Consider the following 144179-nt stretch of genomic DNA (forward strand, 5'->3'; position numbering starts at 1 on the left):
AATGATCTTTCTGATTACCAGCCATGTCACTGCAACTGTGCAACTGCCACCTCCTAACAAGGGCAAGGGGACAGTGAGCAGCCCCCACGCAGTCCCAGTGCTGGCAGCACCTGGTGTCCACAGCCTCTGCTTCCCATACCTGCCGAGATCCCACAGCAGCTCGGCATGGGCAGAGGTCCTGCCACTGCCCTGGCCTTGGGCAGCCAGCTCTAATTCCCTGTTTGCAGAGCGGGGTTTGAGCAGGTGAGGCCAGGGCCTGTCTCACTCAAGACACCATACTACAGGGCCCTCTGGCAGCAGAGGACTTCAGTCATTTGTTGGCCAGATCATTCCATATGTTAGTGCCAAGAAAAAAACTTCCGGTCTGACTTTGGGGAAGCCACTGGATCTTGCCATGCCTCAGTTGTCTCCTTTATAAACCAGAGCTGAGTACTTTTTTTAACTGTATAATAGCACTGTAAAAATTCAGTGCTGTTTCCATTCTCTCAGCTCTGAATATCCCTCCTTTTGTAACGCATTATCTAATTTCTGTCCCCTAATGGACTCAACTGCTACTCCATCACCCTTCTGTGGTGGTGCATGACACCTTCAAATATTGCTTAGAGAAGAAAACAAAGTGTCTGTGACTAAAGAAAGAAGCTTTTTGCAAACCCTTCCCTCAAACATTGTCCACTCTGTCCTAAGTGACACTGAGGAGCACCACCTTCACCCTCTGCTGAGGCAGAGCACCCAAATGGGTACAGATACAACCATCCCCCTAGTCCTGGGACAGACATTGCTCTGGCAGCCACTGGCCCGCCACTCTGTCGGTGTTCATGCACAGTCAACTTCACAAGAAGGAAAAGGATTAGCAGCACTTCTGGTCAAAGCAAAGGAGATAGCACGAGTTCAAAATTACTTTCCCGCGGCCACACAGGAAATCTGCAGGGAGATGGAGGGTATGACCGGAGACTTGTGACCATGGCTCATGCTGGGCACAGCAAGGGGCCACCACATCAGCAGTGGTGGAAGGGCGCATGCACACGCTTCTGAGCTATGGAGTGAGCTTAATGCCTTTCCTTGGCATAACCCATCAGCAACGTGGTTGGCACTGGCCTAAAACGTGAATTAAAAGTAAACTCTCTCTCAGCACTTACATTGGATTTCTTTGCTTTGGGCTTTGTTTCTCATAAGCAGAGCATTAATTAAATCTAGAAAATAAATTCTTATGTCTATTTATGTAAAAAATCTCCACCTTTTGAGGGTCTTTTGCCTTCCATAAGAGTCATCTGCAACATGCAGCCACAGAGGATCTGTCACCTGTGTGTGCTGAGAGTTGGTGGCAGCCAGGAGCAGTTCCAGGCAGGAACTGACTTCACTGGTTTCCTGAAGGTAAGTGTATTAGCACAGATCCCTGCCTGAGAAGATGGAGAAGTCAGGGCAAACACAGTAGACACATGACACCTACAATAAGGAGGCCAAAGGAGGTAGCAGAGCTGTGGGACTTCTGCTGGGTTGGCGAGGATGGGATTGCTCGGAAGCGGGTGCAATGGCAGCGTGCTCCTGGTGAGCACCACAGATGTCACATGCCCTGGACATAAAGATTCTTCTATCCCCATAAAAAGGGAAAAACTTATTTTGAAGGGGAGGGGGAGGGGGGCAAAGAGATGTAGAAACAAACAGGTTCAAATAAAGTTTTATGAGGAGAGCTGGAGTGCACTCAGCCTGTAAAACAGCCCATGGTACTGTCAGGTCACCACTGGGCAAAGGTACCTCACAGTGGTGTATAATCAGGTTTTATGAGAGGGATACCACTGTCAACAAGTGATTGAATAGCTTTTTGCATGATGGACCTTGCCAGGGATCAGCAAAGGAAAGACAGAGATGGCCATTTACCTTGACATGCTTCTTCCACACAAGCCAAACTAATTGCACACGTCAAAAGGAAAAGGCAATGCATGGCTTTCATCCGTTCCTGATAACGATCAGATAGGGCTCTTCCTGTCTTCTCCAGCAGCCTTTCCTCCAGCATAGCATGCAGAGGAGGAAGAAAATACAGCTTTGAAGGTCAGGTAATGGCCTAATTAAAGCAGAATTCCAACTCGAATGCTGTGGCCCTGCCCTTTTAAAGCACAGCACTGGGTCAGGCTGTCAGTTGTGGTTTAGTGCACTGGTGCTGTTAGCACACCCCTAGCAATATGCTCTTTGGCTTAACGTGGGTCATTTGACAAGGGGGTTTCTAAATAATTGCAGCAAGTGCAAAGAGATGTGTTAATTTTAAAGCAGTTATTGCCCTGTGAAGGTTGCCTGCCCCCAGCCCTGCTGGAGACGGGGACAGTGTTCAGAGGTCGTGAGAGCAGGTCTCCCCTACAAAACCCAAAGCACAGAGTGGGTGGTCAGGGATGGGGAGAACAGTACAATGGCCTTTGCAGCAATGTTCAGTCAGAGTTTAAATCTGTTACTTGCCCAGAGTCCCAAAAAAGCGTGCAGTGGTCCTGTGGGTACGGAAAGCCCTGGGAGCATCACTCTCTAAAGCAGATGTGATGTTACAGCCCTCAGCTTGCACAGGCATGTATTTATGGCCCAATAGTATTTGTTTGGAGAGTAGGGGAAGGGAATACTCCTTTAGACAGCATTACTGCATGGGAAGGGCACAGGTTCTCTTAGTTTTTAGTTATACACAGGCTTGAATTTATTGCAAAAAAATGAAGTTTTTTTGGCATAATCTCAGTCCAATATCCTCATGTTTTCATTTTGGATGACTAGTCCTTGTTAGGGCAGAGGAAAATGCTTGCTTTATTTTTCAAAATGAAGTAAAATAACCTTTTTTTACTCCGTTAAATATAATAGAGTTTGGACAAGAGGGATGTTGGTTTGGGAACACAAGTGCACAAGTTCTAATACAATGCTTTCTGTGTCTCCTCAGTTCTTCCTACCAGCTGCATACGTCACCACAAGGCTATCTGAAGCATTCACTAGACAGGACTCTCAAACACCACTATTCCCAATAGTTACAGATGTCCAAAAGGATCAGATCACTTTCTCTGATCTTTTTCTCCTTGTTTTTCAAAGTGTTTAATATAGTGGACAAACAAAGAAGGTAATTGTGGCATTTCTCTTCTCCAGTCACACAAAACCTCAGAAGCAAGAATCAGACTTTGGGGGAGAAAAGCAGGCACAATTGCTGCACTGTAATCCCCTAACGCTGCCAACACAGACAGCTGTTCCTGTTCCAACTCTTTTCCAAATGAGTCAAAGGAGTTAGTTTCAACTTTTAAAAAGTTGTTGTATGTTGCTTTATTTCCCACTTCAGGGGCTAGGATTCATTCTAGAGTCCCAGATAACATCATCTTGTTCCTTGATATGGGCAAAACCAACAAGTTTGAGGGACTCATAACTCATGACCAGTGCTGCAAATACAGAGCTCCCCTCATACCAGCGCCTGTTCTTTGATCCCTTACAGTGCCTGAAACATGTACAAAAATTAAATTCCGTATTAAGTCATAAATTATTATTTTATTATACTAAAATGGTAGAAGGTAGTACACATTAGTGGGAAACGTTAGTCATGCCAAGGTAGAAAGTCATATGGGAAGCAGATTAGCAAAGAGATGTAGGAGGAGCCTGTGCAGGGCTCAGGAGGTCTCAGCTGAATTCCTGGCTCCTCCACAATATTCTTGCATAGCTGTAGGCAATTCACCTATACCAACACCCCTGCTATATTTGTAGGCACCATAGTCTTGGCTTAGGAATGTCATGAAAAGCCCAATCTTGCTGTTATCTCAGCATGGATCAGTATCAAAACATCTCAGCAGGCAGACCCCACCAGGTCAAGGCCTTGTTTCTCAAAACCATTCCTGTTTGCAGTAGCTGACAGCTAGCAGCAGCATTCTCGCTGGCAGAAATGGGAATCCAGTGAGCCACTCCCTCCCGGGCACAGGGTAACCCTGCCGAAGCGCCAGCCAGCCCACACTGTAGCTGGGCGAGGCGTGGGCCCGCACACAGGCAGCAGCAGGGATCAGAAGATGCAGTTTCTCAGGACAGATAAATCCCACCAGTGTTTCAGAGCCTTACTTCTGACAAGGACAACAGTACCAGATTTTCTAATAAAAATACCAGAAAGGATAAAGGAACTTTATTCAATACTATCCAGTAATAGTCAGGTATTATGGCAGCCACATGCCAATACTGCTTACCAACACAGGCTTCCTTTTGATCTGCAGCACTATTGGTTTATGTGCCAATAAAAATATTTATGTGTAATAATACTAACATAGCTCTTTCTCTAATTGTTCTACAAAGAACAAGCATTTATACTGCTCCCAAAGAGGAAAAGAAAGCTCTTACCTGATGGAGAGACTTTTCTCTACTGGATAGATGATGATGACAACAGGTGCCCAGAGATGAGTAGAAAGGCGAGACGAGCAAGATGCAGCAATTCTCCTCTGGCATCTACGTTTGTCTACTTGCTTTGCACGTGCAGGGTGAAACATCTGTCTCTGATGAATACTGTGGGGAAGTTACTTAAACTTCTCAGTTATACTCTGTGTCATCTGAGAGACTGGAAAATCATCATTCCTAAAACCAGACACCAATATTCCACAACTAACCTTTCTCCTGCCTTTCAATAGGCAAGTCTTCGCCCAGCAGCCAGTTCTGCCCATTACCTGGATATTCTTCACAGAAATTTGAGACATGAACAAATACTGCTAATAAATCTCATTATTTGATGCATTTATAGAAAGCTGATGCATCAGCAGTTGAAGCCTAGAAAAGAATCTGCAGCAGCCTAAGAAACACTCCTATCTGAAGGGATGTTCAGAGAGCAGAATTCTATCAATTTTGAAGTGATGTGGGTGAGGATGATTTGCCTCAGCTTTAGGCAGGGGGGAAATTTGGTTTTGTTTTAAATTTATATTGCTTAAACCTTGTTTCTCAAAAATCTGTTGCTGCCCTGTTTTTTGTGGCAGCAACATCACATGAAAACCAAATATTTATTCCTTGAGGGTTCCCTCTGCCCCCACCTGATTTGGGAAGAACAGCAGTATGGGGTTTTTTTGATTTATATGGAAAGAGGAAACCACCCTGGGCTAAAAACTCTACAGTCAGCAGAAGCAGCACTTTGTCTTCAAAGACTTAGACACAAGGCTCCCAAATGATTAATGTTCCTAACTCACATTTTTCTTGCAGATGTGATTACAGAAGAGAATATGAAAAAGATTTTTAAAGAAGTTGTTAGAAATGTATATACATATTTTCATAAGAAGGAATGAAACAACAGAAAACAATTTTCTGGGTGGTTTTAAAAGAATAAAGTCAATAATTATAAACTCAGATGCCAAAATGTTGACTGATGTAATACCTTGGCACCAAAACTAAACATTCTGCTTTCCTAGAAAGTTATTGATATTTGCTCAACCTGAAAAAAAACCCCAACCCATGAACAATTTATTATGCAATTACATATTAACAAAAATATCTAAATTCAGGCTCCATATTTGACAAATTGACAAATACTGTCAAATAAATATCACAACAATTAGTTTGCATTCCTTTTAGCTATGGAATATCACATGCTCTAAGAAACTTCAGAATATCCTGTATGGCTGTGATACCCAGGTCCCCATTTCCTAGTTTTCTGCAGTATCTTTGGAACTAGACAGTAAGATTTCCAGTCATCAATCATTATTTGAATTTGGATAAACAGACTGAGACTGGCATGGGGGACAGTCTACCAATGCAGCTACAGAGCTGCATTCTTTTGGATTTTGAACACCTTTTTTATGCATATGAGAAAGGACAAGAAAGGGTTTAAATCACCACATATAAGCTGAACATAAAATAATAAAATGAATTTGAACAACCATCTATGAACATCTATCATAAACCATGAACATCTTTGATAAACCATGAAGATACCAGGGTTTCTCCCTCCACTCTCAGTCACAAAGTACAAGACTGACTTGGGAAACACTTGTCAAAAGAGCAATAAGCTTTAGTATCAGGATCTTTCATTGCAGAAAGTTCTATTAAATTTGTTTCCAAGGTACCTGAACCAAGTACAGCCCCAATTGGACTGCTCAACAGATGCTGAGAGTCTGCTTCAGATACACAAAGAAGCTGGGTTTTGAAAGTACATTCACACATCTGCCTGGGCATGCTTTACTCCCTCTGACTATGGACAGGGTTTTCAAACTTGTCTTCCAAAGCTGCCTTTGAATCTTTTTTGCCTTGTTTTCTCAGTATGATCAAGTGATGAGAACTATGACTCCATATGAGCAGACACACACACACACACATATATGTAAGAGGATATTCCTGGATGGGTGAGTTGGGGAGGAGGGGTATGGGACCAAAGATACACATGAGCTGACTGCAAAGCTTTAGTTAATAAAACTTGTTGATTGCAGCCTGATTCTCATCTTACCAGACACTTTTCCTGCACAAAGAGTTAAAAAAAAAAAATTCCCCACCCCAGCCAAGTTAAATATCCTTAAATATCCCTTACATGGGGTAAATGTATCCAAACTGTTGTATGTACTGTCACTGGCAAGCATAAGCTAATTCAGCACAATACATGAATGCTGCCTCCGATACACAGGACAGGGACCTCCGTTGCCACCAGGCTCTCAAAGGTGATCCTGAGTAAACACCAAGTTTGATAAACTCCATACTGGAGCGTGATCTCATGTCCTACAACAATACCTGCAAGATAAGACTTGTCCTTTGGAAGGCTTGTGAAGGAACGAAAACTAGTACGCTATCTCACAGAGCCAGCTGAGAAAAAGGAGAGACTGAACACAGATGTCATACACTCATACACATTTTTCCATACACTTGAGGGAAAAAAATAAAAGGGCATGGTCAAAGAATGTTTGCTGGGGTGGGGAGGGCACTGACGTGTTCCTGGTTTGCTCTTTTTAAAGGGAAAATTCACTGTTTGTCTTAAGAAGAAAACCAACCCAAAACCTGGTTGAAAAGTTTTGTGGAAAAACAATGTTTACAGCAATTTTTGCTAAAAGTAAAACTCAGATTTCCAATCATCTCTCCGAAGTAGCCTTTAGTATTAACAGATGTCTGGTTGGAATCTGCCAGAGCCAGTGAACTCATTCTGAATGGACACCAAAAAAGTGTACAATTTTTGTTCCACATAATCTGAGCATAAGATGCTTTCTCCCAGACTTTATGGACTTGACTTCTATCATGCAACTATTATTTTATCTTCAAGAAGCAAAGACCTCAAATGCAGAGCAGACAAGCCTCCCAGTCAATGTAATTTGCTTTTCCAGATCTATAGCTTAGCTAAAAGTAGTACAGGAGCAAAGTGCTGGAAGTAGGTACTTGGTCTGGGGTTATAAATAGGAGACATTTCATTTGTCGGTGTACAGGCCTTGCTTATAATAGCAGCACTCTTGGTGGCTGCAACTTTGAGTTCATTAATTCAGTCAAGAGAAGGCACTGAAGATCCAAAGCAGATAATTAGGCCAGAGACAGCCATCATAGCTGTTAATTTAAGCAATTACTGCAATCTATAGTGGTTTATATTTCTGCCTGCACTTTCCTCTGTGCTCTTTACATACCATCTTCACAGATATAAATACACTCTTTCCTACCACATCGACTGCTTTACATGTTTACCCATATATCCACTCACTGTTACACACTGCTGTGAGGCAGTTGTGACAAAGCCAGCCTGTAACTGCACAAGTCTCTAGCAGTTAAGCATTCCTTTTCCTCTTGCCAATTCTCCAAGTCACGCAACATTTTAAAAGTTATTAAATTCTAAATAAAGGAGATTAAGGATGCCAAATTCTATTCTGTGCTAAAAACGGCAATCAATATTTGTCAAGACAATAATAATGTTTTAGGGCCAGAAGACTGCTATTCTGTAGACTAGCTTTTTTCTTTTTTTGGTAAAGAGACAGTTCATAATATTTTCCAGTAACTGCTGCATCAAACTCAGAGTTCTGGTTGAGTTAGAGCATTTAAATTATCATACCAAATTAGGTATGTTTCTCTTTCAAAATAGAACAGTGTTTTTCCTTATTAATACTGAAATTATGTTTGAAAAAACACATGCATATATACAGCAAGGCAGCAAACCGTTCCCTAAAGCATCAGAGGAATGCAATACCTATATACTTGAACTATAAACACAATGCCCATAAATCACCATTTTAACCTATTTTGTTCTGAGATTTTTTTTTTTAACAGGAAGATTATTCTCTGTGCAATTATTTTGACAGTCATATTAATTATAAGTTAATATCTGTGTGCAGCAAATCTGAGAGTGGATTCGGGATCAGCCTTGTAAACGTGCAGAGAATGTTTATCACAGTATTTTCCATTTTTATGAGGATGCAGTTGGTTATTATGACAAGGTGAAAGGTCTCAAAGCCTTCATTTTTAGGCCACAGGTGTTCTTTGTAGAGGTTTTTTTTAATAAAGAGTATTATTAGTCCTTTAAATTAGCTCTTATTGAAAGTTACCACATCTGTGTTATGTGGTAATGAAGCCAGGGAGGAGGTCATAGCAGGGGACTTGTGCTTGAAGAAAACATCTGGACATTGCTTTGACATTCGCTAGCAACTTCTTTTATTTTATTAAGACGTAAGGAAATTATACTGAAATCAACTGCAAGATGCAAACAATAAATAAAATGAAAATACAGGATCTGAAAAAAAATAATAATCTAGGTTGGAACTAAAACCTCCTTTCCCTTCTCTCACTCCCTTCCCATGAATTCCAACCAACAAGGTTAATTACCTGTGCAAATGGCAGCATCAGTTACAAAATGGTTCAAGTATTTAACACATACACTACAGTCACTCTGTCTTTCACGGGAGGAGCTACTGTCATTTTGAATAAAGCTTTTTCTTGTATGGCAACCTTTTTTGCCTGTCGTTTTATTTACTACATCATTTCAGAGACAGGTACAGCGACCTTAGGAAGTCCTGTACCTTTATATAGGCATTTTTTTCCTTCACTTCCCCCCAGCTGATATAAGCAGAGAAACTTTGTTTCCTGTGCACAATTACATCTATCGCTTCCACTCATGGTAGTAAGGAAAAGTCTATTTTCAACGAAAGGGGGATTGAAAAGCCATCAAAAACATCAAATGGAAGTTGCCAAGTAACTGCATGGTTCTTAATCATCAAGGCTGATAACTAAATATTTAGGAACTACCACATTAAGAAACTTGGCTGGGTCAGATGACAGTTCAGCTCTGTGGCACACACAGCTAGGGATGTTTATAGGGCAGTGGTTACAGTAGGCCTCAGAAATCCTAAACAGCAGCATACCCATGCTCACTGTATTTTCTTGTTTTAAGTGCTTGCTTACAAATGCAAATGACATTTCTAGTCCATTCAAGTTCTTATACCACTCTCAGCACAGCAGTAACTGAGGGTCTTCCCATACCAAGGCAATCAGTCGGGACATTTGTTCCCTCAGGCAGGGAAGCATGTATCAATTCACTGCTTTAATGCCAGTTTCCTGTTTTTACAAATCTTGGTTTTAATATTAGGAACTTTCCATTGACACTTTCAGCACAGTGTATACTCTCTCCAAACTTATTACATATCTGCCTAGAAAGCCTAATGCAAATTCTAAAGGCCTATAAATATATTTGGTTATAGCTGTATGAAATTACTACAGACAAGCTACACTTCAGCTCACCCCTCCCCTCCAAAATCACAATAGCTGCCAACAAAGTTCACAATACTGCATAACAACATCTTCCAGAAAAAAAGCATTCAATGTGAATGTGACATGCAAATATTAAGACAGGACACCAGACTTCTTTTCTTTCCCCTTCCCACTGGGTGTTTTATTTTATAGCATTTGCATTAGGTAATCAACTGAAACACTTCAACAACAGAAAGCTGGCAGCATAGTGAGGAAAAACGGAGATTATTTCTCAAACGGCCGTGACAAAATGGTTTCAAGTTGGAATAGTATTGCACAAACAAATCCGTTTACGGAGGGTGAGTGGGAGCAAGCATCTTCAACATGGATTGTGAGGAAAAAAGGCACTATTTAGCTGTGTATGTGTTTAAAAAGAAAAAAAATCAAGGTGCACAATGCATGTTTTTCAAAATTACATTCAGTACTCCGTTAGAAATGCTCACAAACCTGTCTCTTTTACAGAAGGTATGGAAAGCTGCTGATGTAAGTATCAGACAGTATAAGTGTATGAACATTTATAATTATGCTCCAGAAAAGTCTCAGGAAGAGGGCTCTTTCTATAAATACTGCTGCAAAGGTTACACAGTTGCATAGGCTTACAGTAAAGGAAGCACCCATCCAACTAAGCAGCCTTACACTTTTCTTAAGTTTAATCTTTAGTAGTCATAAAACATGCTCTAATTTTGAAGAGCTAAACTGGCAGTGCACTTGAATCAGGCTTTTGCACTGACTGCTTAAGCAGCACAGTTCAGACAGCATCATCCACACACCTTTCTGTCACATACACCTTTAGCAGGTAAGCTTAATGGAAAATTTTAACAGAAGTATAACAGAAAATAACTGAATTTTCCCCGATTTAAAATAGAAGTGCTTTGAGACCATCAATAAGCAAAAGTTTGTTCCTGTAATGTAAAAATAGCTAGGTATCTTCAGAAAAACTAAATACTCAGAAAAGGCATTTCAAATGATCAGGATGGGTTGGTTCTTCGTCTCCTGTATTCTGTAACTATAAATTTTCATGCCTGTTTGAAAATTAAGCCATGATCAGCATAATAATAGAGAGCGTGCTTGAAAATCCACCCAGAGCAAACAGGAATGTGCACAGAGGACAACTTGCACCCTAGCCTTGAGTCTGCTTATAGATGCAGTAACTAAATAAGAGTGAAATTCTTGTTGCATGGCTGCAGAATTATTATGGGAAGGAGCTAAAAACACCGTTGCTCTCCTGTCAACATTGTCCAGTGTATCACAAGTGCTCCAGACATGCTGTTGGGTATGTAGTCACCAGCACAGCTGGACCTTGTGCCACTGGGCTGACAGCAACAATTTCAACAGTTTTGCACAAAATCTGGGCAGTAATTTTGTACAGAAAGTACAGAACAGTGTAACAAAATCTACTCTCAACTACATATATATATATATATATGAGCATTTTAGCACCTTTCAAATGAACTTAGCCTTGCAAAAAGCCAATCTCGCTCCTCTGCGGAGTACAGCGACTTCCGTTAAAGATTCATGTTCAGGAGGCTGCACAGTAGTTTGCTGATCATACAACCTGCAAAACCAAAAATTCATCTATTGCTGCTTTCCACTATGAGTCATTAAGGGAAAATATATAAGATAAATTATACTTACATACTGTAAAATATTTTTAATGGCAACAACTTGGATTCTTTTCATTTGCAAACAGAAGATAAATAGAGCAGATTATTAAAAATCTGTAAAGCTCTTTTTCCTAAACTGCCTTTTAGGAAATCCAAGTTTGATAGTTCTGAATTCAAAGGATTCTAAAAAGTTCGCAGTTGACTTTAATGGTTGCACTAGATAAAAAAGTAGAGTCTTGGTTTCTTCTGTGTTCTACACATGATCACATTTTCAGAGTACATCTAGAATGAATACCTCTCCAACTGTTGCTAGCATTTTTAAAAAACACTCCTTGTTTGTCTCAACCTTGTCAGTTCACAGCAAAGAACAGGAAGTGATATCTGATTTAAAAAAAAGTGGTCTCTTACATGAACTATGAAAAATATATTGCCTTTTTAAAAGTAAAAAAAAAATTGCATTGTTCTATTATTTTTGCTATTGAAGACTCATAATTAAGAAATTCTAAATCCTGGAAGGAAAAAAAGAAACACAACTTTTAAAATTGCTTAGAGAATAGGTTTCTGTAGACCCTACTGAAATCAGTAGAAGTTTTACCTATTGTTTTCTTGTCAACACAGAAGCATTTATCTACATACCTATTTCATTACTTGGATGAATATTTTTTATTTTCACTTAGTAAACTCTTCTGCTCTCTTAGAAGTCTCTTCTGAAAATTCTGAAGGATATGCAAGAAGGTAAACTGATCCAAATTATTCTGAGGGAAAACAAGATAGTCAAAATAAAATCTAACACAGAACTATCACCAAGTGGAAATCTTTCCTGGGATTATAAATATTCATTCTATTTCAAGAAAAATTACTGCTTTTAAACAAAAACTTTTAGATCTCCATTAGCTACTTTTTGTGTATGATTCCTCAGTTCCTTTCTTTAGCTAGGAAACATGTCTTCATGTGTGACCCTACACATCCTATATTCAAACATATTGGCATTATTATTGATGTCAACAGACAAGAACTAGAACAGGAAGTCTTATGCATGGTTCATGCTATATAAATGGTAAGCTATGAGAAGGAACTTCCCTGATTATTTGGAAAGAACAAAGAGAGATCTATTTTTAAAATTAGAAGGGAAAAATCTAAGAAAACAAAGAAACTGCAAGATGTACTTGATAGTCTCTCCTTATCCTCTCTGTAATTGGGCTGTTGCTTTTGGCTGCAGACATCCAGTTCACAGACCATTTTCCATTTCCTTTGTTTTCGTTACAAGAACAAGCTGGTTAAAGAAACTCCACTCTGCAATTTTAAACTAAGCCTTCAGCACCATCCCTTAGGAATTTAAATCTTTACCACCATTCCTTACTTTATCTCCTCAGTGCCTTCCCCCATCAAACCCTGTGAAAAGCACTTTAAGAAAAGGCAGGTGTAAGATGTGTAAATACTCAGATCTTTAAGAAAATTCAATAGGAAACAATTTCTTGCAGTTCTCCACTGCCATTTGCTATAATGCAGTGGCCCCAAACATCTGTTCTCAAATTTCAATTTACTTCATCTACCAGGTGTTTCACACTGTTAATAATGGCAACTCACAAATTTACAACAGTCACTAAGGCAGTTACATAAATACAATTATGTCAATCAAGTTCACTGCATCTTTCTCAACCAGACTACACGACATTTTTCTTCTTGTTCTCTTACCCTAATAAAAGGATGAAGACTACAATTCTGCAAAGAGAATCCCTGGACAACATTCTAGTATTGAAGTCAGAGAGGTCACTGAAGTGTGTTTCAGCAATGTCCAGCAGTTAACTCAACCAGGAAATAGATGTGATGTTTTTCACTTCACACATAACAGAACTGGTGCAAAATCCCACTTTAAACTAGATACTTTAAACCTTTTGGTCCAAATACATAAAATAAGCAGTATTTACAGCATTTTACTCCTTTTGTAAATGCAATGCTTTAAAACATGTTATAAAGCACCTCAGTAAAAATATTCTACAGATAAAAGTATTGAAGTAGTAGGAAAACCCTAGCCATACCACAGCTCACTAATAGAGTCATAATATGGATTCACCAATACCTCAGTTTACAATTATTACAAAGAATCCATGGAGAAACTTACTGAATTTATGATTTTTATACCACTGTGTAAGGATCAACTAGAACTGCAGACAATACCAAATTTCTTTGTAGTTTTCCCAACCTCAGTCAGTGGTGGTGGACATAAAACAAAAAAACCCCACTGCTCTGATTCTTGAACTTTTTACAATATTAATGTGGAAATGACATTTTAACACTAATGAGTCGTTGTAATCTTTTAATAAAACCACATATATAAATATGGGCAATTCCAGCAGCAGCAGCATTTCTCAGCAGAAGATGATTAACCATCCCAATTAATATCATGTGACATGATTCACAAAAACAAAGCACAGATGTCAACCAGTTATTAAGACTACTCATACTGTATACAACCAAAATTTCCATGTTGAAAGCTGGGGAAAATGATTTCCTCTTCACAGAAGTATAAATGAAAATAAATTGCTCTGAAAATTAAAAAGAGCATCAACAGAGGCATTTTGTGTTTATATTTTCAAATAGAACTGCTGTGTATTAATTGCTCCGAATTACAGTGTAGATTTCTTCAGGTTAAGGATATTGACTCCCACTGAAAGTATTAGTTAGATAAAAGAAATTAAGCTTTTGCTTCTGGATTACCAACACAGCCATATCCAAAGCCCTGGAGGTGATCCACAGCCCACTTTTCTCATATAAAGAAATGTCTTGGAGGTCTACAAGCAATCTAGTTTCCATGGCTGAGGACTAAGATGATGATGTGATCAAAGATTTAGGTCCATAAATCTAACAGTATAGTGTTCTTAGTTTGATTTAGGGTAAATCTTTTCATAGAAAAAGTTTTGAGCCAGAATATACAATTCTCCATCTTTTTCTCGAACTGCATGTGCTCTGACAAACTGAAATTGCTCCAGTGCAAATTCATAGAACTCATTCTCCATTTTCCAGATTTCAGACTGTTGTAGCTTGGCAATAGTTTCTTTAGTGGGAAGTTTTTTCTCAGTTGTTTTCCTAAGATGAGACTTCTTTCCTAAATGCAAAATGAAAGCAATAACTTCACTTTAAAGTTCACATGCTTAAAAAAATGTTTACAGTCCTTTTATTTACAGAGTTTTATACTCTCAGTGTGTTGATAAACTGCATCAGAAGTGACAGGTTTTAATCCAGAATGTATCAACATAACATGCAGGCTTGGAAAACTGCAGTCTCTCTCACTAAACGTTAATGAATTTTACATCCGTTCTTTCAATTTTTCCTCCTTACTCTAATTAACCCAGGGAATAAACATTCATTTAAGGAACAAGATTACTCCACCTAATATACCTGGAGCAAGATTGGTCTTTCAAAATTAATTATTTAGATGTTAATCTGGTATCAAATGTTAAGAATTTTAGAAACTGCAGAACAAGAACTTCTTTCGTAGAGTCACAGAAACATTTAGGTTGGAAAAGAAGTTTAAGGTCATAGAGTTCAGCCACAAACCTAACACTGCCAAGTCCCACTAAACCATGTCCCTGAGTGCTACATCTACACATCTTCTAAACACCTCCAGGGATGTTTATATTCAATTCAGACTACAAAAAAAAAAAAAAAAAAAAAAAAAAAAAAAAAAAAAAAAGAAGAAACAAAACAATCACTGCACTGGTGTAAGCCCTCTTTAGCTTTCCATGAAGGAGAAAAAAAATCCTGTTTTCATGTGATTTCAGCTGTCTATTTCTAATCAAAATATATAACCCCTACTAATGGCATTTAAAGCATTATTCTCCCATCTAAATAGGATACTATAGTCTTATCATAAATGATACATAAGCCACATCCCTGTTGCACAGAGTTCCTGAGACAAAGATGACTAATGATGACAAGATTTTCCCTAAAAAAGTGCTAACTGTTGTGTTGTAATAAACTTGTTAATACTACACATCTAGGCTCTATACATCAGACCCTTTTTCCCTCTATTTGTAGACAGAAGCTCTAAGAAGGACCTTTTCTTCATCAGAAGTTGCATGGCCAGCCCCTAGAAACTCAGCTACTGGCTTTGTTATGTCTTATTAGGAGCCCTGGAAGATAAACATGTACTTGGGTCTGCATCCCTCAGGCCTTATTGCTCAGCCAGCCAGGCTGCACTGAGCACAGTTAATTTCAGCAGGGCTTCTGAGGAAATGGAAATCTGCCACATCAGCCACTTTACAAAACTGAAGCCACTGCAAGACCTTAAAAAATGTTCTGTTAAATTTTTTTACATGCAGTGTACCTACACAACTGTCTTTACCCCAAACTTAAATATTTACCATTTGCGTAAGGCAGGAAGATACTTGGGCTACCCTAAAAACAAATTACTGCGAATCTTTTAAAAGGAGTTTATGTCATTTGTAGGAGCATCAGCCAGCTGAGAGACAAAAGACTGGCACAGACTCAAAACTATTCATCGAACTCTAAAGAATTCACATTAAAAAGGCAATAAGAGGATGAAAAATCCATGGAATCCATGGATATCAACTATATAAATACCTGTCCGGTACAGTTCTGTGGCACCCCTGAAGAACCGGGGCAAAGCTGCCTCCAATAACATGATAAAGTCTTCAAGCTCTTCAGTAACTCCCACTAGGAAGTATTCATTAATCAGATTGTATTTGGCTTGTTCCAAAGCCCATCTGCTTCCCACATTCCTAAAATGACAGAGAACAATTACAGCAAGTTCTGATGGCAGCCAACAATCCTTGGTCCCTCGATAGAGATTACTTCACAACAGGACATTTGTATAGGAAAGGCAAGACTCATTCCAAGTTATAACCATTCCTAACTTCATTTCCCTTTCCAGTTTCTCTCGCCTGTGTTTTTATCTAAAAATGTGACTCTACTTAAAGAGGAGTCTCCACAAAAATACCCAATGTATGTATATGGTTAACGTCTCTACTAAGGCAATTTTTGGAGGATTTATATTTTCTCAATGTTAATACTTGGACTCCACTTTCATATTAGAAATAAGAAATATGATAAGAACACACTTTCCCTTTTGCATCTTCTTCCTTTCTCTCCTTCTCTACCTGGCCACAGTGTAGATAGGTCTGACCAACAGGCACTGAAAGGGGAGCTCCCAAGTGGCCATTTACTTTGCTTATGTTTGAAACAGTACCTTTGATGAATAACTGCCCTTGATATCACTCAGAATAGTTCCATTAATCTATGTTCTTTTTTTTTTTGGTTGCTAAAGAGTTTTTTTAAGTATGTGCCATTGTTATAAAACATGCTGCATTGACAGATGGACACTATTTGCTTTTGTTTCAGTTTCTACTAAGTAGCATGGACTGCTGGATGCCTGATAAACGTTTAAGAAGATAAATTTATCCTGATCTCAATTATTTTATTCTCCCCAGAAACTTCAGGAGCTTGGACTAAAATATCTCCATTTGGAAAGAAAGATACTGTAGTCCGATATTAAAAAACAATGTCAAGACTCCAAATCTGCAAAAATAATTTTTAAAATTGAAAACATATGTTTTCCCTCATAGCACTGCTGATATGGTATTCCAACATATTGCTTGTTTAAAAAACTGCAATACTGTTTCAGTAATTGCATCTTCAAAAGAAAACACATTACTGAAGTACTCGCTGCTTCACTCTGTCCAGTCCCTCACACTTTCCCCAACTGTGCTACATATTCAAATTCATTAAAGTTTATATTTCAGCAATGATGTACTTGACTAACAAGCTACATCTATCTCCCTACCAGCATTCAGAGCTGTGGCCACAGAAGAATGGAATTTGAAGCCAAAGTTTCTCTGGAGCACAGTCGGAACCTCCAGCTGCCACACATTCATCAAAGGTCTGGAACAAAGACAAAATTGAGCTGAGCTTTAAAATCTCATACACATATCAAACATCTCAAACTGGCTAGTTGCTAAATGTAGTGGGGACAGAAAAACACAAGATAGGAAAGAAAAAAAAAAAAGTAGCCTTGCTTTCACAGTATTATTAGGATGACCTGTTTGTCTAAATTAAAATAGTATTTGGACAGTCTTTTATGGTTACAACTAATGAACAGTTGATCTTACCTGATACACATTGATACACCTTTGATATAACCTTAGCAAAGGCTATTTGACAAAACTAGCACAGATAGTAAGTGTTGGGTATAATTGTTTTCCCTTATAAAATAAGTCACTAAAGATACAGCATGAAATGCCATCAGGAATTGTGTGATACTGGAACAGCTGGATTTTTACAACATAGAACACTGTGCATTTTGTGTTTTAAAGACTGTTCTATTACATTTTAAATATTATGACAAATAACTATCATTTCAGAGGCTAATTTGGTTTTGGCAATGAGAAGAACTAAAAGGAAGGTGTTCACTGCATAACAGAATATTCCATACAATATTGCTCTCTACATGGATACACAGCTGTAGCAATACAGAGTTTCAACTGCAGTAGCACAGTTACAATAAGAACTCTATTTGCATTGGAAACAATTTGTAAATTGTTATTGTGTCACCATAAAGTAAGTACTTATGATATTTCTAATCAAGACATAAGGCTTGTATCAAGGATAGATTAAAAAAATATTTAATAATAAGAGATCATATAGCCAACTTTTTAGACTGTTTCTTCTGTATAATTACAAGTTTCTGTCCAAAACAGCCATGTAGAAATATGTTTGCATAATTATCTGGGGTTAAGAAAAAGGACAACATCATTTGCTTCTATTTTGTGGTGAAGTTTCTGAGATGATCTGATAAATTTACTGATACTATGTCAAAGCGGGGAATAAATTGTGGTGCCTGGGTTCACAACGAACTTTGAGTTTAGAATACCTTGTACATGTCACACATCACAGATAAAAATGCAGCTTAACTAGGAAAACAAGACACTGGTATGCTTTTCCTAGCATAATTCTCTAGATAAATTCTGCACTGATCCATCATGAGTACTGGGTAACTCCAACGTTACCTTAGAACTACACTGTTAAATGCACCTCCAAATTAATGAAATGCAGTAGCTGAAGATGGCGCTAAACCCTAAATTAACACAGGAGCAGTTGGTTACCAACTGAAAAGAAAAGAGAAACGGTCTGCTCCCAATATTTAAAAAGCACTATTTGGAAGGGGGGCAGCACACAAAATGATTGGTCACATTTATTAGTTGTTATGGTGTTTTTAGACTAAGCTCTATTTAGTATGATTTTTGCTTATTTTTTCAATGTCTCTTGGTATTCACACAGTGCAACACTAAACTGTCAACATTACAGAAAAATTGCATCAGCTTAAGAAAATATCATCACTGAAATTGTAAAAAGTATTTGGCCCCATAAAGTACAAAATCTCACTACATTTTACAAAGGATTCCACACTGTTCTAACTATAGGTTGATAAACTATACTCATATAATTAATACCCTACTTTTCTTCCTGATTTAAAAACCCAAAGCAACATGCCCAAACAAATGTCTTACTGAAAACCATGACAGTGGATGTATAGATTCTTTCTGAAGTAAATATATTTTGGAGCCTACATGATGTTGCCATTCTAAAACTGTATTAGTAGTCAATGTTTGAATGTGCTAACCTGATCCTACAGCCACTTAAGGCAGACGGAGGAAGTATAGAAAAGTATGTATCATACTCCATAGTTTTCAGAAAGACTCCTTAAAGAATTCCATTGCAATGTTTATGTTTTTAAAAAATAAAATAAATTGGGTTGCTAATTCTAAGAAAATAAACAACAAAGCCAAAGCATCAGCAGTTCTACAGCTTTTGTTGAAAAAATGTGTCTTAGTCTTCAACGAGAAGGGATGTAGCCTTCTTACATAGGAGGATAAGCTTAACTTGATACTTACAACTCTGGATACCTAAAACATTTTTTATTTAATTTTTTTAACAAATTGCAAGATTAAGTGAATTTATAAGGGTACAAAGAACATACTCAATGTCACGCTCTGCTCCATTATAGACGTGAAGTGGAGAACATAACTTCCAAATCCGCCATTATCACCAAGGCTGATACAAGAACGATTCAGCTTTTATCAGGACATATTTTAAATTGTTTTCACACTAACTTTAGTAAGTACAACATGTATAATAAAGTGTACTTTACCTTTTTATCCCCCTGTTTTCGCCTCCGTAGCCCTGGTCTGTAATCATCTCCAAAGCGCAGAAAGTAATAATAAGAAACTAGTCGTTCTATAGGATCTCTTATGACATTTATGTAAATTGGTTTCTTTTTAACACCAAATCTAAAGTAAAAGAGGAAAAAAAAAAAATCTTTCAAAGGACAAATCAAAGCTTCTCATCTAATACTTAAAAGCCTGCCTCTATTGACACAACTGAAATCTCTACACAAAACAAATGATACTTGAGAGGAAGTTTAGTGATCACTTCTTTTCATCCTCATATCCAGTGCATTACGTGGATGTGAAAGTCAGTTCAATTTCAGTTTGCCTAAGATTATGATTTTAGAAGTTTTTTCTTATTAAAGAAACAAACAAAACTTACATATTTTCACACAAATAGATACTAAAAATGTTTACACAACCATCCTGCCTCTAGAAATGCCTTAATTAGTTTAGCAGCCCCATATGTGTTTATAACAAGTATGAGGAAGTTTGATACTGAGTTCCTGCCCTTCTGAACTGGGCTTTGCAATGATGCAAGTGGTTTTTCTGGCAGGTCTCCAGTTGTCAGAAACATTAACAGCAGGAAGACAGAGCTCAGAGCCCATCAACCTGGGTTGAAGGTATATGGCTATGCTTATTAAATATAAGCATACAGACAGTATCTGTAACCATATTAATTTCTCTAAAAATATTAAATTTATCCAAAAATATTAAATTTATCCTTAGACATGTACCCTAAGCAAATTTTTATCTACTGTAGTACAAACAGGAAGCCTGATGAAATCAGGTGGTAAGCTCATAGGACACATGACAAAGATTTAAAACACCAAAACTGTTTTGTGCAAATGCTACCTTTCAATGATCTATATTCAGGTCAGTTTTACAATATATTTCTCAGTTTTACTTTTTCTTCCATTTGAGACATCATTGTGGCAAATAATTATGGTATCCAAACATTAAAGAATTTATATCACAATGGAAATTGCAGGTGTGTCAAGTACCCTGAAGTAAAGCTAGAAGTTGGAAAAAAAGTTCTGTTCCCATGCAAACTGGGAAAGTGTTCTGCATTGACAGAGGGCCATTCAAGCCTCCTAGCTTAGCTAAAACAGAGAGCACTCATAGTTTCAAGATGCAGTACCACTATTGTTAGAGGGGTACTCTGTAAACTTTACTACCAGATACTGCGCATATGAGGAACCTTAAGTCTAAAAGCTGAAGAACAGAAACAGAATAAGCAGCAGAAAGGAGAAAGAAAAAAAACCAAATAACAGGCATTACTTTGGCAAAAGACCAGCACTAGAGACAGAAAAATTGTTAAAGGCTACAGAAAGAGCAATTGATTCTCCAGTGTTGCCAGCAGAGTACCAATGAGTCAGACTGGAGCTTTCAAAGGCAGCATTGCTGACATCTGTCTGCATGCCAGCTCCTGCTTCCCAAAGTCTGCAAAATAGAGTGTGTGAACATTTCAACCATTTTGATGCAAAGTCCAGACTTTGAACTGCACCCTCTTTGAGGTCCACTGAAGTGCGCGAGAATGCCCGTGTGTCTCCTTCCACAGACTACTGCAAATGCTGAGAAAGCTGTAACAGACCATTTGATGTAGCAGCAGCCTCAACCAATAAATAATATGTATCCATGAGTTAAATAAAGATGTTGAAGTCCTTAGAAATGCTTGTGCTGGACTGGACATTCATATGGATTTGCAGATGAGCTTGCAGAACTAGCTACAGTTACAGTAACATAAGCCACTTACTACTGCAACTTTATTAATAATGATAATGAATTGGCAATTGCATTTTCAAAGAACCTTTTTTCCAACTACTTACCAGAGAAAATAGGAATAAGAGTGGATGAGAAATTAAAAAAAAAAGGGGGGGGAATTTAAACTTTTGTTACTGTAATTTCTACGTGGATGGATTATGCTAACCTGTCCTCAACACTGCAAGTCATCCACGGAACCCAGTACTTTAAGATTCAGCATAATTTAAGAGGTACTTTTGATATTTGACAGAGGACCTAAGTCTGACGTTCATGTATAAGGAGACATTGACTTTTCTGAAATATTTTACACTTCTTAACTACAAGAATGTTCATTACAAGAACATACCTCACAGCCTTAAAGGTGTGGGCCTTGCCAAGCACAACCAGCGTATTCAAGATATTATTTTAATAATGAAAACCCAAAGTATGAGAAAGCAAGCTGTTGTGGGAAAAAAATAAATCACTTAGGTGAAAGGATAACAAACAACAAAGACAAGGATAACACAGTCCTGAAGGGAAGATGCAGATGAAAGAAATCTGTGAAATTGCTTAGATGCTTTCTAGATGTAAAATAATTATTTTAGTTTTAGAAATTCCAGTATCTGAAAATGTTTTCAGCTTTATGAAGTAAGTAACGAATAAAATAACATTCAGCTTTGCTGCTCCAGAAAGCTATTACTCAGTTCAAGCATTTATTAATGTTGAAGCATTAATAAGGCAGAAAGGAAACTAATGAAATTCAATATATTTTATTTGATTGATTGATTTGCAAGTAAGACTTTTTGCCTGTTACTTTTTGTAAACTCCAAGCTTTTACTTGGTGCCATTGGTCATTTTCAGCTACTACTGTAGCTTTTAGCATTTTCTATTCTATAATACACCGTATAGGGAATCTACGAAGGTCTCACTCCCCCATCTCATTCTTTGTAATAAAAAGCTCAAATTAAAAATCAGTGTACATGACAGAATGAATAATTAAAACGAATGACTAAACAAAAGGAATTACTACATACAAAAAAAGAATTTCATTAAATAATTAATATGCACAGAAACATAACACTGAGGACTGACCGTCGGCAAGAGGTAAAAGTAGTGGGTTACTATCGTTTGTGCAGTTAAATATAATGAGATCTGAAAATTCCACTTTCAATTTTAAACCATTTTCCACATGCTCCAAATTCAAGACGAAGCACTGCCTAGTAAGCATCTTAAGCAAAACTGACTTGTCAGTTCAAGGGGAGGTTTCATAAGACTGAGCTACGAAGGATCACTGCTTTAGATCCAGAAGCAAAAATAAGACAAGAAAAGAAACATATGAAAGTGGGAATACAGATACGATCCTGAACCTTTGAAGTCAGTGGGAGGATTTTTACCTCATTTTATTTTAAATTAATTTTAGAAGTAGCAGGATTTAACTCCACAAGAATTATTTCAGTGCTTTTTTACAGGAAATCAATTATTATAAGCCAGAAAACTACTTTAAAGTATAACTTTTCAGATTCCGATAAAGTGTAAAGGGATACTATGGTAGAGAAGAACTACATAACTTAAGAGGTAGGTGGTATTACCCTTTATTTACCCATAATTACCTATTATGAAACATTTTTGAGAATAGATATGTTAAACTTCCCCAAATGGGAAGACAATCCCAAGACAGAACAGCCAGCTTTCAGAGAAAAGCCATGATTTTCAGCACAACAAGCTTGCAATACAGACACGGAATACTAATCCCAGTATATAAATATTTCTTAAATGAGATTCGGCTACATTTTGTCATGCAAGAAGACAAGAGCAAACGGCGAAAATCAACCCCGAATATCGCCCATCATGGGAATGTCAGTGTGTGGATTTTTACCAAACTGCAGTTCCCAGGCTTTCACCACTAGAGGGCACTGAGAGCCCGGTCGGAGCCTACTCTGCTCCACGGAAACCTCCAAGGGAACGTACTTGGCAAAGTCCAGGTAAGATATATGGCCATGGTAAAATCCTGGCTTCATTTCCTTCCAGGAAGTCACATTCTTCACAAATCGGACCTGTAAAAGTAGACAGCAGAAAGTGTTTCTTAATTGCTGGAACACATTATGCTTTCCCATACATGGTGTTTCCTGGTTTCTAAGTAAAATCTTATAATGCATTAGAAAAAAAAAGTCTATTTTGAATATTACCAAAAAAAAAAAAGTGCCAGCTGAAATAGACTTTTCTGCAGCATACAGATGACTGATTTTAGATCATCACAATTTAATGATCAGAAACTAAACAAATGCAGAATAGAGCAATCAGAAGGGCAATTGAAGGAAAGGTATCACAAAAACATCCGCAAGACAAACATTTATATTTTTGTCAGTACATTTTATTTGTAATTTGAAAGGAATGCAGAATTCCTTCAGCAGAAATGCACATACATCTTTGATAGAATTGTCTGATTCATATTTAATCCTTCAAATAAAAGTGTACCAGATTTACAAGCTTGTCTTTAGAGCTATTTCACTGGGACATAAGAAAAATCTGATGGTTCATTTGCTCCCCAACCCCACAATGCAACGCACAAGCAATCCAGACATTTCATAAATGCATGCGGTGTAAATAAGGTCTATAGTTTACTATTTTGAATAGACACCTTAAACCTAACATTCCAGTGAAACTTCCATGTTAAATCATGAAGTAGCTCTTGCACAAGGGCTGATAAAGCAGTTTTTGGCAAACTTCACAAAAATAGGACTAGCTTTACATTTCAAAGAACAAAGTAAGATACAAGCCCCAAAACAGAGAGTGTGATCAAATTAAGTGGGACATGCAAATCCTGATAGAGCTTGGCTTTATTAGATGAACAGAATATTTTAACATCAAAGCATTTAACTGGAAGTTGTTTCAAAACTAGTGAATTGGATAATAAAGAAAGGATGATAAATTTGTACTGCCTGAGCTGTCTGACAATGATACGCCATTTCTGAGGCTAAGAATTAGAAGATAGTGTTCCCTGCACATCTACAATATCTTTTCTGTTATACAGTGAAATAGATAACCATGGAGATACTGAGGTGAGACGAGAGTCAAAAAAGGAAAGGCTGAGAGCTCAAGACAACACACTAACATTCTGTAAGGTCAAATGGATTGAGAATGTCCTGAAGCACGATATTTATTATTTATTATAACCTACCAATTGAGGATTTTAAGAGGCGAGACTAGCCTGCTGCTGTTTCTTCAAAGGTGTAAAACTCACAGTATAGGATTTAAGAGGTCAATAACCTGTACTTATTTCCTCAAACACTGACTCTTAGACTCTCAGGTAAAAGAAATGTATGTTATTTTTTAATAACAGGCAACATTAACCTTTCCAGTGTTCAAATTTCACAGTCTGCAGCATTGCAAAATTTAAACCATGTATTGCACACGAAAATTGTGGCAAATCTACCAAAAAGTACTGCACAATGTAATACAGTGGTGTTTCATAAACTGCACTGGCTTTCTGTCTGGTTTTGTGCACAGCACAACTTTACTGCTACTGAAACAAACCACACTTTCACTGACTGTACCTTTCAAAGATTAATGACAAGATAGTTTCAGTGGAGAGCCTCAGATATGAATATCTGTTTACCTGGGAAAGAAGTTTCCTAAATGTGTCATCCTCCCTTCCTTCACCCACAAAGCCCAAAATGTCATGGTTGGTCGATACAACTCCACAAGTAAACCTATGGTGTCCAGTGCAGTGGGCATGTCAAAGCACACTTTTCAGTTACGTTTCCATGAACAAGCTTTCTGAAATTTAACACCATCCAGATTTCAGTTTCTAATGGACTACAACTAGACACAAAGAAATGCTAAGTACAAAGTTGCAAGGTTTTTGTCTTAGATCCCCATGCCATCATCTGGCATCTGTTCCAGAAACAGTTAAAAAATCCTTTATTGTCTTTGTCTTGCAATGTTGTTGTCTGCTAAGGAAATAAATTTTATGAATACAGGATGGATGGTCTAGCCTCTAACACCAGCTAAGAGAAGGTTAGGAAGGTTTTATATGACAGCTGTGACATTTACATCTGCCTTAAGATGGACCAGCAACACACTGAGCCCCTGAGAACTAAAGCTTTTAACATCTATAACTAGCCTGCAGGCAAGAGATTTTTTTTCCTCCCACAGTTTGCAGAATTCCAAAAATCAGAATTGTTCCAGGTCACAGAGAGCCTAATGAGCCTGGATTCACACATTTTAGGTCAGAGACGAATATTGCTCACTGCTTCATACTGTTAAATATGATCAATTTTACCTTTTCAGGGCTTAGCAGATACTGGAGCTTTCAAGTGACAGAGCAAGCTTCTCCATCTGAACCCAACTGAATAAAATTTGAGGTGACTTTAAAAGTTCAGATAGATGTGAATGGAATTCCTGTGAAGTTGTTTCATGGTGCTTTTATATAATCAGCTATAAAGTTGCTTCACAGCCTTTACTAAGGGGGAAATCAGCTGAGCTTCACTGAATTAAAAAGCCAGATCAAATGCACTCTGTGGGCATAAGATGTCCAGAAAGGTAAGTTAAATACATTCAGTTTCTAGAACGGTAAGAATTTAAAACAAGTCCCAGAGAGCCAAAGGATAAAAAAAAAAAAACAGCATATTTGGCCTGAGAAAAATCTGTGCGAGCAAACTAAAGTGACATTATAAGCTCTTACCTCTGTCCACTAACTGTAGCTATCATATTCCTTCTTCTCTACAGTTGACCACACACACACCCCTTTTACCATGCCCAAAAGGTGGTCTGTCATTTCCCTGTGGCCTGGTATCATATGGGCTTTTTGGATACCAAAAAAGCCCCAGCTTTTCACATTATATCCTAGTTTCCTTTGTCAATTGCCAAATAACTGACTTAAAATTACAAAGGACCGGAGTGATGAATATCATAAGCCCAGACTGGTGAAGACATACGAGGATTTTCCGTTTGAACTACAAGAAAAAGGGCTCTCAAGTAAGACTGAAAACCAACACAGTGTTCCCATTAAAGGAAATCTCAGATTCAGATTTCAAGATCAAGCATTACGGGATGACTGAATGAGAATCCCTCTGCAGCAAGGCAGTGATATCTTAGTTATCCTCAACTGTCACATCAACTAATAATTTAGAGTTAGCTCTGAATCAGAGGGTCAGGAATGCTGGAAACAGGCTAGCAGCATACCTTTGGCTGCATGCCATGAGCAACCACAAGCAAGCTCAAGTCAAGGGCAGTTGAGAATCAGTTCTGTGAGATGGTGTAAAGATTCAGCTCACCAGTTCAGCCACAGTACAGCCAGGATACCCGCCTGGCACGTACAGCTCTTTCTCAGAAGGAAAAATACAACTGGCACACGTGCAGCACTCGTACTCACTAGACTACTCAACTCTCAAGAGAAAAATTCTTAAATGCTCAGGAGCACATGACAGTACTTCCACCTAACAGAGTTGCTGCAATCTTCAACTTGTTCCACTTCTGACAGCCATTGAAACCTTCATTAACAGAGGAAAGAAGTACCCCTAAAGTCAGTATGAGTGCACTGTCCTCTGACAGGCCACTGTTTTAGAATACACTTGGAAGCAAGATGATATATTTTCGGGTTGCTCTTCTGAGAAAAATGGAGAGAGAAACTGTGGTAGAAAAAAAGAACAAGAAACAGAAAACAGCAAGCTGAGGGAGTGAAACACTGGGTAATTGTACCATTCGCAACAGCACGGAGAATGTTCTTATACCCACTTTTCTAATAATATATCAATAATACATGCTGCAATGCAGAACAGTTATTTCATTTTAAATGTTTTGGGTAGCAATTTCACCATGTAACAAAAATGATAACGTTTGTGTGGCTGGTATGCCATCCTGATAGCCATAACACAGGCATACTTCTATGGACAGAAAGTATCAGTGCTAAAACATGCAAGCAACAAGTAAAATCCAACCAAACAACTACTCTGATTTAATGAAGAAAGCAAGTGCTTCTACAACAGACCACACAGGTCAGAAATGAAACACAGGCAACATGGCATTCAGCTTGCTGCAGAGAAAAGGCCCAACCTGGGGAAAGAGGGGTAGTTCCCAGGATCCTGCTGCCAGAAATGCTGCAAAAGAAAGGAGGGCTGCTGGGGCAAGTTCCATCTGAAACTAAAATGGGTCTTAGGACTCTTACCAGATTATCTTAAATCAGATACAGATTATATTTGGAGTGGATTCTCTGGCAGAGACCTTAAAATCTGTTACAGAATTACAGTAGTTTGGGAAAACTACAGCAGAAGTACTGCATAAAGGAAGGCTCACTATTCTACAAATTTCTGCCACTCCCAAGGCAATCTTCACCTTGCTTACAGATATTTGCTTTAACAAATAGTATCACTAACAGAACAATTTTGTCTCTGTGATGTGTTCATGTATTTTACTACTGGTGCATATAGACCTAATGCACTCAAACAAGCTATACTGATGAAGGCAGCACGTGAATATGTCATGCAAATCCAAGCCTACACAGAGTAAACCTCATCTGCTAACACTCAGCATGCCTGCCATCTCCAGAATTATGCACTATGACTTACAATGGCAAGTTGCTATCTCAATATATTAAAGATGAATAATTATTTCTTCGTCTTTGAACAACTATGCAATATATGAAGTTTTTCATTGTCAGCATCTCCCAGTTAATGGCCATTGAAGAAGAGTAGTATCAACTGTATAATTAAACTACTTAATTTACTACCTTGGACAATAGCATAGTGTGAAATGAAGGTAGGACTGACAGTATCATATACATGCCCAGCACTGGTGGATTGTCATTTTTCAATTGATAATTATTAGAGGGAAGATGAAGAGGAGAGTTTCTCTTAGACAAAACTAAGCCAGTGAAAAACAAACTTTATTTCGATAAAGTCCAAACAGAAGTAGAAAATTAAGGTAAGGTAGCCTATGTTTAATTTACACCATCAATGACTGGCTCTCCTATCCTTCAGGACAGACCACTACACTTCAAAGAGACACCTTGACAGAAGCAGAATTTGTGGTGGGAAGTACAGCACTATGACCGACCTGAGCATGATTTTAAAAAAAAACCAGATATAGGCTTATTAAATCATTTGAAAAAATCACTCTGCTCTTAGTACAGAGGTCTTTTGTATTTGTTCTATGCAGTGGACAGGACTATAGATGGCTACCAGATTTACTTTTGGTAATCTCTGCAATCATGTATAACAATATCATCTTCATATTTAAGAAACGATTTCACAACCGCAAATACTCAACAATAACACACCCCCTTTATCACAAAACAGATTCCAGTCCCACCCAAGTACATTATGTCCCTTGCACTGATATTCCTACCCCAATCTTTCTCCTACGTACAGAACTGGAAGTGAAGGGTTGTTAGCATCTGCTTCCCCTTGCCCCAGTCCAGGAGCTGTGCTGAGCCGCTTCTGCCTGTAGACATCCACCTAAAGGAGCTGGAAGACTCAGTGCTGACATGCTGCAATGCAGAACAGCTCCTGCCTCTGCTGCATATCAGCTTAAGATAATCAGCATACAACTGGCAGTACAGATCCGAGAGTTTGGAAACATTTGTTTTACAGACAGGGATGATGACATAGAAACGTTTCAGATCTCTGACCTGGGTTCCCTGCAAGCACACTCATGGCAACAAAAAAAATACTAAAAAAAAAAAATCAAAAAACCTACTTCCTCACCCCACCCCAAGAAAAACAGGGCTTTGATCCTTCATCTTTTTTTAATATTCATCATCTGATGCAGTAGTAGCCATGATCCTTTCTAGCCTGGGACTATAGTGATTTTAGTGAAAGCTTTAAGTGGATGCAAAGTGACCCATCCCTTAGAGTGCAAGCTACTTACAACCACTTTTTTCTACCTGTTTTTTAACACCTGGGAGACCTGAGCAGATCCAGTACTAAAGACACAAGTATAGCCCTGACAGCATGGCACAATGCCTGCACTACTCAGAGAGGAAATCACCTAAGACTGCATTCACTGCAGATGGAGATGACAGGCAAGTACTATTACACAGCCAAAACAGTTATAACAACAAAGGTCATTTCTGCCCCAGCTGTGTCCCTTTTTAGCTTTGTTTTTATCCAATAAACAGATACTTACCACCTCCAGTAGCCCTGAGAAAACCTAAACCTACTATTATGAAATAATATTAATTCTTTACAAAGAAAACACGAACACATTAGAACCCATTTATATGGGAAAACATGACATAAAAGCCAATTACAACACATCATCTAAGTCTGCAATAGCAAAGTTTTTTTTTGTGCTTTCCCATTGTTTCATAAAGACATCTCGAATATAGCAGCTTACCTGATCTTGCAGAGACATAACAGGATTATTTTTGGTTGTATTAATATGTAGAACATGATATTTGTTCTTTGCACAAAGATCATAGGCAATATTTGTGAAGGATGTGCTGGCAGTCTTGGGTACTCTGTTGTAAATAATCACCACATCATCTTCTTCATCCAGTGGCACATCCTGTCGGGGACCATCTACCGTATGACGTTGTTCTATTTCTCTGACTTCATGCCTTGCAATAGCTCTTTCTGTTAAGGATGAAAAATACAAAATTTCAATGTAAATATCACCAATTCTGAAGTTCAAACCTTAGAACAAAAATAATCTGGTGAAAAGCAGTAACTCAGCAATGAAGGCAACACTTGCTGTCATGTATTTCTGACACATCTGAAGCAAAACTTAATCTATAAAAATCTATGAAAGACAAAAGGGGAGTTAGTCCAACACAGAACACAAAGACTAGAAAGCAATCTGCTTAGGGAACACATACCATATTCTGTGACTCACACTGACGTTACAGAAAGCCATCGTCTCTAAAGAAAAACATCTATAATGCACTATCAAAATGGCAACATCCCCAAAATATCCCAAATCATTTCTATAATAAACCTATTTAAAAATTATAATAGAAGGAATAACTCAAGCAATTTGAAGAATATGAATTTTCTGGAAACAGTAGAAATACTAACACCAGAGATTTAGTCCTTAACTGCACTGTCTTTCAGATGAAACTTTTGTTTTGTTATTTCAATTGATACTCTTAACAAAATGTAAAGCATTACAATAAATGGGGTTGACTAAAATAAAAGCAAGAGGTGCTTATAAAACAGCTAACATTAAGGTGGAGAGTGATCTCTGAGTACTGAAATACTTAAATGCATCAAAAAGAAAGAAACATGGAAAAGCAAGCTATGAACAAGACATTTTGGCAAGGTGAGTACTTTGCAAATAAACCATCTTTCCTTTTATACAAAGGGCAATACTCTGAGTAATTGAACACTGCTTCAAGTGCTAAAAGCTTATTTGGAAAATAAAATTCACAGTATTACAACATTTTTTTTTATGCTGCTGAATATCAAATATCTTGTGCTGATTCAGACAGAGCTTTGTTCTGTTCTAGCTAAGTATATACTACAATACGATTTGCAATACAGATGTCAAAGCATCTTTTCTCATTCATTTATGGTGATATTGCCTTTAATAATGTATTCAAAGAAATCTGAATTTGTCAACAGCACAAGCTGAAGTCGATAACACAAGAGTAACCTGTATTTTGTTCTAACGCAGGGTATAGCTCTTTCTGGACGACACACTTTTAACAGCAGCAGCTCTTGGCCTTTACTTCCCTTGCTTCCATAACCCAGCTCCTTCTATTCTTTTTCACCACATCTCTTTAATTATAACATAAAATCACTTTTAGAGCAGAATCATTAAGCTGTGAACACCACTAGCCTGTAATTCCACATAAATTGTCTTCAACCAGAAACTTCCATCTGTCTGAAATGTTTCAAAGCTTAAACTCACTCAGTCTCTCATATGCTCATATCTCACACCCCATAACTAAGTTACATCAGTATAAAAATGTTTGTAGAAAACGCTTATTGAGTATATCTCAATTTTCCACATGACATCTGTTGCTCCCCACTACATCAGTCACAGTTTTTGCTCCTTCCTTCTCATTTACTACCTCTCTCATCGCTGCTGGCAAATGTCCTATTTTGGAAAGAGATGAGGCAGGCAACAGACTCAGGTTTCATGTATCTGAAGATGGCTACAACAAAATGGGGCTGGCAACTTTCTGCCAGTAACAGATTAGAGGAAGCATTTGGTAGGGGACATAACCATGTGGCTGCCCAAGGCTACATAGATATTGAATACCATCTAGAGAGGCTCAAATGAAACAAATTTAATTGGTATTTTTCACACCAGAGTAGTAGATCTAAGCTAGATTTGAATCATAGCTGCACAGAACCCCAGGGCTGATGAGGCTGGCTGGCACAGAAGGAAGCTTCCCCTTCTACATGGAAGAAGGAAACATTCACAAGAAACAAACATGATTTGCAAGAGGATTGATGAGAAGTCTTCCTCTAATGAGGTATTTTAAACCATGATGATTCAAGAATTAGTGTGATAAGTGCACTTTAAAGACCATGCATAAGATATAAAAGCTGTATGATTGGATGCAATTAGCAGAAAGGCTATTGCATCCTACCTCCTTCAACTTCCCATGGCGAGGGGGGAAAGCAAGAACTCATGCAAGGAACACAACCTTCATAAGCATGAAGTACACAGACAGTCCTATGATAAAAGAATAAGGAGCCTTTAAATTTCAAACTAAAATCAAAACTAATCTTTATGATGAAGCACTGAAATTACCTTTCTGAAATAACTGCAATAGTTAAAGAACAAAAGCTGAGATGAAGTGAATGGCATAAACTGCTGAAGTGCAAGGGAAGCTAAAGTTACCTGAGAAAAGGATGAAATACCTGAAGTGTCTAACCTGGTCAGCCACCCTGAAGGCCTATTTCATTCTAGTCTATTAATAACAAAATAAAGAAAATTGCAAGTTCTGTACAAATTTTTTTTCCCATTCACAAATAGTTTGCAGTTTTTCCTGTGAAGTCAGGAAGCTTTTTTGATACTTTCTGAGAAGTCAGTTTAACTCTTAAAATGACAAGTGATTTGATGAATATGGATTTTACTTATTTATTTGCTTATTTATTTATTTATTTGGGAAGAGGGAAGAGGTCCAATCATGGTAACATGCATCTGAGAATAGTCCTTGGGATAATTAGTTAATTAGGAGTTAGAGAACTTGAGGATTTGATAGGCATTTGTTTAACTACTTCATTTGCTCTTCTATAAAATTTAAATAATCTTGGAAGTGAAAGTCCTGTAATGGTTGAAAAATGAACATTGCTTATGTGTCTATAGAAGTATGATAGAAATGAAATGTATGCTTTAATGATGTTTTACATGTAGAAGACAGGAAGAAAGAAGACACTAAGTATTTAATAAGTATATTTTTTTTACCAAACATCTTCTTAGATGACAGCCCTGCAAACTTAACTTTGATTACAGAACCTGTCTACATAAGGTTGGACTGGTTTCACTGAAATCTATTAAAAAAATAAATCAGGATAAGTGATTTCTTTCCTATCAGAGATCCTGTGGACAAATGCTCTACAATCTCACTGCTTTCATTGCATTCTATTTAAACTTCATTTTGTAAGAAAAACATCTCTGCAAAATTATTACGAGCTAAATGCTTAAACAGGGTTAAGACCCTCCACACTAAATTTGACACTATATAACTACATCCATTTAAACAGATAAGCAGCACTTAAGCAAGTGATATTTTGAGTATGAGACAGATTTTCATACAGGATAATTTTAAGGCATAAAATATTGTCTCACACTTTTTTATTACTGCTGGTTTGAGTTCACTGTAATAAACAATATAATTACTATACAGTTGGGAAAAACTCTGTTCTGTCATCTGCAGTTGTCCTCCAAGCAAACATTCATCAACAGCAAGGACAGTTTGCACACAGGCAGTACCACATATGATCAGTGTAATAACAGTTGCTACACTGATTATTTACCAGCAGATGAATTACTTGCAGAAAGTCTTTAGCTGGCTGAAGTAGCTGCTTTGTAAACAGCAGAACAAGTTTTCCCACCTATTTGTCTATACGACCTGCTAAATCTTCCTTTATCCCATCTGTAACTTAGCATCTTCCTATGACCTACTTTTCTTGGGCCATCTTCTTGTAGCAACAAACCAGAAAATGTCATGGCTAGCAATAAAGTGGTTTGCCAGTCAGATACTACCGCAAAATAACATATAATGGGCAAGTTATGTCTTCTGCTTCAACAGAAGCACTAATAGCAACATTCAATCTGTATACCACCACTTCAAGATTGCTGCCCTTTCAGGTCAAAGCAGTTTCTCAACAAGCTCAAAAGTTACTAAAACACCTGGAAAGAAATGGACAGGCCAAGTTGGACCACTTAGTCCTATTTTGTTAGGATCTCAACTAGTAAAATCACCTGTGAAAATGCATTGGACCCAAACATACCTACAAAAATATTTGAAAACCTAACTGAATAATGTTTACATAATTACAGAAACAAATCACCCAACTGAACAATATTTAAATAATTATAGAAACAAATGACTGTGATCATAAGATGTTATTAGTCTACATTCCTTGCACATTCAAACAGATGAATGTCTCAGGTAAAACAAGCTTATTAGCATTTACTTCAAATCCAAGTGTTAACTGCATACAAAATATATTCTTCCCAAAGAAAATAGTGTGACATGGATTTTAACAGCTTAAAGATTACAAAACCAAACATTTCAAATTCCTCACATTTTTCACATAAGCATAAAAATCTCCAGGGATTTCTCAACTAAGAAACTATCAAAATCAGAAACTCTTCCTAACCCTGTAACTTAGCACTTACCACTCTTGATGAAAGATACATTTTGAGGTTCGTTGGCTGTCAAAGCCAAGTTCACTGAGTAACTGGAAGAATACTTCAGAGCATACTGCTCTACTTCCCCAAACTATGCTCTTTGTCTTCTACATCTGTTTCCCTTCTGTATGTATCTACAGATATTATTTAGGCTCTCTCTTCAATGTGTCTTATGTGCCTGCCATAATTCCTTGTGAAACCTCCCACTCGGATGAGGAAAGACTCAGTTTTTTAGTAAGTTTTAGCTCAGCAGCCTTCAAATATTGCCCAACAAAAGAAGATGTGGACTCAAACTTCATTCACACTGACTTGATGTGAAGGAATTGGACAGCTCGTGTTGACAGCACCATCCCTGACCAAATAGTTGCTGTCCATCTACGACACTGGATGCCACTTTAACCTGATAAGCAGGTTTCTTCCAGTTGGGAACAACACTGAAGCCAGCTAACTTGGTGTCTCAGCTTTCTTTCCACTGTGCTCCCAGGCCAATTAAGCAAGCAGCTGGTAGCCTGAGGCAGCGAGCAGCTCTCAAGCTGTTTCCCTGCCCAAAAGCTGCATTAAACACATGATTGGCCTAAATACTGAACTCAGGCAGGACTGAAAACCTGGTCACTACTGACTCCATTCTCCTCTTGATGAAGAATGAAAACTGAACGGTAGCTTAAAACTGAACCATAATTATGCAGCAAAGTTAATGTTCTGAATCATTTTCAAATGATATACACCCACCATATACACACAGCCTTCATCCGTCACTGAAATGTGGCCTCCTCTGGGAGCTGTTTAGCAGCACGTGACTTACAAACCAGAGTGCTCCTGTATGTGGATATCAATACTTCAGGGATGGAGAGGAAAAGAGAAAGAATCAATGGTGCTATGACAATTTATGGTCATGGAGGATTTGTGTCACTATATTCCATTAAAACTGAAGGAAAAATATAGACTGAATTAATAAAAAGTTAAATTTGTGCAAGGTATCAGTATTAGTCTTAACATTCTAACTCTGATTTCAAAGACCTTTACAAATAATAACTCTATACTGCTCTAGTTTGAAGTCTTACTAACAGCAGAACTACCACTGGTTCTTTAGCAACTTCACTTAAAGACCAACACATATTTTTGGGCAAATATAAGAAAAGGATTTGTAAGAAATGAACCTGCAATTTCAGTTAATTTTTTTCAGGCATCAGTGAAACCTGATGGTAGCAAGAACACTTAGACAGAGGGTAGACGGTCCTATAGCATTCCCAACTCCTCCTCCAAACTACTCCAAATCACTTCACAGCTTCAGAAATTTTGGTTAAAAGATACTACTCAGGAAACCACACTTCTGGAAATCACTGCTAATGCCATATGCAATAGCCATAATTTATTCTGGTTAAAAGAATAACTTGGACATTTTGCTTTCTTCTTTTCTTAAATATTTATCTGTGTAGCTCAGAACAACTTACCTAAATAAAAATGTCTTAACACTTAAGGGATTTTAGCTATTTGCTTTTCTGACAAAAAAGACTGCTGGTCTCATTTGCACATCTAGCTGTCTTTAATCAGCTATGATTAAATATCTGTCAAATGAAATATCTGCTAAAACCTTTAATTTAACATTGTCTTTAAAAAGTCCTCAAATTCCAGGACAGCCTTAGCACATAGTTGCTCTGAGCCCAGTTCTGACCCACAGCAAGTGAAGATCCTGTACAAAGCCCATAAAAGGATGAAAATGGAGTAAAAAACTTAAAATAATATCAGAAAAGTAATTTTAAGGTTTTCCAGTCAGGTCAAAAAAACCCATGTTTTTCTTCCCCTTCTAAGAATTCAGTTGCCTTAGTTGCAGGAAATTCTAATGACTAATTTTAGAAATTTTATTCCAGCTTGGTTTTTTTCCAGTAATGCATGAAAAGATACAGGTATAAAAGATCTTCTGTAATAAAGCCCAGTAGTTTTGTGACCAATTAAAAGTCACTAACATTGCCAAATCATTTTCTTTAATAGTGGTTAATGCACTTTCAGGACAGAAGAGAACTGTTTTCAAACTCCAAACTTTAAACTTCAACAAATGCTCATTGGAACAAGTTAAAAGGAAAAACAAGCCCGCCCTGCCCCCCCCCCCCCCAATACAGACCACCAAGGAAGCACTGAGATCATTAACTGAAAACTAATGCAGCAGCTGTCTGAAAATTAGAATTAGCGACACTAAAAAACCTGCTACAGTTCCACTAGCATTTGATATTTGTCACTTTATTTCAAGGCAGCATTTTTGCCAGGGTTTTATTTTGAACATGTAAGTAGAAACGTACTGATTAGTGAGTAATATCGTTAAGGGTCTGAATATAAACTAAGACAAAAAGGGTTTACTGAACAGTGAAATCACTATCCCACATAGACCTGTTTTTAAAATTAGAGCCTGCATTTCTCTTATTTCTGCAAATTTTTTAGTTGATCAACTGCATTTATGAAGAGAGTATTTAATGATTAGGCTCTGACCAAATATTTGCTTTTTTAATCTTTTTTCTTTCTTTTTTTTCTTTTTAGACTACAGTTAACATACAGCCTTACATATTTTTCTCCCAGCATACTATAAAGTCAATCTGTCTTTCAGTTACATAATATATAAGACAGATAAGGGTCTACATCTCAAGTTGTCCCATGAAGGACAAAACTAAACAAAACAAAACCCCACGGAAAGTCACAGATCAGATGAATTGCATATATAGATCAAAGCTTAGCTACCCCAATAAGCATGGTTACTCCCAGAAATAATATGGTTTATAGCAGAAATTTTGGTATAACAACATCTAATAAAACAGGGGGAAAAAAAAAGGTTTTAATTCCACCAAATATGAAATTTTGAAAAAATTGTAAATGCTTGAAAATAAACGTGCATACTTAAATCTTCAGCTCCAACTACAGTATCACTACTATGTCTCCTGAATACTCCACCTAATACTAATTATAAAGTTACATAAAAATTTACAAAAGCACTTTAAGCAACGTGGTGTAGTAGTACATTTAAAAATAAGCATATGTTGAACAGCTCCATAAACTCTCCAACTTTGAACTGTTTTGCTTGACCCAAGTGTTGACTTCAAGTTGATGATTTAGCATGAGGGCAAACACAACAGTCACCATTCATCTTTTTTTCCTCCCAATCACTTGCAATTTCATGTTTCTTTAGGACAAGTAAACTGGAATAACAGAAAGCTGTAAAGAGAAGGATGTAATCACACAAGGAAAAGGTTTGTGGCTTTTCAGAACCCCAAAACTGCCAGTAAACTGTTAAGAAGCACTGTGACTATGATAAACAATGAAAAATACTTGCAAATCAGGGATTTGCTCTCTAAATAATAAACCTCAGCTAAGTATACAACAGCAGGGTTTGCCCTTATTTATAGTGCCTTACTATCAGAATGCAGGTCTTCAGTGTTCGCAAGAAAAGTTAATGGAACTGTTTTACACACAAATACAGTTGTCACAAGCATTCCACTACACAAATGTGCACGTCAGTCCTTCAAGCAAAATCCAATTCAAACAGTGAAAGAAAACAAGATCAATATAGAATGTCTGACTCCATTTAGTAAGGCACTCCGGAAACTGGTTTGTTATTTATATATATGTTATTTATACTATTATATAAGCTCTCTCCAGCCATACAATCACTTACATTTTTTAAAAGGGTACTGGCTAGCAAAACAGCAAAAAGTACCACTAAACTATTTGTTAAAATCATTGAAAGATCTGTATGTATGGCCAATGCTATATTACAGTAAGTCCCCGTCATGTTTAATAAAACTAATTGCTAAAATATACTGTTATTTGCAACATATTACACTTATACCCCCGCTTGTCTTCACACTTCTTGGCTAAACTAATCTAATCTGGAAAACAAGCTATTGCCATCTGGTCTAGTAGCCAAAAAAAGGAAGACAGCAAACAGCACTGCCTTCTGATCAGAACGGCAACCGACGTGGTTAAGGTAGAAGAGCTAAATACTTTACTAGGAATCTTAGGAAGTTAGAGTACCAAGAATAACCTTATGAGAACTCTGTGTAGTACCAACAGATACAGAGTGGTATTTGCTTAATTAACATTGGCTATGTACACATTAAGCATTTACAGTGGTAAATATGATTTCTAACCCTCATGTAGATACAGGAGTTTGTGTAAAGTCCTTTGAAAAAAATCAAAACAAGCCTGTATGCTAAATGAATCCCACTGTTGTTAAGTCATAACAGAATTAATTTTAATCACATTTTTGAAATACTGACTAGATAAGCTCTTGATTATATTTTTGTTTTCTTTAAGAAAACTATTTATCTTGCTCTTAGCTTCATTTAAGAAGCATACCCTGGTTGCTTTAGGTATAAATCAAAGTATGTTTTATTCTTCCCTCAAATATGAGAATTGTTAATCAAGATATTTGCTAGTTCAGGTAGCTTAACTATCAACATACATAAAAAATACCATTTTATCTTTTATTCCAATCTAAGGCTTGCAGCCTAAAGATCTCATCTGAGATGGAGATGAAAAAGATAGGCATGAATAAAGATAATCTCTAAAAACATACAGATTATTTAAAAATTACATTTCAGGAACATCAAAGCCATTTTAAGTAAATGAAAGTACAACCTGCCCCTCTTTCTTAACTAAATGCTACAACAAACACTAAATTAAATAGTTTGTAAACTACCTCTGGAAAACTCTTCTTGGTATACCCTTCACCTCTTCACACCTTGAGTCCAAGCTATTCTTAGGCAGAACTAGGAAAACAAATATAGGCATTATCAACCTGGTTCCTTTCTGAATAAAAGAATTACCTGCTTTAAAGGGAGCTCTTCCCCTCTGATTTTCAGAGGATTCAAAGGAGCAGTGGTCCAGTGGACTGAAAGAGTCCACAGAGGGAATATTACAATGGAAAGCCCGCAAGTCCTCTCAACACATACCCTCCTCCCACGCTCTACCCTGGAAGTTCAGCTGAGCTTTCATGAGAGAAGCCCAGATGAAATCCTCAAGATGAGTTTGAAATCATGCATCATTGTGACACAACTAGCAGCTAATACAAACCTTCTATCTTCTCCATGCTAAGGGACAATGGCAATCATACTCTCTTCAAATACTTGCATACCAACAATACTACTATAAATCTCTTTGCAACAGACATTGATTAGCAAAACCAAAATTATACAAGCAAAAGCTTGATCTAGTTTCATGTCAGTGTGATATGGAGCTCCTTGTGCTTGGTAAAACAAACAGTCCAGGGCTGGTGAGGTGTGCAGTGAGGTGGTTTGGCACAAAAAGATTCCCACTGGTAGGAGAGCCAGCTGCTCATTGAAAGCATCTTGGTGTTAATCCAGATTTACACTGGATTAATCTTTTTAATTAAAAAGAATTCCTTTCTTACATGCACGAGAAGTATTTTGGTCTTTCCACAAACCAGCACTTTTTTCAATAAGGACTATTTGATGAAAATTTGATGAGAATAAACAGGCAAACATTTCCCTCACTGCATCTTAGGTAGCTGTTGTAAAAAGGTAAAAACAATTCCAGCCCCTTGCTCAGAACTTTGTTCCCACAGTAGTAAGGGATACAACAGATCTGTATTCATCAATCTCTAACAATGCTTCCTGACTAAAAGACACCATAATTACTCATTATCAGAAGGTGTATCATCACTGAACTTTCTAAAAGTCAAAATTGTAGAATGGTATGCTGGGTAATGCAATGCCACTGAAATAAAAGTCAAAAAGAATTCCTACAGATTCCCCCCAGTAAGCCCAGAGAAAGAAAGGATTCAAGATTCTTTTTTGTATTTCAAATTCATTAAAAATTATAAGAAAGTTAATTTTGTTTTACGTACTGTTTTATTAGCAGTTGGTGTAGAACTGCACAGTATATAAAGAGTTGACTGGTTTTGAAAAAAAAAAAAAAAACAAACAAAAAAACAAAAGCAAACCACCCCAAATCAAACATTAGGAACACCCACATATTTGGTCAGATTATCTTTTAGAGACATTAAGACTTTAAATTGTCAGATTTTATTTTATACAAGCCAAGTAATCTGCTTCCAACAATAGTCAATAGCCTAAAATCTAGCATTAACCCATTTCTAATAAGGCTGAAACCAGTAGAGCTCTGTAAAGGAATAATCCTTTTGCTGCCATTCAGAGAAGTGTTTTCAACTGTCAATACTGAGCCAGTGATGATATTTTAACTTGATTTTAAACAGTATATTACATGGTCAGCACAGACATGAGTAGCCGTGCTAAAACTAGCACGTTTTGAAGATTTGTGGAAACCTCATAGCCCGCGTTTCCAAAGAAAGAAGGTATGTGATACTGAGAACTCTGTGCCCTCACCAGAGGTGCAGGTATTGGTCTGAACTCAGTTTTCTCCAGGGAAGCTGTACAGCTGTAACACTTCCTTTCTATGACAGTATTAAAACTACTGAATTAATCTAAAACAAATTTTTACTCTCTGTTCTTCACATCTCCATACATGAACCCAAATTCTCTTGAGCTGCCTTTGGTTTAAATCTCCAGTGACCACAGATGGTTTCCATATATACAATTTAAATTTCCCTTGCTGTTGCATTGTCTCCATCCTCAAATTCCATTAGTCTCAATTACTATTTTTGTGTATATGAATAGTAAGGTTCAAAAGTTCATTTTTATGTTAACAAGCTGTAACCATGTAAGGTTATCTATTTTTTAATATCTGTTGGTAATTCAAATAAAGTATGCATGAAAAAACACATAAGTCTTTCTTTTTGCTATATGAACTTTAGAATGTTAAGTCTGAAAGATATTTTAATCCAAGCCATTAATGGGGGGAGGGGCTACAACAACTCTATTATAAACTTCTGTGGGAGGACATAACGACTGATACAGTTTTTTATAAGAAATAGCTTATTTATCCTCGTTCTATAAGAAATAGCTTATTTATCCTGGACACTTCAAAGCAAAAGATACCACTGGTGAATTCAGTTTCCAGGGAGATGACACATTACCTTCCAGAAACATGTCACACTCTGAAGTTCCTCTTCAGAGTGAGTGAGCAGAGGAAACCATGTAAAGGACTTCTCTGTCATGAAACAGACTCTCTGGCAACATTGTTTCATAAGGAATAAAATAAAGTAAAATAAAATAAACTTTGACTCATGATACTCAGCAAATTTATTTGCAGTGATTAGAGAGGGAACTATCCATGTACCAACATGGGCAGACTTGGAAGACAGCATATTTTGGCAGGAACAATTCAGATAAAGTTTGGGAACAAAGAAGGGAGGAAAGCCAAGAGGCAATAGTCCTTTATAGTATCACATGGTGCAAAGGAAGCTCCATGACAAGTAAACACTGAGAATGTGCATCCTCTCACTCTTCATCTCCTCAGTCACTGCTCTAGATCCACTCCATCAATTTTTTTTTTCTTTTTGAAGTCATGGTTTATCCTTCAAAAGACAGAAACACTTTGGCTCCAACTTTGGTAAGTTGTAAACACATATCTCCCTTGCTCATATTAAAATAACATCTGAAGTCTTATTACTTTTATATTCTCAGATAAAAGTAACTTCTCTTAGTTTCTGAACAGCCACCTCAAAATATTTTCACACCTCTTTTGACACCTAGTTCATAACATGCTATCTTCTCAGGAAGGCGAGGATATCATGGGCTGACATCAATTTGCAGGATTAAAATTGACTAGGGTAAAAATTCTCACTATGTTTCAAATATCACACTATCAATGAGAAAATGGGTCACTTTTCATCAAAAGAAAATTCTGTATCGAAATCACTGTAGATTAGGACTTCACATCTCTGAACGCTACTCGCCTATGGCCAACTGAGAAGATAAAGAGAACCCTCAAGCAAGATACAGAGCTGTACTTCAGTAGATACATACTGCTATTTTTTCAGGAAAATTGTGTTAGATTTAAAAAAGGTTATTCTGTTCAAGTGGCCTACCCTCTGTCTTACCAAATGTGGATAAATTATCCTCATGATAATTTGGTTAAAATAATAGCCAGTTCTTCCAGAGGCTACAGAAGAGGTCCTCCTTTGTAGTCAATGTTGGAAGCCTGTAAACTCATCAGGTAGTACAAATTTCACCTGATTTTACATGCGGTGTTTAAAAAGTATATGGAACTTCAATAATTTTGTATGCCCCATAAACTATTTTAACCTGTTCTTCAGCTGAGGTATAATTTCTGTAAAATATTAACTTCTAAAAACTGTATTTACAATTGTATATAGTATGGTTTATTTCAAAATATAACATTTCCTGCTGAACAAAAAAGTGCTGAGCTGCCACAGCTCTATTCTGCTTTCGTGCCTTCCAACTGCTCAGAGAGGGGAAAAGGGCTGGTTTAAGTATTGTGGGGTTTTGTTTTCAAATCATGAAATCATTCAACATCTTTGAAGCAAAGGAGTTTCAGGCTGCTTCTCTGGGAGGAGGAAAAGATGACTGTGCATCAGAGCACAGCAGACGTCTCTCCTGCCATCAGAGGGAAGCTGTCACGGGTGCTGTGATGGGACTGGCAATGGGGTAATTGACACAAGTTTAATGGCACTGTCTGGCCCAGCAGAGCCGTGGGAGTCAGACTAGCTGTCTCTGCACATCTGTTGTGGATATAAGCATTTGAGAACAATCCCTGCTTTCAGCCCAGATACTAACTCATCCAGTATATTCATCAAAAAAGCATCTGAATCCGATGGCTTTCATTTTCCAGAACGATAGATCCACGCTCCCTCATGACTACATACATGACTAGTTCCAACTTCTGAACTTCAGATGGACTACTACCACCTCCTCTGCCAAGGGTCACCTGTGCAAAGCACACAGCTGTGGGGAACAAACCATGGCAAATTAGCTTATCTAGAGAGAGTGTTTTGGAATTGATAGCAACTGAGCTGCAAACCCCACAGAAGTTCACACTCATGACACTAAAACATCTGTAACAAACTGTCTTGGTGAAAGGAAATTCAATATGGATGTGAAATACATTTCGTTTTAGGAAGTGAGAGCCCTTGATAATAATTATTTAAGCTATTATAAAGCTAAATCTCACCAGGGGAGCACAGTTCTCCCTCTCAGAGGCACTTTCAGCCCAATTTGGAAGTCACAAGCAGCATCCTGGCTCATTTGACACACAATATAGTTGTCCTTAAATTAGTTCTAAACTGATAAATATTAAAATGATTGTCATGTTAATTTTATTATTCAGATTATCATTATATGTGAAAGCAGGAAACTCTCGGGCAGTGCAGATATTTAAAGGCAACTTGATTGCAAAGCTTATGAAGAAAAGCAATATTAATTTACCATTTATCATAGAATCATAAAATAGTTTGGTTTGGAAGGGTCCTTAAGGGTCACCTAGTCCAACTCCCCTGCAGTGATTTACAGTCAGTTGTGCAAAAATCAAGACTGACACGTGATGAAGAGCACGAATAACAGAGGTAAGTTTTTTTTATTTGGCTTCTTGTTTTCCCACCATACAGATACACCTGGTTCCCATTACCAAGTCTTTCTTCCCAGCTGGGAAAGATGGAAACCTTCATTGTAAAACATATGCTGACATACATCTTTCAAAAAGCTAGTGTTTTAACAGTTTTACCAATTACTCTAAATACTTGAGGAAATCACCTGAGTTGTTAAAATTAAAATTATATCTCTTACCACAAATGCTCTTTAATTTAGTCCTCGTTAGCTGGGAACCACACCGGAGAGATCACAGAAGTTTGCTACAAGGAAACATTTCAGCAACAGTTTTCTGTTTTCCTGAATCTAAGGGTGAATTTTATTTTCTTATTTTACCATGGTAGTAAAACTATTCAAAACTTCCTTTTAAAAAAAACTAGCAGTAGAAAAATGAGGCACTATCTTAGTTAATTAATGGGAATTTTTGCATCGAGGAAGCTGTCTTGAAAATGAGTTACATGTCTTCAAAATTAAATGAAGTACTCATTTAAAAAATAATTAGTATGTACAACAATCACTTGAAAGCCTATCTCCTGCTATAGGACATTTCTATTGGGCAGCAATCTGGACTGCATTATAAGACACTATTATACATGAACAGATGGAAATCATAAAATGATATTTAGCTACAGATTTCCTGTCAGAAACTTATATAAAAAGAAAAGGAGGAAATATGCTTAACATTTTCCATTAGCCAACATCAAATCACTGAAAAAAATAGGCATCCATGTAATGCCTATGACACAGCAATCTATTTTTAATTCATAATTTTTTCAAGTCCCTTACATATAAGATAGGTATAAATAAGACTGTTTTCACCTTTAAGCACACAATGTTGGATCAAAATCAATAAACTACCCAGCAAAGAATACAAATGTCTTTCAGTTACAGTTAAAAATCAAGACTTCCCAGGTTTGAATTCTTATTTTTGGCTGAATATCAGTGGAAGCCATTGAAGCTCTACCAAGCTTCACAGATTTGTAAGAAGAACTGATTATAGTATCACGGGCCAAAAATGTATTAAGCTTTCCCATTATAAGCTGTAATGAACTGTCTTGGCTAGAATAGCAAACACATTGCTTATTCCACTCAGATATGAAAGTTACTCGAGTTGCAAAGATCAAGGTGCATAACATCAGAATAGTACGAAAATAAACTGCTCCCTTAGTTTAAGGGCAAAGTAGTATCAGCTGTTGCAACCAATACAACTAGTTTGAAACACACAGTATTGTCTTGGATTATACTTAATCAGAACCTTTTTCTTCATTGCTAGGACTTAAAAAGTGAATATTAATGCTATTAAAGCACAATACAGAGATCATTATAAGAAGTTCTAGGAAAAATCCAGTGTCAGGTTACAGCTGCTGAACATACCATCCAAAAGGAATGGGGGGTATGGGAGGTAAGGTACAGATGTCATCTGAGTCATAATAATGAAGGGCCTTACTATTAATTACTCCAACCTACAACACTTAGGGCTTCAAGTACAATCAAGACAACATTCTTAATACCCCAATCTATGTGGTGAATTCGGGAGGTCAAAGTACATTAAACACGGGGAGGAAGAAAAGGAATTGGAAAGAAGAAGTAATGTACAAGTTGGCTATCAATTAGAGTATGTTGTATTATTCCATGCTCTACTAAAGAGCCAGCATTGAATCCAGAATTCCTTATTCATACGTACAGACACATACAGTTGCAAAAAAAGGTCAAAAAGTCTATGTTATTTTGGTGAGAGTTGGGAATAGTCTACATAAAGTAAACCTGGCAGCTCACAGCTATCTTGAACTTACCCTTGGGAAGGGCATCGGAATTCTGCAACATATGTCTGGACACAGTTAATAAGGCTAGTCATTAAGAACTAAAAATGTTCTACCTTTATTTTACATTATGCAGCTGAATAAGAACTTGCCTGTTAACCCAAACTGGAGAGAAGGAGTCTCAGGCTTTACTGAAAAGCACTATTAAAACACAACCATAATTCTAGCAAGTGAAGTTAAAATAAAAACAGCCAAAAAACCATTAAAAAAAAAGTGGGAAACCATCTTAGGGACTAGAAAAATATACCCCTGTACAGCACAATGAAAGAACACCAGGCACTCTTGATGGTTAACCAGGTGCATCGGAGGTAAAGAAGTAGTGCTAGTTCCACAAAAAAAAAAAAAAACAGCAGTTTCAGAAGCTTTTCAAGTTTTTTTAGGTAGCTTTTAATAGACTTGAATGAGAACACTCTGAGGCCAGAAAGCAGTGAGAGGCCTGAGGAACTCATCTTCCAACCATTAAGGCTTATGCAATCAACTCCCTCAGCTATTTTTTCTGTGGTTGCTTTATCAAAGAACAAATGCAAATGCTTATTTATAAAGCCTCGGGAATTTGAGGGGGAATGGACATTTGACTTTCTCTATGCAGAAGAACGACAGTCTTCATCTATCTTTTTATATGTAAGGCAGTTGAGATAACATTAGGTCTTGTCTTAATGGATTTTGTTTTAGTATCTTCCAACTCAGGGGTAATATAAGGTGACATACAAAAGGCTCGTGAACAGGCTGCAAACACCGGGGACATCACTTAAGCTTCCCTTAAACTCCCTCCAACCACAAACTTCTGCTCTACAGAACATATCTATTTCTATAAAAATAATCAAGATATTTCTTTGCCCATTTATTAGAGACTGAAAAAGGAACAAAGCATACAGAGCCACTGATCTATTCAGAGAAAGTATACTAGCATGCAGTAATATATCCAAGTGAGGAACCAGAGGATCTTCAATACACTTGGTATTTGTGCTGGGGTATACAAATAACAGTAAATAAGTTTTTTGATTGCAGACCTGTAAACTAAAGGGGAGGAATATATCATCCAATGTCTTTCTTTTCAAAGCTCTGCCACTGGGAATTTAGTTTACTTTGAGGGGCATTTACTTCTTTGAGGGGAAAAAATATCTAGTACTCTATTATAGTATAACCTAAACCAAATCCCAAACAAAAAAATAACTCCCTGCCACCAACATCAAAAACTGCTGATCAGTATACAATTATGCCAAGTATTACAATTACGTAATAAAGTCCACGATTGTGAATTTTCTGCTACAATGGCCCTACCTGTGTTCTGTTCACAGCTATCAGTGTCTTCTCAAACACACAAACTCTCACTGGTGTCACTTTAAGGACCAAGACTTCAGTTGTTCAGCTTCCAGTGTCAATTCTCCCCAGTATTCCCTAAATCCTATGAAGCTCCTCTGTCTTAAACTCACCTAAATGTTAAGACAACATATGAGTTGCTGTTGCCTAGTTTCCATTTACAACTAAAAATAAAGCAACAGGAATAAAGAAACTAAACACATATGGATAGAAACACTATTATTCTGAACTAAGAAAATCCACACAATCTATTGATGCAGGAGCAGTCCCCAGATAATGGCAGCTGCAAGACAGCTCCCCCAGGTCAAATATACCTACAGAAAGTAAACAAAAATTATGGGTTTTTTTTTCAGTTAAAAGAAGAGTTTTGTTCTACTTTGCATTTCACAAATTCTATCAACCTTAACCAACATTTGCTACCCCAATTTTAATTTAATAATGTTTCACTAGATATTTATCTTTGGCAATATATGGATGCTTCCTGAAAAGATTTCACCTTCATTCTGAAGAAGCTATGAACAGTAGACAAACAAAAATCACTTGGAAATGTTTATTCTTAAACTCTCTTATATACATCAAGACCTGGATAATTACTACACTGTGACAAATGAAACTATTTGGTTTTTTTCAGTTGTGTTTGTTTTCTGCTCCATGCTATATTTTTAGAGCTTTATCTCCAAATCCAAGTTAGCCATATGCATTTTTATGCCTACATTTTGCTAAATAAAAAAACCCCAAAAATTGTTACACAGAATTGATACAGCAAGCATGCTGATGACTAATATACAGACTAGATGCTTGAAACTGCTTCTACTTCAACCGTCATTTCCCTGCTCAACTATTATGTAAAATGAAACCAACCCTTGATTGACAAAAAATACAAAAATGTCAAATTAAAAAAATGTTTCAAGTTCCAGACATGTAATATTCTGCTACTCATATTGGTGGTCTATAATTATGCAACACAGATATAGCATACTTATGCAAATGAAACTCATGCTAAGGGATCCATTTCTCCATCCTTGAAGTGCAGAGACCCAGTGAAATATCTAATGGTACAAAATTAGAACTTCCTGAGTGGAAAAAATTTGGCCGGTAAAAAAAATTAAGTAGTGCTCATGTGTATTTGAAAGAATGAGTTAAAGACACTAGAATTCTGATTTCAAAGTGAAAATACTCAGTTGCTCTTCTGTCTCTCACAAGAAGAGCCCATTGTCAATATCTATTTTGGAAGCAGCTATTACACATCAGCTTGCAATGCTCTTCCCAGCACTGAATGAATGCAAAGGTTCACAATAATGAACTGTTAATTCATATCATTTTGGAAGGAATCTGGACAACTAAAACATTGCAGTTCCTCCTCAAATCAAAATCTTCACATTACAGACATTCTCATTATACAACTTCAGCTACTACGCGCCTTCACAGGCCAGTCAAACTCTCTGTAAAATCAAAGGCACTAATTATCTTTACGAGGCTGGTCATTAAACTTGTGCTTTACTACCAGAGTCTCTTTTTCTATCAAAGTATTGTAGTGGAGGTGATAATGTCTCATGCTTTTGTTTAGTTTTCCTAAAATTCCAGATGCCGGTGCAATATTTGTCAGCTCCTTTGACCTCTCAGTTATTGTACAGAAGAGCTCAGACAGATACAGCAGAGGCTGGGAAGTACCATTCCATAACAGGAATGAGGAATGGGCTACGTGTCTGCTCTCCTCAGCCCCACCTCCCGGCTTAGCCTCTTACCACAAACCTATCTCCATCAGTACCTTAAGCCAGTATGGCAACCTACAAACAAGTGACATAACTTTCAATGAAGACACAGCGAAGAGCTGAAGGAAACCCAGGACATTTTCAACAGCTGTATCAAAAGACAATAAAATTCACCTATCAGGGCCAAAGAATGATTCTCAGTTTGATCCTCTTATGATTTTTCTTCATCTGGGAAGCAAAGCTAAGGGTGAAAGGAGGTTCTGGGAGAAATGCATTTTGTCAAAACTGCCTGGTGCTATGGAAAGGTCGTAGTCACTCAAACTAAGAAAAAAAAGGTTGGGATGGTAAAGCCAGACCACTATTCGTTTTGCATAAAGGCAACCAAAAGAAAAAATGGTCTTTTTCTCAGTAACTTCATGGTCTTTAATAAAACAATTCTCAGGAATAAAGTCACCATATACAAATCAATATCATAAAGAGAAAGCAAGTCATCATTGTTTTGCTATTACCAGTATTAGTTCCTCTTTTTTCCTGCTGTTTCTTACAGCTGTACATATAGATATGCTGTTTTTCCAAAAGAAAACAAATTGTCTAAATTTACCTCAGAGCAAAAGGGACAGTCTGATGGTTTATGGTTTAACATTAATAATGGATGGTATATCTCAGTCAGAAGCTGACAAAAAACAGTGGTTTCTACCTGTATGAACCATGATCAGAGACAGAATTGCTTCATACAGTCTACATGTGATTTTTGTGACAATTAAACAATGGGAGAAGGCTAAGACTACTGCATTAGCTGATACCTCATTCTAGTTACACAGGAATGGCATTGAAATTTCAAAGCAGGCTCAGAAGTACCATTATGAGCACCGTTAGTGCTAAGGGATGAAAGATGCTGTCACAGAATCACTAACACTAGCCTTCATAATCTGACTCTTATGCCAGAAAGTATACAAGTTCCCTGTAGTCTTGCTCTGTCGGCCACTGAAAAATGAGAAAATCACATTTTAGCAGTTTGTGGAGCGTGTGTTTGTGGAGGTGCACACTACACTTCACTCCTCAAGCAAACAACAGTGCTGAAGAAAGTAAAGCAGCAAAGCAGCAAAGTGTTCCTTTCTTTTTTTCTTTCAGTCTCACTTCTTTTTCCTATATTCTCACCCTTTACATGTGGAAACACCTTTCCATTCTACTTCCCCACCACATCATCTTCTGGCCAAAAGATTCCATTCTCACAATGGGACCCAATACACAGTTCTCTTACCTCAAAATCTCCCCCTGACTGCAGATAGGTGAACATTAAGTTCTGAGTAGCCATTTACTAAAACAAGGACATACATGATGCTTTTGGAGTATGAATAAAAACCCAAACAAATCAACCAACCAACCCACCACCCAAAACAAATCAAAACAAACAAACAAACAAAAAAAAACCCACAAAAAATCCAACCCACCACAAAAAATTACATAGGAAAAACAGGTTGTCTGCGACTGCCATTTTTTTTTCAATTAGAGTGTCACAAATTATTTTCTTATGCTTCCTTTCATCATTACTTTTAATAAAAAATACCATTACAAAGAACAGAAGTAGCAAACAAATGAGATCTGGCATATCTTGTCTAAAATAACCTCTCTATATATTTCTCTGTTTCTCTCAACTTTAAGTTGATTAGATTTCCACTTTAACATTGGAGAAAGGAAGCAAAAAAAAGAAAAAAAGAAAAGAAAGGCTATTTCCTTTACATTGCAAGACAAAGTCTTTAAAGACCTTTATAAGCACTTGTTACTTTCTTGTTCCAAAGAAGAAGTGGTACCAAACCAGCAGAAAAGAATTATCTGTCCATGAATAGCTAAAAATGGAAAGTGATCATCTAAATTAAAAAGGTTGAGAAAGATAAGGGAAGGTTCAAATAAGATTTATGTTTAGAGAGCTAGCAATAGGAATGAGTTATAAAATAACAATCTATAAAATATCTTGAAAGAACATTTAATATAGCTTGTAGTAGGGATAGTTAATATCAGTTTTCACTGTGACAGCAACTTGTAGTTTAAACTAGTTGCTAGATTTGTGTTAGAAACACAAAACACACTAAAAACTAAAGTCCTGCCCTTTTCCAAATGTTAAGAACAAGTGCTTGATTAACATTATGTAAATGTATTCCTATTTTGATCATGACCAAGCAGAAAATGTTCATTAAGATGCAAACACAATATGCTGAGAAAGTGTCAGTCCACCTCTTTTGCAAATTATTCATTAGGAGTTAGGCACTACATTAACACAATTTTCTATGACAATAAATACACATAGATCTGAAGCTTAATGTGGGATGAAATGATGGGAACACTCACATTTTGAGACCAACTTTAATATACTGCTACATAAAGTTTCATGACTAGTGATGGCCTGATTTACATTTTGTGAAACAGAATATTAGATAGAATTTTTGGCTGCTCCCCAGGAACACCATTAATTTAGCCAAAAGTTTGTAAAAAATTTTGATAAAACCTCCTGTATAACTACATTTTTATACAATAAACAATAAAACTACTACTGCTACAGTTAGAGTTTAGTCTGATGTTAACTCTGCATTGGAAAATAGAAATCAAAATTAGTAAATATAAAGATTAAAGACAGTGTGCTTTTTTCATAGCTTTAAAGGAACATTAAAAGAAGAGAATGCCAGTTGCAGAACAGGTATTTCAAAGTATCAGAAAAATAAGTACAGGTTCCAGTCTGAAGTTTGTTCTTGGAAAAATCTCCATAGATGTGATCACAGAAGCCATTTACCACATCAAAGGGATCTACAAATATGCTTTTTAAAGCGGCTCCACAAGGATGGCACTAAGTTTTCATGTTTAACCAACAAAGTGGTGATTCCTTCCCTGCTCCTTCCTCCAGCTACCCATCCAATTCCAGAACTGGGAGGAATGTACCAGAGGGAATGTATCTGGCTAGAACCTTACTCCTTGCAAAACAAATTCCCATTTGAGTTTCTGATGGCTCACAGTGCTTGATTAGGCCTTTGACCATCTTCACAGCCCTGCTTTGCACACTTTGTAAAAACATCCTTCTTTTATTGAGGCACCCAACTGTGTTACTAAAAATATCTCTCCAAATCTAGTGATTTTTTTTCCCCCTTTTGGAGCACCACAAAAGGCTGGAATGCCACAAGAGAGCTGTTCTTTCCTCCATAGAATCTGGTCTTGTTGCTTCTCTTTCACTTCTGTGGACTACACCAGAGTGTAATTACCAAATGTAGAAATTAGTGTAACTACTTACTAAATGACTATTGGCCTCAAAGCTTGAATTCCTAGCAAGCAGAGTGTTTTTAATGTTGAACAGGGATTGTTTCATAGAAGTAGTGAGAAAGAGTAACATTGCTGATATCAAGAAAGTCTCACTCATTTACCTGGAGCTATTGGATTCCAAGTTGGTCCACTCCTAAAATGAAGTATTTTCTGCATGAAAAGTTTTTAAAAGTAGAGAAAAAAAATTCTAAAAAGTACCTAACTAGTACACCGTGGTCCTCAATCTGACAATTGTAATGGTACCATCTTGGGCGTTTTAGTCCCCAGTGGCGCTTTCTCATATCTCCGGAGTTTTCTGGAATTACCACAATGGCCACATCTGCCATGAAACCTGCATGCCTCCACGATTCACAGATTTAATGTATTTTTCCATTTTATAAACAAGGAAGCATAGCACAGAGAAGCCATTTGTGCATGCACGCAGACATAGCCCCCAGCCCAGAACTTAAAGCCACACTGCGTAAGTCCTGGGCTCAGACCTAACCATAGTATCAGTCTGACTTGTCATAGTTCTCTGTAGCCCTGACTGATCCAAAAGACCAGCTGATATTTCAAGAAGGGTATCCTGAAATCTTATTCAAGTTTGTTTCTCAGAAGAAAGACTTCAGCTGCACACCAGAACACACATTTTATTTTCTACTTCTTCACCAGAATGTTCTATCAAATAGCTAGATAGGATTTATTTGGCTGCCCTACTTTGCAACTAATGCAGTTGTCTAATATGCATTAAATTACCTGTTTGGGTACTTGACACTGAAGTAGATGGATTAAAAGGACATACTGTGTAAGGTTTGAATCTTGCATACTGCAGAGAGTCAAGATAGCAAGGAAGCTGATACTCAGTGTAAATAATTCAATTATATTATTGCATGAAGTGCAATACCTTATCAAAATCTGTTAAGTCATAGGTGTCCTTTGAGGATGACAATAGACACACATCTATCAGGGGAAAAAAAAATCAGCCATGAAAAGTTTATCTTTCCTTCCTCATTTCTCTGGTGCATTTCAAAATACACAGAATTATATACTTGGGGGAAAAAAACAAGTGAGCAAGTGTTCAGTCCCTGAAGTATCAGGTCTGACAAGAAAAGACACTTTCCAAACTAATTACAGTTATAGAGAATTGTGCTTAGTTAAACTTAACTGTAGTAATTAGGTCCTTTGAGAAAAAAAGGGTAGCTGAATTTCAAGGAGTGTATTAGCATGGGACCAAGTTGCCAGTACCTGTATAAAGACACAGAAAGATTGTTGCATACCTGTTTGTGAAGGGTACTCTATCAAGTACCAAGTTTATTCAATTAAATTTAAAATTGTATTTATCAGATTTATCTTACCTAGATATCTTGTAGTTTGCCCTGAGAATAAGGCCCAAGACATCAGTGATACAGTACTACACTGCAATTAGGTGTTTATCCATCAATTATGCAAAAAATTGTCCTCATATTTTAATTCCACCAACACGGTTTCCATGTGGACAAATGGAGGATCAGACTACATCAAATACACAGTTGGGACTATACACACACCCAATTCATGTACTTCAATGTATTTTTCTGAGCGTCCCTTGAGACTTGCAAGCTCTGCAAGGTCTGGTACCATGTGATGTTTCTTGCTTCATCAGTAATGATTTAGTAGAGAGGGTGAAAGAAATTCTGGCAGATTCATTCAAGATATGCACTACCTCTTTCTCCAATACAAGTACTAATTATATAATGATTTTTTTTAAGGTATTTTAATTAGGGAGTGTACGATTATTAGAGATGAATAGTCTTGTTTTTGATAGTAAATTTATTTAGCTTGTTAAAAGGAGGAGCTTTATTTCCCTGAAAAAAGTACTTGTTAAATGAAAGTCATGTCAAAATTGCAAAGGAAAATGTCAGCAGTGTTAGCCTCAAAAAAAGATGCAGTGCTACATAAGAACCTGGCTATATTCCTCAGCTTGCTTTGTGGATGGCAGCTAGTTTTGCAGAGGTAGCTTGGCTGGCCTTTGTAAGCATCCATTTTGTTAGACCAAGCTCAGTAATGAGCTTTGTTTTTCCACTTTGATATTCAATGTTGAAATTGATCTTAAAAATACTGCAATCACTTCTTTGTGCTTTTGGAGATGAAAACAATTCTCTGTATCTTGCAGTTTCCATGACTGATAATATAATCTGTCCTTTCTATCACATATATATTGTGATTTTTCTTTTCAGTCACCCTCCACAGAATTAAAAACCGAATTTAGAGCTTTAATAAAAATTTTAAAATGTCTAATACTGACCACAGTTTACTATCAATCAGTAGGTTTTGCTTGCTGGTTAGAATAAGAAACCAATCCATAATCTAATCTGCCTAATGAATTATATAACATTAACTAGTCAGAGTTTTAAAAAATGAAATCACAGAAGTTTAAGGTTCTGGAAATACATGCTCTCCCTCAAACTATGTATTTTATTATTCAAGATACTCCAATGTCTGGTGATAGGAAGATAGCCCATTCCTGTTCCCAGCTTCCACATTTGCCATAATGCTTTAGGAGCTGTATAACCCTTACAGCTCCCTCAAACAATTACTTGATAATCTAAATCACTGTTTTGAAACTACATGCCCTAAAAGTGGATTTTTCTCCTAATATCATAATATTTAGAGGAATATAGAAGTTTATGACAGGTTTCCCCATTTTCAGGTTTTTCTGCAACCCTGATAGGAAACACTTACAGATAGGAATCAACAGTCCCACAGCAGACCCAATCAGTGAGATCAAGAACTATAATTTATCTACCTGAGAATCACCTTCCATACCTGGCAGTCTGCACATAATTACTCATTTGTTGTTTAAAACAAGTACAACCTTACTGGAATGAATGCCATCAATCAGCAGGCAGCCTCTGCCTATGCAAATCAGCCCCACTTGACTTTTAAGTATTATAGACAAATTTTTTACATTGATTTTTTTATTAAGGATTTAATGGTATTTATAATGCACAAAACCAACAAATCAACACAACTAATACGGTTGGAAATATCTCTATAAACTGTACTGAATTTCTCTGGCAGCAAAAAGAAGCTGGGCTGATAATGTCAATGTAAAAACCAGGCCTTAATTCATGGCTATTCTCATGAGAAAATATTGTTATGGCTAGTCTACTGTACATTTTGAAGTAACAGAAAATACTCCAAGGAAAACAGCGAACATTTCAGTGCAGCCCTATTGATGCACTAAAGAGCCTGTCAATGTATTTTGGAATTCCATTAAAGTTTATAATAAAACAAAAGGTCTCTCAACTCATTTTCCACAAAAAAGATAGCCACCTAATTTAACCTTATAATCCAAAACTCTACTAAGAATTTTAGTGTTGCTCCACAGAAAACAGGATCTGAATGTCCCTATTCATCTCTTCTTCCCTCATGTCAATGGAAACAAGCGTATTTCCAGTTATATTCTATAATACATGTTAAAACTTTTTTCCCCCACTTTTTCTGGGGAGATCAATTGTGAGTATGGCAGCAGGAAAAGCTGACATTCCAGTCACAGAAAACAATGAGAGAAAGTTGCAATAGCAGTCAAGAGTAACAGGCCACTCATCTGTTGGCAGCAAATATGCAGAGTATCTCTTTTACAGATATGTTCAAACCCAATCACTTGGTACTGACCAAGCAGTTCCTTACCAGGGACTTCCTGTTCACCACCGCAATAAAACAGTATTTATAGCCATAAACTGGAGTTGCTTCTGTCTTCTTTATTTTCCATTACATTTTGGGTTTTTTTCCCAGAAATAACTTCAGTGATTTCTTACAAGAGTTGCTCTGTTTCCCTTGTGTCACGTTGTTCCTTACCAATAGATGCATCAGAGATATTTCTATTACAAGATCGGATGGGAGACTTTTTTCAAAATACTTTCTCTGGAGAGACTGAGGGAATCAGTTTGTATGATTTTAAAATCAACAGTCAGTAATGTGATATCTAAAGGAAATGCAGGGAAATAATGTTAAAAATGTAGCAACCTTCCTCCAAGGGAAGGTGAAGTATCCTGAGGTCAAGGACATTCCCATTACCAATATATTAAGAAGATTAAACCAAAAGCATTGTCCTGCAAATGCAGACACTATATGTATCAGGCTATTTCCAGAATTTTTGTATCTTCATTCTTGTAACCAAATGTTGAGGCCATTCTTTGCTATCGTTACTCTAAATCAGATGACAACCAAGCAACATTTGATTGAAAGCACAGAGCAAAACCTGACTTTAAGTACCCATTAAAACATCCTCAGGATTACTAGTGCCAGTAATGAATAACAAAGTACATTTACAATCCAGATGAACATACAGCACTCAGCAGCACACTTTTACAGGCCAATGGGTTTTCTATAGAGCCAGTGCAGAGAAATATTTCTAAAGTACCTTCTCAAATACACTTGTCTAAATCTATATGTTCAACTGCAAAAGTAAGCTGTCAGGCCATAAATAAAGCAGACTATTTGGCAAGCTATTTATTTATTTCCTCAGACACTGTTTATACTGTTGCATTTCCTTTTAAAGTGCTATAGCTGCATAGGTATTTCAGGTTATGTATATAAGTATCAGCAGTTAAATTGGCTGTTTTCTGCTAATGGCAGTCACAGTATTCATAGACCTTACAAAGTTTTAAAGCCTGAAAAAAGACTGACACTTGGTTTGAGGGTCTTGGGAGTGGGGGCATGCACGTGGTGGTGAAAGCAAGTGTGCACAAAGAATCCATGAATATCATTTTAAGCAGATGCAATCAGAAGCAGATACAATTCCTATAACTCTTCTATTTTTACTGCTGTAAAAATGAAGACTTATTTATTAATAACTTCAGAACTTCAAATATTTTCAGAGGCTTAAAAATAGTACAATTCTAATCCTAAGTAACTGCAAAAGATACTACCAGTCGCATGATGCAAAAAAACAAGATCTAAGGAAATTCTGTTCAAGATAGAAAAATGTAAGCTGGAAGAAACCTCAATAAGCAAGGAAGTTAAAAAAAGTATGAATTCACAGGGATAGCTCAGGTCAATCAAGACATATATAGTAAGATTTAGGTTTTCGTGAAAACCAGAATGGTCTTAATTGAGTAGGCTGGTAGTGTGCCCAGATATATTTCAATATATGCCCCTAAAGTCAGTCTTTGGGTACATGAAATGTCAGATAATCAAATACTAAGCAATTCCAAGAGTAAACTTGTAAATAATGCAAAATACAGAGCATGTTAGTCTAGCAAGCCCAATTACAAGCAGTTTCACTTGAAAATGCTGATTAGAGCAAAATGTCAGGCATAAAGTACGTAAAGGAAAAGTGTGCTATAGTAATCAAGTCTAAAGATGACAAAGATGGATGCCTGCAGTTTTGTTCAAATCCTCAAAGAAAAGCTGCAATCACTTGGCCAGCTGGAGACAAATATATTTTCCTGGGTACGCAGGCTATCAAAAGAACAAGCAGTAAATCTCTTACAGCCCAGACTGCAGTTCACCTTCACAACTGAAGGCCTTATGCCTCCAATTTACCACACCAACTAGTTCCTAAAAGCACTGCACCTTCTGTCCAAAACCATCCCCGTCCTTAGTGAAGCTGAAGAGCATGTCAGCTAGCCTTCTGGCTCCCTGTCTTTTTTAGATACTGTGAAGACAAAGAATGTTCATTGAATAGATGAATAAGAAAGTATTAGAAGAGCATCTCTGCTGACTTCCCACAGAACAGTTACCATGGGAGATGCAGGTATCTGTGATAACGCAGAGAAATGCACGATGAAACAGAGGCTATGGAATAACCAACATCTAATGTTGAAGTGAAAACATAGTAGATCAATTAAGACTCTTTTCTGCAATCTTACAACTTTTATGAGGTCCTCATTCCAGTGACTTATAACATGGCAATTTCAGACAATGGAAAACCAGAATTAAGCATCATTTCTGTCCCCTTTACCTAGCATTATTTACTCTTCACCAGAGCTCGTATACAATGGCATAAAACACACCTTCCACCATGCTTTCATTAATAGTTTAATTATACATGGTGAAGAGGAGGAATCTGATTTTACAGAGAATACATACTTAAGTTACTTTCAAGATGTATTTTTTCATCTTCTTCCTGCTACCCCTACTGTGACACCAACTTCATAACTTCCTGTTCCAGTGTCTAGCAGCAATACTTCAGCAGCCAGCTTCTCTCTATGTCAAAGCATCTATTTTCAGAGAAATAAAGGAGTGAAACAGAAAAAAACACCACCAGCATACAGATATTTAAGCAATATCCACATTCTCCACTGCTCTTTTGGTGCTTACACTTCTATGTACCCTTTTGCTACATGGTTAAACAAGCCTCTGATTCAGTTTACCTTTGTATCCCTCAAAGATTATATGGAATTTGGAACATGCACAGAGGAAAGGAGGGGTGGGGTGTGCCTAAGTCAGCATTGCTGCCAGAAATAATGCATGTCAGAGTATATGCCTAAGACATCTAGAACACTGAGGAATGAATAAATAATATGGCTGGATTCTATCCTGCTTTTCAGAAAAGCAACATTCTTTTCAAAGCCTCTTCTCCCTCACAGTAATATTAAATATAACTTACTGGATACCTGAAAATAGAATGTAACAGTTGTCTTAAAAAAACTATTAAAACCCCCCCGACCAAACAAACAAACAAACAAACAAACAACTCCAACCTCCCAAAAACACAACTGCCCCACCTCCCCCAAAAACATCAAACAAAAAATCATAAACATGATTTTCCAAAAAATTCTTGTGCATTTCTGTGTAATATGACTCAGCTTTCCAAAACCTAACAGCTACTTCATTACATAAGCAACAGCCATGTTAATGGAAAAATAAGCAAATTTAATTTCTGTATTTCAAGGTATTTGTAGCATTACTTCATAAATTAGAAACTCTAAACCAGTAACACATACCTGAAGGAATTTTGCCAGCTACACTTACTTATCCTAATGGAAAAAAGCTCTGCTCAATGTTCCAGAAAGGGAGGACACCCCAGTTAGACAGCACATTCACCAACAATATGCCCCAGGAGTTTAATTGTTGGACCTCTGTATCTAAGAGAGATAAAGATCTAATCCTGTACTAGTTGGAGATACTGCTAATGGCTCAGTTTCCAGTTCAACAAGATAATTAAGTATGTGAGTATTTCCACTCACTTGCACAGGACTAGTCATATTTTAAATTATTTGTAATCAGAAATCTTACATTTCTGGGGCTTTCTTTTTCATTTTTAGGGGGTATTATTTATTTTTTTTTATTATTCTTGTATGATGGAGATATTCACATATCCTATGCCTCAAATAATGTTCATACTAACATGAAAAAAGTGTGTTAAGATATCTCTAGCTATACACTGTATCAGAGTTAAACAATTTGCTTCCAAAATCAGTATAATTTTGTCCATCACTAGCAAAGCAGAGACTGATGTTCAAAACAAACAAAACCATCAATTTCCTGTCATAAATACTGCTTATGCAAAAAGAAAGGCCAAAATTCATAAACACAGTCTGAAAAGTGCTATGCCTTTGTTAAACAGGTCGGTCAGCACCTACTGACTCATTGAAGATAAAAAGGTTTCTAGATTTGAGAAATTATGTAACTTAATTCCTTTCTAATGAAGGAAATAATCAAGTTGTATCTGTCCAATTCTAATTTGCAGCCACAAATTTCTACAGAAATTTTACAGGTTGTTTTCCTCAGGTCCTGGACTCATATTGACCTAAAGCCCCCCACACCTAGAGTTCTTGGCTGCTGACCTCTATCAGCTGTTCCTCACTTCCTTTCCTCTGGAAAAATCATGCTTAAGGTTTACATGAGCTCTCCTAAAAGAGGCTCAGGCAAGGTGAGTTAGCTCTTATCAGCCTTTATCACCCGTTTAAACTACCAGCCTAAAGCAGACGAGGAAGCATGTACATAATCTCTTTCTGTCATAGCAAAAGTGAGGGTAGCAATCTCTAGCTGGGCAGCAGCATCTTCTATAAGCACAGCTAGATGCAGAGAGGGACCCCATCCCAGGCCTGGGGCATCTTCTCCATTAGCTACATAAGCATCCAAGACTGTTTGGTTTTATAGTGCAAAAAGTCCTGGCTTGGAGTCTCAGACATATAAAACAGTCAAAGGGCATGAAGAGAAGCAATGTGTGTCCTTGCTTAAAGAAGACTGCATCTTTTCAGTACTCATCCATTCCTTCTGAGCATGGCTATTGATCCTATGTATTTAGCCTTTCTAAGGGCAGAGCTTACATTCCACTTTTTCTAAATCAGAGCTATAAAGCTATGACTGTCTGGTTATTTACTCCATATTCCAGCAGACTTGGTATTCTGCTTTTAACAGTAGAGCTTCTCAGCGACACCTACTGACATATACAAAGCCCTGGAATCTTCTTACCCTGTGTGAAAACAGTGAAAATTTAAAATAACAATATAGTTCAAAGTAAATACCATCTGGCTAAGTTATAAGGCACTTCTAAGGACCACATACCTACATATTTCCTATTACTTCCTCTCCTCTGCCTCCACATTACACCTCATTGAAATAGCAAAACCACTCTCATGACAGGGTTCTAGTTCTTTTGGCTAGTTGCCCAGATAAGAACATTTTAGTAACTGCAACTAGAATATATGCTCTGTCCTATACAAACACACTATAAAATCCTAAATACAGTACAATGTGTATGAATCAATATTATAGCCAGTGATACTCCATATTTCTTACCACTGAGTCATATCATGCACAACTAAGAAAATTACACTAAGATTTAAACTAGACTTACAGAATCTACCTGACAAATGCCTTTTTGTTATACTAAACCTCCCAATATTTAAGCTATTTTCTTGCATTTATTCTGTATTAAATAGGAAATAGTTTTTCCCCCACACACTAAAAGTAACTTTCAGATCTCCTTTTGTCACCCTTCTTTGCTCAAAGACTTGCTACATCCTCTGCTACTGAAGAGGAATGTTACAAATGTTATATAATCAAAGTAATACTAATGGAAAAAAAGAGTTTTACATTAAGGAGTTGTTCTTCATATTCTACTAGCTACTCTCACCTGTAGTAATCTCCCACTCCATGCAGTACTCCCTACCTGGAGTACTGGGTTCAGCTCTGGGGACCCCAGCACAGTAAGGACATTGACCTGTTTGAGCAAGTCCAGAGGAGGATCCCCAAGACGATTAGAGGGACAGAGCACCTCTCTTACAAGGAAAGGTTGAGACAGTTGAGGTTGCTCAGCCTGTAAAAGAGAAGGCTCCAGTGTAACTTAATTGAAGCCTTCCAGCACTTGAAGGGAGCCTACAAGAAAGATGGAGAAGCGACTTCTTACAAGAGCGTGTAGTGACAGGATGAGGGGAAACGGATTTACACTGAAAGAGGGCAGGTTTAGATCAGACATCAGGAAAAAATTCTTTACTGAGAGGGTGGTGAGGCACTAGAACCCGTTGCCCAGAGATTCCCCATCCCCTCAAGTGTTCAAGGCCAGGCTGGATGGGGCCTTGAATGATCCGGTCTAATTGAACCCATGGCAGAACCCCCCATGGCAGGGTGTTGGAACTAGATGATCTTCAAAGTCCCTTCCAATCAAAACCATTCTGTGTTTCTGTGATCCTATAATTCTATGAAATCAAGACAATAAAGAATCTAGACACTTAAACCTTGAGAAACAGATCTAATCTTCATGAAAATACCCACACAATCTGAAAAGGCCATTAGGGAAATACATTCTGAAGTGAATTAAGTTAAAAAGATATTTCTTACTATTTCTAAAGTCGAAAAGCCACCCAAAACTAACTGAACACATCACAGTAAGCAAGAAATTCTGTTTCATATTCATCCAAACTCCCATTTACTAAATTGCTTCAAGGGAGAAAATATAATCACAGTGAATTGATTATGCAATTATGATATGATTATGTTGCCTTTTCCCTCTTGGTACAATTTGGTAAATGTATGTTTATGCAAATGTTAAGCAAAACTCCACAGGTAATGCAAGTTACACATTTCTTATATTTTAGTGGGAGTATCACCAAAAAAGCAGGAGTCATGAGTGCACATTTAATGCCTTACTATAGAAGATTATTCCAAATGTACAAGACTGTGAGAAGGGAGACACTGTCTAGATCATTACCATTACATCGCAATAAATTTGGTTGTTTTAATTTATGGGCATGGTACATATTTTAAAAAGCTGAAATTCACAAGTCTGCTGTAAACTTTATAGTCAGAAATGTAACAACAAAGGGAAGACCACAAAAGTCGAAGTGAGAGGATGAGCTGGGTTTGGGGTTTGGTTTTTTCAGTAGTAAGAAATACACAAAATTTGTTTTATTAGTAAGTCTGTCTGGTATGCTGGAAGACTTAAATGTGTATTTTCCTCATCTCTTTGCTTCTAAAATCATAGATTTGTAAAGTCCTAAGACAGAAATATAAAAGATATGATATCAAGTCAGACACCATAGAACAGTATGAAATACAGTACATTCAAAAATCTGAAAAGCACACTTCGCATTTTCAATTTCTGCTCTCAAAAGAAGGGGGAAATAATCTGCCAGAGAGTTTTCAGGGTAACTATTTTGCACTATCCTCTTTTTCAAATACCATTTAATAAGTATTTGTTCTTTGCTCACACGCATTTCTTTCCTGCACTAATTAAAACCGCTTTCTAGACTAGTCAAGGAATGCTTAAACACCCTTCAGATGAACTGTGATCATCTTCACCCCTTTCTCCTGTTTTTTCCTTGGACAATCCTTATTTAAACTGATACAACATAATACCAGAGCTACAAAGCCTGTTTTTTACAAAGAGGATCCTGTGTCATGGCACAATGTGTTCTTATGTGATCCCAACATTACATAGAGCCATCAGTTTCAATGGTTTAACTCATATCATAGCACCACAGAATGCTTTGGGTTGGACGGGACCTCACAATCATCCAGGTACAACCCCCTGCCACGGACAGGGACAGCTTCCACTAGACACATTGCTCAAAGCTCCATCCAACCTGGCTTTGAAGCAGTAGCAGTTTGAGTCTTTACCCAGAAAGCTGAAGTTCCATTCAATGTCCTCTATCAGGACAAACTCAGACAGGATAAGGGTACGGCCAAGTAGCACATTATGTAGAAGGTGATCACCATTAAAAAACAACTCATAAAGCATAAAGTTGATCTTGATCGACCCAGATGACTGTTAAAAACCTCACAACCTGTCACTGCATTAAATGTTTCATTACTCAAGCTTAGCTAGAGGAAGCCCCAGGCTAATCTTGCCAAGATCAAATTGCTATTTAAAACTAGCATTAGATCATATAAGTATTCTAAGATATTTCAAAGTCTCTGTCCCATGCAGACATCCAAATTCCAAAATACAACTGGAAAGCTTATACTGATTATACAACGAAGCAGTTAACCTACATCTGTATAAAGGATTCTATTCACTAAAAAGCCAAAGATTACATCCATTTATTTTTTCGGCCAACTTACATCAACATGTAGCATTCACTATTTAAATCTGTGTTTTATTAATTTATTTTTCAGTTATTCACTTAACCTTTACTTACTTTAATGAATCAGGTTATCACCAGATTTCTGCTCAGGACAGAAGCTTGGTGGACTTCACTGGAAGACCTCTTCTAAACAAAAAGTCCCACATCATAAAGAAAATTTCTGTTCCTAGTAGTAAACTATCAAGTACTGTGATCTCACTGTACAATGTGCTCGTAGGCAGAACTACATCAATACCAGCAACTTGCTGTGTAAATATGAGTTCTAAACAAAATTTTAAGTTGCAACTACTTGGCTTACTGATAAGTATGTTTCTACTACAATTTAAGGCTATGGAAGAGAAAGCTTTTGTATTTCATTTATCTTTCAGTTTATAATGTGGAATACAAGTTTAGAATCCAGTTGTCATGCACTTTTAAACCTCTAATGGGCAAAAATAAAGCTTGATTTTAAATATTTTGGCCAGACTTCACTAACACTGATTAAAAAGATACGGATTCTGAATTGGAAAATGATTCCTCATGTGTTTAGTAACACCTCGAATGAGGATGTGCAAGGTTTAAGAGCTGTTCTCATTTACATTCTCCCCCAGGCAAAAATCACTCTTTAGGAATGTCTGGAAGCAATTGTAATTGAACACTGGAGTTGTTAAACAATTGCATTTCCGTAATTTAAAAAAGAAAAAACAATAGGAGGATATGGAAGTCTTAGAGGTACAAAGGGGCAAGGGATACATAAAGAAAACTTTTCTCAAGGGAGAAAATATGTCATGCCAGAGTAGTAGTTTGTATGTAAAGACCTCAGAAAAGGAAAAATGCTGCACATACAGAACCTCAGGTATAGAACGTTCAACACAACACAATAACTCAAGCCCATTTATGCTTTCAGTACTTTAATGTCACGCTAACATTTTTGTCAATGGCAATCCCCCTCACTTGTGAATTAGGCTGGGTAAGATAAGATTTGTCTCTGGCTAATCAATGTTTAACCATTTAATGGAGACATTTCAATTCTATGTTTAAAGATTACTTTCAGTGGATGTTTATCAATTATATATACTTTGCTAAAAGAAAAGATCATAAGCTATTCTCAAAAGACTTTTGATCTATAAAATGGAGCCTGGGAAACCAGTTATGAAAAGTCCATTTTGAAACCCAGCAAAAACGAAAACAAAGAACAGAAAAAATGATGCTCTTCTATACAGGTATCTGCAGAATTGTGACAGGTGACAGAGCCTGCACAATCTAAAACCATACATTGCTCAGAAAATCTACCACTTTGGAGTCATGTGTTTTTATATACTTAGAGAAATTAAGCAATTTCACCTGGGCTTGGAGGTAAAGAAAAATTGAAGTGAAAGGTCATATTTTCGAGTGTACTGATTCTAAAAACAGTATTTAAAAATTCAGCTTTGGTGACATTCATGTTCAATCTGTGATACATCTGTAGCACTTAAGGAACCAGAAGAAAAATGTTTAATTTGGGTGGCACTTTTTCCAAGAGTGCCATCTAAAAATTCAATTTCAAAACACGATGCATGAGCAAAGACTTCAATGACAAAAGTTAAAGTATATTTGGTTATTTCAAGTAATAACAAATATTTAACCATAAACTCATTTGTCAGGAAATACAGCTCCATTTCTAAATACATCCCCCAAAGCAATGCCACTTAAAAACTCAAAACTTCTATTGCAATCTTTATCTATGATATATTAAATGAAGAGGGTGCACTCACTGTTAACACAAAGCACTGACTTAAGAAGAACAGGAATAAGTGGCACTGTCCACAAACCTTTTCCAAGTTGTGGAAAGCAGAAGAAAATCTGTTGCTAGGCTTTCGCTAGTATTTTTTATGATTTCCCTTTTTTTTTTATTAATAGAGCTTTATTTATGAATTCATATTGTGTTTGGAAATTCCTGACCAGTGAATCTAGTCAGACACTTTACAAGCCCATGCCCTGACTGAGTAGTCCTTCCCTACCCCCACTCATAATCCCCTCAAATAAGCAGTCAGTGATGAAACTGCCTCAGTGTATCCAAGCATCCAATCCAAAGCCCAATGATCATGTACTGTGCTGTTTCCTCAGCCAAGAGACCCTGCTTTCAGTCTAGCCTTGAGTTCATGTCAAATCTTGAGGAATATCAGTGCAAATAGGTCCATGAGCTGGGGCAAAGCCCCTTCTACCATCTCAGTCAAAGAGCTCTACCTTTGGCAAATTGGAAGGTCAGGTCTACGAGGCAGAGAATCACTTAAAGCAAGATAGCAAAATCCATCTGGGAATATGATTCAGAGCTCTTTTATGAAGGAGGGGGCACCAGATTTCTAAACACTTAGCTTCTTTCTACTGTGCTAACATTGATTGCCAACCACCACCGGCTCAGCTCTCACATGGATTTATAACAGCACATTTGGAAAGGCTAAGTCGTATCACCAGGGGATTAAATTTTCTTGAATTAGTATTCCAGAAATATGATGATCAAACTAGATTACTGCCATTGAGATACATTAATATAGAGGAGCAAGAGCAGAAAAAAAGGAACAGTTCTATAATTATACAGGCTGTCCCAGTAGAAAAGGTTTGAACTATTCAAATCAAAGTAATGCCAACCAGTTACAGTAATGGGGTTATTGAAAGTTCAATTACATTTTTAAGAGTTTTCATGAATTAAAAGTGTTACTTCTTAATGGGGGGAAGGGAAGAGGGCTGTGATACAGTATAGTAGTAGCATTATTATTTCCTCCCTTTTTAAGTAATAGGGGGTTTGTTCACCAAAATTAAAATGTCCAGCTTTAAATTATAAAAGGAGTAATCTAAAGATATTTAGATAAAATTGGAATCTAGCAAAAAAAAAATTACTGGAAATATTTGCTTCAGTTGAGTAAAATAAAGCTTCTCTGCTGAGTAGCCTGGATGAAGGAAAATGACATAGACAGATTTGGTTAATCCAATCTTGATTTGTCTCTATCTCTGGATACTCAAAATAGGGTAAATAGTAACTAATAAAATTTCTGTTCTGGTATCAATCTAAAATCTGAATAAAACTGGAGTTAAGCACAATAAATACACCAATACAACCTTATGGTTACACAGAACTGGCCATAGTTCCAATATTGGTTCATTCACTTCACTATCTTGACGGTCTGTGGCCAAGGTTCACTTTTCCTTTTTTGTGAAGACATGAACAATTAGCATCACAGAGAAGAAAAACTGAATTTCCACTTGATATGAGCGAAAAATAGAGCTGAAAAGTTGAATAGGTTAATTTTTTCTGTAGTCAAGATCAGAGAGTCTTTGCACAGAAAGAGTCTGGTTATGGGTATTCATATAAACAATTCAAATAAGCAAAAGCTGCAGATCAAAGCCCTCATCATCCCCTGCCCCCAAAATTACAGACAGAAATCCTCCCATTGTCCATTTAAATCTTCTCTTTGCCAAGGTGGTATTACTTCTTAGTTTGCTATCTGCAACATGTCAGACATCTCAATTAGATACCATAAAAACACTCTACTCCCTTCGTTTTGGAGGCAGTATGTGGGAAGAAGTGACACTCTTAAGTTACAAGTGGATACAAACATAAATAGCACCTCCCTGTAGATCTATATGTGGACCCCAAAGCATCCTAGGAGTCAGGTTCTCAGACTCTGAACTTTAGCTGTGCATGACTGCTGTCTTTATGAAAAGAACTCTTTGGCTCAGCTACAGTTGTCATGGAAACAGCAACTTTGATTTTTAGATCTTTAGTATACGTGATATTTCAGCCATATGTTGCATGCATTTAAGTTCTCAACGTATTCCTCCTCTTTAAAACTGAAAGAAGAGAAAAAATTATTTCAATAATGAAGTAAAATACACACCATGTACTTCTCAATGTGGAGAAACATGCTTGCAAGCCAGAATAACCACAAATTTGAGATACTATGGGCATACTTGATCCATGTTTTTTCCTCCATCCCAAACAGTTTAATTTGTGAAAAGACTTCACCTGAAAAATTACAGCTCTATTTTTCTGATAAAGCCAGGAGATGGGTTTAATTTTGCTTATTAACACAGCAAACTGTGCATTACTCCTGCATTAACAATGTTTGAGAGAGGTTCCAATACCGATCACACAAAGGGTAGTGCTGGGCAGACACAAAGCTCTCCAATACCCCAACTGGTTTGCCTGCCTCTCTCCAAACTGGGACCAGCATGGTCCTTTACACAGCCTTAGGAGTAAATAAAGTCTTGGCCTGACAGCACGGCGTAGCTATAGTAAACATCATATACATGTGCTCTTCTAATAAATACCCCCAATGTCCAGTGACATAAAGGACTGAGCTATGGTCTGGATTCCAGAAAAACAAAACAAACAAAGATTGCAAAATACTGTTTAGCTTTTACAAAACAGTTAAGTAAATAAAGCAGTGCTCTCGCACTTGGCATTACAATCATGATTGCTTATGTTTCCGTATTTTCAACTTCAAAAAAAATGAACGGTGCTATTATAAGGTGCTCTACTCCTCCATAATTCAACAAGTCTGCATAGGCAACCAGAGAGACAAAGAGTACCCATTCTTCTCTCCCTCAGGGTGCTCAGTACAGAGTCACAACTTCAGTCCAAGCAAAGTGCACTCCAACAATATTTCTTCATAAAATGGAGAGCACTTTGTAACAAGTTGGCAGTTATTTTCTCAGCTGCATGCAAGCTCTTAATTTCAAAGCCTTGGATATCTGACCAATAATTCTAAAATTTTACATCTGAAGCAAGAATAATTAATTTAGGTGAATACCAATGGTTATGGGTAGTATGGGTAAGATCCTTTGCGACAGCTGACTGCAGCAAACTTACAGCTTCCTAGATTACACACAAATCCCACCCTCACAACATATCTATTTGAACTTTAAAGAGATGTCCTTGTTTTATTTTGCACATATTCACTAATGAAGCTCAGTTCTAATTTAAACTATTTAAATAACCAGACCCAGAGAACTCTGGTCTTTTCAACTCAAATGCTGTTAGGAAGCATTCAGCATACTCCTAAATGATTTTCACCCTAGATATCTTCCTCCCACTCCTGGGCATAAGTAAGCAAAGGGATCAATCAATGGTAAAGAAAACGACACGACAGCAACTTACTCTGCCATGGGAACCACTCTTAAAATTCAAAATAGATTACTTTCTCCTACATAAATATAAATGCAGTGTAAAGCAGCTGCTACAATGAATTACTTGTTTTCAACATAGAGATACTACCACAAGGGTTTCCAATCCCTAATGTGAGACAATACCAGCTATGGAACAGAAATACAAGCCACAAACCATTTTATCTCCAGCTTAAGCACATCACAAACAGAAATCAGAACACTGAGGCAGGAAAGTAACTGTTGCTCTCAAGAAGAAGAAATTACATTTCAAATATTTAAGGTAGTCAGCAGAACTATCACTTGTCAATTATACAATCAAAAAAGCCTAACTACTTTCTCGAGGAAAAAGTCAGGGAAACAGTTTTCCCTAAGGAAATACACAAAAGAACAAAACAACCCTGAAAGATTAAAGTGCGAGCTGCTTTTTCTCCCACTCTATTACTAGTGCAATATTACGAGTAATAAAGAAACATGTTATCTTAACATGTCATTTATTCCACCAGCACACTCAGAATGTAATCTGTCACTCATCCTGAAACGTGTTCTCTCATATTTCATACTGGTTGTAACACTGAAAATTATGCAGTATTTTAAATATATACTAAATCCATACACATTTAAACACTCTCCAAATGCCACTTAGACCTTTAAAATTAAGGTCTGGGGTTTTTCATGATTTGCCTTCTACAAAGAAATTCTTCTAAATCTCTGAGTATCATGTGGACGAACTTGAAAACAGCTCAAAAATAAAAGCAGCACAGTTGCACAAATATGGCTCCATGCCAGTTAAACTGTAGTGCTTTGGGACTGAAACTAGAAACTCCACATTACATATATTCACAGTATTTGATATATAGTAGATGCTAGATTTTCCTAACAGTAAAATAAATCAGTAAAAACTGCAAGTATCAACTCTTCAAAAGAGTTTGGGGAAGTTTTAGCTATACTATCATCTCCATACTATAAAAGCTCTTTTTATTTACAAACTAAGTTGCTACTACCTAGCAAATAAATTCAAAGCAATTATTTGCTGGCATTTTTAGTTTGGAGATAATATGATAAATTCCCTGCTTTCAATTTCATATAGTGCTGCTGTTATCAAGAGTTCTAACTACTATTTGATTTCAGTAAAAATTGGGAAATGTCAGAACATGGCATCTTGTTAACACAACTAGCCACTTCAGCCATATCTGCAGCTGCATACTCAACCACAAAGGGTCAGGAAGGCAAAACAGGGGAAAAACAATGGAGTGCATAGCAGGGAGGAGCCTGCTACTGAAACACTCCATGCTGGTTTTGTCCACATGTTAAAGGGGTTGGTAGAAAACCATGAGGGCGCAGAAGTGCCATGAAAACGATTCAAGAATCAGAAAGGTACCTTACAATGAGAGGCTTAGGGAATTCAACGCGTTAAGTTTTTCAGAGAGATGGAGAAGTGAGACGATTACAGGACGTGAGTACCTTCACAGGGCAAAAATACTGCAGGGTGGTGAGGAGGGAGCAGAGAAAACATCATAAGATCCAGTAGCTGTAGCATGAGACCAACCACGCCCAGATTTTAAGAAACTGTGGCTTTATTTTGAAACAATGAAAGGTTCCAAATGAACAAGGGAAATGCTCCATCTCTTGATGACATTTTCAAAGCAAGATTGCATACCCTTCTGGAACAAAACTTTTGCTAGGTAGGGATTGAAATTTAAGTGACTAATGACAAACAAAAGTCTTTAATTGCCTTCTGAAGAGGCAAACACTATGAATCTAAACAGTGCTGAAGAGCTGTCAGGCATCCCCTGAAAAGGATGAATGAGGATACATTAAGGGACACATGGCATTTAAGAGAAGTGGCCTGGTGCATACATTACCTAAGGGCTTTACTGGTTCAGACCAAAGTTCCAATATCCTGTTTCTGACAAAGGCCAAAAGACGTCTGGAGAAGACATAAAAAGAAGTCAAGCAAACAGATATGTTCCTGATGTATTTAACATCATCCACGTACTTGCAATTTAGTAGATTAATGAATTTTCAGATCAATGAATTTTCCACCCCTAGTTTGTCTAAGCATTTCAATAATTGTTTCATGCTGTAGCATTGTGTTCTACAGTTTGTTTCAGTATTTGAGGCTATCTACCAATAGTTTATTTTTGATTGTTTCCTACCACTTGTAATAAGCATTCCTTGCTCACTTTATCCATACTACTTATGATTTTGAAGGCTCCTACTGTATTTCTTGATATGTTTTTCCCAAGTCTGGTGAGCCTTGGTCTACTTAATCATTCCCCATATGGGAGATGCTTTGTTTCTTTGATTATTCTCAGCAGTCATACATCTTTTCCAAGTCTGCTATAACCTTTTCCACAATGAAGGGCAAGAAAGGACAACACAGCAGAATTGCTGCATCCAATAGAAAACAAATATTCTCATGTTGTTCGCCATTTGTTTTAATGGCTTCCAGTATGCTACATGCATTTTTGACCATTGTTGAGAATTGATCAGAAGTTTTCATAGAGTTGAATTCTGTAACTCCAAGAACTCCTGCCTCAGTGAAGACAGTCAATTCAGAATTTAACATATGTAAACCTGGGATTGTTTTTCCTCCAAATATTATTTAGATATGACAAAATTGAGTTTCACCCGCCATCACCCAGTGACCTGGTATTAAGAGATTCTTTCCCTGAATAACTCATTATCATCAAACAATACACAGTGATCTCTAAACAGAAAGTACATATCACAAGTTCAAACCATGAATTAATGCTCAGTAAAATATACAAGTTGAGAGCATACAGTTATTGTCAACAAAGAGGTAACACTATTCTCCCTCAGAGTGCTGTGAAACCATACAATAACAATTTCTCAAAGGATGAACACAGGAACAACACAAAGACAATACGGAAGGGGGGAATATCCAATCCTTTGTCTAGTTCTATTTCATTTCAGTAAATCTGTGCTAACTTGCCTTTAGAATTTCTACACAGCAATATATCTGCTTCATGTTTGATATTCTCTTGATAATACCACTTTCTGCAAGAATTTATAATACGTGAGAGTGCATCATCCTGAACCTATTTTGTTCCCAACCATTTGTGAAATTATTAACCAACTGTTTTTCCTGTGCACTGGATAAGAACAACTGCTTTGGATATTCAAAGTTTTCAAAATTTCAAACTGAGTTTTTTATAATGGGTTTTCTGTTTGTTTGTTTGTTTCACCGGAGGCCCATTTTCCTGGCATAAATTTCACTATAGTAGAGTTTAAAAACACGGTTCATGCAGACATGTATACAGTTAAATTATTTGTTGATTTAATGTTAAATTTATATTGTGTGGTTTCCAAAACAGAAGAATCTGTTCAGAGACTGTAAATTTAACAGGCTCCATTTAAGTTACTTAGACCTAGTGGGTTCCTATTCTTCCCTAAAGCCAAGCTTGCACAGACTCTTGGCATCTTTCAGTTGTCTATCCTCACCCTGCAGATGGTTATATCTAAAAATACCATAATTGTATTACTGCATATACGGTGCCATAAGTTTGAATGGCCAGGCTAAATTAGCTTAAGATGATAATTGTTACTGAAACTTATTTCCACTGAGAGATTACAAACACACTGCCATGTTACAAAGCAACAGGTTTATGACAGTAAAAGGTAAAAGGATAAGTGAGGCTGTAAAGCACCAAAAATTCTACACTGCCATTCTGACCTTCTGTTCTTCATTTTCAGAACCAGACTTTGAAAAAAATCACCACAAGCCTTTGTGTGTTTTCATATGAAATTCTTCACCCCCTCTTTTTCAGAGTGAGAAAAAGTTCTATCATTAATGGTAAGTCCTGACTTTATTAAACTTACATTTTTAGATTAACAGTAAGGCTTTGCAAAAACTCTAATGTATTTATCATGGGAAATAATTAATACGCAGCAGCTTTTAGAATTCATCATCTTGCAAAGGGGGCAGGAGAAAAGGAGAAATGGTCTCTTGTTCTGATGAAGACAATAAGTTTTCTCATACTAATCATTAAATAGGAAACCCAGAGTTGCACTAACAAGAAGTGTGTTCATTAGTTGGCCTGTGATAAGTGGAGCACCAGGCCAAAAAGAAACCAGAAAAATTTGAATTAATTCATACAAGGATTACTCAATATCTATTCTCACCCATCACTTCATTCTGGAGCAAGTTAGCTGTATGCTTCTAGGAATCATGTCCAGAAAGGCCTGCTATGCATTCACACAGCCATCAGTGGCATATTCCATCTGCAGTATCTCATAAGGGATTTTTAGCAAAGTCCCTCACGGACTGTTCCACAAATTCTAGTAACAGAAACACTGCAGCAAGTTTTCCATTTAAACAACAGGGCCATATATTGACATTAGAGAAGGAGCACTGTTAAAATATGACCAATTTCAATTCTGTGGTTTCAGATCAATATAGCAAGTCTTCAAGGAAGAAATAAGACTCCTTGAAAGACTACATTTCATACTTGCAGACAGGAGGGGATAAAAAAAATAAGGAAAAAAAATCAATATGAGAGGTTGTTTTCAAGAATGTTATGAAATGTTATCATCTTACAAGGAATTTTACATGCCTTTTTTGTTACCAGCATCATTTACAATATGCTGTTCTCCTTAGCTGATTTTATTTAACTTATTGCTGAGTAAGTGGTATTCAAGCTGCTCACAGGAAGAAGCCACAGAAATGTCAAAGCAGGTTAAATTTTTTAAATAGCCAGTGAGCTCCTAAGGCTGTCAGACTACTGCCTATCTAAGGAACAGAATAATAAGCATAACACAGTTGTCTATACACATATTAAACATTGGAAAGTCTTTAATAGCATGATTTTATTCAGAGGTACTGTGCAGAAATTATATCCTGTCCCCAAAACTGCTAGTCTTCTCAACATATGCTCTCTCCTTTGAAATGTTAGTTTAATGAGCTTACTTCCAACTAATATAAAAAGTACCTAACTCTATAAAGGTTTTATTTCAATGTGTACTGAACATAGTTTATGAAATAATTAACAATGCACATGGACTAATAACTAAAAATATTTAATTAAAATCCTTTAAGCCCAACTATAAAAATTCTCTCAGCACTAGGATGGCTGCAGGACTCCAAGTCAAGAAATTGCTTCATATTCTGTGTGATGTACAATGGAACAAATGGCACAGAAAGAAGCCCTGCTACAAAACTCCTTTTTGTAGTAACTTGAGGGCAACACACATCATGAACAAACTCAAGCTTAAATCTACATCACAAATGCAGCACTTCAGAAACATGCAAGTGAGCTGTGGAAGAAATATCTGGGCAGAAACAGGCTTAAAGAAGCCAAGTTCATATCTGCAAGAGAGACTACAGTAGCAGAATAAGCATACTGGCTCATTCAAACCTAATTCATGTAGCTTTAACAGGGTAACAGGGATTAAGCAGTTCTCTGCCAGGTGGCACAAGGATACCAATACGGTTTTCTATCCATAGCAATATTTATCAAATTTTTGTGAAGAAATACCAAGTTTAAACTTGAGTATAAATACAAACAGTGGCTTTTTGTACACATACAAGTTTATAATGTCACATACCTGCAAGATATCTGTGAAAAACATGGATCAAACAGATTGTATCGTTTCTGTATTAGGGTGGTCCCTATAGATATTTTAAAAATTCCTGTCCATCTGAAACACAAAGACTTTGTCATTCCCCCCTCCCCAAATACACACATAAGCCAATCAGCTACATCCTTGTGACAGGGGTAGAAGAGTTACTGAAGGTTTCCATGCCTGATGGCCTACAGTGACCCATAGCATTAGTACCAACCTTCTGCCATCATGTAATCTCTTGTATTGCTATGAATCATCACAAGGGCCTATAGCCCCAACCTTCCCCCTACTCCAAGTACAGACTCTTTAAAAGACGTGGGAAAATTACTTTGCCCAAAAGACTCTATTTTATAATGATTGTGACTCCATGTTACAAGGCTGCCCTTTATAGTCTGTAAAACTTGTTCTGTTCAGTCAGTGGTTCACAAATTAACCTGTAAAATGGCAAAAAGCTCAATAAAAAATGTTCTTCATTCTAGCATCACAGCCAAGGCTCAAAAAGCATAAAAAGGAAAATTTCCAAATAACACACGAACACGGAATGCCACGTGCACTTTGTTGATCCCATGGTTGTTAGACCATGCACGGTAAGAGATCTTAAATTTTCATTAGAAAATGTCACTCCAGCAGCTGGCATTAGTAAATGTTCTTCTTGGATGTTCACTTTAAAAAAACGGAAATAACACCCCTCCCCCCTCCCCCCAAAAAAACCCACACCAACCAAACTCCAAACTCAACAGCCACTTCTACACCAACACAAAGTTTAGCTTTTTAGCAACCAATCAGGAAAGATAGTGTCACTGCACAGTTTTATTCCAATTATTATAAAATAAAAACCGCTAGTCACAAGACTTCCACCAGAATCAGTAATACATGTATTTACCACACAAAATTCTCAAGTACAAGTTACACTGACATTTTCTGATCAGTTGGCAAAGCTTTATACTACCTGGTAGTTCTGCCTGTTATGCATTTGTAAGGACTAGTCCTTTTTCTATAGAGAAGTAAATTTAGGTCCCTATTTAATTTTGGAACCTGATACAGCAAAGGTTGAAGGATCAACAAAATTTCTAGATTTTGTAGAAAAGCAATTCCATCAAGGCCAGAAAACTCATTCAAATCAATTCATGGATATTTGAGAGAATTTTCATATAGGTTTCTCTTGCATAGTAGTAATCTCTAGAGCACCAACTCATGTTTACTTTTACATGCACATACTTAATATATATTAAGTAAAAGAGATGTAGGAACAATCACGGTATTTCACGTTCCTGCTACTATATGAATACTTCACAGATTTTGTTGGTTAAGTGTCAAGTTGTCAGACATTTAGCAGTTTTTTTCATACTTAAAAAGCACATGATGTGTTATTTTTATTTCTATATTGTTTTAAGATGGTATAATGAGAGGAAGCAAGTCCAAAAAAACTTTACCATTTTCCAATATTCATTCTTGAAAACCATAATTTCAATCCCACTTAACATTTAAAACCTTTTCTCATAATTTCCAGCAAAACAACTACTTTGTATGAAAATTTCATAGCACCGGTTTAAGAAATTTATTACATCCCATTACTTAGCGTAAAACGATATGTGCGTTCAACTGCAACTTTGACTCAAGTTTCCACCCCCCAAAGTGTGCACATATTTAAAACTTACACATAATCACCACTAATGCTCCTTAGTCATTCAGTTTCTAAGGGCTTTTTATTATGGATTAGAACAAGAAAAAAAACCACCTCAAACGTCTTTCAATAACTTCATTCCTCCTTCAAGCATTTTTTTCTTTAAACTTGATATGTGAATAATTTATCATCCATTTCTCTTTCCTAATTCTCATATTAAGACGGCCTTGCCATCTGCACTATGCAATCACACTGAAGTAGGCACATAAAAATCAGCAGAAACAATGTTTTGGGTTGCTCCAACAACCACAAACATTTAGAAAGTGCCCCCACAAGCATGTCAGCAAGACCACGTTTTTCAGAGTATGGTTTGGAAAGCATAGACAGGAAAACCAGAAGAGGATACATTTAAATGTTTTGCTGTTTGATTTATCATTTCTTAGTGCTAAACCACCACCTCAGTTTTATGCTGCATTTTCACATCAGAAAGAAGACGAGGGCTTAATGGCATTTTAGAGGGCAAATAAAAAAGCAGTGGGAATCAGAAGCAAGTACATTTTCAGAGTGTTAAACTAGAGTGAAGCCAGCCTTGAAAATAAGCATGTTCCCCAACAGTCGCTGGCTTTTTGTTGGGATCAGACAGACCACATGTGGATAGCTCACAAACGCCACTGATCTTCTCACACACATCCTTCCTACTCATTTACAGTCTTTAGAAGTTTGTCTTTAATATTTTCCTCTATGCTTGACCACCATGCACTTACAAAATAAATTTGCCTTTAGACCAAATGCGTTTAACACGCCTCAGGAATAAGTAAGAGTCCTGACAAATATCCTCTACCACTTTTTTTCTGCGTTGGATGAAGGGGTGGCTGCCCTTTCCTGTCCACAAGCAAACATATGCCATCTCTGCAGCCCAAAGCACTAAACTCAGCTGAAATCAAGAGTGCTTTAACTTCATGCTCCAAGCTCTGATCTGCTGGCAGAGGAGCTGGGTACGGCTCTGGTTGTCACCCTAGCCATCAGTGGAGTGATACTCTCCCACCAGAGTGCCAGACACACTGCTGGGAGAATAACATTTTATGCACCCTCTGCTAACTTCAACAGCTCATCTGTTGGGTCTTAGGACTCTGCAGCCCTCTTATGCACCTCTATGACTGATAGCAATTTTACTTCATCAACCACTCCAAAATCTCTCTTCAAAATGCAAAATGATGGAATAAAAGGAGTTCCAACTGAATTCTGTGCAGAAGGTTTTACATAACCCTAGCTGCTTTGGCCATGGAATAGTTTCAAAGATAAAATTCAAGATTGTACCAGACATGACAGGTTATGAATGCTACTATGTTTAAGTGTAAGCTTAGGCAGGTATTTCTAGTCATTTAGCCTTTGCTTCTGGCTCAGAATGCAAGTCTGAGAGGCAGTTCAAGGACTATAATAAATATTACTAGCCCACTAGAAAATAAGGCTTTCTGGTACTTCTCATAGCAGAAAACACCTAGACTACTGCTTGCACATTCAACACACAGACTATTGGCAAGCCTTAATAGACAAGCATAAATCAAGCAGCATGCCAGAAATATTCTAGGGTATTTTTTATAGATTGATCAAAATATGAAGTACAGTCCTGTTGAAGAGAACATTAAACAAAAGAGGTCCTGCAAAAACAGCAGAGAAAGTTTTGTCTTCACTCAAACCAACAACAGTGGCACAATTAGCACATTAGGATTAACAATGTATAGAGCAAAGGGAAGGACGCCCAGAAGTATTCAAAAATAAAACTTGTTTTGATAAAAGTAGAAGGATAGTAAAAATGCAAAATATTTCAATTCCATCTAAATATTCATACTTCAAAAGGTTGTTTTTTTGACAAGAACAGTCTTCAAAAAGCAAATATACATCTACTCTTGAAATGCTATCTTTCTAAGTGAAATGGAGTTCAAAAACATACTCAGTCCAATCCCACTTCACACACTTTGAAGTCATCAAATTGGACAGCAAGATCTAATCATCGTAAAAGAGCAAACTATTTATTAGGTACTTATCGTCAAAAGCTTGCTTTGTTGGCAGCATCACCAAAGTTAAGACAAAATAGTTAATCTGCCTAAAAACCTATTAAAACAGACTAAATTATTCTCAGATAAGGAGGAAGGCTTTGTAAGGGTCTTTTGTTTGGTAAAAAAAAATTAAAAAAAAACAGGGGCAAAACACCAGACATTTAGTATTCCCAAAGGCGCTAATTTGATTAAAGGAAAACATTTTAGTGCTATGGTCATCTCAGTTCACAGGATAATGTATCAAAAAAACTATGCCATGATAGGTATTTTGCCAGGAAAATATCTTTCCACACTTCTAAGAGTGCACACATTGCTGAAGGTTTATTGACAAATGAGATGCTAAAAAATCTCAGCTCCGAAGTTGTCATTGGGAGTGCAGCTGAAATAGGATTCTACCTATGAAATGTTTCATTCAACTCTAGGATACAAAAAAACTGACTTTGTTTCAAAAAATACAGATCCTCGCACAAGCTCTTTTGTGTGCCTGGTACAAAACCACATCTTCAGAAAGTGATTATATGCTTGTGCTCAAGAATGCTTTGGTCAATAGACAAGGTGTAGTATTTTTGTCCTTCAGCATGAGAATATGGTTTTGTGAGACACTACTTTTAGCACAGACAACGGAAGGATATAGCTGTACTCAGGTTTTCGTAAAAATGAATCCCCATTTCTTGAAAGAATAAAAACTTCTAAATTAGAACTTCCGAAAAAACATTTTTCCTCAATTTACATCTGTCATTCAAATGCTAAAGGAGCCAAAATCTTAGACGGCTTTGTTTTGACATGAAGACAATTTTTGGTCTATTTAATGTGTCCGAATAAGACTCCATCATTTCCACATTCTGTTTTTTTACTTCCACTCTAAATTTGCAAATCCCTCTTAGAATTAGAGAAATCCTTTGCCAGGAAAGAACGATCAAAATCAACTCCAATATAATACAGTCAATTGTTGATTAATGTTTTGTATATTAAAAGCCATTGCAAATGCTATGTTTTGCAGAGACTTCTACTCCTCCACAGAATCAATGTAAAGAAATGCAAAGATTTCAAAGAAAATACAGATATGCTATTTATGCAATCATTCTAGATATGTTCGACAACAACAAATGCAGAAGATAACAGGTATTTAAAATGGAAAGATATGTGGGGAAAATTTAAGATGGAAAAAAACCTAAATTAACTGGATTTTCCTCTCCACTTTGCAGATTGTGAGAGGCACAAGCGTAATCTTTGCTCAACTGCTCTCATACCTCCAAGTTTCTTCATGTTCTCAACAGTCTTTCTGCACCTTTTTCAAAGTGAAATGAAATGCCATTGCCTTTAAATCTGTTGTCCAAGATGAGGGTGAGGAATATAGACATATATGTTATTTACATTTCATAGGATCATATGCATCATAAATTTATATACTCCATACTCTCACCTATGTATCTTTAATATATATTTTTTAAAAAAAGAACAAAATAAGATCTTCTGAGAGAAAAGTCACTACAGAAGTAAATGGAGAATATGTGCATTTTAATTGAAGGAACCTAAGAACCCATCCCTACACTCTTTACAGTTTTACAGCAATTATGCACAAGGTTTGCATAAACACTTCAAAATCATCAAAAGCTGTTTTATCAAAACAGCACTTAAGTTTTACATATGTTTCAACACAAATTAGTATTCAGAATTAAACAGCAAGTTGATGACAAAAAAGGATGTCAGCTGTCATTTTAAACTCTAACCAGATATAGGAAATGGACACAAAGAATGAAGACAAAGACTGGGCCAAAGTGATAGATAGCTTCTTTCCAAATACTTTTTTAAATTTAATTATCTTATTAATTCTTTCACTGCCCTAGACTCCTAGCAACTCATGATGAATTTTATCACTACCAGAAAGCTTCAATAATAGTAATTATTACAGAAGTACTGTTATTGGAACCATGATGACATAAGAATATTGCAAAGTAAGGACAACAATAATGTGTTCATACTGGAAACAATAAAAAGACAGGTGGACATAGTTGGGTTTCCTGCAGACACATTTGCAAACAATACCTCTACAGTAAAAATATATTCTTAATTTAAAATAAAAAACTGAACTGTAGCAATGAATTCATTCCTTGATAACATACAGACACTCAATATCAGCCAGTCAACACTCTAGGGCACATCCTGCAATAACACTGATGTCCTGAGAGTCAGCATATTCCTGACACAAAACCATACAAATCTGTGCAACATGTTTCTACAAGTATCAAGACTTGATATGTTTAGTGAAGTGCCTGGGCATACCAATTATAATCAGCACCAGCAGTTATTTGAATACAGGGCAATTACCGATAGGAATGCCAAATGGAGGGACTTGAGTTCTCCAAAACTTAAAAGGTCAAGTGGCAAGGAGCTGGGGGGTGAATAAAGAACCAGCTGAGTCAATTCCAGGAAGGAAAGAGGTTTGCTTTTCTCTCCTGAGTGGAGACTTCTCTGAATGCCACCCTTCTGAAGATGCTGGGCCTTGAACACAACAACTTCACAGGGCCACAGGTTTTTAGGGGAGTGGGCAAATCCAACAGAACTGATGGGCTTGAGCACCACATGAAGCAAAGGGTTTGAAAAAGATACCACCCGTCTCCCATCCAGACAGCGAGTAGGACAGATTGCAGCTAAAAGTCTGTACATATTTATGAAAGGCTGCAGCCAGCTGGCCAAATTTCAGATGTCTCTCTGTGCACTGGAGTTCTTTCACTCAGTCTTTTAACTTTTATTTCCGGTTGAAAAAATAATGCAAATACATGTACTAGTTCAGCTATTCTTCTACAGCATGGAACTTTCATTATGCTTGCCAGGCTAGTATTTCAGATACATAAACAGATTTCAAGCAAAGCACTTACCACTATTTTAATACTGCTTTGACAAGGTTTAAATACACTTCAGATAAGTGACAAAAACTACAGATTGCACACAGTTACACAAAAAGGCTGTCTTTTGATCCATTGAAGTGATAATACATGGAGGATTCCATATGCAAAAGCTATCTAATTCCAAAAGAGGAGCAAGAATTTGAAGGAAGGCACTCAGAAGACAAGTCTGGCCAGAATAAGTCTAGCAGTGACTCATGGCAACTCATGGTTGCCAGTCAGTAGATATGGAAATTACTTGTTCATGAACTGCTTAAAAGCCCCTAACTTCAACAGCCAGGGGCAATACAAAGCTATGCAAAGAAAAAAGAATTCAGCCGCAAATATGTCAGTTTTCTAAAATAAGGAAGAAAAAAGAATTCCTACAATTTATTTCACTTCCCATATACGCAGACTCATAGAATGGCTTGGGTGGGAGATCATTTAGTTCCCACCCCCCTGCCATGGGCAGGGGCACCTTCAACTAGACCACGTTGCTTGAAGCCCCAACTAGCTCGGCCTTGAATACTTCCAGGGACGGGGCAATCACAGCTTCCCTGGGAAACAATGATAAACTGCAAAGCAATGATTTAATCTGTTATGCTAACTCCAAAGTTCAGGTAGTTTAACAAGGGCTGTTCTGGGCAGGTTTTTTTAATATATATGGATTTTATGTGTTTACATACATAAATACACAGAGATACATATATAAAATGCACAACTAGTCAGTTTTAATTTGATGGAGTATTTGTGAGTTTCTGGTTTTGTTAGGGTTTTGCTGTTTTTTAGTCTTTTAAACCAGTCCCTTCAGTAACCTCCAGTGAGAGCTAAAAAAAAAAAAAAAAAGACATAGGAACTTCCAATCATTGCTCAGAAGCAGAAAGTAGACATAGAAAATACAAAGGGAGTATTGGTATGGCATTATGCCATAATGCCATTCTTTTGGTTGCTTCATCACAGAGTAAACAAAGGCATCAGAAGTATTTTTTTGTCATTTCCAGTAGTACTACCACCTTTCCTTTTAGACTGCTAAGCCAAAACTTGCTAGGTATTTCATTATTGAAATAATCTCCCTTTCTATGTAGAAAAACAATAATATGGAAGAGCAGGATGTAGAACTCCTCTGAACACTTTCTTCTGAGATTCTCAGCCTTGAACTAATTCCATACCTCATAGCTATCATTACCAATTTTGTAATATTGCCTTAATTCACAATGAAGAAGAGCACAGCACTCACATTTCTGTTGCTGTCCACAAAGGCTTTTCTGTCCTAAACAGGTGATTGTAAATGTGGCTTTTTTCGAGGATTTCCCTGGAGGATGATATTGTAGTTCTATGTACTCTTCAACTTAAATTTGTGCCTTACAGAGTAACATACGTAGATATGTACTGGCCCAAACCTCCTTTTTCAATGGAGAATCTAGAAAGATAAGAGTACTCACCTGGTGATTACCCCATCCACCGCCACCCAAGGCTGGAGGGACTGGAGGCATAGGCTTTATCTGATTTCTCAGGTCCTTCTCATCTCTCAGAACTGCCCTCAATATTATCTAACAAAAATATCCCCGTGCCAGATGACTCTTCAGCACAGCATCTGCTATTAGAAGTGAAGGCACAGCTCTCACATCACCAATTCTCAAAGCTATTTTACTAAAACCATGAGGCCTGAAAACTAGATACAAAAACTAAAGTTTCTTGTGTGCAGCCTTTCAGAAGAGGAAAGAAATTTTAAGAAGTTACACCTCTTATTTCCACTGTTAGAACCAGCTGTTGGGATGCCGGTGAAAAGAGATAAGATCAAGTCACAGAGCACATCAGCAACTCTGAGATGTCTTGGTATGTGCTCGGGAATGTGCACAGTTCTGTACCAGTAAAAATTCAGAGATTACCAATTTCACAGAAAATACAAAAGCAGCAGCTGCAATATTTATTCCCAAAAAAGTTATAAATAAATATAAAACCACAAACAGCAATATAATAATTCTTTAAAAAATTGTACAATTGCTCTATATCACACTTTTCAATGGGAAGTACTTTAAAATTTAAAATAGTATGGGAGTACTTTAAAATTTATTCTGAAATTCTTTAAAACTTTTTCAGAGACATGGTCAAAGGAAATGGTAAAGGGGAACCAAGTGAAAAAGTATGATAGAACCAGCAAGACAAAGTGGAAGAAAGTTCCACTGGCTGGAGATATACTGAGGAAGCAGCATTACAACTCTTATTTCAGGAATCTCAGTATACAATAAAACAGCTTCTGAAAGAATGCCTTGGGCTACTCAGCAGCAAATAATAACTACTGGTCAACAGGGAGATATTTAAAAGAAATGCTGGAAATTATCTGCATAGCTGCGTGTGGCCAGAATTTCCAACAATCACAAACTCTTCTTTATAAATGAAGTTCAATTATAAATAACAATATACTAAGGAACCATGCATGCTATATTATAAGGGACAATTTAAGAAGTTTTCTGAAGCATTTTTTCAAGCACATGCAACTGACAGGCCTACTGACAGGAGATTTTTTTTATTTCTAAAGGAAGGAAACATGAGATGCTATCATTTCAACATCCCCAAAAAGCAGAAAATCTTACATTTCTATAGTGCATATGATTTAATCATTGGGAAGTTAAAGGTTTAACTTTAAAGCAACAGTGGTTTATTAGGGACTTGCACAGTGCTTTGAAAGACACTACCCCAACAAGGGCCATAGGCACTAAGAAACTACCTCAAAAATTTTTTACATCTGGCAATCAATCATCAATTAATTTTTTTTTTTCTTGTGGGCTTAGGAGAAGAGCCTTAGCCTTTCAAATTATTTACGTATTTTTAAACAATAAAAAACCCTGAAAAAGTAAAATATTAAGAATTTTTTTCAAATGACAATTCTATATGCTGAATTCAAGGTGCTGAATAAAGCAGACATGAGCTCTAAGTTTATCACTTAGCAGGAGAAATACTCCCACATTACAGCTAAGAAGTGTTTCAACATGATCTGAAGCAGGTTCAATCCTTGCTTTCCCTATTACAGTACACTATGTTTCTCAGATATAGACTATTTCCAAAATGCAGTATGTAAGCATCACTAAACTGCTATAAAGTAGTATTACTACTTCACTTCCACCCTATCAAAGAATAATCCTTCCCCATCTACTGTCCTCACCTTTTATGATCAGTCGTACAGACTCAAATCCGTGAATGAGGCACTGTCTTCTCCCACTTCTCTGGTCAAACTTGAAGTGCTACTAGTATTGTAAATACAACTATTTTAGCAGAAGAACTAGAACACATACAAACTTCCCTCTTGGTTCTCATCACCAATAAATTACACAATTTTGGGGAGGGAAGAGAAGATAGGGATGGGTTACTTCCAGCTGGACCATCTTTTTGATCCAACTCACCACAAATATTAATGGCAGTGCAGGACATGGCATGGTACATGTTTAACACTAGGTCAGTTTATACCAAAGGCAGAGCTGCAGCCACCAGGCTTCCAAAAACCAAAAGGGCCAGTCAGACATTATTTTGGTTCCAGGAATGATAGTGAAACCTCAACATCTGCCTCCCATGGGCAATATTCTCTATCAGGGCTCTCTATTCCTACAGCTAACATGTGGGTACCTACACCAGGCTTAAATAAAAACATTAAGGTTCTCACTGGCAATGAGGGACAGCTTAGTCTGGAGAGAATGCTAATTTAGCTGCCCTAACATGTAAACTTGAAAATAATACAATGAATTAATAGCTGTATGCACAAATCTCACTCAAAAATGTACTTCAATCTGTTATCACTGGGCTCTGCTTGTGATCTCACCACTACAGAGTATTTGTAAGGAGCTGCAAAGAAGTTACAATGAATATTTTGATTTTATTTTTAATTAGAGTTATCTTTCATATGATGATAAAGCCCACAGGTTTACAAATACCTTTTTAAATTATATTAGGATCATCATAATCTCATCACAGAGACAAAGAGCAGCAGCAACATTTGTGATGGTCATTTGCTTTTATCTCCTATACTTCTCAACTTAAAAAAGTTTGCCAGGGCGACTAAGTTTTATCTACATAAAGGAAAAAAAGAGGTTCCCATTCTTTTTTCACACAGAAACATACTCCAATTTCACACTATAGGCAAGATACTAAGTTGTTGAACTGAAATTAAGCTCCTCAGCTGTTCAGTACAGAATCTGGAGTTGCTCATATGTGAAGAAATTGGATAAAGCCCTTTCTATGAGAAAGTATGGCTGGATATTATTAGAACTGCTGATAAGACTGCACAATTATTTTATTTGCTATCAAATCTCAAGTCATTTGGTTTTCCTAGTCAATGTCTAGCTCTTACAAGTACTTTCCAACATGACAGTTTATCATATGACAAGGACAAGAGGGCACAATCTTAAGCTGTGCCAAGAGAGGTTTAGGTTGGACATTAGGAAGAAATTTTTTATGGAGAGAATAATCAGGCATTGGAATGGGCTGCCCAGGGAGGCGGTGGATTCACCATCCCTGAAAGTTTTTAGGATGAGACTGGATGTGGCACTTAGTGCCATGGTCTGGTAACCACGGCAGTGTTGAATCAAGGGTCAGACTTGATGATCTCGGAGGTCTGTTCCAACCCGGCTGATTCTATGATTCTAAGTCAACTCAAACATGTGGCAGAGCTCAAAACCCAGTACCCAAATGATGTGGAACAAGACTTCTGTGCCACTGAAACACAACTGAAAGACCAAAAGAGCTACTTTGTCATTACCATGAAATCATAGTTCTACTGCCTCTTCACAGGCACACACAAACACCCCCCCCCCCTCAATCTTTTAGTGGGCAAGGAAAAAGACTGGAATTCAAGTGCATTAGGCCAACTAATTACTTTGATTTGGAGAAAACCATTCTCCATACTACAGATCAGTAAAAATATTACCAACCATGATGGCAAAAAAACCAGTCGTAATGAAACCTTAACATTTACTACTCATAAAGTACACGCCAAACATGTAAAAAAGGAGACATTCAGAAAGCTAGAAGCTTTTAAACAAAGTATACTCTCACACTAAAAGAAATAGAACCTGAGTTCAAAGGTGCTGCAGAAAGTGCTTTTTCCCCTCCTTCCACAGGTTTTAGACAATCACTAGTAAGCTTCTCACAAAACAAATCTTTCCATTTTACTTTTAATAAACCATACAATAGTTTTCCCTTGTCCTTAGGAAATAAAATCAGCGAAAAATAGTAATTAGATTCTTGTCCCAAAGCAGTATAAGCTGTAGGAGTATTTTAATCCTTTAAATATGTAGCTTAAACATGCCCATTGCATATATATTAAGGAGGAAGCGGAAGTTTTACCAGTAAAATCCTTTATACTCCCAGGCATTATGTTATTCTTTTCATGCCAGGAGGTAGATTTCCCTAAAGTTACACACACTGCCAGCAACAGAGGCACTGAAGCCATGGGTATCAAACCCTTAAAAGCAGACGGATACAGAATTCCACTAAACCTTGAGCGCTACGTTAACACTTGCTTGAATTATCTTCCAATTTCATTCATTTTCTTCTTCAAACGTCTGTTTACAGTTATTAAGACCCTGCAAAAATTATGCCTTGATTATAAATGGTACAATCTTTCAGTTGAAAAATATGCAGCATAAGGGCATCCCTCAACTCAAGCAGTCAACCACTGCAATTTCCCGGGTCCTAATCTCTAATATCCAGATCAGAGAGAGCAAAGTGGAAAAGAAATGCTGTGAAGTAAAATCCCAATGGCATTCATACAGCTCAACATTAAGTTATGCTGACTCTGGCTCTCTTAAAAGCTCATTGTTAAACTTCCCATGTCACTCAAAGTCCATTTCTAGTTTTAACACCAAAAGGAACATGATGTGCGCTTTTCTTCCTAGAAGCTTAAAGTGTTCATAGTCTAAATATCTTAGTACAGTCAAATAATACGAGAAACCAAATCAACAGTGTCTGCAAACCAGCACCTACTCCTGTATACACCAGAAGTCTCAGTGCTCTGTTTTTACAACTCCTAGGCACCATAAACTAGGTACAGAATGGTGTTTTTTCACATTCTTGAGACCCTTAATTATGTAAAATATTTACAAGTCCTGCAGCCTTGTGTACAACAGACAAAGTCGTAAGATGTTACCTGCCAGGCAGATATTACTCTAAAAAGATGTATTTAATGCAGGAAAAGTAAAAGAAATCTTACACAGGAGGTTTCAAGTTCATCACAATTCTGTTTAACTACAGCTCAGTCTAGATCACTAACTACACTCAGTAAATGCAGAAAACAGCATCTTACATTCAATAAAACAAATTTCCCATTTGTCATTAAGAGCAATGTCTTTAGCTCTCTTTTTTTTTTACCCCGTGCTTTCCATTACAATGTCAAGCGTCAGTAAAACATCTGAAGTAGTAATTAGATGTGAAGAAGACGGTAATTCGCTGCAGCAGCAGAACTAGGCTGTTTCGGCACCACGGCGGCTTCTCCTCTCCCTTCCCGGTGCCTGTCAGGAGGCACTCGCAGGCCGGGCGCTGCTCCCAAGGGCTCTGAACCGCTGCTCTTCTAACAAACCCCATCGACACACGCCACAGAAACATCTACCTTTCCAGCACCGACCCCTGCCAGGTCTCCTGACCTCGCAGAGCACACCCACATGAACTCAGGCCAAGGCTGCTGCACACACAGCCGGCTGTGCGGAGCGCCGGGGCCGTGCCGCGGGGGCTCGGCACACATGGACCCGCCGGGGCTCCCCGGGCCCGGCCCGGCTCCCCCCGCGCCTCGTCCCGGCCGCGCCCGCCGCTCACCCAGCTTGCCGCGGGACTCCTCCAGCTTCTGGATCTGGTTCTCCAGGAACAGCACGGCCACCCCGAACACCAGCACCGCCAGCAGCTGCAACTTGGGCGGCAGCATAATCCTGAGCAGCCCCATGAGCAGCAGCAGCAGCGCCGCCCGCCCGGGATCACGACATAACGCGGGACCCGGCCCGTGGGGGCCGGCGGGAGCCGCAGGGACGGCGCGGGCGAGGAGGGACGGAGGGAGCGCGGTCGGGGGCGCGGACAGGGCCCGGCGCCGCCGCTTTCACATCGCCGCGCTCACCCCGCCCGCAGAGCGCCTGCAGAGCGCCCGCCGCCCCCCGCGCCCGGCACCGCCCGCCCGGCCCGGCCCCGCCGCCCTCCCGCCCCTGCGCGCGCTGCTCAGCAACCGAACGCCCGGCCGCGCGCCCGCCCCCCGCCCCGCGCCGCCATCGCCGGTGGGCCCCGCCCCCCGCCACCATTGGCTGGTGCCGTCACCGCCCCGCCTCTCCCGCAACTCGATTGGTCCTGCGCATGCGATGCCCCGCCCCCAACGCCTTGGCCCCGCCTCCCCGGCTCTGAGCTGCCGGAGCGGGGCGATGTCCCGCCTACATGCGTCCCTTCCTGATTGGAGTGCACGTCTTGACGTCCCGCCCACCTGCCCACGCTCATTGGGCACAGGCACCACGGCGCTTAGGAAAATCACAATGGTATTGGTCAGATTGCCTGTCAGTCACCGGGGCCGGGGGCAGAAGTGCCGGATGGCAGCGATTCCCCAGAAAGGAGTAAGGGCCTTATTTGGGCCTGCATCCGCAGTGCCCGACCAGGGCTGAGGAACGGCAGCTCCTCTAACCTTGCTGCGAAGCCCTGCTGTGAACATATATTTTCCGTAGAATTCCAGGTGATGTTCTGCGTTAGCTCTTCCTGCCGGCGGTGCCGGGGGTTGGGAGCGAGTCTGTGCTCTCCCGCATCAGGCAGTGTCCCGGTCAGCCGCGCTGGGCGGAGTTGTCGCGCGGCCCGGCGGCGCTCCGAAGGCCGCTCCAGCACCGCGATGGCGGCGGCCGAGCCGTGGGCGCGGCGCTGGCCCCGCTGGCCCTGCTGGCCCTTCTGGCTCCTGGGGCTGCAGGCGGTGAGAGCTGGGGCCAACATGTGCGCGCGAGACCGAGAGCGACTGCGATTCCTGAAAGAGGGCGGGTGCGAGGGTGGGGTGGGGGGCGGAGTGAGACGTGTCCCGGGGCGGGCGGCGGCCGCTCTCTGCCCATCCAGTTGCTCTCCTGCCTCCGCCACCGCTTCTGCTCTCCTTGTTGGAGGCTCGTTTCTGCTTCACAGTTTGTATCAGTGCTGCTTTTGCTTTAATGTATTAGATTATCTGGTGTGAAAGCAAAGCAATAGTGCAACGTGTATTTGTAGTCAAAGCTTTGAAGGAGAAAATGCTGCTGAAATGAGGCACATCACTGGCTAAGTATTGTTATCTTGTTCTGTTGAGAATTCAGCTTCTGAAGTGTGAGGGTTCTTTTTATTTACACTTACTATTTCAGGACAATATAATAGTTAAGGTCCTAAAAATTGAGGGAAAATAAGGAGGAGAGAGAACTTCTCCCTTCTATTTATTTTTCTTTCCTTCCCCTCCCTATGGTTTTGTTCTCAAGCTGTTTTGAGCTTGTTGTGTAGCCAAAACTTCTTCCCTGCAGTGTTCGCTTGTAAGGAAGTCTTTACTTATTTTCATACCCCGTTTGGTTTTTGCTTGGTTCCCACTGCACCTCCCCAAAGCACAGAATATTGGCCTTATGTTTGCAGGTGCTTTGGGGGTCTGCTGGGGAAAGAAGTGAGGGGTGTGGCTGGTGGAAGCAAAGTGACAATGTGGGGAACACCATTTTTGCTCCAAGGTGAACAGATCCAAAAGTGAGGAAAAAATGACAGTAAAGCATGAAAGGGGGGAATGGCAAACAGCAAGGTGCAAAAAAACTGCTTTAGGTACTACCATTGTAAATTTAATAAGGAAACAAAAATTAAAATGTATCTTTGGCAAGGTTTATCATCAAGTTGCACCAGAGTAGTTTAGTTTAGATATTAGGAATAATGTCTACACTGAAAGGGTGGTCAGGCATTGGAATGGGCTGTCCAGGGAAGTGGTGGAATTGCCATCCCGGAAAGTGGATGCTGTGTGGATGTGGCACTTGGGGTATGGTTTAGTGGTGGACACGGTGGTGCTGGATTAATGGTTGGACTCAATGATGACCTTAGAGGTCTTTCCCAACCTTAATGATTCTACGAAAACAAACTCCAAATGTCATTTTAAGTGCTGTGACAGTTGGTGACATTATTTTTGCTGCCCATAAAAAGCATAACTGGTGTTTTACATAGAAGCCATGGAATTGAATTGCCTATTTTAATGTATTACTAAAAAATCAGAATTGCAGGTTTTTACCTACACTTGCACTTTTCATATGTAATTTCCCTTTAACATTAATGCAAACATGAAGTTAAAATCCTACTTGTTTTCCTTGTTGAGCAGTTTGGTCTGTGTAGTCACTCCCTGGTTGTGTTTTTCCCATACTTACTTTAGAAGAGTGTTTTCAGTGATATGAAATTTACTGCAATTGTTTTGAAAGAGCAGGCTTTGGAAAGCTGTAGCCATGTGCATTTCAGCTGATTCATTATGTCTGGGTTTTTCTCTTAACTTGTGAATAGGAAAACAGTAGAGTTATCAGAAGTGTATATAAATTAATTTTGGCAGGTCTGATACCTCAAAATATATGTGTTATGACTGTCTGGAATTGACTCTTAGTTCAAGATTTCAAAATAAGGTGGTGTTTTGAACCTATGGGCTGACCATTAGGCTTTACTGTAAAACAGTTACAAGAGACTTAGTTGTTCTTTCTCATCATTAAAGCATTTAAAGTCTTCTTTAAAAAAAAAAATTAATGCTAAAAATGTCATTGTCTTGACTTTCAGATAAGTGTATATGGAGCACAGCTGTCATCAGAAGCTTGCAGAGAGCTGGGCTTCTCCAGTAACTTACTGTGCAGTTCTTGCAATCTTCTTGGACAGTTCAATCTGAATCAGTTGGATCCATTCTGCAGGGAGTGCTGCCAAGAAGAAGCTCAGTTGGAAACTAGAAAGGTGAGTTTTGGACCAAATCCTTTGTGGAATAATTCAACATGTTATGTTTATGAAACTTTGCATTTTAAAAATATATGAGACTCTGCATTATACTTTCAAGAGGAAAATGCAACATTTTATTCATAGCCCAATGTACATATATAGGATCCAGATTTGCAGACTTGCCATAGTGCTCCAAAATAATGTCCCTGTATGAACAGGAGAATCTTGGGTTCTTTGGCAGCTCTTCTCTGGTGTGAAGTGACCATATTTAGGAACTATGTCAAGCTTTTCTGAAGGGGAAGATGTATGGAATTTGAAGAGGGCAAAAGAAGAGGATAAGGAGACTGGTGTTACTGATCACGGCCCTTGCTTGGTCATTGACCCATAATATCATGGCCAGGACAGCTTAGCTCAGTCCTGAGGAACAAAAGGCTGGTGCAGCTGCCAGGTCAGCTCCTGAAGTGGCACAAACCTGACAGAAGCAGGACTGCTCAACTCCATTCTGCAGCAGTGAGAACAGCTAGATATTTTGGGAATGATCTTGCTCAGAGCCCATGCTGTGCTTTAGTCAGTTAAATTAAGGCAAAAGCTTTCCTTTATCTGTAGTAAATAAATATTTCTGTTCCTTAAGGTATGTCATCAAGGAAGAATTTTTAGAGTTCTTGAAAAGAATACATATTTTCTAATATGTGGTAATTTAAGATTAAAGCATCATTTTTAATATTCTTATGAATGCTGTGTAAGAAAGTGGAAATTTTTTTATACTGTTACAGCTTCTTAGAAATGCGTTTTTCAGATTTGGTGATTGTTTTGTGGTTTTAATTTTTTTTTTAAGCTTGTAGTCAGTAACTTCTCTTCAGGTCTAGCCAGTGGAAAATTAGTGTTGGGAGAAATGACTGTTAATATTATCTTAACATATTGTGTTGAGAATCATCACAGTCTGGATTGACTTGTGTTTTAACATAGTGCTGTTTGTAACAGTTGCCTGTAATTGACCTTAAGATTTTACTATTACATAAAAATTAACAATGTAATTTATAGTAGCTTCTTAATTTTCATGATATGCATGCAGAATAGAAAAACTGAATGCTGCCTTTAGCTATAGTTTTTCCCATTCCCTCTTTTTTTTTTTCATGTTACCATAGAAATCTTCTTTCTAATGAAAATTTGATAGTAAAGAGTAAATGGATGTCAAAAGTCTTAAAAGGGTTTTTTTCATACCCTCTTGCTTGTAGAACTTTTAATCTTACTCTGAAAGCCTGCGTCGTGATGTAAGATGTTTGAATTGCTGATTTGCAGCCTTGTACGTTGCTGAGTTCCAGAGCAGTGATGCTCTGGGGTTTGCTAATGCTGTGACTATGTGCTTGAACATCCTCAAAGTACAGGAGTCTTTTTTTCTGAGCCACGATTCCCGTACATGACGGAGCTTGTTCGTTATACGAGCAGGTATTTGTTCCCATGGCGTGGGACAGCATGTTCATAGTCTGTGCTACAACCGGATTTGCAAACTAAAGAATTTCAGGGCCAGCCTCAGGATTTGAATTTAATTCTCTTTGCAAATGTGTGGCAAATATTAGAAACAGGGAAAGCAGGAGTTAATTTATGGCGTGACTTGTGCCTGAGTTCTAAATGAGAATGTAAAGTTTAAGGGGATAGCACATCTATCTGAGAATTTTTATGTAATTGCTAATTTTCACAAATGTTCTGTGAAATATCCTCAGGGCTAAAAATACTTTGTGCTGCATGGTATCAGTGCAACCTCAAATGAGATGTTTACAGATTTGAACTGTTTCATAGCCTTGAAAGATGTTTATTAATCCTGGTTTTGTTATTGGTCCAGTGGTTTGTGAATTGAGATTGTGGAAAATAGCTGTGAGGTACTCTTGTGACCCAGAATTTGTCTTGCTCCAAACTTCTGCTGACACCTGTCCAGTGAAATATTTTAATTACTTCAGAATTGGACTGTGGGTAAAATGAAGAACATGTTTTGGTTATTTTCTCTTCCTCTAGAGATTTTGTATGCAGTTTCACACTAATTCAGAAGCTAGCTTAAACAGTATTGCTTTAGACAGCTGCAAGTTTTAAGCCTCAGTCTGTCAGATGCAGAATGCTGCTGGTGTGTAAAATGTAGAAGGATGAAATGGAGGTGAAGCTAACTGTGCATGAAATTGTAGTAGCAGGAGAGATTGTCCATATTTTGCAGTAGCTGAAAATAGCTGCACTCCATCTGCAGCTTCACTTAGTCTGTGTGATCATTTCAGACATAGCTATAAGCATATTCCATTAATTGTGTATTATAATCTTAGATTTATCTCAACAATATATGCGTGTCAAAATCCAAATTGATTTTAAAAATCAGCTCTGTGATAAAATGTGCAGTACATTAAATTTCCCAGTTGCACTGTGCAGGATTGCTACAACCCGCACAAGTTATCAGTATGTCCAAATGGAGCTTTGAAATATATTTTTGTTCACGGAGATGTGTTGAACTTCAGCATTTTAAATTTCTACTGTCAAGTACTTGTCATGTTGTAGTGTTATGGTGTTTGGTGACTTAGAAGACACAACATCAGGTGTAAGCAAAAGTTGAGTAATGAAAGTGGATGGTTCAGATGGCAAGTTGTCATGGGTAACTTCACGCGTGTCTATCGTGCACTATTTCGAAATAGTTTATGGTTCTGCTGTGAAACAAGGCAAACAGTGATACAGAAATCTATATGCATAATTTTGAAGTTCCATGGAGATGGAGACTGCTCCATTCCACAAGTTTAAGCAAAAAATCTAAAAATCCTGAGAGTTTTTAGCAAGTTTCTTGCGTGTATTCAGGGTTATCAAAATATGCTGAACTGTCAAAGCATGGTTTAATCATTTATTGAAATATCTAGCCTCTGCATTGCTAAGGTAATGAGAAATTTAGGATTATTTCTCACCAAATTTGTAACAGATGTAACAATATAAGTAACTAAAATATTTCAGGAACCTGAAATGGATTATTGCGCTCTGAGAGGGGAGGAAGTTAATGCAAGGCTATAGACACAACCCCACTAGCAGTAGACAAACAGAGTGGATGAGACTTAGAATATTGCGATATTTAGAGACTTTAAATATTGTGTTTTCTCAACATCTTGAAAAATGCTGGAAAGGGAGAACCACCTGGGGAGAAAATCCTGCAAGTGCGTACTATAACACTCTGGAAAATTGAGGGAAAAGTCGAATCACAACAGTGGAACGTTTCCTAGATTTTTGGTGTTGTTTTCTGCTTACCATCTGGGTAGAGGTGTCTGCACTGCAGTTACATTGATCAGAAGGTGTGGCAGAGGCATATTTGCACACCTGTTCCCCGGTGTCACATTGTAATGAGTGCTGTACTTAATCAGGTACTTGGACATTTCTGCAGGAAGATGGTATCGTTTTCACTGCATCAAACCATTCTTTTCCTTGAAAGTCCTTGGTACTTGAAACTGTGGGAAGTCGTTTTAAGGCATGAGTGATTTGGTCTGTTTCAGTGCTGCAAAAACACAGAACTTCTGATCTGTCGAAAGTGCAGCCTGAACTCTGAACCCCTTTTTCATTATGATGAATATTAATTATGTTCTCCTCATGATGTATTTTGGCCATAATTTAAAACCCTTTCTTTGCATAGAGTTAGCGTTGGATCCCTCTATGAAATGAAATAAATATTTGCTGTAATATTAGTAATAAACATGACCATTGTCATTATGACTATGTGCTACTTTACTTTTACTTTTTAAAACTCAGAATAGTTTACAAAACTCACAGTAATTACTGGAAGTAGAATAACTTGAAGTGCTTTTAATGCTTCAGGCTACTCCTGTGTAACCCAATTTACGTTCATTTTTCAGGGTTTTTTTTCTTTTCATTTCACTAATTAAAGTGCTACACTCAAATTACTGTTGGCTGCCTGCTTGTTCTGCCAGAGGCTCTTAATATGAATAGTTCCAGTGAAGCAATCTCATCTCCTAGTTTTCAGCTCGATGGTTAAAAACAGAGAACTCCTTAGAATGCATTGACATCTCAGTGGGGTAATGTAACTGTAAGTCATATCAATGCTTGTGGAAACAAATTAGAATTTTAGTTTACTTCTAGCTGTTTCTCAAAACCCACATCTTTTTCTGTCTTTTGATGTGTTTTGTAAAGTCTTTTGACTGCTTTGTAAAAAAACAAATTGTGCTTTTACATAACTGTACTCCTTATTTATAACATGGTAGATAAAAATGGTTCACGTTCGTTGTTTTTTATCAAGTGTGACTTTAAAAATAGTGTAATTCAATGGCAGCATATTTTATTTAACACTCGAGTAAATAATCAGAACTCTGTAATTACATCTAATATGTCATATCATCTCCCTTCAAAGTTTGCTTTTAACTAAGTGTCCCATACAGGAATAATTTGATGGGAAGTATTGATAGGGAAATCAGGGGAATTGAGCTGACTGCGTTCCCTCTAATTGAGACAGTCTCTTACGAGAGTACTGCTGCTTCAGAATATTATGCACAACCATTCCTTGTACTAAAAATGTGCTGCAGTGGATGTCCTTCTCAAGAACTTTACCATGTACAGTCTTTCCCTTCCTTCTGTACATGATGTTATCAGCAGTGAAAATTAATGTTGACAAACAGTAGTCCTAGATAAGGAAGGTGCAGATAGCTGGTCAGTGCCTAAGACAGAAATTTACCATCTTTTGTTTGGCTCAGATTCACCAAAGGTTCATCTCTGTCAGATAAACTGAGATAAAATACATTATCTGTCTGTAACAGGGCAAACCTTACCTGTGGGAGACCTCTATCGAGTCTTATCAGTGAAAAAGAAAATGTTGGGGAAACTATAAATTTGAATTTGCTAAATATGAGTTTAAATTGTTGATGTGCATCTACACTGGTGAATGGATTAGGTTTAGCTAATGAAGGCTGACCTTCATCTAGATAAAGTACTGGCATTTGACTCTAAATTTGTTGAAAAAACTTCAAAAATTAAAGGTTTCAAAATTAATGAAATGCGTGAGGTCAAATGAATAGCTCATGAGATCTGTTCTCTTTTCAACTCTAAGGCCCTTTCTTTTTTAATAAGAGCATATATTCTGGAGAATAAAAGAGATGTTCAGGGATTATACTTCTAGAGGTAAGTAGATGCTTAGATAGAATCAGATGGTATATTCCAAAATTGAAACTTGAACTATTAACGTTCTATTTCTACTTTTTTGCTTGCCTAATTCTGCACATTAGGTCCAAGTGAGAGCCTGTACACAGGAGCCCTTTTTCTGCCATTCTTTTCTATTCCACCTCCACTGAAATTGAGTATTCACACCACCAAGTTCCAGAGGTCTGAAGTTGATGGTTGCTCAGCTTCTGCATTTTCTCTCTCACCCTTGTGCCATATCTCTTGCTCACATGACCTTACCAAACCATTTCATACAGCAAAGTTAACAAAGATAGTCTGCCAGAAATGGAAGTTGTTTTGGAATTTTTCAGTGGTTATTGGACTTAAACAGCAAAACCATTTAAAAAATCCTGCAAGGAGGATATTGTTAAACACAAAAATAAAACACTTAAATGGATGACATGTTTCCTGTATTCTGGAGAATGTAACACTAATGCACCACTATGTTTTGTACATACAGAATAAAAAAGTTGAGTCTGCTGCTCAAAGCAGAACTCAAAGTTCTGAGGATCTCCAAGAATGCAGTTTCTACAACCTTTCTTAGTAAATTGTTTCAGTGCTTAAACATCCTCATTGTGACTTTTTTTTCACCCTCATATTCAGTTGGAATTTCCTTCTCTGCAAATAAATGAGAGCTTAGTTCAGAGGAACTTGCCTGTAATACATACCACTGATCACAGGAATAGCACTGATTCACTTAAGTGGTTTTTGACTGTTAGACTCTGTTTCCAAACTTATTTGGAGTTAGGCATCACCCTTCACAGGATAATGAGTTGTCAATGGGAGAAGTTGCTTTGTTGCTAAATTTACTGATGACATCAGTTTGGAATGATGTGTGTGTAGTAATAACTTTACTGGCTTTCTGTATCACAGAGCAGTAATTCATAATGTTCCTGGCAGTGAGGCTTTCTTGACTGTTCTCTGTTAACTCACAGATTCTTACTCATGTTCTGCCTCCAGGAAAAAGAAAGACTAGAGTGATTTTTGAAAACTTTGAACTGTCCATATAAATACCATGCATTGTCTCCCATAGAAGAAAAAATATTTTATGGTTTATATCTCAGTGTATATTTTTTTAAAGTAATTTAGTTTTCTACTAAAAGTCACAAATGAACTGGTAGTTAGAGGAGTTTAGGAAAACGCAGAAGAAACTTGCAACAAAAACTCTTTTTGTTATAACTTAATTTCTCAGAAGAACAAATATTGATCAACATGTTGATTTGTTTTCTGAGTGGATGGATGGAACACAGTAAAAATTTGCACACCTTTCAAAAAAAGAGATCATTCACCCTATTTTCCAACAGTACCGGTTTTTACATACCAAGCAACTTAGGCCATTAAGAATAATAATATCAATATTTTCCTGACATTTTTTGAAATAAAACAATAGTTTGAGTTGATAGGATATAAGGAGGTCTCTTCATCAGATCTGCTTGTAATATAATATGAAATCAAAATTACAGTGAATTTCATAAAAGAATTGTTTGCATTGGAAAGAGACTAGTTGTTGGTCAATATTTAGTGGAAGATTGTTTTGTACCTGAGGCAAGCAAAAATTCCAGAGCTGTAGTCATAAATTGTGCTTTACTGCTTATTCTCAGAGCTTGACTGTACTTTTTAAACAGTTTGATATTAGGAGAGAACAATACACAGATATCAGGGAGAATCCAGATACCATGAGCCAGCTATTGACCATTGTGTGGCTTTATCTTAACAGCCCCTTCCATTTGATTTCTTAAGACATGCTGATACTATGGTTTTTTCAGCTGATTGCAAACAACTGCACAAATCCAGTTTGAGTGACACTTTGTAATCTGTGTTAGGCAGGGTCAGGCTTAGTCATTAGTTAGAAGAAAGCAGTCTGCAAGACATTGGTGTCATAGAAGTAAAATTAGGTATAACTTTTTGTAATTTATGCAACTTTTTTGTCACCTTTGATCTAGCATAATTTTATTACGATCAAGGAGCATTCTGTGTTAAGTATCACTTTTTGCAGTTCAGTTTGATCTGAGTTCCTGTAAACAATAATGGTTACATAGCAGGAATGCAATTTTTCTTCTGCAATGTTCACCATGAGAAACTGTGATAACACCATATCTGTGCATAAATGAGACACCATTGGAATTGCCTTGCAGAAATTGCTTCAATTCCCTTCCTAAGAGCAGGTGAAATGTTTCCTTTCACCCAAGTTAAAGTTCCTTGGTTTTACTTACTGGAACAATTTTTTTTACGATGCCTATTTTTATTTAGCACAGTTCTTATGTAAATAGTGGTATTCTGCTGTAATTGCCACTTTCCTTCTTCATTAAAGCAAATATGACCCATAGTGTGGTTTTCCTCTTCTCAGTTGTGCGGAGCCATCTCGATTACATCAGTAGGAACTGTAACAAGAGGTTCAGGTGCTTTACTAAAGCTTTTGAATGAAATTGAACTCAAGTTGATGCTTTGGAAAAGGTGAGGGAAGAGTTCAGATATTGTCACAATAGAAAGACAGAAAGCATGCAATTAGAATGTTGCAAAAAAACCCTAAGTTCTTTTTATAGATACAGGCATGAATCGGCCTGGAAATCATAACAGCGTTTGCTTTGGGTGTTAGCATGGACACTAGTAATAGTTTAGAGGGTCTTTATTTCATTCTTTGTAGTACTAAACTTCACTTAAACAAGTGAAGCATTACTTTAAAATGAACTAACTGATGAGTTAAGCATTGTGTAATGGACTGACTCTAGATGTTTATATGCCTCCATACTGAGTGATACATGTCATTCTTAGTAATGCTTGAACACAGTGACTGCCTTCACAAGGAATTTTGGGGAACATCTGCTCTGGATGCAATGAGATGGTAGCAGCAGTAGATATTATTAAGAAGTGTGCTTTTTGTAGTGGGCTAAGTGATGCAAATAAACCTGTGCTTCTTGCAAAAGACACCTTTGTTTAGAGTTATAAGTGAAGCCAATTGAATCTTCTTTTATTCTGGTCTAGCAATCGAGAGAGCAGCTGTTTGTCCCAGCATGAATCTAAACTTTTCTTGTACCAGCACAGTTGGGTTTCAATTACGGCAGAGTTACAAGCTCAAAATTTGGACATCAATAATTGAGCTGTTTTCTTTGTTAAACTTCTATCAGATATTGGCCAGGAGTTACAAACTGGGAGTAGTGAGTAATTACAAAATGTCTTACATATTTTGGATTCTTACAGTGATTTTGTTCCATAAAAATCCTTGTTTGAAAGGAAGAAAATAACTATAAGAATTATGTGGAGTAATGAGAATTCAAAAATGCTCATTTGACCATTGTCCTAAATTTGAGTATGCTTACTTATGCACTTGCATAAAATAGTTAATTAACTAGATAGAAGGCTATTTATTCCTTTGTCCACTTCCATACTGACTTCTTGATAGAACAGTGCAGATAACAGTGCAGTCAGTATGAGAGAACCGGTATAAATGTTCGTTGGATTAGTGAGTGTGCAAACTAATATCTAAATCTTGGATGGCTGATAGAATTGTTATTGAATGTTTTTTAAAGAATAACAAATAGAGACAAGGTAAGTGAAGCTTATCACTGTTCTGTATTTCCTCCATGTTTGCAATTGCTTCGTGTTTTAATTCCAGAGGAACTTTAATTATGCAAGCTAATATCTGAGCTGTTTATCACTGCCTTTTTTAATTAAAACCTTTATTTGAGTGGTGAAAAAGCTTTTAAAAAATCTGCTATTTTTGATCTCTTGAGTATTATTTCATAGTACTTCAGGGTTTTAACGGTCAAATCTTAGGATTTTATCTTAAATCGCATGTCTAGTTGAAAATGTATCTGTAGTTGAACAAATTTCTGAGCTGCTGTTCTGAACAGATAATGCAGTGTAACATTTTCTGTTCAGTTTCCCATTTAAGTAATGATCATTGATTAGTTCACACCAAGGGAGAAGTTGTAATTTCCCTCCAAGTGATTAGAGTATTTCTTATGTTCTAATTCACAGTATTTAGGCAAATATTGAGTTGGACCTGAATTCAGAGTATTCCTATTCTGAAATGAAGATGTATTTCTGAGACTTTGTTAATATCTTAGGGAAAGAAGAAACAGATTTCCAGTTCCTAGCCCATAATTCCCATTGTAACATGTCTGATTGCAATTTTCATTTTAAATGAAACTTTGCTTACAGCAACTGTGTATCTCAAGTTATCTTTTTTTTTTTCTGGTTTTACATTTTTAGTATAATGAATGAAAATTATCATGGATCTTGAGTGAACAGTCAGTTGTTGCATAAATCAGAGACAGGTCTGCAATTGTGATTCTGTTTAGTATCTTATTTGTAATGGGCATCAAGGCAATAGCATATTGTCTCCTCAAAGAGAAATAGTTCAACAGATAACACACCATATATAAACTAATAATTTAGATTATTTTTGTCATTAACAGCTTCTGTTTACTATTACAGCTTTATGCAGGAGCTGTCCTAGAGGTATGTGGATGAAAATTGGGAAGGTTCCCTCAAGTCCAAGGTAAGTAAAGCCACTGCTAATCTTTCAAATATGAAATACTGTCACAGCTGAATGACAAAATGTACTTTTAAGTACTATTGCAAGTAGTCATAAATTTAGTGTATCAGTAAAGTTACATTGACCTGAGACTCATGGAACTGGTCTCCAAAAATTGATAGAGGAATTTATATTGTGCACTTGTGGAACTACTTTATTTTCACAGCTGTATAATTGTTTTATCAATGGATAATGACAGTCAACTGAAGGGAATGGAATACAGTAGTGTAAAAGGAAAATCAATACCATCAGTGCGTGGTGGGAGGAAGCAGCAGGAAAAGAATCTGTGAGAAATTTCAAACTGGACTTTTCTTATAAACTGGGGAAGAGCTTAGGTGATAGCAGTACTTTGGTTATTTGGGGGGGGGTTTCCTGTGATGAAGACCCTAATACTGTACTTTGGACATAGTTGGACCTAAAGACTAATCTAGCTTTAGAATTAAAAATTGCACAAACAGCATGTTTCCATCTGCCATGGGCAGTATTAATACCTGCCTGTTTAAAGGTTGGCTGATAAACAAGTAAAAAAAAAAAAAAAACAAAGAAAGGGGTTTAAAACAGGTTACAATTTTATGTATGTTATGCAGCAGCCTGTCACATGTACCCACACATAGTTCAGTTGAATGACTGCAAGACCAGAGCAAAGTTATTTTCTCTTTTCCACTGTTTAAAATGTCAAAATAAGAATTGTTTAAATGACTTGTCCTTCTTCAGGGGCGTGAGGAGATTAACTTTGTAAGCACAGGAGTCCCTGTTATCTCCATGACCCTTCAAATTTAGCAAACATAAAAACATTCTCAACTGTTGCCCATTCACTCAGCTGCTTTATGGTTGTGAATTTGTAACAGTTAAGTGCTCCTTTGAGCTATAGGTTTGAAGAAAAAGCTCAATCTGTTAGCCTGATCCCAGCCTGCAATATGTCCTCCATTATCTTCATGTGTAGGTCCTTAAAAGGGAACGTCCCTCACACTATGAAATGTGTTCCAAAGACTTGGAATGGTGCAAAAGGAAAAACTTGAAAATTTTGAATAGGTTTTTTTTTCCTTTCAATCCTTGGTTATCTGAACTTGCTCAAATATTTACAGTCCATTAATCATATAGCTTACTTTTTAAAAGTGGCTTTACCACAGCTGAATAAATTTCAGTGTTTCTTAAGTAGATATCTAGTTTGACTACCCCTTTTCTTTGGTACAATAAGAATTAAAAAAGGACTGAGTAGCGCACTTAAATTTCTCTTTTGCCTTTTCATCACCGATTTCTGCAGTTTCTCAATCTAAGTTTTTCTTGACCAAATTTACTGCTCTGGTATTAGAACAGGTTTGAAGGTGGGATATATTTTAAGAGCATACTTTAAAATTTTAAAAAGCGGTAGAATATATTCTTCCAGCTAGTATTTGTCTTCACACTACTATTAGTCTCAGAATACTTTTACTTAGATTTTCTCTTTGATTTTAACTTCTCTCAGAAACAGAATCTAATGTCTCCATCTTAGGACATTAACATTCAAGAAGTGTTTCTTATTTCAACTTTTCACTTGGATGTTTGCTGCAGAAGTTAGGTTGCCTGAAAGCCATGCTGCTGCTTTTGAAGCATTGTCTTGGTAGGCTTCATTGAACTGTGTAGCCTGTCATTGACGAGGTCTCATCACAAATAACTGATTTCTTTTCCATAGCTTCTGTGAGGATTTTTTTAAAGTTTGTCGGAATATACACAAAATGATGCTGTTAATTGCAGGGCTGTGTATGTATTAGAATACATGGATTAGTGTATGTTACTCCTGTAACTGTGAAGTTAAGTACCTTTAAGTACCTGTGTAAATTGTTTTGTCACTTGGCATAGTCCCACAGACTTGATGTGTCTCAGACTACTTCTGGATTATATTTTATTTGACCAAAGAGTGAACAGTGTTGTTTTGGTTTTGTTTGGGTTTTTTTTTTTTAATTATGAGATTCACATTTTAAAATAATTAGGGATTAAAATCAGCTGATTAATAAAGGTTTGTAAAAGTTACACAGTTGGGAAAAACTGTAGGTTGCTCGTGGTTACTAAATGCAATATTCTGTGGTCCTTCTGTATCAAGGCTTCTTTCAGAATTACTGGTTATATAATTTTTAGCTATAAACAGTTGCTGAATACACCTGTGTGCCTGAAATGTGAGAATCATTACATATGGAATATATTTGTAGATACTGGGAGAGCAAAGAAGTGAGAAGTGATGAAAAAAATCTGGTCCTCAGCTAGAGGATGAAAAAGTCTAGTCTTCAGCAAGATTATCTCAGTCTTAAACTGGATGTTATTCTTTGTAATGTCACAGCAAACTACTAAATGCTTTTGTGAATATGGCCAAGGATGTCTATTAGGGTTTTCAAATATAGCTTCTTGTGATAAGTCTGGTAACAAACCACATTTCTGTACATCTCTTAAGTTCAGTACTGAACTATTCTTCCTGATAAATTCCCCTTAAAAATAAATTGCTCCCTTATAAATGCTGTACTCTAATTCCTATAGGAATAGAATAGTAAATTATCAGGGTCAGTGATTAATCTAGCATATTTGTTTTAAGTTGAGTTTTCAGTGGCAACTGTTTTCTGTTCACAATGAGGTAGGAGATCAGTGTTTAGACTCTTACATTCTTTCTAGTTTGTTTGACAAAAAACTGAATAAGGCTGGGTTTTTTCATTGAACATTTCATTTGTATTTCTCTGAATTCTTGTTTTACCAATAAAATAATTCTCACCTCTCCCTGTGTGACTCTAAATTATGAAATGGATGTGCTCCCAGCAAATCTGTTATGGAAACAGAGTCCTTAATTCTTGAACTCATACAACAGCCAGCTACATTAGACCTTCTGACTTCAGAGTCAGTAAGCACTATTATATTGCCAAAGTTCTGCAAGTGTGAGGGGAATTCTTTTAGCTACTAAAATGTAATTTCTTTTGGGACTGTATTGTATGAGGTAAGATCACTCATTTCCTAGTTATTTTAATCTGTAGTTCATAAATATTGATGAAAGAAAGTTAGAAAATTATATTAACCTTAAATCTTGCATTGATAGAAGCATTAGTAGAACACTTGCTAAGAAGTGTGGATATTATAATGGGAGACATGCATCACTCTATCATAATCTTTTGTAAACAGATGATACACAAATTAAAACAATACTTCTCTTCAGATTCAGAAAAGTCTCTTGCCCAACTGCTTATACGAAGTACCCTGTCTATGGGGTTGTGTGAAGTTTGTTCTTCAGGCTTGATTGGAGCTCTGTCTTGGATTGGTTTCTGAAAGCATGTGGTGCTTTGTATAAAACCATGAACAGCTGCATTGTAACTTGATTAACAGACTGCAAATAGTAGTTATTGATGTGCCATATGAATTCTTAAGTTTAAATTTTTATCTCAAACTGAGGTCCCTGGAAGGTAAAGAGCTATAGTCATTAAAATGTAAATGAGTGCTTGATGTGTACCGTAGTTCAGTCTTTTTGCAAGGCTCTCATGGTATCTTTAGAAGCAGGCTCATGCCATCTTCAAAACTGCAGAGCATGTATTTGTCCCCAAAACAAATTTTTAAAGAGTCTGAGGAAAGACAATAATGCTTTTGGTCTGCCTGTACTGCCAGTGATTTACATATTCATATTTTGAGCAAATATTGCTAGTTGTCTTAGCAATGCTTAGCTATTGGTGACATTATTAAATGTTGGGATTTCCTGTCTTCATAAAATATGCCTCTATTGCTCTTCCTTTTGTTTTGGTTGCATTTCTTTTTCATAGATTTAACACTTGATAATTGGCAATGTCTCAATAAACCCCTTTTTAAATTCAAGTTCATTTCAGGTACAAAATGGTCAAGTTCTTTGTGCCTTTTCTATGTCCAATTCTGTGACATTATGCACAAACTTGTGTTTCCAGTAAAATTTTTTACTTTCAAACAGCTCGTGGCTAATAATTCAGCACCAGATAAGCAGACTACCCTTTGTTTCAATAGCTTATCCGAAGTAATATTACATTTGCTTTCTGTTTATTGAAATTAACTCAGAACAACTCTTCCTTGTGCCTGGGGAGATGTGGTGTCATGCCCATGTTGGGTCAGACTCCTGCTAGTGCAGCTGTGTGTGTGCATATACATAGACTTGCTGTTTGGGCCACGGTGATGCTTAATGTCCTTAATAATCTCCACTTACGACTCCAGGCTTTAGTCCCAACAGAACTAGTTCTCACAGACTTCCTTAAAACAAAGAGGTGTTATATATTGAAACAAAGGCATGTTATAACAATAGCAGTGAGTTCTCCATTCTACTATGTTCATAGGTAGAGGCTGCTTTTAGGTCTTTAGAAGCACTGTTCAGTATTACCTCTGTCTGCAAAACAGTTTGGTGTGGGGCAGGCTTTAAAATGATCATAGAGACCTGATCCTTCTCTGACCTTTTAGTTGTAGTTGATTGTGTGGCAATACAGTCTGCTCTGTAGGAACACCTCAGGAGTGCCTTCCAACAGAAGGCGTGTGCTTTGGTATTGCACATGTTTTAAAAGAGCATAAGGTAAAGTGATTTTGCAAAGCTGTCAGTAGAACAGCTCTTGTAGTCTGGTGTTTAATTCACCAGAACACTGTGTCATGGCACCAAGCTCAGAGTTCATCTTACAGGAGTCAAGTTGGAAAATACCTCCCGTGCTCACCCGTGGATGGATTAGAGAAATGCTTGTTTCTCTGTGATGTGTAATTTCTAAAGCTGCTCCAGGGAGAAGAAAATGGGGAAATAACTAGGATTTCAGTATTAGACATCAAAGTACTAAATGATGGTGTAAAGATGACATGCAAGTACCCTTTAGACATAGGAAGCAACAACGTTGATATCAGGGCGTAGAGGAGAAACTGTTGGGGCAGGGCTGAAGGTGGAGCATATATACCACATCCCATGATGAGCAAGCACTTGTGTGTCCCAAACACACAGTGTGCACTCTAGCTGTATCTGACTTCCTGACCTCACCAATTCATTTCAAAGGCTGTTAATTCAACTCAAGGACTGATTTGGTTGAAAGGAAAAAAAAGTATTTGATGGGATAATCTGTATTTTTAATGCATATCAGTATTTTAGTTTCCCATTTTAGCTTCTAAAATTCAGAATATACAAATTATTTGTACAGTGAGTGTTTTTCATTGTTGCATTGCAAATTCAAGTGACTGATGCAGAAAGTCAGTATGATCAGCATTAGAAATAAATATGCCATAACAGAAACTAATTTCGTTCCAGCCGTCTCAAATTTCAGGAAAAAGGTTCTGTAGCGCTTCAGCTTTCAGAAGATTTAGACATTTGACATTGATACAAGTATGTAATAGCTACTTTTAACGTGACAGAATGTAATGCTGCCTGTAGAATACTTTCTTCTTCCACCTAATTCTGTTTCCATTTTATGTGAGCTTGTTCAGTCCAACACTGCAGCCAGAGAACAGCCGCTCATGTCCAAATGAGCTTTCATCTGTTGCTCAAGTAACAAATTCTCACACCTGTTACAAACTTAAAGTGCTGTAACCTGAGGTAACTCCCAAAGGCTATTCTTTAATGCAACTGAGTTCTAGAGTTCAGAGTTGCTTTGGAAACTTTATCCATTTTACTGTGCTCTCTTACAATTTTTAAGTTTTGCAATTAAAGTTATTCACTATGCTGAGTGCTTCTTACCACTTCCTATTCATATAAAGCCCTAGAGACTGACTTCAGCTTTAGATTTAAATTGAAGAAAAATGTGGAAAAATTCCTCCAGAAATAATTCAGTGTTCTGTGGACTTAACAAAACATAAGAAGTATCTTTGCCACTTTTTATGCATGTTCCTGTTGATGACAGCCAAGATGACAGGTCACAAGGACATGGGGAACACAGTAGTTGCAAATATGTCTTTGAGTTTAAATCAGACAGTATGTGAGCAAGTACTGGTTATTTAGTGCTATTTGAAATTGTTATACAGTACAGGTTACAATATGGCATTAGTGTGCAGTCCTGTAGAAAGAACAAGAACAAGTTTTATTTTCTTCAGGGGCCTGGCAGCAACTTGGGCCTTTGGTATTTTTTTACCTTGTTTATACTGTGTGGTGGTTGGTGCAGCAGGCAGAGTATATGATTTTGATCTGTACTGGGAGCACAGTGGAAAAGGGAAGAAAATAAGTGCCACTCTGTATAAGCATGTTAGAAAGTGTTAAGGTAACTGCAGTAATATAAAGATAGGTATAAAGATGCCAGGAGACATCTCTGCAATTACTGAGGAAAGCACTGCACTTTGTGAGGCAGTATGAAACATTAGTCCTGAGGTTGAACTCATCTCCATGGACCAGTTGGATGCAGTGCCATTTGTGAGAGATTCATTGTGGTCTAACCTTGAAAAAGCAGCTTGAACATGCAGCCAGCACCTTTGTAAGAGTCAATCCATACTGACAGGGTTCATCCTTGGGGAGATGCTACTGACGTACTACAGGAGTGTCCTGAATCCACTTAATGTCAATACAGATACTAAACTCAGCCTTTAGCACAGCCTGACTGCAAAAGGGAGTAATGAGGACTGTATTTTCTAAATAAATTTTAAATACTTCTAGAACTCAGGCATTCATTAGAGTAAAGTATTGGAAAGAGGTGATTATGCTCACAATTTATCCTGAAATAATTTATATTGTCTTTTCAAAGTTAAGGTTAAAGCCTGGGTTGTGCTGTAGGGATACAGAGACTGTGCTGCTGTTAATATCCACAGTTTGCTTCAAGTGAGGAGTTGTGCAGCAGCAGCCCCACCTCAGATGGGAACTTCTCCCCATGTAGCTGCCTGACAGGCCATGGAGTCCATCTTAAAGCTGATTGCCTTTAGGAGTGTCAAGAGAAGAGGAGGTACCAGCTTCTCCTCTTGTTTTCTGGTCTTGTTTTCTTGCTGGTTTTCAACACGTAATCTCAGAGATCTCTGCAAGACAAGATTGTCTGTCTTGTTTGCAAGAATAACACCTCTACCCACAGTTTCCTCTGTGCCCTTTCCCCCGCACTGCTGCAGTGTGTGTGGAGTGTGCTGATGAGATGGGTGTCATACTCAGCCTCCCTCACAAAGCTTATCTGCAGCCAGATTTTGATCGCTCTAACGCTTCTCCTCACATTTGCGTATCACAGCAGCATATGGGCCAGTCTGCTGAAGGCTGTCAGCTGTACGTGCAGATAAACTGACTTACACAGTTGCACTAGTGTTTGAGGAAAATCCAAGCAGATCTGAATCTTGTTCAGATTACCAACGAAAATAGGTGTTCCTCTGGTGTAATAAGTTTAGCATTATTAATTTTGTGAAGATATTAAGGTTTTTAACATTAAAATATCTTCTAAAGCATCATTCTAAAAGAAATAATTTGTTGAATACTAAGTTAATGTAAATCTACTTAATGCAAGTGGAGAAGAGTTTGATTTTCTTTCTTTCTTTTCTCCAAACATAGCTTTTGTCAGGAGTGATAAGCCAAAGCTCTTCAGGGGACTGCAAATCAAGGTGAGTAGTAGCCTAACTTTTTTTGTAGGATGTTAGGAAGAATTAAGTTTGGTGGAGATAGTCCTCCTGTGGATTGTTCTCTATTTGCTGATCAGGAAATCCTTTATTAGAGGACATATATTTGCACTGCCAGTATGAATCTTCACAAGTTTCTGCTAGTTATATTAGTTTGTTTATTGCTCAGTAACCAGTACCAATTCTTTGGTGGTGGTGGTGTTTTGATTTATTTTATTGTTGTTTGGTTTTAAGCCAAGAAAAAAATCATACTGTAACCCGTAATAGCAGATGGGAAAAGAATGTAAGGAATGCTTACATTCTGTCCTTACTTTGTGGATATCTTGGATTTACTCAAGCTTATTCTGCCATAGTTTCCTTTTCTCCTGTTCTATTCTCCCCTCATTTTCTTATGGAGCTGCCATTTCCACACATTCAGTGATTCCTATATTTTTCTCCTCCCTCTCAGAATTTTGTTGCTGTGTTCTATTGTGCTGTTTTTATTTTATAGACTTCAAACATCCAGCTTTATAGAAATGCATATACTGAATGCTGTTTCTTATGACTTGCATATATGCAAAGCTGCATAAGCTGCACTGCCTTAAGTCCCAACAATTCTTTGGTTTCCAGATCTAGTGTAAGACTTCACCTTCCTCTTAAAATCATATGTGAACTTTGAGTGTACTTCACAGATACACATCTTGATTCTTGCATCTTGTGCTCCCATCTCTATTCCCCAAATGGCACCATCTGGAATCACTTCATAGCTATGCATGGCTGCAATAAGTGATTTGTCTTCTCAGCAGCAGATTCCATCTAAAACAGATTTCCTCTGTCTGTCTCACACATTCATGTCTCCGTGTCCTCCAGTTTCTTTCAAAAGCTTTCTCTCCTTCTGCACGTCTGACTGTTTCTTTTTTTTTTTTAAACTTTGTAGATTTATTGAACATCAAAGCAGTCTGGACTACGATTGGTATAGAGCAGTACCAGAAAAAAAATGTTGTGCCAATTAATCTGTATTTATTTTACAAGACTTTTGGAAAACTGATTAGAGGTGCCGCTAGCTTCATTAAGTAAAACCAACTATGTTAGCTCAGTCAAGCAAAGTGAAATACTCCTGGGGAAATCTTTCCATAAACTGAAATGGTCAGAGCTTTTTAATACTGTTAAAAGCCTCTATCTGCGTTACATATTTGTGACTTAGTGAGTTTGCAGCAGCATTAAAGAATTGTGTTACCAGCAAAGTGTAGTAGGCACAGATACAACATGGCAGGAAAGAATGTGAGTACATTAGAAATTGATAGAACTTTGACATGTTAAAGTGGCCTGAAATTTCTAAAATGGTAAAAAGGCTATTGATCACATGAGAAAGATCATTCATCTGCTTGATTCAAAAATCCAGCTTTGGTAACTTAAAACAGTTGAAGTAAATACCATCTTTCAAAGCCAGGCTTATGGCATTGCCTCTGTGCACATGCATTAACTGGTGTGGTGCACCAAGGAGAACAAGTAGATGTTTCTGACACACACCCTCACTCCCCTTCATTTGACTTGTTCTCTCTCCACTTTGCTCTCTTTGACATTAAATGCAAGTTCAGAAGTCTGAACTGCTTTAAATCACTAGAGAGCAGGGGAGGTGTTAATATGGAGAATGCATTTCCTGCCCAAGGTAGCTGATTCTTCTTTTTTTTTCCCCACAGTATGTGCGTGGTTCTGACCCTGTACTAAAGCTGCTGGATGACAATGGGAACATTGCAGAAGAACTGAGCATCCTCAAGTGGAATACAGATAGTGTGGAAGAATTTCTAAGTGAAAAATTAGAACGTCTATAAAGCATTGCTTTCCATCCTCTCTCTCTTTCATATTTTGTCATGGTAATCTTCTCAGATGAATTGTCCTGCAATTGAAAACACATTCCAGCTTCTGTATTTGTTTTAAAATATCTGTTGTGCTGTACTAAACATCTTGTAATTAGAAGGGAAGCTTCAGCACACATATCTGACAAGTTGACAAACAATAGCTTGTCTTAACGTTATTATTTCAGCTCTTAATGCATTTATCACTAACAAAATGCCTCGTTTTAAAGTTAATTATGCAAATATCAGTTTGTTATAATTGGACCTGTTTTTACAAATGCTCTTAAAATCGAAGAGCTTCAAATAATTGAAATGATTGCCATGCTTTTTGTCTGCTGCTTTTTCTAAGGAAGTCAGAACCAAATGCAATCTTCTATCTCCCAAAGAAACTTGGCTACTAATGCCCTCTTCTTTTTTTTTTGTATTTGAACTGTCCTTTTATAGAAGCATTGTTTACAGTGAGTATCTAGTTCACAGGTTTTGAAGCTGATGGAGGAACTCATGCTCTGATACTGTGAAACATTTAGTAAGTACACTTTAGTGAAGACTACATAGAAAACCTCTGAGGTATATGGAAGTCAGATGTCAGGTGTGCTTTACATTAAGTGTTTTGCTTCAGAAAACATGAGCTATAAGTTTTGAAAACCTTTCCTTCTAACTTTCAGAAATTTATTGTAAGCCTGTTTATCAAATTAATTTAGAAGCTGTTCTTTTAAAATGTATATTTTTCTTTCTCACTTGAAATTTATGTGAACAGGGAATATAGACAGTACATATGATAATGAGTCATATCCATTAAGACTTGTCAGGTTTTCCCAGTTAGAATCAATAAATATGGTAATCAAGAATAATGTGGATTTTTTTTGAAGCCTAATTAGTAAATAAATTTTCCCTTTAACTACTTAATGCTCACCAGTTTTTGGTTGGCTGGGTGTTATGCTATGACTTGAAGTGGTACTCAGGTTTTGTCTTCATATATAATTTTATATCTCAAGATCTGGGAATATATCTCAAGCAATTTATATCTCTATAATTACAGATCTTATTCCCAGCTTTGGAGAAGAACTCATCAGCTTCATAGCAGAACAATAAACCTGGGACTTAAGACCACACTAAACTATCAGGAGCAATATTCAAAGGTGATTCTTTAGGCATAGCCTTTGGAGTTTTTATTCCTGAAATATTCTTTTAAACTCGTAGAAGGCTCGTGCAGCTGGGTCACATGATGTCTCACTCTCATGCTATGTCTTTCACTCCTGTCCTTGTGGAACATGCTCCTGGCCTCCCAGATGACTCAGTGTGAGACAGCTACAACAGTGGTCACCACTGTCTTGGAGAAACATAATCTGTACATAAAAAGCACAAATCTTTGCAGATTGTGCTGATTTATTAGAGTCAAACATGGATTTGTTCCTGGGGTATATGAAGTATTAGTCAGCAGAGGAGCTACGACCAAAGCACGTGGCATGATGACCAGTATTTTGGTAGCAAAAACATGCTGCCATCCACTGGTCTTTTAATATACTGACTGTATTCCATACTTCCCATTCCTGTGTTTGCCAGCAAGGGATTTCAGTTTCTGTATGGATGATTAAGTCTGCTGTTTTAGCAGAATATTTTAACCTCATCCTTCTCTTCAGCTTTAGGTCCTCTTTATCATGCAACAGAGAGATTGTTTTCTTCATTTGATATTTACTTAATATTTTTCTCTGCTTCTCTGTGATTCCTTCCTTCTCCTTAACATGACAGCCAGTGTTTCTGACCTTCAGTCTCCCTTTTCTTTCCATGTCTTCCTACTGCCAGCCCAGTACTTCCCTACACAGACTTTGTCTTCCCACACCAGGTCTTTCACTGCTGCTCTTGCTTGTCTGTTACAGAAGCAAGAAACTCACTCTTGTATACTAGGAGATAACCATGCCAGAGTGAAGGAGGATGGCAGGCCAAAGAATTTCTCCTCCAGCATCACTGAGTTTTATGACTTCAGTCACAGTACTGTTTCTGCAACTTCTGACCTTTCCAAGTACTAGTTCTCACACATTTCCTCCTTTAAGGAGACTGGAAATGAGCTTTTCTCCCAGTTTCTCTCCTAGGTTCCTGATTTGCTGATTCCTATTCCACATACTAATCTGGCCTTGTAATAAAGATACTTATTCTCTTAGTTTAAAAGCATGCAGAAGGTACATTCCTGTATTTCCCTATATATAGGAACATGTTTAGAGTCTTCCCTGATTCTGTTCCTGGGATGCTGAGCCCTGATCCTACTCAATCTGTAGCTTCTAGCAAAAGCTTAATTACCTACACTTCCTGACCTGTTGGCTGTGCTCCATGCTGTTCTTGAAGCATCAAATTCATACTGTCGTGGCTTTATTCTTTCTCATTCTGTCCTTTAGATGATACTCAGGGTCTTGGCTCTAGCGACATGCACTAGGAACATTTAACATTCTGGCACAAATGAGTTGGGCTTTGTGCTAAAAGAGGCAATTAGAGTGGGGAATAATTTCTTTTGGAAATTCTTAAGTTTCTATTTATCAGTGTGAGGTTTTTTCTCCAGTCTGCAGCTGTGAAAATTCATAGAGCTCAAAAGGTTATTTTGGCTTGTGGCAATTAACCACACAGAATACAAGGTTGAAAGCTCCAGTTTAAAAAGGAAGTGATTCATTTTTACTTATAGCCATGATAAGCACCCAGTACTTCATGAAAGGCATTCACTCAGACTTATGTAAGAATTATTTAATCTTATATAATGCTCTTGTTGTGCCAAATCTTGAGAGAGTTAATGAAAGGACAAATAAAAGCAGCAGGCATGCATGACTGAGTTGGAACGTGAACTGTCCATCTACTACTCCTGTCTTTTTAGAAGGAAAAAAGCAATCTTTTTGCAGAAAAGAGTATCTGTGCTTTTAAGAAAAAATTGTGTTGGACAATTCATTTTACACACAGATGTGATGTGGAGGAACTTGAAGCATAGTGTACAAGCTACTTGGAAGGGTTTCCTGGGTACTTGCTCAGTCATAGATTCCTGCAATGTGAATCTGAATACCATGATCTTAGCAGGCAAAAATTTGTTTCAGAGCTAAGGGAAACCTTCCAGTAGACATTAAATTCATGGAAAGAAAGTATTCAACTCAGTATTTTGTTTTATTGTTCAGCCTTGAGATAGAACAAGAACAGATTGCCAACTTAATGAAGAGCACTCATGAAAAAATTGTGTTCAGAAGCCCAAACACCTATTGAGAGCGTCACTTTTTATTGAACTTGAGCTTTCAGAAGCAAAATAAATCTTATGTTCAGCCAGGGAGATTAGACATCTCACCCCCAAAGAAAGAGACAAAAAAATGCTTTATTGTCATTCTAATTTATCAGCATGGAAGGTGGATGCTAAGAGCTGCAGTAGAACTTCTTTACATTGTACCCATAAAGGGTCAAATCTAATGACATAGATTTCAAGAGTGTTGTGCAAGGAACACCATCATTTGCTGGTTCTTGCTGTGTGTAAGGAAGGTTGTTTTGCTAGGGATGCTTTGACCACTTAAAGTAGATGGACTTAGAAATTAGTCAAGTGTGCCTTAAGAAGGGTCCATTAAATGCTAAAATGCAGAGTATTTATCTCAAAAGCAGCTAAAGAAAACTTCTGAATTTGTGTGGTTTTCCTTAAATTATTAACTAACTGTTAAGGCCCAACCCAATTACTTTGAAACGAATTTGCTGTCATGTCTAAGAGGAAGAGCCTAAGAGGCTCTAAGAGGGAGAAAATACCCAAGGAGACACAGAACAGACAGGTCTCTGATATGTTATTGAACACTGTGGTTCAGAATGCCAGCTTCCCTCTCAAATGCACTGTCATAAGCAGAAGGTAGCTGGAAAATATTATCAGTAATTTTTTCCTTATCACTTGTCATGAAGGATGGGCAGAAGGAAATGCATTATGCAATTAGTCACTAGTGAGCTCAGACAGGAGACAAACTACAGAATAGATCAGAGTATTCTTGCATTTATTGATCTAAATTGGAACCATGGCACCAAGTGAGCAAAGACTGTCTCAAAGAGTACCTGATTATCTGTTTAGAAATAGGCCTCATTCATCATCAAGAATCCATCAGTTTTGTTGCTGTCCAAGAAACAGGGTATCTAACTACTTGTTTCAGCTGCACCGTGTACACTGAAAGCCTCACATACAGCAGCCCTTGTGTCCACCAATGTGGAAGTTAAAGTGTCTAAACACTGAGAAATGGAAGAGGACTCTCAGCACTTCCCACTACTGAGGCAACCATGATAAAAAGAGTTGACCATGATTTACCCTTGCATCAAGGAAGCACTTCTTTTGAGTCATAGTTCATTTTGTCTGCTGTCATAGTTTAACCCCAGCTGAAAGCTAAGTACCACATGGGTGCCTGCTCACTCCCCATTCTATGGTGGAAAGAGGAGGAGAATTGGAAAAGGTACTGAAAGATGTTCTCTTGGCAATGATCTTTAGAGGTTGGATTTAACTTGGTTAGCTAGGAGCTAACCTTGCTCTGACTCTGCCCTTAAGATAAAAGCAAGACTTGTAGGAAAAGTACATCATTTAGTATTTGCTCTTGCATACTTGGTGCCAAACTGTGATTGGAAGGACAATCCTGTTTTGGTATAGACTAATCCCTTTTAATCCAGTATAATCTTCATGTAGTTATATCAGTGGAACAGTGGTTCAAACCATGGACTAATGAATTCTGTACCTTAAATATGGGCAGAGTAAAATTTCCACAGTTTTCTACTGTGGGATGTATGTAATTTCAAGGCAGAACGTCTATCAAACCTATCTCTAGGTTACAGTTCCTGTCTCAGCTAGAAATTCCATGGGCAAACAGTGGAGGAGGATAAGCAGAGAATAAAATAGTTAAGACAATTTTTTTTGCTCTACCCCTTTCCCTGCATTCAATGGCCTCGTTTCTCAATGTTATTCTACATTTTAGGCCACCTGACCCAGTTTCTGGAAAGCTCGGATCTTTGCTAAGGAGAGGTCTTGAGAAAAGACACATCTTTAACCAGCAGGTTGAGGTGGCTCGTGGTGAAACACCTCAGAGCCTCTGTACTCAGTGCAGCCAGGCTCCAACCCTCAGAGTTTCCAGTCAGACTATGACTCCTAATGCCGCCAGCTTGTCTTTTCCCCTCCTGGGTCTGACAGCAGAGCTGTAATAAGGTGACAAACCGCAGCTTCCCTCCACTCCCAGGGGTGCGGAAAGACCCGCATCCATTCTCCAGCGTTAGTCAGGCATGCCCCAACCAAAGCAGCCATGTCTCCAGAGTGGAGTCTTGCTAATACTTTTATTAGATTATCCGCATCATTCACAGAATATCTGGTTTTATGACCTGTCACTTCCGAACTCCACCACCCCCCACGCCACACACATGCCTGGGAGCCCGGCCAGGCTTTCCCCATGCAGATGCCCGGCCTTGCTGTGGAGGGGTACTGGAGGGGCCCCACACACAGCAAGGCCCTGAGGGCAACAGCCCCACCTTCAACCTTGCCAAAAGGTTGCTGAAGGGACTGTGACAAAGAGGATCCACAACCTGATTTTTCAGGTTGTGTGGAGTAGGCAGAGGTGTGTCACCAGCTCTGGGACAGCCTCCCTGTGACCTCCCAGCTTGGCCTGGACCTCTGCCTGCTGCAGCAGCAGCTCCCTCTATAGCTGGCACTGGCTCCCCAGTCCTGTCATGCCAGAGGTCATGGCCCATCAGAACAGCAAATGCAGAGAAACTAAATCAAAGCAGACCTTTTACTACTTGATCCTGGCAGCAAAGATTCAGGTCTCCTGAAGAAAAGCATGGCAGCTGTCACCGGCCCTCAAACAGATTTGCCAGGCCAAGAAATAAGCCTCACAGATCATTTCTGCATCACTAGAACAAAGGCAGTTCCTTCCATCAGGCAGTGAAATAAACATTAGGGGACATCTGACACCCACCCGAAGAGGTGTGTGTGGGTGTGAAGGGAGAGAGTGACTGTTCTCCAAACCCCGTAGCAGCCTGTGTGCCCCCCAGGCTTCCCAGAGACATCGTGGCTGCCCCTGCTCCTGCCTCAGCACCAACCACCGCAACAGGGACTGCTCTCCAGTGCAGCTGAGGATGGGGATCAGTGACAGGCTGGCACTGATGCATTTTCCTAAGGGGATCTGAGACAGAATCATGTCAGGAAGTGCATACAAAAGTGGGCTTTTTTTTTTTTTTTAATTGAAAAAGGTAAGTCTAAAAGGGCATTGAGTTTGCTTGTCCTCAGTTCAGAGTTGTGCACAGCTCCAGCTCTATCCAGCTGCAGCTTCCCCCGCTCACCCTTTTCCTAGTTTACTGACAGATTCTTCACCGTGAAACTCTCATTTATTGTCATTTATCATTGTAACAGCTGGGGATTGCTATAAATTATTACCATGTAAGTGAAACAGCCCTTGGCCTAACATGAGCAATGCTGCTATTCACCATTCACGCAGGTACAAGCACTGGAAGGCCACAAAATTTAATAATACTAGGAGTATTTGTTCCCCCATTTCTCACCTTTTCTGGGACTGGGGCTCTGCCCCTCACAGGTTTTGTGAGCCTTAACTGTGTTTGGTTTAAAGTTAAGATACACATAGTCATATCTCACCTCCTTTTTAGCAGATTATTATTCCTTTAAAATGTACTCAAAAGGAATACCACTTACATGCTGTGAATCTGTATTCAGTGAGAAATTATCCCCCAGTTTAATTTTGCATCTTTGGTTACAAGATCAGAAGGACAGCATCACTTCATCATCAATTCATCCCTTGTTAAGCATTAACAGTGTAAACCTGGGATAGAGAAAAGGGTCATATGGACCATGAAGATCACACATGCATGACAGACACCATGTCTGCACCAGAGCAGCATCATTACAGACATCTCCCACGGGTTATTGTAATAACAGCATTGATGTATATAAACAATGGTACTAAACAGGCTACTGAAACAGCCACTGAAACACTCAGGATGAATTTCTGTGGCAGAGTCAAGAGTTTTCACATGATCTAAAGTTCACCACCCAGGTAAGAATTGCTGTCATTAGCTGATAAATTGTACATGTAGAAAGGCACACAAGTGAGTGGCCGTGCAGTGAAGTATCTGAGCAACAAGTTCCCTATTACCAACCTCCTTGTGTTCAGGCACTGAGCAATACCCAGAAGTCTCACCTCTATGGACAGAGAGCCTTCCAAGGGTCTTCTGCTGGCGTGGAGCACAGTATGAGGATGCTGGAAACTTAAGTGGGTTTTAAAGTGTGTTACTTGTGGTAATTGTCTTCGAGGAGAAGGGAGGCTTTTCGCCTAGGTGTTCAAAGCCAATGCTTGTGAGACAAGCAGAATTTGTGATTTTGCTTAAAGCAGTATCACTTCAAGAATGACTTAAAGACTCAGGTAAAAACCTTCAGCCAAGTTCATAAAACTGTGAGACTTTCTGGAGTTTTCACTGCTTTGGTGTCACTGACTGTCTACACTAGTACAGCACAGAGGGAGAGGTCTGCAGAGCAAAAGAGCCAGTGCTGAGAATTCAACATTACATGATAAAGCACTCCAGGTGTGCTCCAGGAAACATCTCCCACTTTCATTTCACAATAAAGGAATCCAGACCACATATTCTAATCACATACCACAATGACATGAACCAAAGCACACAAGCAAGGACAATTGGGAGGTTCACATCAAAAGCACACTCGGGTTGTGTACCAAAACACTAATAAAGGCAATCAAACTGTCCCTTCCCAGCTCCACAGTCCATGTCTTTCCCTGAGCACAGCCATTTGACAAAGAATTGTGCCTGATCCCTGCAGATACGCATTTAAGGATGGACAAAATTGTTCAGGATCCTATTGTGAGACTTTAAAAATTATATTTAGCACATTTGCTACTGATATTTGCTGCAGAATTGATCAGATGACTACTACAGTAATTGCCATTGAGACAGAATCAGCATTTGGTGGCAGTGTCAGAGTGGGCTAAAATAATACACTGTTCTCCACTTTTTTTCCCCCAAATGGTTACCACTGCAAGGCAGCTTACATTTAATTCCACCTTACAAATATACATAATCTGACTGTACTAACCATCCCACTCATGTAGGCACATATAAAAGATCTGCTGGACTCACACTCATAAGTATGCTGACCCTTGCAAGTGTGGAGAACAGAGACATCAGCACTTTTTTAAAGTAGAGCAAATAAAGGTTAGATTTGAAATAGCAAGATTTTGCATAAGCTGAGAGCAGTTCAGTGGAGCACACAAAGTAATGCCCCTGGCTCTAGTCCACTGTGACTATTGCTGAGAAGCAATAGCCTACAGGGGCTGCTGGGCTAGAAAGTGTCTGGCAATGTGTAGTGTAGGAAGAGCTCCCATCTATGCAAGTCTCACTTACACAGCAATCCAAGTCTCCATGAGAATTAAATGAAACTACCTGCACACCTACTGAATATCCATCTGGCACCAAAACCTAAATACCTCTCCAGCCAACCTCTAAAATGCTTTAAAAACATTAAGCTACCAATCTAGCCCACCACACCCTATCCAAGAACTTGCATTCAGACTCTCCTGATCTCTAAGCTTAAACAGTTTCTTGTTTAAGCCATTTAGCTGGACAATTTATCCTTAGGCATGTCTTTAAATTAAAAAAAAAAAAAAATCATGTGATCTATACACTTTTTTACAGGACTAACATAATTATTTAAAAGCTTTATGTCCCTCCCTTGTTATCAGAGATTTCTCCAAATCTTAGCATAGTAGTGAACACATGCTACCTAACAACCCCAGCTAGGATTGCAACTGGAACCACAGGGTTTCCGCTGCACACTGACAGCTGGAGTTTGGATTTTGGTTTTCTATTCATTTACTTCCCACCATCCATAGCCCTAAACCCTCTTACCTTCTTGCTCACCAGTTACGGCAGGGTTTGAGCCTGTCTGGGAAGCTGGAGGGAAGAACAATCTGCTCATCTAAGAAAACATCTCCTGCTGCACATAGAGCAGTGGAGCAGGGCTGGTGGAGGCAGGACTCGCCCTTTGGTTCCCATCGTTCACAGCCATAAACTGGAGCCACCAGCTGTGTGAGCTCAGCCAAGTGTGACTGCAAAAGCCTTGGGGTAGCCATGGTAACTTGTACATCTTCACCTGATGCACTAGAGTCACTGTGTCCTGCTTCTAAGAGAAATACTCGTCTCTAGAAGTATCTTAATATTTAAATCTACAGATCTGAAAGAGCTAGAAAGCTTTGAATTGACAAGAAAAAGAAAATCTTTTATTAAGCTGACACAAGTAGTTATTCTATTAGCACAGGGCAAAAATATGTCTGTTCTGATCCAGGTTGGACTCTGTCTACTTCTGTATTCCCTGAGTGGCTGCCAGACCTTCTCACAACTGGCACTGAACAAAAGCAACAGAGCAAAATAAAAGTTTGGGAAAATTATAAAGTAATATCAGGGTCTCCTTTCAGGACAACAAGTGAGAAATAATTCTATCTAAAGTAATTTTTTCCTCTTGCTATCAATACAAAATGTGAACAGAGCCCTTGAGAGGCCATCTCTGAGCCAACCTTTACAGGACGATATGACTAAGGTACAAATCACGAGGAAACAGTAGCCTCAGTCACCATATCACTAAGATTTCTGTGCTGCAGATTCTCACAGGTAAACAGACAATGACACTCACCTTTGTAAAGGAAGTTTATGATCAGCGATATGGAGGCATTACACTGAAAATAATGAATAGTTGCTCTGCACAGGGAACAGAAATTCTCCTAGAGGCTTAATATTCTCAGTGGAGAAACACCAGTGCTTTTCCCATTGGATAGCATGTAAGGGTTGATGTGGGAAATGTGAAATTAAGCCTCAGTGATATTTGCTTTTTCTTTTTCCAAAGATACATAAAACATAACTCCCTAAAATGTCCACAAAGGGGATTTCAGCATTTTCAAAAATTATAACACACAAAACCTCCCTGTTTTTGTGATTAGAATTAAAAGCAATTTAACTCAGAGTAGTAAAATTGGAAGATTTTTGTTTCAAGTGTTTGTCCTTTTGAATAAGCAATTTCCTATCTCATTATTCCATTTCCAGTACTTTTGCTTCTGCCTATAACCGTGTTAAACATTTTAAAGCTTTAATTCATTTTCCAATTCCAAATAGCTTTCCTTAATCACTCATGTCAAACACCTATTTCACATTTTTAAAAAATTTATAAAACAATTCTGTGCTGTCAGTAGGAAAAAATTCAAATTATTAATTGCATGCAAGCTCCCCATGCTAATGTGTTTCCTGTCATTCACTTCTGGCAAAACATTCATTCAGTAGTTCAGTGTTTGCATTCATGGTACATTTTCCTGCCACTTCATCAGCTGAGGTACAGAATTCATCCAGTTACCCAACTTGGAGGTGTTTCTCACCACCAGATGCCTCACTGAATGCTCCCTGTCACAGAACAATGATAAGGGCAGCAGCACAGAAGACAAGTGAGCCCGTGTCTGTCAGTTTGACTGATGTCTTTGCATCTCCACCAACACAATTCACATGGCTAAGTGAAACTAACAAGCTTGCAATGTACTGCCTTGTACTTCCATTAATAGCTGTGGGATTAACTGGTTACAGCCCATTATATTAGAACATACCAAGGTAGGAATTCTGCTTAGATGAAAATTAATCAAGACTGGGCTGCAGGCCAAGTTTAGCAAGGATTTTCAGAAATTCATAAATTTTTAAGGTGAATGAAATGGAATAAAAAAAACTAAACCAGTTTCAAGTAGGTCTGAGAGATGGGGATTCGACTCTAGTCTCACAGGACTCAGTAGACTATGACTATAAATATATACCTTGGCAGTCCATGGAAAAGAAGACAGCCTAATTCTGCAGTCCTTGTTTAGACAGCACTTGTAGCCCTAGTGCCAGAGAGACAATGACTAACTTCCCATCACCTCTTCTATGGTACAAACTTTCACGGGAGTTCTTGTTACACAAGATTCCAGGACTTAGTTCATTTGTGGCTCATGGGCCTTGACAACCCCACTCCCTTTCCCAGATGTATTTATTTCAGACCAGATGACTACCTGACCCTCTAAAAGACCAGCTTTGAACTGGGATAGGAGAAGCTATGAACATAACTACTGATTAGGCATTTAAACATTAAATCCTTTTGCTCTAAGTTTAATGTGGAGTTGCATGGCTAGGTGGAGACCCTCCACAAATTCTGAAAGAGGGATTAAAAGGACAGAATCACACACATCTTCACTACCTTCCACTGGCACGTTCAGTCTCCAGTTCTGGGGAACTGAAAATCTGTTTCCTTTTACGCTCAAGTAGTTCGTACTGAATACAAATGGGAATATTTTTGCCTGTTCCTTCCATGTGGAAGCATAAAAATTACTACTGGGACTCCTGCCAGAAATTTGAGTCAGAGAAGTAATACGATGTCTTTTGAATAAAGAACATTTGTTTCATAAGCCTTTCATATTTGTGGATTGTCATGAGTGCCTTTCTGTGTACAACACCGAAATGGTGAATTCCTGGGCCTTCTAAAATGCAAATTGGAAGAAGAAGTCTGTTGCTGTTCTCCTATGATTTTACAGGACTGCAGTACCTGGCTAAATCCCAGAGCCATGATGTATTTCACAATGACAGTTTTTAAGGTGGGATGAAGCACAGTTCAGCTATTCCAATGAATACTGATGGTATTATGTGGGCACCAGTACTAAAATACTTTCCAGTGATTACTTTTAATTTTGAAATCCCAGACAAGGTGTGTGCACAGTACAGACATAGCCAGCACAAGTCCTAACAAGTTTTATATTTGTCCTTATGTTTTCTGAATTGCAATATATTCTTGGTATGTTCTAACATTCAGAAAGCCCTTGTCAGCTTCTTGTAAAATCTGAACCACCCCCATCTTTACTGTACAAAATACAGATGAGGCCAATCCTGACCAGTTTGCTTTCCTAAGTCATCGTGTATAAATCCCTGGCTATGATGTTACATGCATGAGTAAACTCAAGACTACCAATAGGCTACCAGGCCTGCTCAAGCCTCACCAAAGCTGGCAAGAGTCCTTTAACATACAGCAAAGTCAGCCCGAAGTAGTTTCACTCCAGGTTTGACCTACAGATCTGTATACATATAGGGACTATATCCTGCACTAGAGGAACTTTTTGTACTATACACTGTGAGGAAGAAATTCATCATTCACATATATCTCTGATTGGTGCATGTGCCCTCTGTAAAAAAATTCACAACAGGCTGTACTCAGGTTGTCTTCCAATACCTTCATCTTTAGGAATTAGCAATTCCTGCCTTCTTAAGCTGCTTATTTCCTCCTAAATACTTGAGTTCATTTTTGGGGGGAAGTATTCTGAAAGCCTTGATGGCCAGTTTCATAGCAACAGTCAGCCCTGGGAGTAAGCTAAAAAAAGGAAGACAAACAAAACAAAATATAAATTCAAGGCATATCTATATTCAGTACCACCAGATATACAGAAAATCAGAATTATTTTAAGACAAGTGAGGTAGTGGGATCAGACCACTTCCTAGAAACCCAGACCTTGGGCACCACTAATCTAAAAGCATACCACTAATTTGGTTCTGCTCAATATATTATGTCTTAAGTATACCTTCCAGTGATTACTGGCATTATGCTACAAAGGTTCTATACAGAGTTCTTGCCATATTAAACTTTAAATTTTAGCATGGTATCTTAATATTGGAAGGCATAATGACTTCTGAAGAACAAGCAAAACCATTATGAAGCAACCCACATCCCCAGCAGATTTTGCTGGGGTACCTTTACAGTACCTTGTATTTCATAGCACTGGCTAATTATCGGTACTTGCTGGAGTCAGCATGAATTCTCAAATGCCTGTGCTTGAAAGGGAACATCATTATAAGTCTTTGTGGTGTTGTCAAATCAAAAACCCAGATGGACAGACTGCTGACAGCAGAAACTTGTTGCTGGAACCAAGCAACAATGACCATAATTTCCTGGCAAAAGTAGCTACATATGTTGTACTTCTGATGCTTATTCTGTGGCATGACTAACTGAGACAATAGTAAAAAGCATTCTCATGGGATATTAAAGTGATATCTGGTGTTAAAAGTGGCTCTCTGGATGCACTGGTGCAATTATTAAGGATGGACAAAAAACATTTGTCAAACTCCCAGACTGAACTTTGATGAAGCTGCCTGGTAGAAAGCATTCTTTTAGGAGGAGACTGGAAAGCCTCGATGTAATACACAAAAACCCACATTCTGCACTGATGCACTGAAGTTGCCTATAGTATATTGAGCTTTTTAATTGCTAGTTATTTTGAAGCCCTATAGAGGCAAATTAACTAATTTTCCATGTATTATCACACCTAGGCTCCTAGAATACACCTCAGGTCATTCCTGCACAATTTTCCAAAAAGAACTGAGTTGAGATCCAAGAGGCCATTATTCAGTGATGATAATCAAATTAATTGATTTCTTTTAATCTCATTTAATCTCATAATCTAACAATTTACAATTAATTCCCAGATTAAACTCTAAATGTATTACTGATAGCAGAACTAAACCAGTTTTAATGTTACCCTTTTCCCTGTGACAGATTTCAAAGTGGACTGTCACATATGTTTCCTCTACTAAGAACAATACAGCAAAATGCAATTATGAAGCTGCTTCCTGTGGCCAAAATTAGGGCTCAATTGTACAGAAAGAAATCAAGCTACAACTACCATATGTAAGTATTTAATTTGAATCATCATTTACTCAGCTAATGTTTTGTTCCAGAACACACCTACACATTTTCAGTGGTTACTTACTGCAAGCCACTTACTGTAAGCATATACATAAGCTCCAATTACTTGCATGGTTTTGTCAAAATATCTTCAGCTTTTACTTTTGGGCATTTCCTAATTTGCTTTTCTTCCCTCAAAACATCACAGCCATCTTTTGGTAGCTTCTGTTGGACATGGACTTGCTGGTCATTGCCTAAGAAACTTGTAAGCAATTCTCTCGAGTTCTATTTTAGCAGAGCACCCACAGTCATTAAACTTCATATTTTTCAATCTTCATACTACTGGCTTTAATCTACTGCTACACCATGTGCATTGGAACAAGAAAGACACTCTCCTTACAGTGTTCCTTAAAGGTATGGGATATTCTGACAATCAGAATATAGTAGCTTAACTCTATTCTTTTTTTCTACTTCCATAATGTTCAATAAATTGCACAATTATGGAGGTACCTGTGCTAGTGACACTGTAAGAATTGACACACCAGCACAGCAATTCCCTTACTGTACATGAGAGCCAGAGATGTCAGCTCCAATCCCAGCAGCAGAGATGTACTAACACACTGCTGTTTGTGGGTTAATTATGCTTGCATTTCAGAAGACTAATTAGTTTGGGCTCAGTTTGGGCTAGTTTATGCTAAGTTCAATATCTTTGCACAGTCACAGACTTCACAGATATACTTCTTCCCTTCTTCCATCTTCCCACACACATTTGTTTGAATTAAGACACTACATACTGACGGTTTACCTATAGCCAAAATTTCCATATGGTAGAGAATTTTCTTCCAAGATACAACACTACTCTAGAAAGAAACAGAAGTAACATAAAACTTATAAAAATCTCATGGTTAGCAAAAAGTCCAACTCAGGATTTCTGTTCAGAATCAGTAGGAATTAATTTTCAAGCTTTGCCTGACTAAGAAAGCATTAAAACCAACAGTTATGGCAGAAACTATTTAAAGCTAGTGTTTAGTTTTCTAAAGGCACTCATTTACTCGCACTAATGATGTCTTTTTACAACCTTAAAAATCTGCTGTTCATGAAACACTAAAAGGATACAATGTTTAGGAAGTTATTTTATTTTCAAATAATACTACCTTTGATAAAGTCTTTTTTAGATTCAAAACATTTTTTCCTTCCCGCATTGAGAGGACATTCTCTTGCAAAGCAAAACGCATAACACTAATTGAATCCAATTAGAACCTGACAATGAACTGTTGCATAAGAATTGGGGATGCAGAATTTCATTACAACCTATAATCTGAAAAAACTGTATGCTCATCTATAGAACTACTTAAATGTAGGGAGACAGTGTGTATTTGTTCAGCAAAATGCAGCGCTTAATTTAACATAAAGGCTGATTTGCAGTTGAAAGAATCTGCATAATTACTAATCAAACTGAATTAGGCTCTTTTCTGGAAAGCAGTTAAAGGGAAAAAATACAAGGCAAGGTTCAAAACAAGTCAGAATATATGTCACTAGCTTGTCTCAATCCACCTAGGTGCAGTTTAAAATCTCAGCATACTGGGAACTTGCCTTAAGTTTTCAAAGGTGACTAAACGCACAAGACACTCAGCAGACAGCCATGAATGCCTCAGCACATTTGAACTTCAGAGAGAACCATATTGTTTATGTTTCACATTTGGTTTTAGTTATTCAAATAATGTGCATTACACCTGCATCAGTTCACAATAAGTTTATTTTATGTGAAGAAAAGCTTTGCCATTAATGAAAAATTTCAGTAGAAAACAGTACCTCCTGCTTTCAATCTAGATTACTCAAAAGTAAAAGCTTGTATTAGTGAAAACTTCAGTAGAAACAAATCTGTAGGAAACGTTCTTGGCACATGAAGTAAAAGCTTTAAACACATTAAGTTTGAATAGAGTATTGACCATGCAACCATGCTGGCAGAAAAGCCAGTTTTTAATGGCTGGTATTTGTCCCTCAAGACAATAACATGGAAGACACATAAACCTGCTTACATAACGTTAATTGTATATAAATATGGTGTTGCCATAATTGACAGTCTCTATTCAGGCCAACCATTTAGTTTAGCAGTTCTAAATAAGTAATAGGCACTTTGCCTTTCTGATTTCCCCTTTCACCCATCAGCCAGTCTGAATCCATGCCAGGGATACTGTACACTGTTATCACCTAAAAAAAAAAACAAACAGAAACACATTCTTACAAACTTTCTTTGCAAGGAAAATAGTTACAGTCTATCTTCATGTGATTTCCAATGTCTTAGAATTGAGATTAACTAAGCTAAGCAGTGCATTTAATATAAGCATCCATGGAACATAATCTAATGCTCATAAAAATTATTTCACTGGTCCATGGAAAAGAACAGGCAAAGTAGCATATTTTAAAGTCCCATTTTTCTGATGAAATTCTATTCATTACTACTTCTTTTCTATTATACTTTATCTACAAATCTTGTGTATCGCCCTCAACTTTAACAGGCAATCTGAAAGAAAGTTCATTGGATCTCCAAGTGCATGACAGAAAAACAGATGGTGTTGATGTGCTACCTCTTCACAGAAAATCTGAGGCCACAGCTTCTATCTAAGTCACTGTCTAGGTAAGAAAAAAGTCAAATAGAGATATTTAAGTAATGCACATTTAAAAACCACAAAAGTCTGAAATTCTGGTTTTTGGATGCTCTTCTTCAGGGCTAAGCTACAGTTACATTACCAGGTGGAACTCCGTTCCAGCACTCTGCTTCACCATCTATCTCCACCTGCTTTGTATAGACTCTCTGACTTAAGAGTGCAATTGAATTGGAACAGGAATAAACACAACACAACCTCCACCATTAAAACAAGAAGTAGTTGGTTGTATTTTCATATTCTTCCCAAATTACAATATTTAACATTTGAAAGTCTAATCATATTGATAACGGTGTTAAAGGTGTGGTGACAAGCAGACAGCAGAACAGCATCCTGATTGTCTAGCAAATGTTCTTGCAAGCTAACCTGGTGTAACTAATGTTAACTCTCACTATGGAATATTAGCATATATAGGTACAGGACAATGTTCCAAGAGTACTGCTGAAGTTTAAAAAAATCAACTACACAAATTTTTTGATGTAGCACATCTGAACTGGCTACTCATAAGCACTCCTATTTTACTTTCAAATGATCAAGGTACATAGAAAACTCTTACCTCATCTGCAAGTAGCGATAATTCACTGCTGTTTGCAGCATCATAATCATAGAGAACTCTTGCTTTCCTGCTGCCACTTGAGGACTTCAGTTCACTGATGCCTGAAGTAACGACTGAGTTGCTTACTGAAGGCAATGAAGCAGAGGCTGAGGCCAAGACTGAGGGAGTAGAAAGACTCTGCACAGGAGTTGTGGAGGACTGATTGTTGTTAGAGAGGAAAGTAGATGGAAAGCTGTGAGAGAAAACAAAACAAAAAGAGTTCTGAGTGAATCTGTTTTACATAGGGCGCTACATGTGCCTCTGTGCCTAAATTAGCATTCTGATTTTTATCGGCAATAAACGTAAGTGGACAGCAGTAATGGAATAGTACTCATATCTGTATAACCTAAATAAAGATATCTGTTCCTGATCTGCAGTATAAATCAAACCAGTACAATTTAAAATAAATACTGCAACCTTAAAAAAACTTGATATTTGCCTCTTAAAAAAAAGGGCAAAACCAACAAAGCACTGTTGGTCAAACTTAATTCAGATTGTATTTTAATAAACATTTCTTTTGACAGCTCTGCCAGTAAAAGTAGCCTCCACCCCCTCCTGCTCATTCCTCAATTACATGGTTACACAAAAGATTGTGCTGATGAACCAGGGATCAGGGAAATATAATGCAAGTTAAAAGCACAGCCTCTCTCTGAAAGCAAGAAAAACCACACAACTATTTTTGTAATCTAAATCTGTTCATTGATTCAGCTAACTGCATGCTGTAAAACAAAAATATTTGTTACACTAAAGATGAACTTATATCGAGTTAAGCTCCTCCTTTCTAGGTCAGGCTGCTACTTGCTCAGTGCCAGCTGTAGTACTTGCCAGACCCTTCCATGAAGTCAATTAAACTCATTAACCTGACAGAAAAAAAAAGGGGGAAAAATGTGTATAATCTTCTACTTAGTTAATGAGCTGAATCACAAAAAACCGTGATGAGTGCCAGAGTGGATACAAGTGACAGGACAGAATAACATGGCTGAAAAGTGGAAAGAGCAGAAAGGAGAGAGAGCAAAGCAGCAAGGGATTTCAGGGCAGTGGGGTAGGAAGAATGGAACAGCCTAGGAGGTAATGAAGAGCTCTGAGATTGTCTCATGTCACTCTGCCCTACATCCTGGGATGCAGTTCCACGGCAGACTAAACTTATTTATTTAGCAGCTGATACAGCAATTTCTTGTCCCTCTGCTATTTTTGTTGTAACACTCATCTGATTCTACCTGAAGAGTAGTAGGTCAATGAAGGTTTTGAAGTTGGCAGAGCCAATGCAGTGAAAAAAGGTCAGCTACTAGGAGTTAGACTGAGTCATGATGACATGGAACTGTAGCTGCATTTCCTTCCTTTCTTTTGCCCACTTAATTCCCACATGTAATATCTCTTATGAGTCCTTCTACACAGATGCTTGGACATGGACATATTACATCCCCCCTTTTTTTGCCTACTCTTTTGATATAATGGAGACCTATCCACATCATACATATGAACCTGCCAGAAAGTCTCATCTCATCACTTCCCACCTATGCTCCCCAGTTAGGTGACTTCTGAAGATGCAGTTCAGTAGCAACTTTAACCATATAAATCCAGAGCAGTACATTCCCATAACCACATCTGCAGCATTATTGGTGCTCATATGCTCATAAGAGGAGCTGTTTTAGGGAGGTGATGCAGGTGAAAACTAAACCCATCAATAAACTGACTAATCTTTGGCAAGGCAGATCAAATCTGTAACAGCTGCAGCAGTCCTGCACACACGGTTACAGATTCACCCTATACTTAACCTGGTAAATGCACACTGCCACCAAACAGGGAGGCTCCACTCCTCTATCCCATTTTAGCACAGATGTTCATTCTCTGTCATTAGAGTCAGATCTGTTGCTTTTGATTCAATTGGATCTAACCAAAAATCAAGAAGATTGCTAACTTTTCATCAGAACATCTTTTCAAACATGTTCGCCTTGCAGTCATGCAATTATTTGTATGTGAACAAAGGGAAAGAGCAGTGTATCGTGAAGGACAGCACTAGCCCCTTTACAGTCAGACTGAATTGCATATAAAAATTGGGAAGACTTCAGGAGACCATTCTGAGTTTAGTTAGCAGTTTACTACTGCGCAGAGAAGGAAGTACCACTTCCCTGTCTGGCTTACCTTGACCTCACTTGATCATAAAGACCTGGTTCAACTAACCAAAAGAGACTTCAACTCCACAAATTTATATTTTTTTTCATTTGCTACATTAATTTTTCAAACTAGTTCACCAGGTTCCCTGACAAACCAAATAAGCAGAACAAAGGGAGGCAAAACTAGACCCCACATTTTTTAAGTATAACTCAGCTGTACTTCATGATGTATTTATTACTTGATTAGTTGGCATTCAAACAAAGGGATTTAATTTTAAATGACAATCAGCTGTTTCTCAATATAGCTAAATGACTGCTTAATATACTGCTAAACCTGTTCTCTGTTAACAAAGTAATTACTTGTAAGTCATTCTGCTCAGTTCAAAGGGTCACTGGTTTGCACAGTCAGTGGAAGAGAAAACCAAAACTTTATAACCACTCTGTCAATCAGTAAAGCATTAAGTCTCACTCTCTTTGCAAAACCATATGTAGGCATGTTACTGGAAAGCTTCAGCTATACAGAGGTTGTCTGGAATTTTATTTTTTTTTGAATGCTTGAGTAACACAAGTTTCACAGCTCGTAGAGTAGGGGACTAGTAATGGGTAATCTGAAAAAATAATTATGCCAAAGGTTAGGTTTGTCTGTCAGGGAAGCTGAGAAACTTCAGAGCAAAAGCAGTTATCAGAAAGAAAAAAAGCAGTCAGAGTATCAGAATATTTGAAACAGATTCGTTTAGTTCATTCTGAGGAACTAAAAAAAAAAAAGGAGATTTGATTTAAAGAATCAATGCAGTCCCACAGGAGGGAGGCAGTACAGAGGTAAGCAGCTGGTGCCAGCTCAAAGAGAAACATCCGTAGAAACATGTCTATTTACATAAAGAGAACTGAGCACAAGTTTTCTCCCCACCTTCCCTATAGCTGGCTCTGGAGACTACCATCAGTGCTCAGCTTTGGATCTTGAATAGTCTCAGTGTGAACTGGGACAGGGTTCATGCCCTAGATCCTGACCCAGGGAAAACATAACATGCATCAACTCTGAAAACCAGGTTTCTGTTTCAAGTATCAAACTATGTCCCTTAGAGGCTGAACACCTTTGGTCCATCAACCACCTCAAAACAAAGCTAAGTCCTTCACAGTTCTCAGCTTTCATATGAGAATATTGCACAATATCATTCTTAGATGTGTGAAAAGAACACATGTAACTAAGCGCTATGTGGCAACCACCAGAGTGCTGGCAAATATAACCAAAATGTAGCTGAGCTGCCTAAGCTGTTTATTTGGTGCTGCATCTGCCTACACACAACACAGGGAAGGGAGTACAGTGCACAAACCCTGTTCATCTCTTTATTTAATGCAATTGCTGTGCACCACATACCTACAAATGGAGAAACTCTCCCAAAGCAAGGAGCACAACTTGAGACCCTGTCCCAGTGCTCTCTGTTACAGTTTAGTGGCACTCCCTCACACAAGGAAGGAAAGACACACCCAAGATTTAATATCATAACTATTTTAATCCACATAGGTGGAGGAACTTCATTTGACTGTTTGAGGCATTTAGAATTTTGCAAAGCTTCCATGCTTTTGGTCTTCTAGCAGTCATGCTAATTTTATTAAAAATACTAATCAGATCACAGCCACAAAAAGACATTCTTCTGTTTTTCTAAAGGCAGTATTTTCTTCAGATACACTTTTTTATACCTGGTAGCAGCTTACACAAATTTTAAACAAATACAGCTGTTCTGAGATAAGCTATACTAAAGCAGATTTTAAATAGGAATATGTTCTTTCTTAGAATAAGGATATTATATGTTTAAGGCTTTCTGTTTAGTAAATACACTAGGATAAGAGTACGTATTTTAAAAATATCATCTCAAAATAGTTGTGTAAATATATTTCACTTAATTTCTAATTTAAGAGTTGTTTTTTCGTAATACAGTATATCTTTATTTTTAAGCTTTCAATTCTGCAACCTGTTTTTGTGTGTTGCCACATTTTATAGTTCAATACTTCTTTCCATGGAATGTAACTTTAAAAATGTAGCTTTTTTTAAGATTAAAGTTTTAAAGACCAGAAGTTTTAAAGACTACAGTTTAGTAGTTTAAAGTCTTTTTCAAGGCTAAAAAAAAAGTCTTTAAACTACACATTCAAACAAACTGAGGAAAGGAAATCAAATGCCACAGGAAGCTGCAACTCAGGAAAAGGATAAGACTCAAGAACACTTTTGTTTTTACTTCCTTGTCATGGAAAACATAAACAGCGATACCTTAGAGACAGTTATTTAGAACAAACACTACAGTAAACTTCTAAGCACAGACAATCCTTCAATGCATACACTCACCTAAATAACATGATCTGTATAACCCTAAGAAAGGCTGATTTGTGAAGAATTAGAATAGGAAAACTTTATGAAAAGCAAGTATGCAGATCTCTCTACATCCCCACCAATCACACAGAAAGGATTATAAGCACAAACCAACATCAGGTTCTTCTCTTACTTTAAAAATGCTAAACTCATGAAACAGTCAAACTAGACCAATTTGCTCATTCCCCTGTGAGTGCTCTGGATTATGGATATTGTGAACTCCATATTCTCCCCAGATACAATATCTGTGCTGGCAACTCACAGTGGAGAACAGGGTTTCACTGAAAATCAGGTAGTGCCCCGTAGGAAATAAAGAGGCAACAGGAATTCATAGGCAGTATAAAAACTTTTCCCACGTTGCACAGCAGTTCAGTAGGATGAAGCATAAGACAACTGAATGATTACAAATAAATCTCTAGAAATTGCTTTTTGTGCCATTAAATGAGGTTACCAAGGACTCACCTTCCTCAATTACAAGATACACAAAATGTCAGTAAATCAACCCTCAAAAGGCATTAGTGCTGTGTGTATGCTTAGGGAAGTACTTGCACTTAGGTAATTACATATCCATTACCTGAGAACAGATATATTTCCTTTCAGTCCATCATGCCTGTATGTTCACCACTGTTATATCAGTATAAGTTTTCCTACTATTCATAACTTCAGGGAAAAAAACCATTTTTTTCTAAGTGCTTTATACAGTGTTACTACCTTCCAAGCTGTTTCTGGAGATCCAACATATATTGGTAACATTGTGCATAATAGGTCATCTGAGCTTCAACAAAGTCATTCAGACAGCGGAGATGATGTGCCTATAACACAGCAAAGAATTCAGGTTTTTAGTCTATAAGAGTACTATGCTGCATTAGAAAGAGTAGCCACCTAGGTGCTAATGCCAATACTGGCACTTAAGGGATTAACACCAGGTAGACATAGTGCCTGGATTCACCAGGTAACCAGGATAAAATTCCACAAAAATTAACATATCTGAGCACATGTTTTTGTCATTTCAACACTCAATTGATCTGACAAATGGGAAGCTGAACAAAAAGGATGAAAATGAAAGCTCCTGCATTCTGAAGATAAATGGGAAACTAAAGTTCAATTCAGTGGATGCTAAATTAGAATTCAAAAAAATAAAAAACCCCACAGTTTAATGGTTTAATGCACTGAAGTGAAACCTTACAGCCCAAAGTTGCCAAGCAGTTCACTGTAGCTATTTTTAGGAAGTGCCCTGACATTGACTTTCCCCCTTTTGGGTACTCACATGTGTGCTGCTGATTCCTTCCAGCAGAAGTCTGGTTATCTCTGCTTGACGGTCAAATTCACTCTGAGTAATTCGTACTTCCTGTTCAGACTAAAAGAAAGAAAACACATTAGGTATTTGTACAGTGCTCTCTGCTACACCTTCCCATGGCAACAGTCCCATTTTATTCAGAACTGCTCATACAAATGCATTCATCACAAGCTTAGGTGTTTGAAATGTGCTTTTTCTTTGCAGACCTTTACTAGGCAAAAAGAATAATTGCATTATGGGTTCAAAAATGTTGAGGCCCTGTATACCCAACAAGCACCTTTATTATCAGACACCTACTACATATGCAAAAGAAAGGCATTTTTCTGCCAGCAGTATTACCCCATCTCTCCCATAACAGACCAAGCGTTCACTGGTGTAACAGTGTCTGCACCAGGGGTTCTGTCAGCATACCAGTGGCAGCCATAAATAATGTCATTTTTTTCTATAGGTTAACAGGTCTCTGATGAAATAATTTAGGGTAAATCTCATTATTTTTGCCAGGCAACTGCACAGCAATCAGCTGTACATAAATCTTTGATATTAAGTTTTATCAGGATATCTAATAATTTAATGTCTTATTCTGGTCACCAAACTACTACAACTATTTCTGGAGCTTGTAACTGAAGAGTCTTTGAAAATAAATAAATCTGAACTACACCAAATGTTCTAACTTCAATTAAAGTTCTATTAAAATTACTGAATATAAGTCTCATATTTCAACAATTCAAATTTATTCCTTGTTACATATCCTTCTCAGCAATTTTTAAATAACTTGTCAATGTTACAGTAGTTTAAAACAACTTCAACCTAGTACAAGCCGAAGTTACTTTAGAGTATTTCTTTGGGGGTAAAGAAAAAAGGATACTAAACACAAAAATACATAATATGTATTCTACTATCTAAGATTCATTGTTCCAAGATAGAATGTCCTCAGCCTGGAATCTGGATTACCATGCTTCAATGTTCATATGCATTTAGTGCCTTGCTTCTAAAAACAAACTCAAGGGCTAAAATCTGCATTAAGTCCAAGATGCAGCATTTACTATTTGCAACAAAACAGAGGAAATATATTTTCATGAAACTTAATGAGGTGATACCAATAAAACACTGGTTTCAAAATAATTTTATGTGCTTCCAAACATTCTGTTCTTGCATTCAGCTAATGTTAATCAATAGGAAAAGTCACATGGAATCTCAGAAAAGAGTAGAGAAGAACAATGCAGTTACCCAAGAAATGTTTTTCCATCTGAAGTCACTGCAGCTGGGAAGGCTTACACATTAATTAAACAGTGAGGAAGCAACTAGAGAGAACTGTGTGCTTCTTACTTGAAACTGAGATAGCAGTGTTTGTATCAAGTTATAAACTAATTAGGTTTTCTAAGTTTGTTGAGGAAAGAATCTTAGAATTTTCCTATTAAATCTTTTACAGTTCAATTTCTAAATGCCTCCTTCCCCTTGAACTCTCACTCATAGTCCCCTGTTTGCACCACAACTCGCAAGAAGTTGGAATAGAAAAAGTCTTCATTTATTTTCTCTCACAACTCCCAAGATTTCAAAGCTGCACATCCCAGCTTCTAATGGCAATTCCTTACACCTCCCACAGCTACCCAGCTAGTCCTCCTCTAGAAACCATACTTCAGGGACCCTGCCCTCCTCCTATTGACCTAATTTTAATTACCCCTCTTCTACAAAACTCCACTAAGGAATCTCTTCTTCACTGTTAGCACACCCTCTTGCAACTTGCTCCCAATACTGGTTTGTCAGAGCCAGTGGGCCTAAGAACAGACCTTCCCATGACACCAGAGCAGCTTTGACAAACATGTCATTAGATCCACTGAGTTTGTCCCTGTGCAAAGGATGACAACAGAAGGCTGCAACCTCCATCTCAAGGCTAATGCTAAGCTTATGAATCAGATTTCAGTGCAGGTGGAGTTTTCAGATGTGCCTACCCCCAGCTTCAGTTGCTGAAGGTCTAGTGACACTGGGGAGAAAGGTGGAGTGTTCCATGTTCTGGGTGAAAGCTGAAGATCAGTGTCTTTGGGACAATTTCCATTACTAGACCTAAACCTTTTGAAAATTTTCAAATAAGCTCATTCTTAACAGGTCATTTTTAATAGGATATTATACCAGTAAATTTTGAGGGACAAGTCCTGTAGTTCTTTTTCTGTTGTATCTTGTCACATGAGAATCATATAGTACTGGCACTAAGTGACAGCCAGAAACAGCTTACTATAAAACAAGCCTCAGGCATTGTTTTGCCACTGAAACCTGAAAGACCCTGGAAGGAACAGTGAATTCTGATGTAACGCACCAGGCTGCCAGCACTAGACTGAAATCAACAATATGTGATATCCTTTATTAAAGTAGACTAGCACAACTTATGGTTTCAGAATTCTGCAATTTTTAAATTGTTTACTTACTTTTGTCACTTCCTCAGCCCATATCTAGTCAGCATTAAGAGTGGGGGGAAAAATAAAAATATACAAACTTAGATATTGGTTGTACTTTATTACAGCATGTAACCATATTTTGGCTTTTAACTACTTTCCTTTCCTCAGAACTTCACAGGGCTTTAAGGAGTGCTATAAATCAGTTGCCCAAAGTCCTTCATATACAATGAAGCTACAATGAGTATGGATAGCACTACATCTGTGAAATAAGTTAGATACTGAAGAGAGCATGACTTGTAGAAGTTACATATCACAAGAATCTATTTAAAACAAGCTATTACAACATAAGACATAACTACTTAGAAAATGACATGAATCAGACAAACTAAATTACTTTAGGATGAATTTAAGTTACCTTTTTGTGTTATAATAATGGAGAACTATGGAAAGCTATTCTCATTTTTACACTGAAACAGATAAATGCTTTCTCTTGCTAATTTCAATACCAGTTTTCTATTTCACAGGCACTTTTATTGAAACCTAAATTTAATTAAAAATGCTACAGAGGTATCTCAAACTGAGTAATAAAGTAGTAGCAAGCTGTACAGTAATATCATAGAACTGCAAAGGATTTACTCTAAAAGTTAATTACTTCAGCTTGCTCTTCCAATTCCCTCTTGCAATGTGGTTTTCCTTTAACCTTCATTTTCTGCAGTTTTAAGATGATGACACAATCAGGAGTTTTACAGGAAGAAATGTGTATAGAGGTTGCAGAAGCAAATTGTAACAAACAATTTTATTTACTCTTTTATCTGATCACAACTGAGATATCTGGAACACCAAGGGATATGAGACCCAATATGCTGTGCAGATCCAAGACCCAAACCAGGACAGGCTGGACAGCACAGTCTATGCTGTACATAATTAACACCCTTCTTTTCTGCTTTCACAATTATGGTGCTAAAACCAGCTGCACTAATGAGTCCTCTCAACAAGTTTAGGATATATTGTACTCTAAGTTAAGCCATGAATTTCTGTGCCCATTATTCAGTTGCAGCCATTTGTAACACATTGCTTGAAAGGAGTCATTTCTACATAGTTCTGTCTGTTTCACATAATCCACTTGTACTCACATTAAAAAGAGAGGAAAATTAAATCATTCCTTTCCCTCCAATGGGTGAAAATAATTTCAGAAGTGAAAAATCACCTTTGTATCTTAAGTTTACTTTCATAGAAATTAGAATATAATATACTGGACATTTCAGATTATCAGAAGTAATCTGATAAAAACAACACCCAATGCTGTACTGACTTAAGTGCACCTAGTGCACTGTACCAATCCATTTTAAAATGGAAAACATCTAAACAAGACCAAAACAAGCTGGATAGCAAGAGGAAACATTTGACAGGGAAATGAATGAACACAGGAGGCCAACAAACCTTTAGCCATTTTACATGCAGCAAGTTGAGCACGTAAGAGACATTTACCATAATGTTATTCTCTTCAGGCTGAGAAGTGTTTAGTTGCTTAAATGTATAGATAAAAGACAAAAGCAAGTTACAACACTGTGAATATAGCAGGTGAATAGATTATCGGCACAAAGCACTGCAAATTTAAGCTAACCAAGACTGTGAACTGCATACAGATATATAAAATAGTTTAGATTTCTATTTTAAACACTGATCTAAGCTATTTCAGTTGTACAGTAAGCATGGGAGAAGTAATTTTCAAATACTATGTATTTTTAGAACAGGGAAAAAATAATAACATTAAATGTAATTTATCACTTTATCCTGTCTAAGAAAATAGTAAAACAAAAGCTGTCATCATAACTCTATACACTTTGCTAACCTATCAGTGCAGACCTGTTTATTAGGTCTTTTCTTTATAAATAAGTGAGCCAGCAAAATATGAACCATTTACATCACATCAATATCCAGGTTAATTCTCATTTCTATATAGCAGCAGATAAAGTAGAGGTGCAATTTTGTTATTTCTCCTGGAATTCTACAATCTGATACTTATTAAACATGCATAGTGCTTTCAAAAGGTAATTAAAATTAAAAGCATAGACAAAGTAGTGAAGAGGCTTAGAGTTTCATGCTCTACCAGCACTAAATTATTTGTGCATAAAACTGCAAATTACTTGTTATATGATACTTAGGAGTGGTCAAGTAGTAGCAGCAGCAAACTTTTACTAAGCTCTGGATGATTGCACTGGTGATAGAACTAAAACTGAAGTATAATATATATATTATTTTAATACAAAGCTCAAGAGGAACAATTTCCTTGTGGTCTTTTCATTGCTTTAGAAAGTAAGGTTTAGAGGCATTTTAAGAGTCTAAAAAGCAGTAATTTTTTTTTCAATTTAATTTCCTTGAGCAAGCATTTTTTGAGGGAATAAGAATGGTTAAGTGATGTGAGTTTAAGAGTCTCACCTCTGTTTGGTGGTGTGAAAGCAATATGTAAAGAGCAAAACCACAAATATATTTCATATAGAAGTTAAGTATAGGTAGGTTCATCAGTTGAAAGTAGTTATACATATGCTCCAACATTTGCAGAGATTCAAGTATTTATATTTACACCCATATTGACAGATTGTAGCAAGTCATTTTTGGCAGTATAGATTCATCTAGTATAGAAGTAGTAAGTTCAACCTGATGGAATATTCAAAAGTAGAAGACTTTTAAAGACCTTGATCAGTAATTCACTTTTATTTCCTTGTGTTCCACTGAGGCATTTCTTACAAAAGTATCTAGAAAAATAACGAGGGTAAGAAGCTAGGACTGGAAACATAACCAAGAAGTCAAGTTGATAAATATAAATCAATAAGTTTCAAAGTTATGGACAAGTTTAAAAAAACCTCTACTTACTGCAGCTCGAGCTTCTGCAACTTTTGCCTTCTTCAGTCTGGTTTTTGCAGCATCCAAATCCAGTCTCTTATTCTGTAAGAGTTTACGTTCTTTCTGGAAGTCAGTTAGGTTACTTTGTGAGAACAGGTACACATACTGACAAGCAAAAGCCTGTCTACTCTGAAATTTTTTTAATGAAGTATCATATACAAAAAAGTTCTTCAGCTGAAGAGAGAGAATTAGATCCTAACTATTCTCACACATTTTATACTAGATATACATACTTTCAATAGAACAATTACCAAATGCGAGTTTTCATAATTATTTTGATTTTACCTGGGCAAAAGTAAAGAAAATACACCAAAGGCACAAATTTTACTCAAGTTTTTCTACATTAGCTTGAGGAAAGCAATAAAACACCATTATCAACTCCTACATTTTGAAGACTGACAGTTACAACTGGTGTGAAATGCTGAAGAATGTACAGTTCAACTTACAGTAATAGTTTTGTAGTCCCCTTCAATGAAGTTTCTTAGGGGAGTGAGAAAGTTTATAGCAGAAGTTTGAATTAGTTCCCTGTCTGCTGTCCCAATTCGCTTTTGTGTTTCTCCACATTTAATGAGTGCATTTCCTGCAAAGGAAAAAAAGAATATTTTAATTTCATAGTGATTCAGGCAGGTGGTTAATACAACAGGTTGATACAGTCAGAAAAGTTTAGGCCAGCACTTTGAAAGATAATCCAATGCCATGACAAAGGCTTTCAAAAGAAAACCAAATCAGGTACAAAAAAAACAAACATAAAAACAAACAAACAAAACCCTAAACAAGCACCCAAACACCAAGCCAAACCATTTTTACTAAGGACAATCACAGATCAAGGTAAGATCTCAATGAGAACAGATACAGCATTGTAGAAGTGACACCATGGCAACTCCATACTGAACACCTCTTTCAGAACCGGGTATCATACCTACTTATTTTAATCCAACAACTTCCTTCCCCCAGACAACATTTTTGTTTAAGTCAAGAGTAGCTGGTAGCAAGGAAAAAGCTTATTTAGCTATTGTAAAATTATGTACTTCTCCTTGTCCCCATTTGCTCCACCTTCTAAATAAACATTTGTATAATAAGTGAACAATACTTTGAAGTTTGTTTGCAAGTTAGGTATTGAAACTGAAGATGGTGTATCAAGAGTAATTTCAATAAGATGACATGGCTTAGCTAGAAAGGACACTAAGTTTTCAGAGAACTAAAATACTTTGTGACACTGCATGAAACCCAACAGTGTATCTATCTTTATGCTAACAGATTATGTTATTTGCCTGAATTCAAAAAATTCTGCAACTTAAAGGACAGTGTGCCTCTAAGTACAACTCTATTCGATGTTAAAAAGCAAGACTTGAGGCTGATGGTCAGAAGGAAGGCCACAGATACACAAAATCATGTGGAAGTAAGAGGAACAAAGCCTGCCATTATTGATTTTGTACCCATAAGACTTCTACAAAACATTTACTTTTTTTTTAATGGCACTTTCCTTCATTTCAAAAGGAAGATCATTATTTGCAGATAAAGGACTCATTCTTCACAGAAGAAAAGTTTTCCCTCCCACTGTAATTTTGAAGAAAGTAACTGAAGAGAGTGAACTATCAAACTTTGCAGACTATTATATATACAGACACCTATGTTTTCCAGTTGCTTAAGTTAAATTAACAGCTACAGTTATCAGGAATTTTAAGAGTTGTAGAAAACACTAAGAAATTAAATTCCAGAATCATTTGTTCTGGTAAGAAAATTATCCATCCACAAAAATGGATACCATTCCAACAGCAGGTTCAATTCTTAGATTTGGATAGAAACATCATCATTGATCTCCTAAGGCTCAAAGATGCACAGCAAGTCATCTCAAATTGTTACAAATGTCATTGAACTGTTTTATCTAGAGGAAGACAAGAAATATCACTTTATGTTGTTTAAAAAAAATTATATCTGTGCTTTTTCTGCTTCTACTTACCGTAGGCTGTTCCTGGGCCAAATTCATTCCCAGCATCAATCATATACTGGCCTAGTAACTCTGGATTATTCATGCGACTTGGTGCTTTGCGATCCAGCTTCTCATAGACAAATTCTTCTATTCTGGCATCTAAAAAACATTTACTTTAAATAATTACTGCCATTTAAAGCACAAGTTAGAAAGAGAAACAAACAAACTGAAGAAAAAAAGAAACACAAAATAAATTTGAAAATCCAGCCATTAAACTCAACGTTAAGTGAACAATGTTAAGCTGAAGATTGTTCTTTGAAACCAACTGTGTTCCATGTTTGCCACACTACATTCAAGTGTTTCCTAGAGCCATCTGTGAAAGTGAAAAATTATACTTTTCCTCTCCCTTTTCAGCTTTTTTGATCAGAAGTCTTAATTGTGAGAGCATAACAGAATGTTTCTCCTTAAAAATATAGTCTTTTGTTCCCCCTTCAGAAAAAAAAATTGCCAAAATTGTTCACTAGAATTAGCAGAGTAGGAATTAAGTTCAACAACTACTGCAGGTTCCCTATTAAGATGTTCTGAAAGTTTGATAGCCCTGGAAATTATAGACTCTTCCCCACTTCCCCTGCTCCCTTGAAATACTCTGGAAGAAACCCTCAAAGCTGTAAGAAAGTGTTTCATTCCTATCTTTTCTTAGTTTGAGCAATAAAATTATCAGAAAAACTTGTTGAGACTATATGAACACGAATATCCATCTATCATAATATTAAGCCACTGTGCCCTTCTCAGGTGAAAAAAACCTCACACTCATGAACAGGGATCCTGTTAATTACAAAATCAAACTCCTCAGATACAATACCTGATTTCTCTGACCAATTGCTTTGATTTCCCACCCAGCTGGCTTTATTTATACAGTTGGTATGAACTAATTTCAGCCTGCAATAGTACAGACAACCACAAAGAAGCTTTCCAATGAACAAACCTGCCGTTCTGACGCAACCAAAATAATACTTGTTAGACAACTTTCAATAGCACTGGAATAAATAACTACTCTCTCATGAAGGTCACAAAAATTAACCTGACACAGACAAACATGGGTACCAGTGCATTCTCTGGCACCAAGGGTGAACCAAAAATAATAAAAATTTATTTATTTTCTTTACTCAAACCATGAAATTTATTTTTCCCTAAATCACAAAAGAACCGAAAAGTGATCTAAAATTATTGGAATATTACATGGGTCTGACTTAAAGGTATAATTAAAAATGGGATTGAAAGTGATTTTTCGTCCCCTAGACAGGGTCACTCCATTGAACAACCACCAAAAGCAGCTCTGCAGCATGTGATCCTTCTCCCCAGTAGGCCGCCAAACAGCTGAAGTTACATTCACAGACGAAGACCATTGCGTAGCACTGAGTATTTTTAGCCATCAGAAAATGGACTGGTCAGCATAACCGAGATACTACCACATATTAGCCTTCTACTGAAACTTCTTCACACAGTTCCACTAGCCACCAGTTAGTGCTTCAATATTCTAAGCTTACAATTTTCTGAAAAAGTCCAATAGATATTGCAAGTACTGAATTGAATGAAAAAGACAACTATTTCCTCTGGCCTAGACAGAGTAAAAATTTGAGTTAGAATATTCTGCAAGTTGTACCTGCATTCTTCCCACAGGATTAGTTGGTTTGGTTTTTAAATACTGTTTTTATGGAACTAAAAGATGCAGCAGATTTCCAAAGTAATACTTCAAATATCAACATTACAAAGAATTTATCTACTTGGCATTAGAGAAGTGCTAGCAGTGTATGATTTACCTTTACTAATAAATCCTAGCTTAGTATGTCACTATAAGAATATTTATGTTTTCAGTGCAGAGGTAGTAGCAGCATTATAATTTTATCATGCGATCAAACCTAAAGGAGGTTTAGATTTTTTCAGTACAGTAGTTCACCCAGTGACTAGAGACCAGGTCTTGACTTGAAATCTAGATCTACACACTAAGCAAATTCCTACAGCTCCCAACTCTAGCACAACTGCAGGATGAGTCTAAAACACCTCATCAACATTACTACACATAGCAGCAATTTTAGAAACAAAATTAACACACCACAAAACTACATTTCCTCTACCCATGTTTTTTTCTGTTACTATTACAGTAAGAGACTCAACAGTGAAGAAATCATATTTGACATTTTTTTGTATTGCCTAAGCAGGGTGCATCAATCTAACCATTCTTTAGTAATGGAATTGTTAAAGACAGGTATTTCAGTTCATGTTGCCTGCTTCAGGCTGAATTGTACTGTGCAGAGAGTTTAAAGTAATGAATTAGTAATGTAGTTTCTTGAGCCATCGTATCTACCCCATGAGGAACTTCAGAGTTCTTAGAGCTACCCAAGATATCTGGAATTAGAGTGGGAAATTCAATTAAACAGGAAACAATTAAAAAAACCTGTCAGCCTGAGACTGACCAGAGTATGGAACCAATGCTACAGTTCAAAGAGCTGTCTAAAGTTTTTCCCATTTGAAGGGTTAAGGACATACCATCAATTGGTACACTGTCTCCAATTCTCACTAGCTCTTCAAAATGTGCTTTCCATAACACCATAACACTTAAAAATTTAAAACTGCTATATTTAGTCATAACTTCAGCAATAGCTATTGCAATAAACATTTACATCAGCAAATCTATTCACTCAAAAGTTGAAAACAAAAACCTGAAGGTCTCCTTACTTGGATTTGGCTGCAATAATACTTCTGTTTGTTTCATTATTTTTTCTGTCCACAATTTAGTGCATTCTGCTTTGCTGAGAAGGTTCTCCAGGTGAGCATCCAGTTCAGTCTTCTCTGCCTGACCAAGCTTTTCTTCCGTGAACTGCAAGTCAGTGAGGTTGAATATACTGTTAGTTCACAGAAATAATTTTCCAGGACAAATTGAAAACAGTCACTTATATTAGTTTAAAGATCGTGTTTTAAAAGATCTAACCATTCATTACCCAGTCATCAATAAAAATCTAACAACAAATTTGGAAGTTGTTAAGTTCAACAACACACCTTCACTATCAGGAAAAAAAAAGGGTGGGAGAATGTTAGATCAAGATGAGGAAGGTAATTTACATTATGAAGAAATCCTCTGCTCAACATGGTACTGAGAGTTCTCATTTTGTCCAATTTTGCCAAGTGCTTTAAAACATAAGCCAAAATGAAAGACCAGAGGTAATGAAGAAAATTAAAAGATTACTTCAGTCTTGTATATTTTGTAATTGTTTGGCAACTCTTCCACAGTAAAACCTGAAGACAAAACAGACTCCCACTGCAGCTACCTTGAGTGTATTGAAAAAGATGTCCTGTCTACAGCAAAGAGGACAAAAATAGTGAGTTTAAACTTCAGCATCAAGATTTAAATTAAAATTAGACATTAGAGAAAGCTTCTAGAGACAAGGATTAAAAGCTAAAAGAAACTTCCTTGGGAAGTTGTGAAATAAATATCTCTGGGTGGGAGGTGTTTTGCTTTTTAGAATAGGACAAGCCAGTGTTTGATAAACTGTTTAGATATAACTGATCCTGTTATACCTTACAGAAATAGTAAGATGACCTCTGCTGTTCTCATCCAAGCTGCAATTTCAGTGACAATGAAATACAATCTAACTCTGTTTAGCTAAATAAACACACCAGGCAATTCGTTTCACTTCATACAAAATTCACGCCAAGTCTTATTAATCCATGAACAGTTTGGACTTCAATCAGTGTTCTCTGGGAGAGGGGGAAGCTCCACGTTTCACAGCAGGGAACCAAGTAAAACCGGAACTGAGGGTTTAGCCTGCCTCCCTTCAGAGCAGTAGTTCCTCATGATGATGATGATCTCATCACTTGACAGTCTGTTGTTCAAAGTCAGGCATTTTCAGGAGAATTTGGCTTATGTTTAAGTCTCTAACAAGCTTACCAATTAAGAACATAACAGGACTGGAAGCATTCTGACTGTCAAACTTCATTCTTAACAAGTTCTTTGGTGGGCAGTAAGAAACAATACAAGTAAATTGCACTGTCTAAGTTCATTTGAATTTCCATCACATGTAGAATAAACCCAACTTTGACAGTATGCACATCTAAATTCTAGATAAATGCTGTGGCATTTGCAGTTCCACATAAAAGCAAACTGCATTTGTGAGAAATTCAGTTGCAGTATAGAGAAGAATGGAATTTATTCATTAATGTATTACTACTACTGTTTAAAAGGCTTTCAAAAATATGTCAGGAACTGTAGGTTGTTCTCAAAAACTACATATAGATTCATTATAATACAGTAAAAATGGTTTTGGAATTAATTTTTACTAATTACAGAGAAGAATATTTGTATATAAAATGGGCTTTCCTATTAATATTTCCATAAATCTTCTCAGCAGTGTGAAGATTGCTTAGTGAAGACCACAATGTTAGATTTCACATATACACTTCAAGAAAAAGCCTAATTTTGGCAATACCAAGCAGTGTGTTCAATAGTAGTTTGACAGAAGCATTGTTTCCAGCATCAGTGTAATGCAACAGTGCTGCCACTCTGATTTCCCATCTCACTCCAAAACCTAAATCTGAACTGATCTTTCTGATTTATGTCCTTTTTCAGATATTACTGCATCTCTTGAGGATAAGAATGAGGAAGGTGGTCCTGCAAATCAAGAATTTTTCTTCTGCTTAGAAAAATCGTCCCAAAACAGGCAAAGACTAATTATTTTCTACTTTGATTGGAGTTCTAAAAGTTTTAATTTTCTTTTTACTAAAGCTTAAAACAGGCCACAAAGAGATACCTAATGTAAGCACTTGCTGGAACAAACCATAT

The 144179-nt window shown here is 37.5% G+C and overlaps 3 protein-coding genes across 9 annotated transcripts in view; 1 reads left to right on the plus strand and 2 right to left on the minus strand.

Moving 5' to 3' along the window:
• Positions 1-9778: 9778 nt before the first annotated feature.
• HS2ST1 (heparan sulfate 2-O-sulfotransferase 1) lies at positions 9779-118344 on the minus strand. Of its 2 annotated transcripts, none has more exons than XM_064664807.1 (7): positions 118260-118344; positions 29531-29769; positions 23165-23250; positions 19438-19576; positions 17074-17171; positions 15855-16012; positions 9779-14376 (listed from the first exon to the last, which is right to left on the minus strand). In XM_064664807.1, exons 1-7 carry the CDS (start codon positions 118327-118329, stop codon positions 14150-14152), a joined length of 1017 nt encoding a protein of 338 aa, XP_064520877.1. In that variant the 5' UTR covers positions 118330-118344; the 3' UTR covers positions 9779-14149. The 2 variants fall into 2 exon arrangements, with proteins under 2 accessions (XP_064520877.1, XP_064520876.1); XM_064664806.1 differs by lacking the exon at positions 118260-118344 and adding an exon at positions 87210-87535.
• On the plus strand, positions 87782-110262 carry SELENOF (selenoprotein F). 2 transcript variants are annotated; one of them, XM_064664809.1, is made up of 5 exons: positions 87782-87907; positions 90153-90320; positions 99918-99981; positions 107462-107511; positions 109206-110262. In XM_064664809.1, exons 1-5 carry the CDS (start codon positions 87797-87799, stop codon positions 109335-109337), a joined length of 525 nt encoding a protein of 174 aa, XP_064520879.1. In that variant the 5' UTR covers positions 87782-87796; the 3' UTR covers positions 109338-110262. The 2 variants fall into 2 exon arrangements, with proteins under 2 accessions (XP_064520879.1, XP_064520880.1); XM_064664810.1 differs by lacking the exon at positions 87782-87907 and adding an exon at positions 88177-88326.
• Positions 118345-124822: 6478 nt separating the features above from the next.
• SH3GLB1 (SH3 domain containing GRB2 like, endophilin B1) overlaps positions 124823-144179 on the minus strand; it is a 22481-nt gene continuing 3124 nt past the window's right edge. For 2 of the 5 annotated variants that reach the window (XM_064664797.1, XM_064664802.1), the window contains exons 2-11: positions 142079-142220; positions 139373-139501; positions 137859-137992; positions 137383-137475; positions 135949-136035; positions 134539-134562; positions 132089-132178; positions 131533-131633; positions 126307-126538; positions 124823-125295 (exon numbers count right to left, since the gene is read on the minus strand). In XM_064664797.1, the coding sequence (XP_064520867.1) occupies positions 125188-125295; positions 126307-126538; positions 131533-131633; positions 132089-132178; positions 134539-134562; positions 135949-136035; positions 137383-137475; positions 137859-137992; positions 139373-139501; positions 142079-142220 (1140 nt within the window). In that variant the 3' untranslated portion in view covers positions 124823-125187. The remainder of the gene's footprint in view (positions 125296-126306; positions 126539-131532; positions 131634-132088; positions 132179-134538; positions 134563-135948; positions 136036-137382; positions 137476-137858; positions 137993-139372; positions 139502-142078; positions 142221-144179) is intronic. The other 3 variants (XM_064664798.1, XM_064664799.1, XM_064664801.1) reach the window with 3 other exon arrangements.

The sequence above is a fragment of the Pseudopipra pipra genome, chromosome 9 (assembly GCF_036250125.1).
Source record: "Pseudopipra pipra isolate bDixPip1 chromosome 9, bDixPip1.hap1, whole genome shotgun sequence".
Classification (NCBI taxonomy): domain Eukaryota; kingdom Metazoa; phylum Chordata; class Aves; order Passeriformes; family Pipridae; genus Pseudopipra; species Pseudopipra pipra.

Bases quoted from the DNA above. Each gene is read 5' to 3' on its own strand.
- HS2ST1 (XM_064664806.1), bottom strand. From the start codon at position 87,333: ATGGGGCTGCTCAGGATTATGCTGCCGCCCAAGTTGCAGCTGCTGGCG. The intron at 23,251-29,530 runs GTAAGCTGCTAT...CTACTTTTACAG, and splicing joins TTATGTCTCTGCAAGATCAG to GTCCGATTTGTGAAGAATGT. The intron at 14,377-15,854 runs GTATTTATATAG...TTTTGCATTTAG, and splicing joins CACAGAACTGTACCGGACAG to GAAAGAAGTCTCATCTTAGG.